The sequence below is a fragment of the Populus alba genome, chromosome 7 (assembly GCF_005239225.2).
Source record: "Populus alba chromosome 7, ASM523922v2, whole genome shotgun sequence".
In the NCBI taxonomy this organism is placed as follows: Eukaryota; Viridiplantae; Streptophyta; class Magnoliopsida; order Malpighiales; family Salicaceae; genus Populus; species Populus alba.
In genome coordinates this window covers 12,973,857-13,114,919 of record NC_133290.1, presented here as the reverse complement: position 1 = coordinate 13,114,919, position 141,063 = coordinate 12,973,857, and the positions used below count along the sequence as shown (strand labels likewise).

General features: G+C 33.6%; 15 protein-coding genes and 1 long non-coding RNA gene across 25 annotated transcripts; 7 read left to right on the top strand and 9 right to left on the bottom strand.

The window, feature by feature from the left end:
* Positions 1-10,979: 10,979 nt before the first annotated feature.
* LOC118043497 (cytochrome P450 87A3-like) lies at positions 10,980-13,965 on the bottom strand. Its single transcript, XM_035051494.2, has 8 exons — positions 13,492-13,965; positions 13,037-13,186; positions 12,681-12,935; positions 12,503-12,592; positions 12,325-12,403; positions 12,114-12,220; positions 11,495-11,622; positions 10,980-11,340 (listed from the first exon to the last, which is right to left on the bottom strand). Exons 2-8 carry the CDS (start codon positions 13,184-13,186, stop codon positions 11,208-11,210), a joined length of 942 nt encoding a protein of 313 aa, XP_034907385.1. The 5' UTR covers positions 13,492-13,965; the 3' UTR covers positions 10,980-11,207.
* Positions 13,966-18,632: 4,667 nt separating this feature from the next.
* Positions 18,633-22,803, bottom strand: LOC118043496 (cytochrome P450 87A3-like). Its single transcript, XM_035051493.2, has 9 exons — positions 22,556-22,803; positions 21,651-21,975; positions 20,710-20,859; positions 20,352-20,606; positions 20,174-20,263; positions 19,996-20,074; positions 19,785-19,891; positions 19,224-19,351; positions 18,633-19,029 (listed from the first exon to the last, which is right to left on the bottom strand). Exons 1-9 carry the CDS (start codon positions 22,771-22,773, stop codon positions 18,897-18,899), a joined length of 1,485 nt encoding a protein of 494 aa, XP_034907384.1. The 5' UTR covers positions 22,774-22,803; the 3' UTR covers positions 18,633-18,896.
* A 10,548-nt stretch (positions 22,804-33,351) lies between these two features.
* Positions 33,352-34,662, bottom strand: LOC118043495 (uncharacterized). The gene is made up of 2 exons (XM_035051492.2): positions 34,404-34,662; positions 33,352-34,126 (listed from the first exon to the last, which is right to left on the bottom strand). The coding sequence occupies exons 1-2, from the start codon at positions 34,554-34,556 to the stop codon at positions 33,494-33,496; spliced, it is 786 nt and encodes a 261-aa protein (XP_034907383.1). The 5' UTR covers positions 34,557-34,662; the 3' UTR covers positions 33,352-33,493.
* A 698-nt stretch (positions 34,663-35,360) lies between these two features.
* On the bottom strand, positions 35,361-36,024 carry LOC118043527 (uncharacterized). Its single transcript, XM_035051541.1, has 3 exons — positions 35,914-36,024; positions 35,581-35,813; positions 35,361-35,466 (listed from the first exon to the last, which is right to left on the bottom strand). Exons 1-3 carry the CDS (start codon positions 36,022-36,024, stop codon positions 35,361-35,363), a joined length of 450 nt encoding a protein of 149 aa, XP_034907432.1.
* A 2,165-nt stretch (positions 36,025-38,189) lies between these two features.
* Positions 38,190-40,272, bottom strand: LOC118043494 (uncharacterized). Its single transcript, XM_035051491.2, has 2 exons — positions 40,006-40,272; positions 38,190-38,899 (listed from the first exon to the last, which is right to left on the bottom strand). The coding sequence occupies exons 1-2, from the start codon at positions 40,153-40,155 to the stop codon at positions 38,267-38,269; spliced, it is 783 nt and encodes a 260-aa protein (XP_034907382.1). The 5' UTR covers positions 40,156-40,272; the 3' UTR covers positions 38,190-38,266.
* Positions 40,273-42,998: 2,726 nt separating this feature from the next.
* LOC118043493 (uncharacterized) lies at positions 42,999-43,523 on the top strand. Its single transcript, XM_073410343.1, has one exon. It carries the CDS (start codon positions 42,999-43,001, stop codon positions 43,521-43,523), a length of 525 nt encoding a protein of 174 aa, XP_073266444.1.
* A 2,189-nt stretch (positions 43,524-45,712) lies between these two features.
* LOC118043492 (protein CHROMATIN REMODELING 24) lies at positions 45,713-55,483 on the top strand. The gene is made up of 22 exons (XM_035051489.2): positions 45,713-45,870; positions 45,969-46,091; positions 46,217-47,226; positions 47,315-47,445; positions 47,554-47,608; positions 48,002-48,130; positions 48,289-48,396; positions 48,498-48,553; positions 48,635-48,725; positions 49,832-49,966; positions 50,050-50,127; positions 50,480-50,689; positions 50,777-50,848; positions 51,695-51,775; positions 51,869-51,987; positions 52,554-52,665; positions 53,099-53,167; positions 53,275-53,369; positions 53,815-53,943; positions 54,457-54,522; positions 54,628-54,760; positions 55,090-55,483. The coding sequence occupies exons 1-22, from the start codon at positions 45,744-45,746 to the stop codon at positions 55,252-55,254; spliced, it is 3,294 nt and encodes a 1,097-aa protein (XP_034907380.1). The 5' UTR covers positions 45,713-45,743; the 3' UTR covers positions 55,255-55,483.
* Positions 55,484-57,231: 1,748 nt separating this feature from the next.
* On the bottom strand, positions 57,232-59,992 carry LOC118043526 (cation/H(+) antiporter 15). Its single transcript, XM_035051540.2, has 3 exons — positions 59,738-59,992; positions 58,624-59,601; positions 57,232-58,530 (listed from the first exon to the last, which is right to left on the bottom strand). The coding sequence occupies exons 1-3, from the start codon at positions 59,990-59,992 to the stop codon at positions 57,364-57,366; spliced, it is 2,400 nt and encodes a 799-aa protein (XP_034907431.1). The 3' UTR covers positions 57,232-57,363.
* Positions 59,993-66,668: 6,676 nt separating this feature from the next.
* LOC140955777 (uncharacterized) lies at positions 66,669-68,569 on the bottom strand. Its single transcript, XR_012170282.1, has 3 exons — positions 68,318-68,569; positions 67,362-67,443; positions 66,669-66,764 (listed from the first exon to the last, which is right to left on the bottom strand). It is a non-coding gene; the product is annotated as an uncharacterized lncRNA (long non-coding RNA).
* Positions 68,570-71,467: 2,898 nt separating this feature from the next.
* LOC118043491 (uncharacterized) lies at positions 71,468-73,213 on the bottom strand. The gene is made up of 2 exons (XM_035051487.2): positions 73,073-73,213; positions 71,468-72,231 (listed from the first exon to the last, which is right to left on the bottom strand). The coding sequence occupies exon 2, from the start codon at positions 72,190-72,192 to the stop codon at positions 71,878-71,880; it is 315 nt and encodes a 104-aa protein (XP_034907378.1). The 5' UTR covers positions 72,193-72,231; positions 73,073-73,213; the 3' UTR covers positions 71,468-71,877.
* Positions 73,214-74,598: 1,385 nt separating this feature from the next.
* LOC118043488 (uncharacterized) lies at positions 74,599-78,462 on the top strand. Of its 6 annotated transcripts, none has more exons than XM_073410443.1 (4): positions 74,599-74,897; positions 76,388-76,455; positions 76,550-77,692; positions 77,971-78,462. In XM_073410443.1, the coding sequence occupies exons 1-3, from the start codon at positions 74,789-74,791 to the stop codon at positions 77,678-77,680; spliced, it is 1,308 nt and encodes a 435-aa protein (XP_073266544.1). In that variant the 5' UTR covers positions 74,599-74,788; the 3' UTR covers positions 77,681-77,692; positions 77,971-78,462. The 6 variants fall into 6 exon arrangements, with proteins under 6 accessions (XP_073266544.1, XP_034907371.1, XP_034907373.1 ...); XM_035051480.2 differs by having other exon boundaries at positions 77,822-78,462; XM_035051482.2 differs by having other exon boundaries at positions 76,553-78,462.
* Positions 78,463-79,610: 1,148 nt separating this feature from the next.
* Positions 79,611-83,817, bottom strand: LOC118043484 (protein kinase STUNTED). Its single transcript, XM_035051475.2, has 10 exons — positions 83,514-83,817; positions 83,316-83,407; positions 82,808-83,057; positions 82,004-82,597; positions 81,662-81,910; positions 81,407-81,570; positions 81,238-81,314; positions 81,001-81,148; positions 80,416-80,565; positions 79,611-80,307 (listed from the first exon to the last, which is right to left on the bottom strand). The coding sequence occupies exons 1-10, from the start codon at positions 83,707-83,709 to the stop codon at positions 80,068-80,070; spliced, it is 2,160 nt and encodes a 719-aa protein (XP_034907366.1). The 5' UTR covers positions 83,710-83,817; the 3' UTR covers positions 79,611-80,067.
* Positions 83,818-97,469: 13,652 nt separating this feature from the next.
* LOC118043481 (subtilisin-like protease SBT5.3) lies at positions 97,470-101,328 on the top strand. Of its 2 annotated transcripts, XM_035051470.2 has the most exons (11): positions 97,470-97,798; positions 97,915-98,024; positions 98,115-98,212; positions 98,308-98,472; positions 98,662-98,764; positions 98,904-99,420; positions 99,518-99,615; positions 99,704-99,946; positions 100,068-100,179; positions 100,256-100,469; positions 100,560-101,328. In XM_035051470.2, exons 1-11 carry the CDS (start codon positions 97,712-97,714, stop codon positions 101,111-101,113), a joined length of 2,301 nt encoding a protein of 766 aa, XP_034907361.1. In that variant the 5' UTR covers positions 97,470-97,711; the 3' UTR covers positions 101,114-101,328. The 2 variants fall into 2 exon arrangements, with proteins under 2 accessions (XP_034907361.1, XP_073266642.1); XM_073410541.1 differs by lacking the exons at positions 97,470-97,798; positions 97,915-98,024; positions 98,115-98,212 and having other exon boundaries at positions 98,334-98,472; positions 98,579-98,764.
* A 15,494-nt stretch (positions 101,329-116,822) lies between these two features.
* On the top strand, positions 116,823-120,764 carry LOC118043482 (subtilisin-like protease SBT5.3). Of its 2 annotated transcripts, none has more exons than XM_035051471.2 (11): positions 116,823-117,176; positions 117,293-117,402; positions 117,496-117,593; positions 117,683-117,847; positions 118,042-118,144; positions 118,282-118,798; positions 118,896-118,993; positions 119,086-119,328; positions 119,449-119,560; positions 119,650-119,863; positions 119,946-120,764. In XM_035051471.2, the coding sequence occupies exons 1-11, from the start codon at positions 117,090-117,092 to the stop codon at positions 120,497-120,499; spliced, it is 2,301 nt and encodes a 766-aa protein (XP_034907362.1). In that variant the 5' UTR covers positions 116,823-117,089; the 3' UTR covers positions 120,500-120,764. The 2 variants fall into 2 exon arrangements, with proteins under 2 accessions (XP_034907362.1, XP_034907363.1); XM_035051472.2 differs by having other exon boundaries at positions 116,826-117,176; positions 118,285-118,798.
* A 9,212-nt stretch (positions 120,765-129,976) lies between these two features.
* LOC118043483 (subtilisin-like protease SBT5.3) lies at positions 129,977-133,986 on the top strand. 2 transcript variants are annotated; one of them, XM_035051473.2, is made up of 11 exons: positions 129,977-130,271; positions 130,388-130,497; positions 130,588-130,685; positions 130,775-130,939; positions 131,134-131,236; positions 131,377-131,893; positions 131,991-132,088; positions 132,177-132,416; positions 132,538-132,649; positions 132,713-132,926; positions 133,009-133,986. In XM_035051473.2, exons 1-11 carry the CDS (start codon positions 130,185-130,187, stop codon positions 133,560-133,562), a joined length of 2,298 nt encoding a protein of 765 aa, XP_034907364.1. In that variant the 5' UTR covers positions 129,977-130,184; the 3' UTR covers positions 133,563-133,986. The 2 variants fall into 2 exon arrangements, with proteins under 2 accessions (XP_034907364.1, XP_073266482.1); XM_073410381.1 differs by having other exon boundaries at positions 130,243-130,271; positions 130,388-130,939; positions 131,051-131,236.
* Positions 133,987-134,810: 824 nt separating this feature from the next.
* LOC118043485 (F-box protein At5g39450) lies at positions 134,811-140,816 on the top strand. 2 transcript variants are annotated; one of them, XM_073410382.1, is made up of 3 exons: positions 134,811-135,206; positions 135,373-137,226; positions 138,773-140,816. In XM_073410382.1, exons 2-3 carry the CDS (start codon positions 135,386-135,388, stop codon positions 138,786-138,788), a joined length of 1,857 nt encoding a protein of 618 aa, XP_073266483.1. In that variant the 5' UTR covers positions 134,811-135,206; positions 135,373-135,385; the 3' UTR covers positions 138,789-140,816. The 2 variants fall into 2 exon arrangements, with proteins under 2 accessions (XP_073266483.1, XP_034907368.1); XM_035051477.2 differs by having other exon boundaries at positions 135,359-137,226.
* The last annotated feature ends 247 nt before the right edge of the window (positions 140,817-141,063 follow it).

The window sequence follows — 141,063 nt, the reverse complement described above, 5'->3', positions numbered from 1 at the left end:
TAGCAATAGCAAGAGCAAGGCAAGGGAGACTAAGCCGAAACTCGATGACGAAACAATTGCATAATACAAGGCATCCTACCTTTCTGAAAAACAAAACCCATGAAGCCCATGGATTTTTATTACATAGTGCAACAGAGGGAAATTTCCATCAATTGAAAGAAACTAACGTCTCCCATTCTTTCAATTATCTCAAAAGCCTTCACTTTTCCGAGCTTGATGACGCTGATAAGAATTGGAGTACCCAGAGTAAGATCTTGTTCTTGGTCTGCCTCCGTGGCAGCGGGTGTTTAGCAAAGGAAGAAGAGGTGGGCATGCCATAACCTTTGCCTGCAGATGTTGGCGTCCTGCGTTCACTCATTTCTTCGCTCTCTTTACTTCTCTCATACAAGAAAAAAAAGGTTCTGATTCAATGCTACTGGAATAAGAGCCGTGAATTTATATAGCGGCAAAAGGATTGTATTGAAAGAGTTAGAAAAAGAAAATAATTGATAATGACAAAAAGAAAAGGTTCCTGTCGGTGACTTGGTGTATGATTATCAAACATAGGTGACGCAATCGGATCATTGTTGGTGGTATTTTTTATATCATTAAATTTATTTTATTGAGATATTATTTATGGTACTAGTGCTATCATAATTAAAGCTTCAACATGTTTTTAAGAGAATTTTTTTCTTTTTTTTTCTTATTGCAATTACTCACTTATCTTTAGATGAAGAGTGTGGTCTGCTTTGATCACTGTTAGTGACGTTTCTTAATGCTTTTGGATTTATCTTATCGATATTTGTTTTATGATATGGATTATGCCGTAACCAAAGCTTCAGTATGTCTCTTAATTAAATCTTTCTCATTTTTTTTCTCCTCTCTTTTCATTGTGAATCGTGCTCGTTTATTTAATAATTTATTTGAAATATTATGTTTTCTATTAGTTTCATATTAAAATATCGTGTTTTTTAATTGTGACATATATTAAACCTGTTATCTCATCAAAAAAAATTTCTACATATGCTATTTAGCCAAAAAAAAAAATTTCAAAATGGTGTTAAGAAACAAAAATACCTCTTAAAATTATTTGTATTTGAATACAAAGAGGATTAGTTTATTTAAAAAAAGTTTAGATTTTCAAGCACCTTCAACCAAAAATTATTTTATTTAATGCCTTGTATTATGCAACTTATACCTCATTTATTGCAAACACTACTTTTATTGCAACTTAAACCTCATTACTGTTTATTTATTAAAAAATAGTCTTTAATAATCGAAACCAACTTGTAAGAGTAGTTGTAATTTTAGGGGAAAAAAATTATATTTATTTATTTATTTATTTTCATTAAGGGTCACTTGTATGAAAAAGACATCAAAAGTTCACGGGAACCTACGTTAACCGGTATATGAATGGCCACTTGATAACCATTGATTCAATTTGATTGACTAGTATGCCATGGATCATGGATGGAAAGAGACTTTTTATAAACATGAAGCATGTACATTGAATCATATATTAGCTAGCATCTTTTTGTGATTTAAAAGTGTATTTTAAAAATTTTAATATTTTTTTATGTTTTTAAAATTTTCTTGATGTGTTGAAGTTAAAAATAAAATTTTCAAAATAAATAAATAAATATTATTTTGATATATTTTTGAGAAAAAATACTTTTAAAAAACAATCGTTTTTAGACTCTCAAGCACCCTAAATATACCGGAAAATTCAAGATCCCATTGTTTTATACATTCGAGTGGCATAATATAACTTAATTATAGTTTATTTAACTAATTATAAAATCCAGCCATGGTTAGAATTGCTCCTGCACATCCTCAAATCAAGATATATTGCATCTGCTTTGAGCAAAGTAAAATAGGAACAGTCTTGGGAAGAAAGGAAAATGCTTTATTAGAAATAGGAACAGTCTTGGGTAGAGCTTCTCGTTTTATTTATTGACAGAAATTGTAATCAAAATGAATAATCATCTATACAATTCAGTCTTTTGATCACAACCAATGAATATTCATCAATACAATTTAGAGAGAGAGAGAGGGATGTGAACATTGTATTTTTTTGGTTTAATAGTTGTGATTATTTTTTAAATAAGTTTTCGTTTTAAAATATATTTTTAAACGAGTAATTGGCTTCCCGAGTATTACAGATTACAGAGAAAACACTAAAATATGTGGAGAAATGTGGATTGTAATAGTGATCTTTCGTGTATGCTTCTTCTCGACCTGGCCTTAGCTGTTGCTTGGAAGCTGTTCTGTTAATTATTGGGGCTGCGTGGATGGACCCTCACCCATCAATTCATTCGGTGTCTTTCATCAACGGCTTTCCTCATGGCGGCTGGCGGCTGGCGGCACTCTAATTCCCTGACATTGAGCATCATTGTGCATTCAATGCATTGCCTACCTACCAGTCGTGCTAGTCCTGTCTTTGCACTGCACTGGGAGAGGACTATTAGAAATTCATTGAATAAAATAAAAGGGGGGAAATCATGCAAGGCGTCTATTATAAATATCATTTGAAAATAATTTTTATTTTATTTAAAATAATAAATTTCATCCATACAAAAAAATATTATAGATGAATCAGAAAAAACTCTTCAAATTTAAATGTATAACTAAAAAAATAATCATTATTTAAAATAGACTCTTCAAATAAAATATAAAAGAGAAAGAGTACTAAATTAAATATAAATTAAAAACATTTAGAGAAAAAAACTATAAGAAAAGAATCATAAATTTTTTTAAAAAAAAAAAAATTAGAAAAAAAGAGCAAATGTCAAGTTCGCCTCCATAATCTATTTTGTTAGAGCCTAGCAGACCTGCATCATTGGGTCCTTAATTATTATTTTTTGTAACCGAGACGGACATGTCATCTAACCCAAAATTTATTTTAAAAAATCAAATAATATTTCATTTAATTTGCTCAGATTTTAATTATTTTAGTGGTTGAAAAATTAGAATTTAAGTTTTTTTTACCAAAAAAAACTTGTGTTTCAATCCATTTTAACTCAAAATACATATAAACATTATATAAACGGTAATAAATCTATCTACGATTTAAAAAACACCAAAAAAAAAAACTTGCCCCAAAAGCCCATAAATTGAGAAAATGATTGATGTCTTCGGGGAGAGATTCATGGATCATGGTCTCTTGGAAGCAGAAATCTCGATGATCTTTAAATAAAAATAAATAAAATTATGTAAGCTAACTTTTTTAATAATCTGGATCTTGGGACACTATGGAGTAATGTATAGGAACGAGGAAGGACATGAAGGTGTTAATACAAGTTGAAGAAGATGATCAACGAATCAACACAACAACAATAGAATTTGCAAATTGAAAACTGCTCTTAGAGCTTCTTTTTTTTTCCAAAGTTTTTTGCACATCTAAAACTTATTAATAAAATTTTAAAATTGTTTGGTTAATTAACATATATATATATATATATATATATATATATATATATAATTTTGCTTGAATTCCACTAAAAATTCTTTTTTAAAATTTTAGTTATGAAAAAACTATAATTTATAGTTTTTTTTTAAATCATAACCGCAAAATTTACTAAAGTATCAATCACATATAAAAAAAAGACTTGAAAAAAAAAATAATGTGATTTAGACAAAAAAAAAAATTGTCAATATCCTCAGTTTTTTTTTAATTTTATCATTCAAATCAAATCTATGGTTTTTCTTCAATAGTAATAATATTTTTTTTTTCAAATTTAACAACAACAATAATAAGACACATGTTCCTTGAGTATAACATCCCCTTCTAGATCCAAGTAATTTGGATTTGACATCCCTGTTTAAGTTTTTTGGGTATGACATCACCTTCTAGACCTAAATAACTTAGGTCTAACGTCCTTACCAAACCCAAGTTATTTGAGATTGAGTTTTTTTGCTCCCATTTTTATTTAGCAAGCAACAAGTTACCTACAATAACAAATAAATAGTCAAACAGCAACTTTATCGTTTTGTAGTGAGTTTCTGTTTCCTCTCTCTAACTTAAGAATTGAAAAATAAAATAAATAAATTTTTGGATCAAAATAAAAATTCTAAAACCATGCAATTTTTCTGTGTTTTACATTATTGTTCTCTTACTTTAAACTTTATCTTAATTTCTAATTGAATCAAAAACTTTTTCTCTTGAAATTAAGCCCAGAAAAAAAGTAAAACAAAGATGAAAATAAAAAAGGAAGGTGCATTACTATAGAGAAACACGATATATCAAATATTTCTATTTCGATTAATAATTACATGTTTAAATATTATCAATTCATACTCAACCCATTAGAGATTGTTCCTAATTAATTGAGATCATTATCATTCATGATCAAGTAACAGATGTTGGTTGGTAAAAGCTATTCAATCACCGATTAATCGTTAGACTGCCAATTTCTTTCAAATCCCATCCCTAAATTCTGTCGCAGAAATTTGAGAGACTAAAATCTTGGGGTATCAAAATGCTTCCCAGAGAAACGCAAAGAAAAGAATCAAACTCACAAACAGTAGAAAGCAAAGCAATCAATAAATAGCAGTAAAAATTCAAAGTGGATCATAATCAAGTAGGAAATATTTACAAAACAATCCATATAGCATGTCAGATATCTACATAATACAATATAAGAGTAATCACATGAGAAAGGAAAAAAAAAAAAAAACACAAGAGACACCCCTTTTCTTCCATCATTAAAAAGCCTAAGCCTTTTTCTCCGATGACGAGGAGCTTGATGAATAGAATTGGAGTGCTTCCACCATAATCTTCCTCTTGATTGGCCACCGTGGCGGTGGAAGGCCAGCAAAGGATGTGGAGGGGCAGCCATGGCCCTTGATGGATGCTTGCTTGTTTGGATCACTCATTTCCTTGGTCTCTAAGTATGTGTTCTTCTGCAAGAAGGAATAGGTCTTGATATATACAATCGCGAAGCTAAGAGGGATTTATAAATATTAAAGAAAAATAAGAAAAACACTCAAGTTGTCGACATGCTTCCAGATAGAATACAGCTTGTGCCTTGTAGCCTAATTATATATATATATATATATATATATATATATATATATATATATATATATTGCTAATACTTACGAGAATTAATTAAGGCCCTTCTTATTTTCAATGTTAATTAGCACGGGCCTTGTGAATTGTTTTCAAAATCACAGACACTGATCTCGAATTTGTGAATAGGGATATTTCCAAAATCATATAAAGGGTAAAGAAAGTGAGTTAGATGTTAAAAAAAAAAAATGAAGTTCTTATTTGGTTGTGTGGTAAGAGGTGGTTGAAATTGCAATTTATGACAACTATAATTTTAAAATTATTTGGTTAATTAACATATAATAATTTAGCATGAATCCCTCTAAAAACTTTTTTAAAAAATTTTAATTATAAAAAAACTATAATTAATATTTTTTTAAATTATAACTGCAAAAATTATCATAGTATTAAACACATATCAAGAAAAAATAAAACTTAAAAAAAAAAAGTAATTTGGCAAAAAAAAAAAGCAATAAAGTGATTTAGACACCAAAAAAATTGTCAATAACCTCAGTTTTTTCTTATGAAAGAATTATTAATGATTTTAGAATTAAAACCATATCTAATTGGATATAGGACTACTGAATTACATCATTAATTAAATATTTATGAATTTCAGCATGAGGAATTCATTTACAATTACACAGGATAAAATAATTTGCACTACGCGTGCATGTTTTTCTAAGAACAGGCGGCACGGCATCGGCATCGGCATCGGCATCGGCATCCTTCAGCATTTTTTCCTTTCATAGAAGTCAATGACAGTCAACTGTCACACAAAGTCTATCTTTTTGCTTGGAGCATGGAATACATCCAATTATTGCCCTCACCTTTTGTTTCCTTAGTTTAAGAAGATTTAAATTTTTGGGTGGGCCTGCAACACAAATTTTGTTCGAATTCTATGCTGATAGAATAGTTTTCAAATCCAGCCTGGTTTAAGATTTGAGTTATCTGATTTTAATAAGATTATTTTTAAAAAAATTAAAATAATATTATTTTAATAATAAAAAAATTAACAAATCATAACTAGGTTTTTGATCGGATCTTGTCAGGTCAACCTACTGAGTCAAGTCGGGTTTTTCTTTCCTCTATTTTTTCTTTAATCCAGTCTGGTTCCAGCTCCGGGTCGGCCAGATTCAGAAACTCGTCGAGCCGGATCGGGTTTCAAAACTATGGTTTATTCGTAACAAAACATATGCCATTTTGTAGGGATTTTAAATTTGTGAGACTTTGGAACAAAACGCATTTGAAATTTTTTTTAAAAAAAAACTTTTGAATTTGATTGAAAAAAAATTCTTTTAAAGTAGATTAAGACTAATTTGAAGCTAGTCATGATGGGCTCGTGTATTGAAAAACTAAGTATAGAAAAAGAGTTAGGATGGCAGAAACTAGGTTTTTTATATAAAATAATTTTAATTCTTAATTAAATTGTTGGACCAGGCAAAACTTTTATCAGTAAGTTTTATAAACTTAGTTTTCTATATCGCCAGCAGGCTTGTATTATTTGAAGTTGAGATCATACTCAAATTAGATCTAGAAATACTATTTTTCTTTATTTGCAAGTTTTTATAAATTTTTTTAGTTACGTTTCATAATTTGGTTTTATTAACTTATTTAAACATTTTTTATGTTATTTCTTATTAGATTAAAAATTTAAGATTATTAACTTTTATAATTATTCAAATCATAGTTTTCTCTACCATTTTGAACGAAACAGAATTGGAAAAACCTGGTTTTTTTTTTTTTGTCAAGATTTTTTTGTTAACAGAGCAAAACATAAAAAAGGCAACCCATTGTTTTACAAAATCAAATTTAAGAGCTGTTGGATGGTGGAAAATTGCATGGTACTATTTAACAACCGATAAAAGAAAACTTTACAAATAATGCATAAAAGATGGTATGGGAATATATATTCTTATACATAAAACCGAAAAAATTAGCAACATTTATGATTGAGTTGCTAATGATATCACCATAACTAGTTCGATTACTCGTGTTCTGCTATGAGATGAAGCAATTCTTTTTCTCAACACAAAAAAGTGCAGGCGTTGTTAATACTGTATTTACCATTAAAAAAAATTCAATTGTAAACTAAAAAGTTTATATGTGTGTTAAATAAAATAAATTAAGAATTATATCTTTCAATAAATGATAACAAATATGTTGATTTAAATCAAATATTAAGTTAGGAAGTTGAGATAAAGATGCATATTAACCTATTTAATCCCATGTTAGGAGGAGCTCTTCAGATGTTTTTAATTTAATTATACAATAATTAAACTTGTTTTTTTTGTTCAAAAAGAAATTATTTAAAATCCATTAGGAAAAAAACATATTTTTTTCCTGGGTTCTTAATTTGATAAAAATAAAAAGAATTATAACAAATATAAATCATTCATTTTGGTTGTTGAAATGTGGTGAATTGATAAATTTCTCTCTTTTATTATTTTCAGTGAGATTCTCTCTCCTCTCTTAACCCAAGAACTGAAAAATTAACAAAATAAAATTTTGAACTTAAATGACTTTTTATGGGAATTTTAGATTGGTCATATGGTTTCCTCGATGCTATGAAGAGCACTCCTCAACAAGCCTTAGCTACAAGTATGGTTATCACCATCAATCTTCTTCAAAATCTTGCTCATATACTCCTCGTAAAAAAAGATATAAATGTGAGACAAGACCAATAACTACTAATAATGAACACCATTCTCATCAGACATCAAATGGGAGATTCTCCAATTTTTATCATAGAGTTTCACTCACTCATCTCTCAAAAGACCATGTCTCCGCAAAGACTAACTTGGATAGATACAATGGCCTTATAAATTCTAGAAAGCATATGCAAAATTTTAGAACGATCCTTGAGCTTGTAACACAAAAGAGTGATGCTATGTGCAAAATTTCTCCTACTATATTCCATGGATTTGCTCAGGTATGGTATCATAACCTTGAGCCTGACTCCATCTTTAGCCTTCATGATCTTTATGCTAAGCTTATCTCTTGTTTCAACACTAGTATTCCAACTAAATAGAGCACAATTGAGCTCTTATCTATCACTTAATGAGAAAATAAAAGTATTAGAGCATATCTCCAGAGATTTGACGAGAAAATGTTAAACCTATAAGATTTACTCGAATCCATTGCACTGAAGTCTTAATCAATGTTGTTTAAAGTTATTTTCTATGAGAACACTTGAATACTCTCCCTAACATAACTCTTCTTAGTATGAAAAGGAAATGGAGAATCATATTCAAGTAGAAAAAACAAGTGTGACAAGATAGAAACACTTTTGTTTTCAGAGTAAAATCTACACAGCATCATCAATCTTCTACCAGGGCATCTAAGAGGAGTACCAAAAGATCCATTCATGATTATTTGACATTTCTTGAAATCCTAACCTCGTCTTTTATTACTACATGTGTCAAGATACTTACTTCCATTCAAGGAAAGGATGTCATGTGATAACCACATCCTATGAAGAGTGGCATGATCATAAGAAACCGTAACATGTCCTGTCATTTTCATCATGACCACGATCTAATGTCATGCCTTAAAAAATAAGATAGAAAGATTAATCTATAAAGGACACCTCCAATAATTTATGAAGAATGAGAGACAGCCTGAACACACAAGGAAAAATCTCTATAATGCACAACTTGAGATAAGATAATTTTTTAAAATTTTATCTCCACTATATTTTGAACCTTTAAATAAAAGTAGTAATTTTTTTTTCTAGTATCCAACGAAAATCTTTAAGATGTGATCTCCATGTGTCTATCAAATCCTCTATGTCCTCAAATGTATCTCCAAGTCTCCAAAAAAAAATCTCTATGGTGAGATCTCTATGTTTTCATTAAAATCTCCAGTCTCCAAATAAATCCTCCATGTCTTTAAACATGTCTCCAACATCTCCAATAAAAATATCTATGGCAAGGTTTCTATTAAAATCTCTATCTCCATACAACAACTCCTTACACAATATTTTAAAACTATCACTAAGCATTATCTTTTTTTTTTAAAAGTAATAATGTTCTCTGCTCCAAACAAAACATGTAAAATTCATCAAATTTTCCTTTCTCTTATAAAACTATTAATAAAAATTAGAAATTACTCTCATTCATACAAATTAATCAAAGTCACAAAAGGTAACATTTTTACTGTAAGTATTGTCTTTCCCCTTATTTTTGCTGGTTAAGTCTTTCCAACATGATTGTTTAAAAGACTTGGGGGCAAATGATAGTACAAGAAAATTTTAAAAAAAAATCATATACACGTGGGCTAGCCTAAATGACTAGCCAATCTATTTGTTTAGGCCACAAACAACTAGTAGACAATGCATTTTGTTTTCTTCTCTATTAGTGCATAAATTGCACTTTTTTCTCCCAAATAATGAACATTCTTCCATAGTCAATACATTTAGCACGTGAATCCAATGTGTAACAACCCCATTTTCCGGAACAAAAGACACATAAATATAGGATTACTAGGAATTTTTCATATATATATGTATTCTTTGTAACATGTATGATAATCTTTTAAAATTACTAAGTACTCTACTACAATTTCTATTAAAATTCTAACAGAATTTCTTATGTAATAGAATATCCAAAGTTATCGAAATAATTTATTTTACTTCCATACATAAACAAGATTCCTTGATCCAGTCATCTTGGATTGTGATCCGTATTAACTGTATTCTAGTAATTTAAACTCATCCAATAAGACATAATTAATTATATAATGCATTAATTATGAAGTATGAGAGTTTATATAGAATCTAGCATACATGAATAAAAAGTAGATAAATATTAAGAGACATATAAATTCATATATCTACAACAAAAATTAAGCATTGATGTATTAATGTTTACATGCTTAAAAAAATACATTACAATCCAAAATGAACTTATTATATCTAGTCTAAATAAACAAAAGTGATAATACAAATGTACTACTGACATGCATGTGATGGCCTAAAAAAATACTATCAATTTGACATCAATTAACATATAACTAAGTTCTTTTTTCTTTATTCTATGATGATAAATAAAATCTTTCTATCTTATTTATTGATATCACTAGCCATTACCTTTAGTATGGCTAATCAAGGGTTTGCCAATGCTAATCCACCTAATATCATTAGCTTTTATTCCGTTGAATAACTAATTAAATTTTCTAATACATAATTCAATGTCAACTCAACATAATTAGATTCAAAACATATTTCCATAATAATTTCATGCGTGTTTTGTCAATTTATCTTCCCTCTTTAATGGCTAATTTGGTCGAACCTTACTTATATGAAACTAAGGGTTTCCTTCCATTCCTACACATGTTACTTATCATAATCATTCATCATACACCTATTTAGACATGAATTAACTCAAATGTCATAATATTTTTCTATGTTACTTTTCTACATCCAATGGTTATTTCCTGGCACTATCAATGGCCAAATTCTCCACCAATGATGAGCATTGCACATAAATCAACTGACAACTCAATTTTCTTGAAAACATTATCACCATCTTCATCAATGACAAACATGACATAACAATCGATGACTCAACCTTCTAAAAAAATATTTTCTTCTTTAAGAGGCAAGTTCAAGAATACACCCAGTTAACATGTAAGAAGGGTAGTCCTGTGTTCATACGCATACACAAACTAAAAAAGTCTTTTACCCTGTTACACTCATTTTCTTCGCACATAATTCACCCTTTCTATATTTACTAACTCAAGGATAACAGGGCTCTTGTTTTGATAAAGAACTAGTTTTCTTAGAGTGAACACTAACTTAAACATCAATAATTTTTTTCTAACTTGACTTGTCATTGTTGTTAGTAAGTTGGATAGCAATTCACTAGTAGCTATGAGGATATCACCATCTATGAATATTCTAAACTGTTATAGTGATGATAAATGGTAGCTTGTCTTTCAAACCAACACATATGAAAAGGTCTGCAAAATAGCGACTCACTGTAGGGTGAGATTAACAATTCATTGTGGAATTTCTGGAGTTATCCACAAATTAAGTACATATCAATACATCGATGGGTAATTCATAGATATCAACGTGATATCTAGATAATTAACGAGGGCAACAAATACAGTAGCACAGTAGAAATTAGGCAAATCCAACTGACGGACCTGATGCAGGCAGATAATCAGAAGAAGTCTACATTGTTTCCCTTGATCCAGTTGTTGTGGCATCCTTTTGGATATTCTTCTCCAATATTTGAATGTGGAAACCATTTGGAAAGATAACAGCTGGAATTCTGATGATATCTCCTCCCTTGATCACTCTCCACCTAAATATAGTAGATAATTTGACCATGTCAATTAGCTGATTTAGAAAAATATATATATATTTAAAATGAAAAGGAAGTAAAAAAAAAAAAGAACTTTTAATATATAAAGAATATAATCAACTAGAAACACTTTTTTTTATTATTTACTATTTACCTGTATTTTGTGACCAAATGGTGAAGAAAAATGGCCATTTGCAACTTAGAAAATTCGGCTCCAGCACAAAGTCTTGAACCGCCTCCGAAACCCATAAATTTTCGCGATCCTGCATTTAGTTCTTGCCCCTATCGTTTCATGGGCAAATACATTCAAATTCACAAACACATACATGTATGATTTATTCGTTGAACTTTCTTATATTAGTTCATAATTCTATAACATACCATTGATGACATGACATGAGTACCCATACGAGGTGGTTAACATACTTAAATATTTTCTTTTCATCATCCATTTAATGAGAACAAATAACATAAAGAAAAAGGGCTAGCATGTCCCAAATTGGCAAGCCCATGTTTTGGACATGGGCTTGTGCCAGGTGCTGGGGCAAAGAAGCAAGAAAGTACAAGCAGGTTCAGCACAACAAATAAAGAATCAAGCAGGAAACGGCTCGCTTTACACCCCTTTTCTTATTTTAATTTATTTTTTATGGGATTTAGTAATTAGTGGATTCATAGAGTCATGTTGTCACAAGAAATTGAATTCGTAATTTCTGTACAGTTGGGAACTATTCTGAACAATTTCTGATTTATAAAACTTTCATGGAAAAACTTACCTGCCATCGCCATGGATTGAAGGTGAAAGGATCATCGTATTGCTTCGGATTCATATGCACAGCCGGTGGACAGACCATAACAATCCAACCTGCTGGAATAGTATATCCTGAATATAATGAGAGAGAGAAATTATTAGTTAATGTCCAAGGCTAGGAATAAAGATAAGTAAAATCTAAAACATGAATTTAGTTCGTGGAACTAGGAACATGCCTTTTATGTCAACATCTTTGAGCACCTTCCTGAAAATTCCTGGGACAATATTTGCTAGCCTTACTGTTTCATGGATAACCTTCAACAAAAACATGCGATTAATTGAAGCCACCAGCTAGAAAAGCATCAAGCAAGATGAGATGTTCTCTTTGTTATCTGCTAATATTGATGGTCTTACCGTATGTGTGAAAGTCATTGATTTGTATTCTTGCCAAGTGATTCCAGATTCATTATTTTTTCTGTTCCTCAGAATCGCTTCGTGTTCTTTCTGATAGCAAAAACATGTGTCTGGAGTACAAGTTAACAGAAAAATAATGAACACAATTAACAGGGCGTGAAAATGTTCCATTACTTACAGTCAATTCTTCCAGCACTTTAGGATGTTCACAAACATTTTTAACAGCTAATGTCAGAGCAATTGAAGTAGTTTCAAAGGCAGCAAAAACAAGTATAAATAGCAAATCCAAAGCAATTGCCTCGGTCATCAAACTCCCATTTTTCTTAATTTCCTCTATCACAAGATCAAGGAAGTCTTTCTCCTGCCTCTTCCTTGGGGCTGCGCGCCTTTCCTCCAAAATACTTTTTATTATCTCTTCCGCTCTCCTGCGTCCCTAAATGACTTTTTTCTAAAATGATTAAGCAATATTGTCTACGGAATCATCATCATTATTGTTAGACTAAATATAGATGTTTGACATGGTGCAGACTAGACCTGTAAACATTTCCAAAAAGCAGTTCCAGGAATGTTCAAGGGAAATGAAATTAAGCCATGTTGGAAATCGGCATAAGCTTGCTTCAGGTTCTTTGATGACTTTGATTCGCTGTAACTAAGCAGAATTTTGGCACCAAAGCTAAACTCCATCTGTGAAGACAAACCGTATAACTGTTAAGATCAAGAAGCTATAGAGTTCAATAAATTAGTATTTGTACTGTTCTAAAGGGAGCTGCTATTGCACAGCAGAATTTTTCATAACTAGATCAGCTCTTTGTCAGAAACGTGGATAAAATCAGAAAAATAGATTTTATTAATGATCTCTGGGTTAACAAATGAAAACCTCAACGATCCAGACCCTAATTTAATGGATTGACTCAATAAATCCACCACTCGAAACTTGCCCATTTTCTTCGTGATAAAAGGGAGAGAAGTTGTATAGCATATTTAATTACCTCTCCATTTTCTTCGTGATAAAAGGAGAAATGTTATTTGCCCTATAGGGAGCGAAGAATTGAATAGTCTCTCCAAGAAGAGGGAAGCCCATGGAGCCTGGTGGGAGCTTTCCATTGCATTTTGGGTTCCTCCACTTGTAAATCCAATGTGTGATGCATAAGCTCGCTAAGCTTACAACTACGCTCAATAAAGCAAACATCAAGCTGTTTGATTTCATTTCAAGAGGGAGGGAGGGAGGTTTGAGGGGTGGTGGCTGAGTTTTTTTTTTTATAAAAAAAAGCCCAGTCAATCAAGAGAATAGGTTTGACAGAATAAAGCATCACCCGAATTGACTCAGTTTCCATTTCTCTACTGCTTCAACTCCTTTAAAGGACAACCCAAACATCAAAATCCTTTCTTTTATTATTAAATAAATAAAACAAAACGAAATATCCCTTTCCAAAGAAAGTTTTTAAACTGAATACGTGGGTTAAAAGCTAACCCTAGTTGAAAACTGAATTCAAGTAGGCCCTGCTGACATTGCGTACAATCACGTTTTTAACATTTCTTTTTAATTTTAACTTTTTATATTGTGCTGATATAAAGATAAATTTTAATAATGAATTGATATTTTTAATTTATTTTTAGAGTCAATTTATTGTGATGCCATTTAAAATTTTTTATGAAAGGAAATGTTATTGCTAGCTGTTGTGTGTTAAAAAACCATATCAATTTAATAATTTAAAATGTTAGGTGAGATCTCAAGATATTATTTATATTATTCTCTAACACCTATTTTTAAGTTAAAGCCCTTTAAATTTAAAACTTGCATATACTTATATTATTTTATGCTTGATTTTTATCAAATAAATAAAAATTGTGAGATTTGAACACGTGACTGCTTTGTTATCAAGACTATGGTACCATGTCAAAAAATCATCTCAACTCAATAGTTTAACTTGTTAGGTAAGGTCTCAAAATATGATTTATATTATTATTTAACACTACTACAGTGTACAACGCAAAAGAAGGATTAATGATGAGTTCAACTAAATTTATTTGGAGCTATTCACTATATTTTTTGAGTTGCCGTAAATATGTGTTTCAATTATTTTTTATTTAAATATTTATTAAAATAATATATTTTTTATTTTTTAATTTATTTTAGATTTTATCACATCAAAACAGTTCAAAAACATTAAAAATATTTATTTAATTCAGAACTATTTTAAAAAAATATTGAAATAGCAATTCAACCACAATACTAAACATGCCAAAGCAAACCTAATTTTTTTAAGCCAAATAAAAAAAGATCTTTTTATTTTAAGTTAAAAAAAAAATATATACCATTGATATCATTGGATAACAAAAAAGTAAAATTATATATAAAAAAAACACATTAAATTAAATTAATAAAAAATGAAAAACAATAGGGGAGGGGAAAAAAAAAAAGCAAGTCAAATGTGCATCTTGGCCATGAATCATGCCCATGCGTTAGGCCTTTTTTTTTATTATTTATTTTTTATTAAAAACAATGTGAACAACAAGTCATCTACAACCCCAGAATCTAATAATCAGAGTTTGTCTAGAAAATCAAAACATGGCATTTTTTTTCCCAAAACCTCAATTTTCATCTTTTTTTTACACAAATATTTAGAAAATACTGTAAAGACCTTGATTAACTCATTAGAGTGTGAGGGGTCCATAAATAAATCAATGAAGATCCCCAAATATTTTTGAAATTTTATGATATAAAAAAGGGGCTCGTTTGGTCAAATTGCAAACTATAATAAACATAAAAATTATAATCAAGGTATAAAGATATGCTTTGCTAAATACACCCTTAATAAACACAATTTAGGCTGGCTGGGCCTAAAATCCAAACCCGGCCCATCTCTCCTTTTCTTTTACTTCTTTTTGGGTGGCGGGTCTAGCCCAACCATATAGGCTAGACTAAGTGTGTGTTTGTTTTAGAGGTTGAGATTTGAGTTTGGGTGTGGAACCCACTAAAAAAAACTATAAAAAAACAAGAAAAAATAGCTTTAGTGGTTGGGTTTTATGCATAACTGGGTTGTACCCAACCACAATCTCAACCACAAAAGCTAAAATAAACACTCTAAATCCAATTGCCCCGCCCGGTTACTGGTTCAAACCAGTAACCCAGCCGGTTTAATCTCTTTGGCTGCAAGCATGTGTGAACTATTCACTCACACTCGCTAAGGGACGGGGTAATTAAAATGCAGAGTGAACAGTTCTAATGAATTAAAATGCAGAGTGAACAGTTTTGCAGAAAATTTGCGCGAGATTGCTGATGCTGGGCGGCGTTCCTGCTTTCAAGTTTTCTCTTGTTCCTTTTGTTTCTGTCTTCCACGTTCTATCTTCCTGTTTTTCTTTTTCTTTTTTTCGTTTTCTCTCCTCTTTTTTTTTCCTCCCCTTCCCTGTGAATTACCTGGGCCATTATAGGCGCCCTTCTTGCTCCTTATCTTCCCCTGATAAGGATGAAGTTTTCGGGAGTTTGTGTTTTGAGCAAATGGGGACACCAACAGTCCTAATTTAGGTTGGTGCGTAAGAGGAGAACAAGGTGCATCGACAAAGATAAAACCAGAAAGTTAAAACATCACATCTAATGTACATTGTTTCTTCCTGGTACAAAATCATTGCAGAGCGTCATGAAAAACCTTCAAGACATCACATCTCTGCACATGGTTTTCTAACAGGCATTAATGTTGTAGAGGTCCCAAATATATAGGCCTCATGATAACTTGATATTGTTGAACATCCAAAGAATCTTGTGTTTTCCTTTCATTGGTAAAAGGTAAAATTAAGCCATGTAACCATGCATCTTCGGCCAATCCAGAGTAATCTACTGGAAGAAATACTCTAGCCAGTCAAATATATATATATATATGAAGATTTCGCATGAAAATCCAGAGGATCAAGTTAAAATAAAGAAGTTGTTCACAGGCGAAAAAAAACCCAAAAGAAAGACAATGCATTCGTATCTATTTGCTTCACATTTGCAGTCGCCATATCCTTGCCAAGATAGCTAGACTCTCAAATCCAGTCATCACCCTCGTTCCATTTTTCTTTTATGTTTGAAAATACGCTTTTAAGATTTAGGACTTACAAGTTCCAGACCCTGATTCCCTTTGGCAACAATTGAAAAAAAAAAAATTGGAAATTTTGAATCGATGAGGAAAAGAGCAGTGAAGAACAGTGATAGAAACCCTAAAAAAATTGCAAAATCAAAACATTCAAATAAACATTTCAATTAAGCCTACAGATCCATAAAACTCCATAATCAATTTTTCCAGAGAAAACATGCAGATTTAGTAACTTATCCAGGAAAATTAATTTTTAAGGATATTGTTGAAAGACTTAAAAATCGGGCAAACATGCAGATTTCCAGTGATATTTATTTATTTATTTGATAATTAAAATCAATAAAGTATTATTAAAGATAAAAATAGATACAAATCACAACAATTTCTTCTTCAAATTGATAAAGAGCAGAAGTTGAAGAGATTTACAGCTCCTCCTCATCACTTCTACTACATAGTACATGTCCATGAACAATTCCCCCGAGACCAATATCATCTACCTGAAATTGACTACCCTACTGAAGAAATCCAAGATATTCTCTCAATCACTAGTAGTCCTTTTCTTTTTCTTCTTCTTTTTTCCCTTTTTTTTTCAAGGAAATGAAATTCACACCTTTTCTAACAAGGAACATACACGCATAAACACACGCAGCACACCCAAGGCTACTTCAATTATTGAAAGAAGAAAGAGTACACCCTTCACACGCGCGCACGCAGCGCTACACAGCCTTCATTTTTTGCCTGATAAGGAGCTTGATGATGAAAACAATCCTTTGACTAGATTGTTCTTGGCTTTGCCCCTTGGCGGCGGGAGGTTAGCAAAGCTGGAAGAGGAGGAGACGCCATAGCCTTGGCCTGAGCTGGTTGGCTTGTTTGGATCACTCATTTCCTCTCTACCTTCCTCCTCTTCTTTAAGAGAGTGAACTACACTAACCATTTATATGGACATCACATTATGGATGAGGGAAATGCATGTATTTATATGGACCCCGTTGGTGCCTGAACTTTATCAAGAAGAACCGGGTTCAGTGGCCACTTGGCCAAGAATGTCCAAATTATTGACATCACGATTCATCGTGGCAAGGGAGGATGGTGATGTAATAAGAAGTGCCGTATGGTGACCAGATTCATGGTACCTGTTTATTTAATTTTTAAGTGAAATTTCAGACCATTCCTCTTTAAATCATGTCACTTTTCTATAACATTTATTGTCAGAAACATTTAGGAAGGGGATAAATATGGAATTGGTTTTGAGAAAAAAAAAAAAAATATTTTTAAAGTGTTTATTTATTTTATATAGAAATAATATTTTTAAGATATAACTAAATTCTTAAACTTTTAAAAGAATAAAAAATAAAATTAAATTGATATACTATTTACAAAACAGTCCTTAATTCCTGGATTATTCAATTTGATCCTTAATTAATTCTTTCAATTTTGTTTTTTTTGGATAAATTTCAATTAAGTCCCAAATTTATTTAATTAATTAAATCAAAGTTTAATTAAGTCCACAAACTTATTAATTCTTCTAATTTTATTAATTAAACTAATCCAAATTTTAAGTAAATTTCCAAACTTATTAATTCTTTAATTTTTGACCAATTTATTCTCAAATCTGATGATTTTATCCCTAAACTTCAAAATTTATTGTCTTAACCCCATTGTCAACTATATTTAATTTTTATTATTTGTTTAAAAATTGGGTCATGACAAATATTTATCCGCTTTTTATTCATGTATGCTGGATTTTATATAAACTCTCATACTTTATAATTAATGCATTATATAGTTAATTATGTCTTATTGGATGAGTTTAAATGACTAGAATATGGATAATGTAGATCATGATTCAAGATGACTGGATAAGGAATATTCGTGTTTGTGTGTAGTAAATTATATATATATTTTAACATGTACGATAATCTTTTCAAATTACTAAATACTCTACTACAATTTCTATTAAATTTTGACAGAGTTTTTTCTGTAATAAAACATCCAAAATTATAGAATTAACCTATTTTACTTTTGTAAATACACTAATCTGTTATAGTGAAGATAAATGGTAGCTTGTCTTTCAAAATAGAAAAGCTTTGCCACACATATGAAAAGGATTGCAAATAGCGACTCACTGTGGGGTGAGATTAACAATTCATTGTGGAATTTCTGGAGCTATCCACAAATTAAGTACATATCAATACATCGATGGGTAATTCATAGACATCAACGTGATATCTAGATAATTCACGAGGGCAACAAATATAGTAGCACAGTAGAAATTAGGCAAATCTAACTGACGGACCTGATGCAGGCAGATAATCAGAAGTCTACACTGTTTCCCTTGATCCAGTTGTTGTGGCATCCTTTTGGATATTCTTCTCCAATATTTGAATGTGGAAACCATTTGGAAAGATAACAGCTGGAATTCTGATGATATCTCCTCCTTTGATCACTCTCCACCTAAAATTAGTAGATAATTTGACCATGTCAATTAGCTGATTTAGAAAAAAAAATATATATATATATATAATATATATATATATATATATATATATTTAAAATGAAAAGGAAGTAAAAAAAAAAAAGAACTTTAAATATATAAAAGAATATAATCAACAAGAAACACTTTTTTTTTTTGTTTATTTACTATTTACCTGTATTTTGTGACCAAATGGTGAAGAAAAATGGCCATTTGCAACTTAGAAAATTCGGCTCCAGCACAAAGTCTTGAACCGCCTCCGAAACCCATAAATTTTTGCGATCCTGCATTTAGTTCTTGCCCCTATCGTTTCATGGGCAAATACATTCAAATTCACAAACACATACATGTATGATTTATTCGTTTAACTTTCTTATATTAGTTCATAATTCTATAATATACCATTGATGACATGACATGACATGAGTACCCATACGAGGTGGCTAACATACTTAAATATTTTCTTTTCATCATCCATTTAATGAGAACAAATAACATAAAGAAAAAGGGCTAGCCCATGTTTTGGACATGGGCTTGTGCCAGGTGCTGAGGCAAAGAAGCAAGAAAGTATAAACGGGAAACGGCTTTTCTTATTTTAATTTATTTTCTATGGGATTTAGTAATTAGTGGATTAATAGAGTCATATTATCACAAGAAATTGAATTCGTAATTTCTGTAGAGTTGAGAACTATTCTGAACAATTTCTGATTTATAAAACTTTCATGGAAAAACTTACCTGCCATCGCCATGGATTGAAGGTGAAAGGATCATCGTATTGCTTCGGATTCATGTGCACAGCCGGTGGACAGACCATAACAATCCAACCCGCTGGAATAGTATATCCTGAATATAATGAGAGAGAAAAATTATTAGTTAATGTCCAAGGCTAGGAATAAAGATAAGTAAAATCTAAAACATGAATTTAGTTCTTGGAACTAGAAACATGCCTTTTATGTCAACATCTTTGAGCACCTTCCTGAAAATTCCTGGGACAATATTTGCTAGCCTTACTGTTTCATGGATAACCTTCAACAAAAACATGCGATTAATTGAAGCCACCAGCTAGAAAAGCATCGAGCAAGATGAGATGTTCTCTTTGTAATCTGCTAATATTGTTGGTCTTACCGTATGTGTGAAAGTCATTGATTTGTATTCTTGCCAAGTGATTCCAGATTCATTATTTTTTCTGTTCCTCAGAATCGCTTCGTGTTCTTTCTGATAGCAAAAACATGTGTCTGGAGTACAAGTTAACAGAAAAATAATGAACACAATTAACAGGGCGTGAAAATGTTTAATTACTTACAGTCAATTCTTCCAGCACTTTAGGATGTTCACAAACATTTTTAACAGCTAATGTCAGAGCAATTGAAGTAGTTTCAAAGGCAGCAAAAACAAGTATAAATAGCAAATCCAAAGCAATTGCCTCAGTCATCAAACTCCCATTTTTCTTAATTTCCTCTATCACAAGATCAAGGAAGTCTTTCTCCTGCCTCTTCCTTGGGGCTGCGCGCCTTTCCTCCAAAATACTTTTTATTATCTCTACCGCTTTCTTGCGTCCCTAAATGATTTTTTTTTCTAAAATGATTAAGCAATATTGTCTACGGAATCATCATCATTATTGTTAGACTAAATATAGATGTCTGAGATGGTGCAGACTAGACCTGTAAACATTTCCAAAAAGCAGTTCCAGGAATGTTCAAGGGAAATGAAATTAAGCCATGTTGGAAATCGCCATAAGCTTGTTTCAGGTTCTTTGATGACTTTGATTCGCTGTAACTAAGCAGAATTTTGGCACCAAAGCTAAACTCCATCTGTGAAGACAAACCGTATAACTGTTAAGATCAAGAAGCTATAGAGTTCAATAAATTAGTATTTGTACTGTTCTAAAGGGAGCTGCTATTGCACAGCAGAATTTTTTATAAATAGATCAGCTCTTTGTCAGAAACGTGGATAAAATCAGAAAATTAGATTTTATTACTGATCTCTGGGTTAACAAATGAAAACCTCAACGATCCAGACCCTAAGCTAGATGGAGTTATTTTGAATTTAAATGTCTTTGTCCAGGTACAGTAGTGTAAACTAACTTTTTTTTATTTAATTTTTACGGGAAAATAATTATTTTCCAAGAAAACAAAAAACAAAACTAGGAAACTTCTCTTCTTCGACTTATTTCAACCCTAGAAAATGTTAAATTTATATACCTTCTCACAAGAACTTATACCAATCACATTCCTTCTGTTATTTATGAGTGAATGGATGCATATTTTAGTTATATATTAGAGAAAAAAGGAACTTCTTTTATTTCTTATTGAAAGAAGCTGATTTTATAAAAATGGCTTAAAATTAGTGAAAGATAAAATAACAAAATAAAATTTGCTGGAAAAGAAAGTAGATGTATGAAAAAGATATCCAGTAATTTGAGATAATTGAAAAAAGTAACAAAATTAAAGGAATCATGAGGTAGTAATAACATGTTTTCTAAGGATAGAGCCGCCCCCCCCCCCCCCCCCACCAAACATATCCTAGGAGAGAGCAGAGACTGCAGGCCCTAAATCTTTGAGGATGACTAAAAGAGAACAAATCTGAAATTAACATGTTTTACCTTAGCAACTGCTTCTCTCAACTCAATACTTGCCTGTCCGCACCAACTCTGTAGATGCTCGCATACCATTTTTTCAACTTTAGGAATATGTTTTTGTTTCATACTTTCATTACCAACAAGGTTCATAACTAAGTTTCTTAGATACTTGTGCAGAAAACCTTCAGCAGAAACCATATTTTCTCTCCCTGCAATCTCGTTGAAGCTCTTCGGGTAGCAACACTGAAATAACTTCCCTTCTTGTTGAAAAATGAAACTATTGAATCCCGCATCGGTGGAAATGATCAGTCGATGACCAACCACGTGGGGTTTTAAATATAGAACATACCTGAAAAGACAATTACATTACATTACTTGATTTGTTTCTAATTACTTTAATCTCAACATGCATGAAGATTTAAAAAAAAAAGAAAAAAAAAAAAGAGTTGATTACACTTTACAAACGAGCGTGCATGGCTAAAAAAGCAAGAAAAGGGTGAAAAGAGTGGGCAGGCAGGACCGTGCTCCCCAAAAGTTGAAGGAAGTTTTTAATATTTTTAGGGCTAATACATAATAACTACTACTGCTAGAGAGTCAGTATCATCAGATCCCCTTTTTTTTATTATTTGATATCAGAGTTTCGTATTCTTAAGCCTCTTGTCAGGATAATTTAGATTTTAGTCATCCTATAAAATACTTTGTATCAGCAAAAAACTACTATTTTCTCTAATTTTTTTTTAATTATATATATTGTCATTTAACTAAGAACTTACAGAAAATATATACCCTGACAAGGAGTTTTTTTTTTTTTTTTTGGTTAGGTTGCTAGCTAGTTTCTAGTACAAGTAATTTCATAAAACATCATGATGTTATGGTGACCAACAACGGGGAAAAAAATGTGGGGGGGGGGAGTTGCATAGCATATTTACCTCTCCATTTTCTTCGTGATAAAAGGAGAAATGTGATTTGCCCTATAGGGCGCGAAGAATTGAATGGTCTCTCCAAGAAGAGGGAAGCCCATGGAGCCTGGTGGGAGCTTTCCATTGCATTTTGGGTTCCTCCACTTGTAAATCCAATGTGTGATGCATAAGATCGCTAAGCTTACAACTACGCTCAATAAAGCAAACATCAAGCTGTTTGATTTCATTTCAAGAGGGAGGGAGGGAGGGAGGTTTGAGGGGTGGTGGCTGAGTTTTTTTTTTTAAGAGAATTACAAAGGTTTGACAGAATAAAGCATCACCCGAATTGACTCAGTTTCAATTTCTCTACTGCTTCAACTCCTTTAAAGGACAACCCAAACATCAAAATCACGTTTTTTTTAAATAAATAAAAGAAAACGAAATAACATCCCTTTCCAAAGAAAGTTTTCAAACTGAATACGTGGGTTAAAAGCTAACCCTAGTTGAAAACTGAATACAAGTAGGCCCTGCTGACATTGCATACAATCACGTTTTTAACATTTCTTTTTAATTTTTTTTTTTTTATTGCTAGCTGCTGTATGTCAAAGAACCATTTCAATCCAATAATTTAAGATGTTAGATGAGGTCCCAATATATGATTTATATTATTCTCTAACACCTCTCCTCAAGTGAAAGCCTTTTAGGCTCGAAACTTGCACAAAATCACATTACCTTATGCTTGATTTTTATCAAATAAATAAGGATTGTGAGATTTGAATACGTGACTACTTGTTTATTAAGATTCTGATATCATGTCAAAGAATTATCTCAACTCAATAGCTTAACTTGTTAGGTGAGGTCTCAAGATATGATATATATTATTCTCTAACACTGCGATAAGTATACAATGCAAAAGGAGGATTAATAATGAGTTCAACTACATTTATTTTGAGCTATTCACTATCTTTTTGGGTGCAGTAAATATATGTTTTCAATTATTTTTATTTAAAAATATATTAAAATAATATTTTTTTTATTTTTTAAAATTCATTTTATATTTTTATCACATCAAAATAGTTCAAAAAACACTAAAAATATTAATTTAATTTAGAAATTTTTTTTAAAATATTGAAATAGCAATTCAACCACAATACTAAACTTGCCCAAAGCAAACCTAATTTTTTTAAGCCAAATAAAAAAAGATTTTTTATTTGAAGTTAAATAAAAAATATATATCATTGATAACATTGGATAACAAAAATGTAAAATTATATATAAAAAAAACACATTAAATTAATAAAAATTGAAAAACAATGGGGGAGGGGAAAGAAAAAAACAAGTCAAGTATGCCTCTTGGTCATGAATAAGAGGTCATGTCCATGCGTTAGGCTTCTTTTTTTAATTAAAAAAAAGTGTGAACGAAAAGTCATCTACAACCCCATAATCTAATAATCAAACGTTTGCCTAAAAAATCAAAACATGGCATTTTTTTTCCCAAAACCTCAATTTTCACCTTTTCTTTACACAAATATTTAGAAAACACCGTAAACACCTTGATTAACTAGTTTGTGGCTTTACAACCCAAGAGGTCATGCCCATGCGTTAGGCCTCTTCTTTTTTTTTTTTTTTTTTCTAAATAAAAAAAATTTGAACGACAAGTCATCTACAACCTCAGAATCTAATAATCAAAGTTTGCCTTGAAAATCAGAACATGGCATTTTTTTCCCCAAAACCTCAATATTCATCTTTTTTACATAAATATTTAGAAAACACCATAAAGACCTTGATTAACTCATTTGTGGCTTTACAACCCAAAAGGTCAGGCCCATGCATTAAGTCTTTTTTTTTTTTAATAAAAAAAAGTGTGAACGACAAGTCATTTATAACCCCTCAATCTAATAATTAGAGTTTGCCTAGAAAATCAGAACATGGCATTTGTTTTTCCAAAACCTCAATTTTTCATCTTTTTTTTTTTTTTGAACAAATATTTTAGAAAAACACCATAAAAACCTTGATTAACTCGTTTGTGGCTTTTAAAAGACCTAAAAATCAACCTAAATAAAAAAAAAAAAATCAAGCATAGATCTGCCACCTCATGTGATATTGATGACGAAGAACACCTTAATAGAACTCTTCTCATATAATAGAACACTTTGATAGCAAAATCAATCATTTTGGTAGTCTAAATCAATGTTTACTAAAATTTTCTCTCTTTACTACTAGAATCTGATGACTCTCTCACTCTTCTCTCAAACTAGGGGTTGGAAAAAGTAAAATAAAGTGTTGTATCAAAATTGAAATTTAAAAAACTTAAGGAACTGAAAAGGTATTGTTTGAAAAATTAAAGGATCAAATGCAAGTTTTCACGTTGTTTTTTAATGAACCACCTATTTTCTCTATATTGTCCATCTTAGTTTTCCCTCTTTTAATTTTGCCTCTGGTAAATAAATAGGAAGCAATTGTCCTTTAATTTTGCAATTTCAAATTTCAATCAAGGACAAAAAAACTCTAAAGAACAAAATGAAAAAAATAGTATAGTGTTTTCACCGGTTCATTTGTCAAATCACTATATTATTAACTCGTGCTACACTGTAGGTTAGGTCAAATTTTTATTAAACATTAAAAAAATATTCAGATGTTGTTAATGTTTTTTCTAGCAAAAAAAAATTGAAATTATATAAGGGTTGACCCCATGTAACTCGATTGATTTTACGGGTTCAAAAGCAGCTCATACAACCCATAAAAACATAATTTGATTAAAAAAATTTCAAGATTACGTCTTTTTTTAATATTAAGATAACAACATCTTGGATTGACTTGGGTAAACTTGGGTTAACAAGTCAAATTCATGACCCGAGTTATGAGACTTGTTGAAACCCAATTTTGGCCCATTAGCTTTTAATTTATTTTTTACAGGGTTTAAAATGTAAAATTAAAATATCAGAGATTTATTTCAATGAAAAGTGTGATTTGTGAACTTGCGTGAAAATTAAGAACTATAATGTGCTTTTGTCATTTTATCTTTATCTTTAAGATATAATCCATATCTTCAAGATAATGATAGTTATCCGCTTTCAAATTTGATTCTTAATCAAATTCAAACTTCAAAAAAGAGAATGAGTTTGATTGAAACTTAGTTTCTCACACGCGAAGGGACTCTGGCACTATAAATACAGATCTCAGGGTATGAAAAAAAAGAGGAAAAACCCTAAAAAAAGAGACCCCAAAGGAGGCCATTACTAGAAAACCTAAAAGAGAGAAACATAAAAAAGAAGGGGGCGGCGAACACTATACTAGCCGCCACCCCCCTCAACCCTTTTTTTAGCCCAGTCTCACTCAACTTCGCCTCTAGCAGCCGCACCCCTAGGTAAGTTTCCTTCCTTGCTTACTAAAATAATTAATTGGTTACTATTGCATGCATGTGTGAACCTTTCACATATGAATGGGCTAGATCCAGCCCAAACAGAAAAAAAAAAAAAAAAAAAAAAAGAGAGAGAGGGAGAGAGAGTGGGCCGAGTTTGGGCTTTAGGCCTAACCGACCCAAATTATGTTTGCTAAGGGTGTGCTTGGCAAAACACACACTTATGCCTTGGTCATAATTTTTATGCCCATTCTAATTTGATATTTGACCAAACAAACCCCTTTTCGATAATAGAAAATTCCAAAAATATATGGGGCTTTCATTGATTTATTTGTGAGCCCCTCGCACTTTGTTTTATTTTTTTTCTTTGTGTTTGTATTTTCGGTAGATGTGCTTAATTTGTGGACTATTACTGTTAAATGCAAATATGTCATGCAATGTTTTTTTTTTTTACTTCCATCTAAAAAGGGCAAATAATAATAAAGGATAAACAAAAAAAAAATGACATAGAAAATTTCTTCTTCAAATTCATTTTTTGCGAAAATATTCACTGACGCAAGAGTCAGGATATCACATTTTTGGATTTGTGCGATATTTACCAATGTCATAGTTGGAAATATTCGTAGGAATTGTTCACTGATACCAGAGTTAGGAACATGAAAAGAAGAATAAAAAAAGGGAAAAATGAGAACAAATTCTTAGTAATTTTAGACAAAACCAGCAATGCAGCTTGTTTTAGGTAGGACGCTTAAAGGGTGATAGCATCTTCCCTTTTGCATAACCAGTCATGTACCATAGAATCTCTGTTGACCAGTTAGGGTTTCTAGTTACCATAATACTAGGTGGCGACTCCTTAAACAAGACTTTTTTCCCTAAAAGAATAAGATGTCAAATATCTGTTCCTTTTCCAATCGAGTGATAATTTTTTAATTAGTCGCCGCGATGTCTAGGTGTGATAAGACTATAATAACCTCATAAAAAGAAAATTAAAATATCTTATGAAGTCTAATTCTCAATCAATACAATAGTACTGAATGATGAAATTGAAAAAAAATCTATTTAAAAAGGAGTGACCCGAGCTAACTTGTCAAATTTGCAACCCGGGTCATAAGATAAGATAACCTCATGAAAAGAAAATCCAAACATATTATGGATTACAATCCCTAATCAGCCTAATGTTGAAGGATGAGATTAAAAAAATCAATTTAAAAAACATAAAAAAATAACTGGAGTCAACCTACTAAACTCATGACCCGAGTCAACTAAGGTTAACCCATTAAAAATTATCCTTGATCATAAAACAAAAATAATTTAATTAAAAATAAATCAAAATAAAGTATAAAATTTAAGTTATAATTAAATACAATATTGAATGATAGGAATTATCTGGCGGCAGGGTGGCCAATAAATAGCGTTTTGGTGTGGCCAAACGTCAGAAAAGGGGATCGCAGATTTTTTGCCATGATGCAAGGCATTGAATTATATTTTTGGTCGGTTGTGACAATTTTCTAGTCCAATACGTGTATCTTTCTCATTAATTAATCACAACTTTATTTTTGGTCGGTTGAAACGCGAAAACAAATTGGCAGCTACCATCACCACTGGTCGATGAGGAAAAGAGCAGTGATAGAAACCCTCAAATAATTGCAAAATCAAAACATTCAAATAAACATTTCAATTAAGCCTACAGATCGATAAAATTCCATAATCAATTTTTCCAGAGAAAACATGCAGATTTAGTAACTTATCCAGGAAAATCAATTTTTAAGGATATTGTTGAAAGACTTAAAAATGGGGCAAACATGCAGATTTCCAGTGATATTTATTTATTTATTTGATAATTAAAATAAAATAAAATAAGTATTATTAAAGATAAAAATAGATACAAATCACAACAATTTCTTCTTCAAATTGATAAAGAGCAGAAGTTGAAGAGATTTACAGCTCCTCCTCATCACTTCTACTACATAGTACATGTCCATGAACAATTCCCCTGAGACCAATATCATCTACCTGAAATTGACTACCCTCCTGAAGAAATCCAAGATATTCTCTCAATCACTTGTAGTCCTTTTCTTTTTCTTTTCTTTTTTTTTTTTTTTCAAGAAAATGAAATTTGGCATCGAGAGTCAAAGTTAATCACGATGAATTCACACATTTTCTAACAAGGAACACACACGCATACACACACGCAGCACACCCAAGGCTACTTCAATTATTGAAAGAAGAAAGAGTACACCCTACACGCACGCACGCGCGCATACAGCGCTACACAGCCTTCATTTTTTGCCTGATAAGGAGCTTGATGATGAAAACAATCCTTTGACTAGATTGTTCTTGGTTTTGCCCCTTGGCGGCGGGAGGTTAGCAAAGCTGGAAGAGGAGGAGACGCCATGGCCTTGGCCTGAGCTGGTTGGCTTGTTTGGATCACTCATTTCCTCTCTACCTTCCTCCTCTTCTTTAAGAGAGTGAACTACACTAACCATTTATATGGACATCACATTATGGATCAGTGGCAACTTGGACAAGAACGTCCAAATTAGTGACATCACGATTCCTCATAGCAAAGGAGGATGATGATGTAATAAGAAGTGCCGTATGGTGACCAGATTCATGGTACCTGTTTATTTAATTTTTAAGTGAAATTTCAGATTCCTCCATTCTCTACAAATTGCCAGAAACTCAGAGAAGTAAAAATATTATTTTTTAAAGTGTTCATTTATTTTATATAGAGATAATAATTTTTAGGATGTAGTTAAATTACTTTACATCTTTAAAAGAATAAGAAAATAAAACTAAAAAAAAAAATATATGTTTTTTTGTGTGTAGTTTTCTATGTAGTAACAAGTTTTTATAGATTTAAAATATAACAATAAAACATTATGAATGTTAATCAATGTGTGATTGTTAGATGAAATAGTATATTGTTGATCAAACAGTATATTTTAAATTCAATTGAATAATTATTATTTCAGTTTTATCTCAACAATCATAAATATTAAAATTAATTCAATGATAAATTAATCTCACTAGCATATTAAGTTCCAAGTTCCAAGTGTTAGATGTTATAAGTATCTATATAATAGTATTAAAAGCCCACTAGAAAAGTCTATATAATAAAAAAATCACACTTATATATTAGGAGAAAGTGTTTCTTTTCAATATAAAAATATATATCTTTTTTTTCTTTATTTATTTATAAACTACACCAATATTTGTTAAGTTTTTATTTGGTCCGATAGTATAGAGAAATTTCTTCTCTTTGTGATTTGTGCCAAGTCATTTAATAATTTATTTGAAATACTGTGTTTTTTATTAAGCTTCATATTAAAATATCATGCTTTTTAATTGTGATAAGTATCAAATTATGTTATCTCATCCAAAACTTTTTATAACTGTATTATTTAGCTAATTTTTTTTTTAAATGGTGTTAACAAACAAAAATACCTCTTAAAATTATTTGTATTTAAATGCAAAAAGGATTAATTAATTTTTTTTTAAAAAAGTATAGATTTTCAAGCAACCCTCAACCAAAAATTATTTTATTTAATGCATTGAAATAATACAAGTGGTTTTTCCTTTAAGATTATTTAGAAAGAAAAAAAAAAGATTTTGATACGATGTAGTTCTGAAACACCTTTTTAATGTACAATAACTTTTTTCTACAATTAAGTTTTTTTTAGCAAAAGTGATAAAAAAAAAAACACTCCTTTTATTGCAACATAAACTTCATTACTGTTTATTTATTTAAAAATAGTCTTTAATAATCGAAACCAACTTGTAAGAGTAGTTGTAAATTGTAATTTTAGAAAAAAAAAATTTATTTATTTATTTATTTTCATGAAGGATCACTGAAAAAGAAATCAAAAGTTCACGGGAACCTAGAGCACGCTAACCAATATATGAATGGCCACTTGATAAGCATTGATTCAATTTGATTACCTAGCATGCCACAGGGAATCTCATATCTGCACATCACGCCAACTGATTTAAAAAATAATTTTAATTAAAAAAAACATAAAATATTTTATATCTTATTATTTAAAAAAAATATTTAGTTTAAGTAATCATTAATTAATATTATAATTACTGGAAATCCTAACTGGTTAACAGAGATTTTATAATAAAAAAATTGATTTCCACAAAAAAAAAAGATGTTATTACCCTTTAAACATTCTACCTGAGGTAAACTGCATTGTTAATTTTATTTAAAATTATTAAAAATTTATTCTCTTTTTCTTTTTTATTTTTCTTTTCATGTTTCTAACTCAGGTATTAATAAATAATTTCTATAAATATTTCTAGTTCTAGATAAATATAGTGTAAATCAGGGGAAAAAAAAGAAGAAGAAGAGGGAAACTTCGAGGGGTTTTACTACTTTGGTTTGTCTTTCTAGCATTGTATAACCATTAAGAACGAACGTCGCTATAGCCTCTTCTCATGGCTTTGATGATCCTTGACCGTCGGATTGTAATGAGTAAAGTTATTGAATGATGGCCCCACTTTAAAATATTTGGTAATTAAAAAGAGATTTGGATGCGTGGGGTAGGGATTGCTGTGAATTGTGATAATGGCAAGGAGAGGCTGACTTTCATGGCTCCACGCGCAGACTATCTTGAGAAATTAATAGTTCTAACAAACGCGTGCTAATTTTCATTAATGGGTAATAATGTCTTTTTCCTTGCTTTTCCCTTTGGATCCTTTCAATTATTTAAAGAAAATTTGGAGAACTTTTTGTTTTCTTTAATTAAAAAATGTTTTCAAAAGATTCCCCAAGTTTTATCACCCATGACTTTGATTGGTAGTTTTTCTATCATTATTCTTTATTTCTAACTTCCTAAAACTATTTTCATAATTTTAAATAAAAGCCACAAAATAAGACACAACACTAATTAAATAATAGACACTAGGTTCATGGCTTGGGGCATGCTCAGACCATAACATTTTTTTTATTGGTTAAAAAAAGATGCTCGAACAATGCAAGTGTATTTTAAAAAAGTAAAAAAAGGTAACTTGAGATGTAGACATAACCAAACCAGTTATAATCTAATCAAATAATAATAAAAAACTAAGGCTTGTTATAAAAACAAATTTTATTGTGCACGCCTGTCACCCCGCGATACTTTACATGCTCAATTTGCAGAATATTAATCTAATGGCTCGGACACCCACAAATAAATAAAAGAACAAACAATGACAATTAATGGACCAATTTAAACAAAAAATAATCATGGAAACATGCCAAAAAAAGAATTGTCACCGAAATAATAATAATAATAAAAAAAAACAACAAAGTTAATATTAAAAATGCAAGGGTAAAAAGAATAACATTTAAGGCTACATATATTAAAAATATCATCTGAAAATATTTTTTATTTTTCAAAAAATATAATTTATCTATATAAAAAGAAAAAAAAAACCATAAATAAACTAGAAAAACCTCTCTAAAAATTAAATGTATAACCAAAAAAAATCAATATTGTTTTTAAAAAAAGCCCTCCGAACAAAATAAAAAAGAGGGTTTTGTCCTTTTTTTTTGTTTTAGTATTTTAACCGGTCACATCATTTTATTTCTTTTTCAAATGCATTCTTTAAAGTTATATTTTCATAGTAACCATGGCAGACCCAAGGTGCCTTGAGTCAATGTTTTTTTTTATCCAAAAACCTACTTTGCAACTTGTTTTTTACTCAAAACACTTATAAAACACCATAAAAACCATGTCAAACCCATTCATGGCCTCAAAAAACTGTCTCAAAAACTAAACTCAACCAGTAACAAAAAATCAACATGAGCTCAAATATGTTTTTTCACGAACTTTTAAGGTACAAAAACACCTAATATGTACTCTTTGCATCAAATGAAACATTTTAACACAAAAATCCCTCATTTTGATGCCTCAATTGGTGCCAAATGCATGCTTCTTCTTCTATCGTCAGAATCCGGCAACCCCCCTCTCTCTTCTCTCTCAACTAGGAACCAAAAAATAACAAAATCTTTGTGCCAAAATGGAATTGGAAAAATTTCAAGCGATCGTAATTGTATAATTTGCGTGATTGTATAACTTGGAAGATGAAAGTGAATGTTTTCAAATAGTACATTATCTATGTTTATTGTGTTTTTCATTTTGATCCCTCATCTTTTAATTTTATCTTTTCATAAAAAATTTGAAATTAATTGTTTTTTTAAATAGGATCGCTCAAAAACAAAGTTTAAGGATAAAACTAAAAATAACAAAATCTTGCACAGTAACAAATATACAGTGAAAGTCCCGCCTCTTTTAGTATATAAGTAATAATAATAATAAATGATTTTGATGGTTATAACCCGCTTGAATAGGTTGTTTGTCGTTTGCGTGGGCACTTATCATTTTAGTTGCATTACAGGTGTCTTTTCTACTGTGTGTAGGAGGCATAGAGTGCTGCTACCAATAATTCTTAGGCATTGGATGGTGACAATATTTCAGTTGGTAGCAGATGAAGTCCTAAAAACTTTAAAATTAAATTGGACTTTTCTTATGGATGTCTTAGAATGAAGTGTGAAAATAGGCATGTCTTTGAATTTAGTTGTTCATGTAAAAACAAGTTTTTTAATGTAAATAAACAACTTTCTAATACTTAAATCAATAAATACAGGAGAAGTGACATGCAAGAGTGAGAAAGAAAATAAAAAAATTAACTTGTGTGAAGCTTTTTAATAAACTTGAATTGCTTGAATTTTTATTTAATGAGTTTTAACGTATTTATAAATATCATAGTTTGACGATGGAGGATACTTGAAAGCTTAAAGTCAAGTGGTTATTGCTGTTGTTATTGTACAATTGATGGACAAGATTATTGGTTTAGTCATTGGAATCATATGGACTCGAGACTCTCCGGTGAATTCCCCCTGCCGGCACCCATGCTGAAGACTGGCTTTTTGTTGATTTTTCAACTTCACAATCTGGTTTCAGAAGTCAATTCTGTAATGCGATTCCGTTTTCCCGGCGGCATCCATTAATATATTAAGCTGAAAGTTCGAGTGTTGAAGCATGTAAGAGCGAATTAGGCCGACAAAGTATCCTAGTTTTCCTGTATGGATAGTGATAACCAATGAACTCTATCGAAATTGTTGCATATAATTTGGTCAATGGATGATATGAGACGCTGCTTGTTGCACCTTGTTAATAAAAATTGTGTAAAGAATTCTAACTAAAGTACTGTGCCCTTTTGAAGGTCCATGCATGGGGGCTCAATCTTAATTTCAGACTACTAGGACACGATTCTTTAGGCAAATTTAACTTCAATGTCCCAAATATAAAACCATACATAGAACGGAAGCTAGATTTCTTGAGGAGATCTGTGACTGCTAAGTGTTCAAGTTTCATCGGAGAGTTGGTTAATCATATAGTCCAAGAAAGACGATCAACGAGTTATAATTCAACTGATATTAACGATTTTTTTTTTAAAAAAAAAGATCATAGGAGCATTCAAGAACTACAGTGAAATTGGCGAGGTACAAATACAGGCGTTGTTGATTATTCTTGAATGTTAAACAAGCATTAATTGAAGTACAATGGAGCTCAAACCTCTGAAGGGAGGAGAAGCACAGCTGCGTCAAGCGTTTTCATCTAGAGCTTGACTTTTCCTGCAAGCATGTATGTCTTATAGATAGCAGTCCTGACCATTTCTGGCTCGCCCCAAGCCCTCTCAAATTCCTTGAGAAGCTCTTCAGGCAATAAATCCACACCTTGTTCCTTAGCTATGTGGACCACCGGAAGTGACCTGAGGAACTTCAAGAGTCCCTGAAACGACATCTCCTTTCGCATGTCCAATTCCAGAGGCTGCCCCTCACAACCAACACCTACACTTTCAAAAGGAAATGGAAGTGTCTTGTAGCACTGTAATGCAATCTTGAAGCTTTGGCTTTGGAAAGGTATACCTAGCTCAAAAAACCTCCCTAAGATACCATCAATTTCTGGGCTAAATTCCATGCTACCATAGCACCAGACCGCAATTATGCCTCCTGGCTTTCGTAGAACACGCTTCACGATCGGGTAGAACCTGTCAAGATCAAACCACTGCACAGCAGTAGCCGAAGTAATCAGATCAACTGAGTCTTCACCACCAATTAAGCTCACTAGTTCATCATCAGACATTGCTAACGGGGTGTGCACGTATTGAACTTGGGGATGTGGTATGGCATGCTTTAGTTGTTCGTCACTGATGTCTGTTGCTATCACTTTCTTGTATTGCTCAGCTACCTGAAAATAAATTTATGGTTACTTCTATCAGAATAATCATTCAACACATCCGGATTTCTTCTTGATGATCGTTGCCATATCTAATTAGTTCATAGATATATCAAGAAGACATTCCACGTCCAAATCAGGCATGCCTAGAGTAATAATTAAGTCTATGATCAGAAGTAAATGCATGAAACGAAAGATGCTTATGACTAGTGGGCAGTGGCCAAGATCGATGATATCTCGATATCTTTAGCTGTAGTTGAAGAGTGAGAGAGACAGAGAGAGAACTAACACCAATAGCCGCTTGACCATTGCCGGTGCCAACATCCCAAGCCACAGAGTGCTGTGGGGTGAGAGCAGCCAACATTGAGAACCATTCGCTCGGATATCTTGGCCTTGCCTCCGAATATATAGCTGCCTGCTTGTTGAACAGATGATCTGCCATACTAAATCTTGTGAATTCTGATGTTATATCTGAAACTGAATGCTCTTAGGAGTGAATGAAGGACTGTGTTTTATAGGATTCATGCCAAATCTGACTATTCAATTGAGTGACGACTTGAAATTTGGAGAATTTAGAGAAAAAACCCTAGCATGTCTACATCTTCTACGTAATTGAAAAGTCGGTCAAAAATGTACGTATGACACCCCGCCCAATAAAAAAAATTATTTAACTTAAGGTAGCGACTAATAACGTATGGCCAAACCTACAACCTTTTTGAATCAGGTGGTTGTAAAGCTTTCAATGGTATCTCTTTAATAAATAAACATAAATTTATAATATAAAAATAATAATAACAATTCGACAGAAAACTCCTCGTAAGAAATGATGAAATTCACTTCTAATGTGTTTAGTATTATAACGTAAAATGCTTTTCGTTGTAAAATGTTTTTTCCTTGAAAATTTGAGTGAGAAAAACTAAGTATACTTGATTTTTTAGAGTAATAGAATGATGAATGCACAAATAACAGTACGTACGTACATGTATAAACTTCAACGAGCATATCATTATTCTGGTATTACAGCTTCAATTTTTACTCATGCATAAAAGGTTTCACAGCTTCTAACTCTTCTGGTAAGCCATGAAAGAAGCTGCCAATCAAAGCCCTGCAGTATCGCGGTCTCCAATTCCTTAACAACATTATTTCTTTGATGTTTCATCAATAATAGAGCAACGAAACATTATTTCTGATTGCAGCTTCACTTTTCTTGTAGCCATGAAAAGCCAAATCCAAGCATATATGATTTTTAGTTGACAGTTCTAAGCAAATCAGTACCATCCCAAGCACCCTCGAGCTCCTTGACAACCTCCTCAAATGGAAATGGAAGTTTCTTGTAACAATCAATTGAATACCTGAGTTTTGGGTTTTGAAAAATAAAAGTTGTTTCAAAAAACTTTGCACAAGTGAGAATCAAATTCTAGGTTGACTTGGATGGTGTTTATATCAAAGCCCCAAACAGCAAGTACAGTCCTGGCTTTTCAGAAATGCGCTTGACAATAGGATAAAATCTTCCAAGATCAAACCACTGCAAAGCTGCAGCAACTGTTACTAGATCAACAGAATTTCCACCACCAATTATGTCTGCTAGTTGATCATCAGACATTTGATAATGGGGTGTGAAAACACTGAACTTGGGCATGTGGCACAGCATGCTTTTTCTGTTCTTCACTTGTGTCACTTGCTTGTAATGCTCGGCAACCTGAAAACAACAGACATTGGATTGTACTGGTAGGAAAAGTATGCTAATATATGTAGTTTATAAGTTATTGAGTCTTAAAGAGAGATCATGGGAAACTAACACCGTTAGTAGTTCCAGTGCCGATGTCCCAAGCCAAATAGCGGTGAGGGGTGAGAGCAGCCAGCCTTGAAAACCATTTTCCTGGATATCTTGGCCTTGCAGCCAAAGACATTGCTGCCTGCTTGCCAAACAAACCTGTTAAATCTTTTTGATTCACAGAACAAAGCATATTTGTGCACATTGGGAATCATGTTCTTGATTCTGATATGATTATTTGCTACTATCTGCAAGTTGGAAGTAGTAACCATAACAATCAATATTGTTTCGCTGTTGAATGCTAAAAAACCAGCCTAATCTTTTTGATTCACAAACAAAGCATATTGTGCACACTCATGTTCTTGAGCTACTATCTGCAAGTTAACCAACTACAAACGATGGGAGGGAGGGAAGTAGTAACCATAACAGTCAATGTTTCGCTGTTGAATGCTGAAAAAACAATCCTTACAGCCTAACTTTTCTCGCTAGCATAAAAGCCTCGTGGAGGACGGATCTAACCAGTCTACAAGCTGCTCCACAGGACCACGGCTGGGTCATTGGCTTGTAATGCCTGCAGACCATGAACTCAACATCATAAGAAAAAAAAAAATCCCTCAGAAGACCGAGAAAGCACTTCATTTTGGGAAGAAATATTGCTTTTTCACCGTGTGAATTTAGGCAGAAACATCAACATCTATAACTCAATTCAGGAAGACGTCTGTTAATGTTGAAACTAGTTCAAATTAAAATCTAACTATAGCAAGTTTACCAGATCAATCTTAGTTGACAGAGTTTAATTATGCTCTTTTTCATAACTTCTCTGCCATCTTCCCTTTCTTTTTTTTGCATCTCTTGTTCATGGGGATCGATTTCTCAAACATAACAATCATATCTAAGACCTTTCAATTCTCATATTGTGTTTTGACAATACAAAACCATGTTTTCAATGGCTAGAAATTGTTTCAAACTTCAACTCAATCCCATCTTCTTTTTCATCCTTAGAATTTTGCTAAATAATAAAGGCAGCTATTACTTTAAAAAACAATTTATCTTGATAATTTTATATAAAAAGATGTTTTTTAAGCTTCTTCGTGTATATAAATCCTCTTATAGTTGTGGTAGCTATCTTCGTGTTTTTTTTTCTTTTTTTTTTTCCCCTACATTAGTCTGTTTGAAGAAGATGCTGGATTTATAAGGAAGAAATGATCCTTATTTTCTACTGATATAATTATTGTTTAAAGGTGGGAAATTTGACCTGCAATGTAGGTCTGCGGCTAAAGTGGCCCCGATTTATTCAGCATCTAGATCAATGGTCTGCACACGTTGCGGGCCAGTTTTTAGATTGAAAAAAAAAAAAAAAAAAGACCTGTCACCGCCAATAGTCGTGGTGCGCGTATTTACCAAAAAAAAAAAAAACCAATGAAATTGAACAACAAATTTTTTTTTTTTTAAATACCTGAATTGCCAACTAGACCCGCACATCTAAATTTTGATATTTTTTTTTATAGGGTTGTTAACATATCACTATCAATAAATAATAATTTTAATCATTAAAATAATTGATCTTCATATTATTGATTCTCATTATTATTTTTTATTTTTATTTTTGAATAGTCTTTTTAGGTTATTTAAAGGTAAAAATAAGTTTATTTAGGTTCATATATTTTTTTAATTATTTTTTATTTAAAATATTGTTGAAAAATGAATTTTTGGGATGTAAAATACTTTTAAATCAACTTTTCAATAACCTATATCTCTGGGATCTAAGTAAAACAGATGATGTTTTATTTCAGACATAAATCTAGTTTGTTTTTTTAACTAGTTAATTTGATTGTATAATATCAAAATAACTCCAAAACAGTTATATTGGGAATATGAAATAAATAAGAAGATGGGTTGAGATGTTTTAGTGTTTATCCATTGGCCAGCAAAAAAAATTCTCGTTACCGAATATTTTTTTTTTCAAGTGTAAAAGAGAAATTTAAGTCTAGTCTCCACATAATACAAGTAAATAAAATTCATATTTGTTTTTGTATTTTAAAAATATTTTTTAAAAAAAAAATTTTTTATTTTTTTTTATTTAAATTAATATTTTTTTTTGATGTTTTTAGATTCATACACTAATATCAAAAATAATTTTTTATAAAAAATATTTTTTTAATATATTTTTAAATTAAAAATATTTTTAAAAATAACCACAACCACTCTTTCACCCACTCACAATACTCATGCATGAAGCTGTTGCTAAAATTGATGAGAAGTATACAAACATTATTGGAAGAACAAGAAGACAAGTCAATATAATAGGAGAAGGCAAATAAGCGGGAATTCTTTATTTCAATAAACTTTTCTCCTCATTGAAGCTTGGAAAGAAAATCTCACAGCCTGACTTTTCCTGCAAGCATAAAAGCCTTGCAGATGACAGACCTAACCAGTTCAGATCCACCCCAAACAGTCTCCAACTCCTTAACAACGGTCGGAGACAGCAAATCAACACCTTGGTCCTTGGCTGTAACGACTGCTGACCAAGAACTGATCATCTTCAAAAGCCCCTCAAATGACATCTCCTTTGGGATGTCAAGTTCCAGTGGTTTCCCTTCAGAACCCAAACCAATACTCTCAAAAGGAAATGGAAGTCTCTTGTAACCTTCGATTGAGAGAAACGCATTCGGGTGCCAAAAAGGAAGAGTTGAGTCATGAAATCGCTTGAATGCTGAATCAAATGCAGGACTCACTGCAGCATCATTGTAGCACCAAACAGCAAGTAGACCTCCAGGCTTTCTTAGAAGGCGTTCAACGAGGGAATAGAATTTTGGTAGATCAAACCAGTGCACAGCCTGTGCTACAGTCACCAAATCAACTGAATCTTCTCCACCAATTAAGCTTATTATCTCATCATCAGACATGGATAATGGGGTGTGGAAGTATCGAACCCGTGGATGTGTCATCGAACGTTTTAATTGAGCTTCACTCACATCAGTTCCAATTACTTGCTCATAGTGCTCAGCAACCTAGCTACCAAGAAAAGCTAAACACAATGATCCAGCAATCTTGATAAATCCATGGATTAATGCAGGCTAAACTACTGATCAATACTGAAGTTGGTAATCACCTTTCAGTTACTTTGTTCTCTCAGAAAAACAAAGTTGGAAGATTCTTGTAACTGTTCCATTTCACTCACCACAATGCATACAAGATGAAATGGCAGAAAGCAACTAGAGCCTGAACTTCATTTAGCTTTAAGAGAGAGTGTTCCACCAATGTAAGCAGAACACTTGTGTGCAAAAAAGTCTATGTAGTATGTTACACGAGGCAGCCGTTTAATGAGAAAATCTACAACAGCCTGAGGTTTTGACCAGAAAACAACCGCTTTTCAACCAAACAAAGCCAATAAAATTCATTCAATTCTACTATTGGGGTAAGAGGTTTAGATGAATGGTTCATTTTTTTCTTGCAACGTGAATTAGATGAGGTGAAATCTTCCAGTTGTTTATCAAAATTCAAACAATCAAATTGGGAAGCAATACTTTATGTGAGATCAAGTATTAGCAACTAAAACACCATCACAGCAATCAAGTAGCAATGACACACGACTTATCCTTCTAAACCTAGAGATGCAAAGAGAAATCTGCAGGCCCATCTGATCGTTTTCTTATTTAGAAACATATATTCACTCTTTCCCTTTTCTTTTTAGAGAAAGAATACCAATCTAAAGCTAATAATCAAACCTTTTGGCCCAGTTGAGGAAAATATATATCAGTAGAGATACAACATCAAAAGGGAAATAAAATCAAGAATTCGAAATTGAATTCATGTGGATATATAGACACATGAAATCTTTAGCCTAAAACAAGAAACTTAGTTTTCTTGATTGAATCAAATAACCTTATTCTTGGTCAAAATCATAAAGAGCAGGTGCAGAATCAATATAACTGATCTTAGACTAAATCAAGGAGTTCCATCTGATAATAAGATGGCAGGTAACCATGAGAGGATGATTTGACCCACTGAATAACACAGCACAATCATCTAATCATTATGAGAGAAAAAGAAAGCAAGAAACTTGAGGAATAAATATATTAGTTAGAGAAAAGAAAAGGAAAGAGAGAGAACTAACACCAAGAGCAGCTTGGCCATTGCCAGTGCCAACATCCCAAGCCAAAGAGTGGTGAAGGGTGTGATCGGCTAGCATTGAATACCATTGGGCTGGATAAGTCGGCCTTCCATCCAAGTATAGATCAGCTTGTTTGTCGAACAGTCCTGCCATTTCTCAATTAAGCTATTATATTTTGGACACAGATTAGTAGACAGAGCACCTTATTGTGCTGCTAATAAATAGTGGGGAAAAGACTTTTCCGACAAGTGACTTGCATTAAAAAAAGACAAAGCAGTATTAACAAGGAGAGAGAGAGAGAGAGAGAGAGAGAGAGAGAGAGTGACAAGTTACTGTAGCTCCAAAACAAATTATTATTCACTAGATATGAGAGGTAAAGTCGTCTTTTTATTTTCGTTGTGATAAAATTATCTTTCATAATTTGTGCAAAGTTGGTTTAGTAATTTCATTTTCTGTGTACAGTAAATTTATTGATTTACCACTGTTCGATAAAATTGCCCCAGATCTAAAAAAAAAACCTTTACACAAAATTTTGGCTGTTTATGAGAATTGAGAAGATGCTATCCTTTTGGCTGTTTCTGAGCAAGTCAGAATTGAGAGAAAATAAATTCTCCACTGTTGTCATCCTAGATTCATATATACCAAATGAAGCAAATGTCAATTGTCTAGAATTTTCGGGCATGAAAGATGTCCTTTACATGAGAAATTCAAATCCGTGAGACAACTTCTCAACTCCATTAAATTTTCTATGACCAATAATTGGATCAATGAACTATAAAAATCGGAAGCCAACTTATAAATACAGAAGAAATTGCCGTTTGTAGGTGAGCAACGTAAGTATTGTTTCTCATAAGATCCATATGTAGTGTAGTTACAGGTGAGTTTCAGTAGGTCACGACCACTTGAATTGAAGGCTTTGCTAACAGAGCTGCAATACAAGAACTGTTTGGCTTCAGAAGACTAACACGGTCAAGCCTCTCTTGATGCAAGATTATTGCCATAGTTCAAACCTCCTACCTCTGGGAATGCATTTATGTGTGAATGATTGTCCTGTTACAGTTTGAAATTATCCTCTATATTCCTACCACTGGACATAATTTTTTGAGAAAGCATCACCACGACACCAATTCTTGTTATTTTTCCGAGCCCCCAAGCCGTGACTCTGGCATCGAGTGCTCTTACAAAATATGGTTATAGTAAATTATACTGTTCAAGGCAGGCCACAAAGCATTGGTCAAGCAAGCAGAGAGGGTGGGGTGAGCCCTGCTGACATTACGGCTCTTCTCATTATTATTGAAGCCAAGCGCTGAAAAGCTCAGGAACAGAGGAGACACCAGATGCAGACTTCTGTCATAATAGAAACTGATCATGAGTCCAGTGTCCCTTCGTCAAAAACGTTGAGCTTGTGGAATGTTTCCAATGGGTCAGAGATTCAATGCTTATATCATCTGCTGCTCAGATTTGGAGCTATGTTCATTTATCAGTTTTTCATAGTAGTTCACTATCACTTGGCTGAAGAATGGGTCTAACTTTCAACAATTAAAGCCTTGCAAAATGATGGGGTGACAATTTTGATAAATTTGTTTGGTGCCAGGACCTATGAAACTCCCTGTTTCTCCCCCTCGCTGCTGTTGCAAAACCTGGTGATAGTTGTCCCGCATCCATTGTCTGCTACAGAATGTGCAGCCTTGTAAAGAAGTATGCTTTTATGATCCAACCTCATAAGCTTTGCATGCAAATAATTTCAGGGAATATTGGTCATTTTAAGTTCCCTTATCCATATTTTCGTCATCTTAGGAAGCTAGATATATTTTGTTCTGCCCTGCATTTATTCTTTATTTTATCGAGGCTCCTCTGTACTGGGTGCTCTCTCTCATAAACCTTTTTCCTATAAATTTGGTTACTGAACCATTGACACCGAGGAGAGAAAGCAAGCATCTGAGTGGATTGCAGAGGCCCTTTTGGGTCATTCGGCAAACTCGGCAATTTTGAAAAGAGGATTATGTAAATCACAACTAGTCAGTTATACCCGGTATTGCTAGAAATAGAGGTGAAGAGATGCCCTTAGGAAATGAAACAAAACATAGCATAAAGAAAAGAAGTCCTCAGGTGTTAAATGTTTGTTATTTCAGGGCATTTTTTAGTCGTTTGAGTGCATGATAAGCAGGTTCATGTCTGACGGAGAAACGAATCCCATGGCTAGGCTAGTGGCTATTATCAGTGATGCTTTTCTGTATTTGGTACAGGTCGAAATTTAGATTGCCTTAAACTTGGAAAATGATATGCAAACAAATAAATTCTTAAAAAAATTTCATACAAATTGATGAGGCAATGAACAATGAGCTGTGCATGTTAACTGAGGTTATTTTGCAGGAGAGGGAATGCTGGGAATAATAACGAGGTGGTGGAGCATAATGCTGGTGGTATAGCAAGCGAACATGGTGGTTGAGATTGAGATTTTGGAATGCCTCCAATGGTTGTTAATCATGCTTCATTTCATGGAACAGGCAAGAGGGATGGAGATCTTAGGTTCAAGCTGTGTCATTATCGCCTCAAAAAATAGTGTATAGCTAAAAATAGATATGCCCTGAGGTATAAAAATTAAGAAACGAGCTATGTAGGGTGCACAAATTTTGGAAATTAATAGCCTGATCTGTTATAACAGCAAATCCTACCCGATTTCCACTCCCTTGTCTCTGTCTGTGGTGTGTCCTGGTTCGAAAACTAACCATGTTTTACGTAAGACAGATTTGAATATGTCCACCCTGTGAAAAATCTGATGAGGCATCCTCATTATGCATGCAATTAACAAGAAGGAACAGCAGCGTTCATCTTCATCGTCGTCTCTCATGAATTCTTCCTTATCCCAGAAAGATCAAAATAACATTCTCTCATTGATCACACATACACCAATTCCTCAATGAACAAAAATGGATGAGGATAAAGAGGAAATAATAATCATCTGATCTTCTTGTCCGTCAAGTCTCAATACACAAATGCCTGTAGAAGACCCCACTTCCGGGCGCTTATTTATATGGCTCGTCTCTTTCTTCTTGTTTATTACTATAGCTGCTGGAGGCAGCTTGCTGCTTATGTACGTTGTCCTCCCTGCAGACCCATCTAGGGCTTGGTTTCCTGTTGCAGGTATAGCCCTGGTTTGCCTGCCTTGGCTATTTTGGGTACTCACATGCTTCTATCGAATTCTTTCTCGAATCTTTGGATTTCGGATTGCCGTTGGTTCTATTAATGGTGGTGGTGATGCAGGAGGTGGTCATACAAATGTTTTTAACACGACAGGAAATGCAGCAACTGATAACGAGCCTGGTAACATCGAAAATCCGGGAGGAGATGGAAGGCAGGATGAGTTTGAAGGGCCCATGGTGATGGTAGAGAGAAATGATAGTGGTGGCGGCAATGGAGAAACTGCAATTAAGAGGAATTTATCAGCAAGCAATTCAATCAACATTTCTTTTAGGTCACATGAGAGTGAATTGCCATTGACCTCATCCATGGCATGTTGATTGATTCGTTGAGCTAAGGTGGTGATGATTTGAATGAAGAGAGGAGCTTCCTCAATCCAATCCTTGATCTGTTTTCCCCAGGGAAGCCGTTCATGTCCTTGCTACAATCCAATAGCTACACACATAAATGTCTGGTCATAACATTACACAAAGTTGCATAAAACTACACTGATCATGGATGGAATACAGAAAAAAATGATTTATGTATCTGTCATTATAATGATCTTGAGATTGTTTCAAGAATGTTTGTTCTCCTTCCCAGATTTACTAGGCATTTTTCTTTTTCTTTTTCCTTTCACAGATTTCTTAGGTATAGGCATTTTTTCTCTTGTTCAATCCGTTCATAGATTTCCTGTCAGAAAATTTCAAATACAAGACAGACTTCCTGGTTTCTGTTCTTTTATGTTCTTGTATTTAAATTGTGGATAATTAAGTAATGTTAATGCAATCTTCAATCAATGCATATACAATGTAAAGCTTAATATGTTCTCTTTGTCCTTGTTAATCCTCTGTTTGATTATTGTTTCCAGTAATTTTGCTATCTCGAAGTTCCTGACAGTCCTATTTTTGCTCTAGCTAGTTGGTCTTTTATTCAAGATCACCAAACATCTCGTTGACTGTACATGTTCAATGACACTTTCTCCTGTTCGGGTCATTGAGGTTATCGGGTTAACCTTAGTGATTATGTTTTTTTAATCAAAATAATATATTTTTATTTAAAAAATCTTGATTTAACCGAGTTTAAACCATATTTAGCTAGGTAAACCGGGTCACATTTCAACCGGGTTTGATTATGTTTTTTTTAATTCAAATGAGATTTTCTAGTTCAATAATAACTATGCCCAGAAGCATATCTGGTCTAGGCAACTACACCGTGTCCGGATGAAAGCCTCAGAGAGCACAAATCACAATTCTAATAAAGCATAAAAACCAAAGTAACCATTTTTATTACGAGCACAAAGAAATGCTTACAAAGAGAATTAGGCCTTTTATTGGTGATTATAGGACAGGATTCAAAATCAAGGAAGGCTGAAAATTAAATTTAAATTTTAAAAAAGAATAAGTTTATTTGGGACTTTGAATCCCATATGATCTAGTACTCAATTATTTTGATTGGTTATGAATTTGGCATTGTTATTTTTTCATGTTTGTCTTTTTATAGTATAATCTAGCTTCATGATCCTTTCATGGGGTTTGAAGGTTTAGGCCGAGTTAATTTTATTTTTTTATTTTATTTTTTTTTTTGTCCCTCCATATTAGGTTAGTTGGATATTAACATTTATTATTTTTCTCACTTTTTTTATAAGATTAAATTGATTTCGTGTTATCATGAATTTAACAGGTTGACTAAGATTGACTTGGGCCTTTTTTGTTGTTATTTTTTTTTAATTTTATCCTTCAATATTAGATTGATTTAAAAATTAAGCTTTATAATTTTATTTGATTTATTTTCCATGAGGTTATCTCGCTCTTATAACTAAATTATAGATTTGACATGCTAACTCCTATAGACTTAAGTTAATTTCTTGTTTGTTTTTTTAAATTATTTTATTTTCAGTTTCTTCATTCAATATTTTATTTACTAGAAATTAAGATTTATTTTTTTTTATTTTTCTTTCTATATAATTATCATGTTCTCATTTAATTTTCACTTTGATAACAAATTAAATCATTATGACCTTTAAGAATATTATAAAAATATATTTTAATAATATTGATATTTTGTAATGAATTATTAGTGATTTTTTTCATTTGTTGTCAATATCTTTTTTTTTTTCTAATTATATTATTAAATTAATCAAGTTTATTAAACCAATCGAGTTAATCACTAGAATCACATTTTTTTTTTTTTAAGAATATTTATATCTTGTTGACATTTTTTGTTGTTGGAAAAAATAGGTTAAGCTTGTGGCGTAATGCAGACCACCTATCTAATAAGTAAATTAAGTGTTTGATATTATAATGCATAATATTATTTATTTAAAAATATATTAAAATATTATTTATTTTTAACATCATTGAATCATAATCATAAAAATATCATTTTTTTTTAAAATAAATACAATTTTAAAAATAATAAAAAAACAGAAGCAAGCGGGAAAAGCGGGAAAACCATTCAATTCAAATTCAATTATAATATACCCAACGGATACTTTCTTTTTACATTATATTAAAACGCCACATTTCTCCCTTTGCAATCTCTCTCTCCAAAAAATAAAAATGGCGGATCTTTCACAAAGCACACACAGAAAACCAGTTAGTCTGAACGATCGCCATTATCGTCTCCTTCAAGACCTCTCTGCTCTTCCCAAACAACCGCCGCCTCCGCCGCCAGTAACGTCCTTCGGTCTCTCCCTCTCTCTCCAACTCCTTTTTTTTGTTTTAATTTTATGAGTTATGGTTTCTAGGGTGTCGAAATTTTGAATCGATTTGTTTGGTGTACAGAGGAAGAAGAAGAGAGCGTATTCAACGTGAAGTTCGACGGACGACGTCGTATTTGGAAATCAGAATCAGAGGATGATAATATCCCTAAATTCTGTGGAATCACTGATTTTAATTCTTCACCTGGTAAAATCCCTAATTTGACTGCCATATTCATCCTATTTAAATTGATTAACAAACCCGTAGATGAGACAGCTAAAAAGTTTTGATTTTTTTTTTGGGGTTTTGACGTGGGGAAATTATTTTTTCAGAAGAAGAAAAGCCTACGAAGGTTAGGATTGAAGGAAGACGGAGACTTTGCAAAGTATCTTCTGGGGATGATGCAAGTAGAGAAGAAGTGAAAGATGATTCTAGTTTTGATGATATTGCCGATTTTGATTCACCCATTCCGTCTAAAAGTGGTGGTGATTGTGATAATAATAAAGGTGTTAATGAGATGAAAGATATTCTTAGTGATTTGACCTCAAGGCTTGACCTTTTGTCAATTGAGAAAAAGAGAGTTCCTGAAAATAATAATGTGGTCAAGAAAGTTCATGTGGTTGAATATGCAAGTGCTGAGTCTTTGTTTTCTTTGTCTTCTAGTCCGTCTGATTCCTCATTGGATGCTATTAAAAATGGTGGATGTGATGATGAGAGTGCTGTGGATGAGTATGAGGAGGGTGATTTATTGAGTGAGTCATTTGATAATGAGGTTAGTAGAGGGCTAAAGAAGAAAGAATATGGAAGGGTGGATGAAAAGTTAGTCCCTGTGGGAAAACCTTTTGTGTCCAATGTTGTAGAAGATGAAAGTGATGTGCAGATTGAGTCTAACCATGATGAATATGTAACTAGGGTGGAGAAGACTAAGAAAGTTAATCAAAGAGTGAAGGAAAATGAACCCGATGGGTTCAATGAGAGATTGAGGTCTGTAGGACGGTCTTCGGTGCTTAGTCTTCGAGATGAATCAGAGGATGATGAAGATGATTGTGTGGTTTTGACCGGAAAAAGGGTGGTCAAGAAAGTTGTGAGACCCGGTGCCATTGCCAAGTATAATGTATTATCTGATGAATCTGAGACTGCTGTGTTGGAAAATCATGCAGAGTCAGAGGATGATGGTTCCATTATCTTGCCTGGACTAAAATCTACTTACAAGTTACCTGGTAAAATTGCAAAAATGCTGTATCCTCATCAGTGTGAAGGTTTAAGGTGGCTCTGGTCTTTGCATTGCAAGGGTAAGGGTGGAATCTTAGGAGATGACATGGGCTTGGGAAAAACGATGCAGGTGAGGAAGTGCCTACAATAATTTATAATGATAATTACGTTGGACTCCACTGTTATATGGATTAAATTTCGTTTGTTTTATTCTGCAGATTTGTAGCTTTCTAGCAGGTCTCTTCCATTCGAAATTGATTAAGAGGGTATTGGTTGTGGCCCCTAAAACACTGCTCACTCATTGGATTAAAGAACTATCTGTTGTGGGGCTTTCTGGGAAGACTAGAGAGTGAGGCGGTTTGACTCAAGTCTTTTGAAAGTTCAAATGTTTCTGTCTTACCATCGAAGGATAGTGGTCTGTTAATAAGTGCTAATTATCCGTTGCACTTCCGTGTAGATACTTTGGGACCTCTTTAAAAGCTCGGGACTATGAGCTGCAATATATACTTCAGGTTTTACATGTGCTCTCATTGTTTATACCTTTTATTCTTCCGTGCGCAGCTCTTAATGTCCAGATAGTTCATATTTGATACCTGCAGCCAAATAAGAGGAGAGAAACACATCTAAGCTTTAAATTTAATCTGACCTAGGGACTTGAAACAAGTTAAATTCTGCCAAGTTTAGTTGAAATAAGGTACTAATTCAATCGTGGATGTAAGTTCTGTGAAGTTCTAGAGTTGAACTGATTTGTTTAGTCTCTTGGAAGTTTGAATCAAATCTTCTTTCTCAATTAATTTTTTATTTGCATATAGCATAACCTTGCTTTTCCATGGAGATGGTAATGGGGTTTCGGCGATCTTTCTCATTATTGTTGATTATCGTGCTAATTCATCTTTTTGTTTCAGGACAAAGGAATTCTTCTCACAACTTATGATATTGTGCGGAACAACTCAAAATCTTTACGAGGGGACCATTACTTTCTTGACGAGGAAAGTGAGGATAGTTATATTTGGGACTATATGATTCTAGATGAGGTAGATTTCGAAGCTCTAAATTTAGGCTGTGTTACAACTTACACCTGCCCTTTTTACATATTGAAATCATGCAGGAATCAATTGTATACTAGAAATCTTTATTTTCTCTGAAGTTTCTGCTTTAAAGTGAGTGTTAAATTTTTGTTATATTTCTCCAGGGACATCTCATAAAAAATCCTAGTACTCAGAGAGCGAAAAGTTTGATTGAGATACCGAGTGCTCATTGTATTGTCATTAGTGGCACTCCGATTCAAAACAATCTTAAGGTATCATCCTTAGAATTCATACTTTTGTTTGCTCTTTTCATAAATTAAAACATGCAGGAAATTCTAGATATTCAACGCTGTACTCCTGTTACTTGAAACAGGAATTGTGGGCTTTGTTCAACTTCTGTTGTCCTGACCTTCTTGGTGATAACAAGTGGTAATTGTTCTTCTAATCCTTCAGCTTGCTTCAATAATAAGTTCATGCTTACCTATGACATCAAATTTTGCATTTCTTTAGGTTTAAGCAAACATATGAGCATCCCATACTTCGTGGAAATGAAAAAAATGCTTCTGATAGGGAGAAGCGTATTGGTTCAACAGTTGCAATGGTAATGCATTTGGATGTACTGGATTGTGCTTGGTACATCCATTGTTGATTATTTTCTTTCTTTTTTCTTTGAGATCATGGCATTAAATACAAATAGTTTTGGTTATTCTTCTGTGCAGTTGTTGGCATATTCTTCTTGTACAGCTGAAATTGAAAAATGTAGAAGTTTGGATATATGTTTCTGTCGATCAATCAATAGAAATCAGCGCAGTCAGGCTTTCAAGGAACCATGTTTTCTAGTCTAAACTCTAAAGGTTCTTGTTTTTGTACTGGTGTCTTAGGCATTGCCCTCATTCTAGTATTTAGGACGTGTTTATTAACAGGGTAACTTCTCAACTCTATTTATGATTGGTAGCATTTCTTTAATGGCTTTGGATTTTTCTCCTTCCAGCTACACCCTAGCTTGGATTGCATCACAATTTGATACAATCTACTAATTGTTTGCTTATTTTTTATCGTGGAATAAAATATATGGCAGTGTTAAAATTCACATGAGACTGAAAAGTTAGCTTTGAAAGGTTAGCCATGCTTGCTTATAAATATTCCTTAAGAACCTAAAAATCTCTGAATGCTGCCTTCATCCTATGTTGTCTGATGATAGGTTTTATAAGACTCCAAAAGCAATGCATATGGTTTGGCCAAGGTTCATCAATGATGAGACTGCAACCATTTGAATCTTGTTTCTTTAATATTTTTTCATTGATAATTTTTTTAGAATTCTCCTAATCGTGAATTGCTGTAATGTTCTTTACATGCAGTTGGTGACATAATTTTTAATTGATCAAAATATATCAAGCTAAATAAATTTGTATTAACATTTTATTTATTCCGTTTTTGTTGCAAGGCTGGCTGTTGGACTTCATACTTTTCAACAAACTTTGTTCATTCTAACATTATTAAAGATTACAGATTATCTAATATTCAGAAATATTCAGCTGACTGTTTTTTGGACCCAGTTTATATATTCAATTAAACCTTGTAATGTCATGCATTTAGACTTTTTGCATTTGCCTCTTGTTTGTTCTTGTTTCTCATTGAAGTGCTTGAATGTAATTCATAATTATATGAAAGTCAATTAATGATATCCCTGTATTGTTTATTTTACAGGAACTAAGAGAACGCATTCAACCTTACTTTTTGCGCCGTATGAAGAATGAAGTATTCAAGGAAGATGATGCCACAACTGCTAAACTTTCCCGAAAGAATGAGATCATTGTGTGGCTTAGACTAACTGCTTGCCAGGTGTGGTGTGGTTGCATATCTTTGGTTCAGTTCATATATCATAAATTCAATTAATCAAGCAACTGCATCCCTTGTTGTGTCAGCGGCAACTTTATGAAGCCTTTTTGCGAAGCGAGATTGTTCTCTCAGCATTCGATGGCTCTCCATTGGCTGCACTAACGGTGCTTTACTCTTCGACTCTAGTTTTTTTGTTTGATTTGTAGTTGAGTTGAGCTGCTGCTCGACTAATTCTATTCAAAGAAAATTTTGATTTTAAACTGCATTAAAGGGGAATTCTTTAATTATTATATTCTTAGAAGCTCTGCATTTTACTTCTTAAATACTATTTATTTATTCATTTAGGTTTTTCCATTAGTTCTCTGTTCTTGGTTCATATTTGGAAGATTTTTGGTAGGGCTTTAATTGATAAGTTTTAATGACTAGTTCAAATATTGTTGAAGAATTATACTGCTCTCTATCACTTTGATATTTAGGTTGCACTTACATAATCAATCACCATTTTCCCTGGAGTAGATATTGAAGAAAATATGTGATCACCCGCTTCTCTTGACAAAAAGAGCGGCTGAAGATTTGTTAGAGGGAATGGAGTCCATGCTAAATCCTGAAGATGTTGCTGTGGCTGAAAAATTGGCCATGCATGTTGCTGATGTTGCTGAAAGAACTGACTTTCAAGAGAAGCATGACAACATCTCCTGCAAGATCTCTTTTGTGTTGTCACTACTGGTTAGTGATGTCTCAGAATTGCTGTTGATGATTTTGATTTAGTTTTTAATAATTCATGCTGAATGCATGTGCTTATTTTTTTCACAGGATAATTTAATTCCAGAGGGACACAATGTTCTTATATTCTCTCAAACTCGTAAGATGCTTAATCTCATCGAGGTTTGTTTAATACCACGAACTTTTTGTTGCTTTGAATGCAATATGTCATTGGTTAATTTTCTGAATTTTCACAAATGTTGCTGATAGCATTAGAAAACTTAAAGGTTTAAATGCGCAAATAAGTGGGATAAGTCCTTGGCATTGGATAAAATTTAGTGACAACATCATCACAAGCATATGTTATTACTTCTAGAAGATCAGCAAATCTCCAAACTTTGGAAGAGCCTTGGCGCTGTGTTTAACCTACAGGAATTTGGCTTGTCTTCGTTTCTGTCAATTGCTCATGTCTTATTGTTTATGTGCCATCACTTGGAAACTATGATGCCACTTTCAGTGTGTAATATTACATGTTACCTTTGGATTGTGTTTAATTAAGTATTATGGGCAATAAATTCAAGATGCACATGTTATGTTACATGAAAGCTGACAAAATATTTCAATTCAGTAGGGGAAGCTGATAATTTTTTTTATGTTTGTTCTATCTAATTAAATCTGACTATTCAAATTCAAAGTTGAGATATTCTGGCATCAGTAGTTATGCATGAAATTATATCTTAAATATATGAACATATAATTTGTGTTTGCTTTAGATGTTCACTGATGCTGCTTTTTTTTGCATTTATGTTTTAGTTAAATCATCTATTTTTTTATTTTGTTTTATAAAGAACACATATTTTACTGTCCTTATAGCTGATGTTTTAAGAATCCCTGGCCTACTCAAAACTATGTTTTCTAGAATATTTTTGTAGTAAAATTCAAGAATTTGCAAGTTTCTTTTGTAACTTTTCTTTAATGTGTTAGGCTTTTACAGAAGGTGACACATGACCTATCTTTTTGCTGTTATAGGAATCTCTGGTGTCCAATGGTTATGAGTTCTTACGCATAGATGGTACGACGAAAGTTACTGATAGAGCAAAAATTGTTGATGTAAGTTTCCTAAAATGTCAAAACCATTAGATTTTAGTTTTCATAAATGAAATATTTATTCAAACTCTTTGTTTCCCAAAAAAATCATTTCAGGACTTCCAAGAAGGAAATGGTGCTCCTATATTTTTGCTAACATCTCAGGTTGGCGGTCTTGGTCTTACACTTACAAAAGCAGATCGTGTGATTGTGGTTGATCCTGCTTGGAATCCTAGGTTCTTCCCTAAGCTTATTTCTTTCACTCAGATTCAGTGAACAAGAACGGACTACATCATAAGATCTAGGATTGGTAAATTTGCTAAGGACTTCAAAAGGATTTGCCAAAAAGATTCAGATTTTGCAGGAGTTTATAAATATCAGTAATTGTGTTTATATTTGACATAAAATGTCTCCTCCATGCCTGTGGGAAACTACGTTTATTTTTTTTCTTTATCTGTTGTTTTTATTGGCAGCCTGTGGATATTGCATGTTGAAAAATAAGTGGAAATGTTTGGAACATCCTTAAATGGCAAGGCAGATGCACTTCTACATTCTAAACTTTGGCCACTAAACTATGCAAAGAATTTTTCTGCTTTCAACACATTTTGGGTGTTTCACGTACTTTTCTATTATTTCCCATTCAAGGACTGCCACTTTCTTGATGCTTCAGTTTTAGAGTTATGTGCATGACTTCTAAAACACTTTAGTGGTATTTGCTTCTACTTTTCTCTATGGGCCTTAGTTTGGAATTTTCTAGGTGTAATTATGGGGTCAATTGATACATCTCTCTTTCTCATTGCAGCACGGATAACCAAAGTGTTGATCGTGCATATCGAATTGGGCAAAAGAAGGATGTGGTCGTATATAGATTAATGACTTGTGGAACTGTTGAAGAGAAAATTTATAGAAAGCAGGTTTAATGCTTGTCTTACGTCTTATTTATTGCTGCCATGTGGTATTATTTACTAGATATATGATATCTGATTCTGGTTTGCAAAGTGGAGTGATTGTTGGTAGCTGTTAGTGTTTTCATGTGCTATACTGTATTTCAAGACATGAATAGGTGTTTCTGGGACTCAGTTCACATGGTTTCAATACATTTCTGCAAGTGGTTGGAAAACTATATTGCATGCAAGTGATTTGAATAATCTGTTGTTCCATTGAAGTTCAGATTCCAATTTACTTGTGGAAAAAATCTTTACATGGGATCCTTCTAATTTGTCATCTGAACTGTACACATGATAAGAATCTACTTTTGGACATTATTTAGATGCATGGGTTGAATCATGAATGTTTAAAATTGAAACATTAGTACAATAAGTTAACTCCTAAAAATTTCTGGTGTAGATATTCAAGGGGGGGTTATTTAGAACAGCAACTGAAAACAAAGAACAAATTCGATACTTTAGCCAGCAGGTATGTAGATATTATGCTTCTATTTGTTGATTTAATGGAATATATTCCTGGCACCTATTTTGAAACATGCAATGTTGCCTTTAAAAGTTCAATTGATTTTTTTTCAGGATCTGCGGGAGCTATTCAGTCTCCCTAAGCAGGGGTTTAATATTTCCCTCACACAGCAACAATTACATGAAGAGCATGACAGCCAGCACAAAATGTACAGAGCCTATTAGTGGCCACTACACTTATGCGTATTTGTTTTTCGCTCTCTAATTAGTGAAGTTGGACTATGTTTATCAATGTTTTGCTTCAGTAGGATCTCCAGTTTTTGAGTTGTTTCATCATTGATTTTCCACTCACCAAGAAACCCATTAGTACTAGTAGTGTTTTTAAATTCCTAAAATGTCTATTTGCACTAGGGTTTACTTTATCTTTGGAAGAGTAGAAGTTAGGGAATGTCATAGGCCTGTATTAAAGATAATTATCTGTTTATCACCTTTCATCCATAATGATTGTTCATCTACTCATCTTTGGAAGAGTAGAAGTTAGGGAATGTCATAAGTTTTTGGGAATTGTTTGGTTATGAATCTATGCAATTGCAATGACTGTCCATGCAAATTCATTGCCATCTTAACTCTTAATTTATCCTATTGTTGCTGTAGGGATGAGTATCTGGAATCCCACATAAAATTCTTGGAGAGTCAAGGTATAGCAGGAGTCAGTCACCACAGCTTACTCTTCTCAAAGACAGAAACTGTACAACTTGCACAGGAAGAAGAGGATGAGATAAGGTGAATTCCCTTTTCTTGCTTTTGGGTACAGCACACTTGTAACTCGTTTATTTGCTCCTTATAAATATGTAGTTCCTCATTTTTCTCTTTTTGCTTATTGCGTACTGTTCTTGCATATTTTGAGCTGAGATAAAATGAAAATAACATTTCATAAAATTCAAAACCCCTCGTTGTTTGCAGAATTCCCCTTTGATTCTAATCTAAACAATTTGTAGTTCGAATTATGGAGCTACCGGCTTTCTGTATTGTGATTATAGGTCTGCCATTATTTTGCTATACTATTTGGTTCCAAGTTCCATTGATTATATATAAAAATTTCAAATCATTATTTCAAATAAATATAGCCACTGTTCACTCTTTTTTACCCTTGATTGTAATTTTGGATTCAATCCTATGGAGTATAAGCTTATATTTGCATTTGAAAACTTTAGTTATGCAAAGCATATGGATTCACTATCCTCGTTCCTTAATTTTTGAATGTGGTGTGCTATGGTACTCTATTTGTGGGTTTAGGAAGAAAGTGTCCACAATGGTGGGAAATTCATCGTCAAGCTATTCACTTGAACGCAATGTTGACGGGTATGGTCCTTAAGTTCGATTATTTATCTTTAACAAATAATCATAATATTTTTTAGAGGTACTTAGTACATGTTATTTAGTTTCTGAAGAGTTGACACTTGACAGGGCTGCTCGTGCTTTCAATCCCAAGGATGTAAATCTGAACAAGAAAACCTCTTCTCCAGATAGTGTGGGCAAACTGACAGAATCTGAAATCTTAGAGAGAATCAATCGGCTGTCACAATTACTTGGAAATAAGGTATGATTTAAATGACAAGTGAGAAGGTAGATAAAACTGCTTGAGTTACAAACATTAAAGGGGTTGAGAGTTGCCATCCAAAACATGTTGAAAATTCATAAATAAAATATGAAGACTGTTTTGACCTTTTGTTGTGCTTTTATTTGCTTAGGCAGCCAGATTTGTTTATGATTCTATGAATAGCCCAAACTGTTGAAGGCATTATTTATTCTTGTTAAATGGATTCAACCTACCATGCTATCTCAATTTTATTTTACTTCAGGCACCATTTCAAGCCGGCTGTGCCATTGCTTCTTGTTTCTCAGTTTTGCTTTGTTTTCTGTTTACAGGTTACCGTTTCAAGGTTACCAGACCAAGGAGCGAAACTACAGAAGCAGATTAGTGAATTAAATTCAGTGCTCATCGCGCTGAGGATGGAGAAAGCAACAGAGAGAAAAGGAGTCATCAGTCTGGATGATTTAACTGGGGAATTCGAAAGAGGATTGAATGTATAGATTTTTTTTCCCCACTAAATCAAATGTAAGCAACGAAAAAGGAGGTTGCAAGAATATTATTTATTGGCTAGATTGAGAAGATATATATATCTTCAACATACAATGATTTCTTGGTTGGGGCAAGTACTCTCTGCCTACTGTATATTTTATCAAAGTGTAATTAATCCATGTCAAACATCAAGGTACAAGATTTTGTTTGGGTATTGTTATTTCAGGACCTGTGGAATTAGTCGAGTTGTGTACAAGCTGGCCTGAACACTTAGGTGTTTAGTACCATCTTTATGATTAGGAGTAGTTGTTTGCTATAATTTAGATGGAAGAGCACCCATTTGAGAAACTTTGATATATGTATAATGGTAGTTTAAGAATCCAATTTTGGACAACATGAATTTCTCTTGCCAATCACATAACAGTCTCTTATTTATAGAGAAATTATCAAAAGTCTTGACAATTATATGTCTGAACGAGCCTTTGATCGAGTCTTATTTTTTGTTTTCTGCCCGATACTTTGTGTAAATATGGATATGTGAAAGGGGGTGTTGAGATTTTTAATAGGAAGCATAGGTTTATTCCTAATGTGAGAATGTATACCATTTTGATATATGGGTGGTGTAAGATTGTTAGAATTAATATGGCTGAGTTTTTTCAGGGAAATGGGAGAGAGCGAGGGATTAAGGCTAATGTTAAATAAATGGGATTTGTAGGAGCATGGGCTCGCATCTAGAGAGTAGGTTTAAGAGGATTATAAGTCTGGCATAAAATATATTTGATGAAATGTGTGACACATGGATTGAACCGGATATCACGAGTTTTTCTCTTGTTCTTCATGTGTACAGTCAGGAAAATAAACCTGAATTGACGCTTAATAAATTGAAGTTGATGAAGGAGAAGGGGATTTGTTCGACCGTGGCTGTGCTTTGGTGGTGAAGTGTCTTTGTTCATTTGAGATGAATGATACGGGGCTGCTACATAATTTTTTTAATATTAAGGTTTACCAAGATGATGGAGGTGTTTTCATTTGTTAGAAGAAGTTTGCTGAAAGAATTCTCAAAAAATCCAGAATGTTTGCCTGCAAACCTGTTGAGGTATCTTTAGTGGTGAATGAAAAGTTAATGAAAGGTGGATTTTACTTTTTATAGAAGTTTGGTTGGGAATCTATTGTATTTAACACAAGGTCTGCTGTAATGTTTGTAGATTTGACAGAATTTCTTAGATGAAATTGATTGGATTTTGTGATAATGATTAGGGTGGATGTGTTAAAGATATGAAAAGTGTTTCAAGCTATGCTTTTTCTATTGGTTCAGGTGTGTTTGCTTAGTGTTTGAAGAAACAACAATGAGTTGCTCAATCATTTGTTGAAGTTGAATATGTTGCAGCTGTTTTAGCTACTCAACAGCAACAACATTGTTTTGTGTGGTGATAAATCAGGTATAGAAATGGTAAGGAATCCAATTTTTCATAGCAGAACTAAACACATTGCACTTAAACATCAGTTCATTCGTGAAGCAACTGATGAGGAGAGGTTGATGGATTTCTGCAAATCAGAGGAGCAAGTGGCTTATATCTCTACAAAAGCATAGCCAAAAGATAAATGTCAAAAGACGAGAAATGCACTAGGAGTTCAAGTTCAGCATATTAAGATGGAGAATGCTAAGGTTAGCAGGCTGTAACTAGTAAAGTTGTTGTGACTATTTAACCTTGATTTTAGTTAGTTAATGTGTTAGAAAAAAATTATAGCTAGATTAAAAGGTGATTAAGATGAACAAGTGTAAGGTTAAGATGTGTTGGGTTTTTTTTTTTTTTTAATATATGTATGGCTGAAAGTTCTGGAGATGTATGAGAGTAAAAAAGAAGAAGAAAAAGAAAAGAAAAGTGTGATAAGTTTTTTTACTGTTACCTCCTCTTGTTCATGATATTCTGCAGAAAATTGCAGACTTATTTTCTCTCTTAAAACCAGCATTTCGTTGTTGTTTTGACTACACACAAGCTAATAGTTTAGTTAACAAGATCATTAAGAACTCCATAACAGATGGCCTTTTCGTTTTAAAAATGTTAAGAATTTTGTTAGCATGGTCATAAAAGGCAACTTCAACAAAACTTCTACTGAATTTATTCAGCTGTGTCTGCAACATAATATTGTTGGATTACAAGGATGGATGCATTTCGTGCAAACTCAGATGTAGATAATGCCTCTCCCAATACTCCTAGATCTTTACAGTCACTCCACTCTGATAGCCCTGATGTGAAAGGAGATGCCACTCCTTGACCCCTTCCCACTATATACAGATCATAATAATCAAACATTTCCTTTGTGGTCCTTAAAATTTCTTCCCCGTTGTTTACCACCTTTTCTAAATAAATTACGGAATCATTGCACATTGCCTTGAATCTGAGTTCGTTGACGTATTTTTCATCAAGCTGTTCATAAATTTCACTCTCTTTTCTCTCTTCCATTATACTTTTTGCCTTTTCTCCTGGACGAAAGTGCACAACTGTTAAACGCACCTCGTGAGAGCCTGCCATTCTCCATGAGTAGGCTAATGCTTCGCGGTCGTCAGGTCCACCGGTGAAGAGCATGGCAACATTAATTTGTTGTTTCCATAGATTGGAACCCATATCACGAATGCTTAATTGAAGCCCTCGGTCAACAAATATACCGACTGAACATGGAGCTTTTGCAAGCAGGTTGTGGTTGACAGTTCTGATAGAAGAATTCTCTTGCACCACGTCAACTCCACATCCTTCCTTGTGAAATGGAACAATAATTAAGGTCACATGTTTGTCCTCAGCAACGCAGCATATCTCTCTGTGCATGGTCGCGTAAGGAGACACGACTGTTACTGGTTGGATGGAAATCGGATGGCCTGTTCCACTCCTTCCATAGCTTCCGAGACTGTGAGATGTGACGTGGTCTGATATAACTCTTTCAAAAATGGGTTGGCTGATGTTAGTGGCGTTATAGGCGTCATGAACAATAAGCATTGCCGATGAACGGCCTGTGAGTTCTACTAGATGAAGAGCAAAAATAGTGATTGGTGATAGTTTAGTAGAATTAGACAATTTCAAGAGGGTGCTCATTCCTGATAGATGATGAGATTCATGAACACACATAATGATTTGAAATTCAGAATCATCTTCGCTTGTTTCCATAGTCCTCTGCTTGTATTGCTTGAGATTCTTTGAAGACTTACTGACCCAATTTGGAAAAGGTTTCACAAGAGCTGTCATAACCAAAAACACAATCACCATTGCAGGAAATGTTGCAGAGTCCAGAGCCTGCATCAATGTCATAAAATGATTTGTCAGAAATAGATCAAGCATATACGTCTCTATAATTCTTAGTTAAGTTTATGAAAATATCCAGTGTACCTGTACATCGACACCGATGTTAATAACAACCAGAGCCAAAAGGCCTTTTGTGTTCATAAGAATCCCAAGGGCAATACCATCACGAGCAGGGATACCGAAGGCCTTGCAGACAAGGAAAGAGCTCAAAACCTTGACCGAGAAAGCCGAGACAACAATCACCAGCAGCATGACTACATTAGTTTTGGACATCATAAAAAATATGTCAATTTTACCTCCAACAACCATGACGTAGGAAGGAAGCAAAATTCCTGCCACAAAATTATTGACTTGTTCCAAAATTCTTGTTTCAAACTCATTCGATGTGACAAGTCCCAAAACAAATGCCCCTGTCATAGAAGTGGAGCCACAAGCATCTGTGATGAATCCACAAATGAGCACTGCAGCAAGAATAACATATACATAAAAGTCTCTACCACTGCTTTTGTTCGAAGAACTTTTGATTTTGCCAAGGACTGGACGCACCACAAACCAGCAAAGAATAATGAAGCCAACAGTTGGGAGGATGGAAAGTTTACTGCGTCCATGGAGCCAGGTTATTGTCGTAATAAGAATAGTCCAAGATGCTAAATCATTAACAAAAGCTGAAGACAAGGCTATTTGTCCAAGATCTGTGCTGATGAGATTAATGTCGGAAAGAACTTGAGCAAGATCAGGAAAGCTTGTGACAGTCAGAGCAACACCCCAAAACAATCCGCCAACAGGATTGGCAGAAGGAAATATGGATTTATCTCGTGTAAATAAGCAATACAGACTGGCACCCATACCCATAGAAAACAGAATTCCAGCCACGGCATTGGTGAAAGCTTTCTTCCCCACTCTCCTTACCATGTTTAGATCAATCTCTAAACCCACAAGAAACATGTAATAAACAAGGCCTAAGTTTGCCATGGTCTGCAACGCCACATTGCTCTTTATCGGACGCACGTATCTGAGGAAAAATGTAGACCTAAAGAATATTGGACCAAGCATGCAAGCTGTCTACATGGATTGGAAAAACACAAAATTAATACTAATAATCAGAAAGTAACAGAGCAGCCAAGATAACAGAAATGTAAAAGCCTTCTAAACACACAACCAAATATGTAATCAGCACGGCAAAATGTATCATACTTACAATTAACTCTGCGAAAAATCTGGGTTGACGGGTGAAGTTAAAGATGAAGAAAAGCAAGTGAATCATGAATATAGTGATGCTTAACTGGACAGCAAAGTATGGAACATTATTAAGCAGGGGGTTTGAAATCTTCCAAACAGACAAATCAACATTTACAGTCTCGTAGTAGCAGACGTTCACGCCATTAGAGGGTGTTCTTTCTAGAAGAAAGCCACCAACATAAGCTACTATATCAGTTTCAGTATGGTCAGCCATTCTGGCAATGGCCCTTTTGCTAACAAAATCGAAGGAAATTATGGGAGAAACCAAGGAAATTTTCAAGAAAAGTTTCCCCTGCAGCACAACAAAACCTGGAAGAGGGCAAGTGGGAAAAATAAAATAAAATAAAGGAGAAATTGTCGACCAAATTTAGGCAGTTGTCCTAAAATTAACCAAATTTACAGGAGGCAGGTAAAATATAGTACATGTATATGTAGGGTATGCAAGTAGAGCTATGACTAAGGATTCAAATTTGAGCTTTGACTTCTTGCTGTCATTTACTAAAACAACTCAGTCGTAATCGGGCATATTATAATTATAATTATAATTATAATTATAATATAATTATAGTTTTACCCACATTGTTTTTATTTTTTAAAACTTTTTTTATGATTTTTTTAAAATTATTTTTTTTAAATTTTATCTTTTTAATATTAAGATGATTGAGAATTTAGTTTTATATTTTATTTTATTTTATTTTATCTTTCTATGAGGTTAGCGTGGTTTGTGGATTTGTCGAGGCAAACCATGTTATTCCAGTTTATGGATTTTGTCACGACCCGATTCCCGGATCCATGACCGGCACATAGGCAAGGTTCCCCTCCAAGGTTCCGTACCTATGCGAACCCAAACTTACATACAAACTTATCCTTCAAAACTCAATCAGAGTTGTTCAACGCAGCAGTAACAACAAAACTAACTTTATAATATAATTCGATTGTCTTAATATAAGAGTTCATATAATATTCATAGTTTTGGAGCACTAACTTGACATAAAAAGAAAGGTACAAATTACAACCAAAAAGCAGGTTCGGAAGGTTCAACAAAAGTAACCCGCTATCAAGCTATAAGCCTGAAAAGAATAAATAATGAGAGGGTGAGTTCAACAACTCAGTGAGTAGATAACGTTCAATATACACACACGAGGTAATATAGCAATGAGAAATATATATACAAGTATGGCTTTAGTTCTTATACGAAGGTTTATCAAATAGGCCATAACAAGAATATCATATGGTAGAACTCGTCAGAAAATCAAAATGCAATGAGCATGAGGCTCCGTACTGATGGATGATCAGTCCACACAGGTTGGTGTCTCCCCCGACCAACTAGGGTTCAGATACGATGTGCACAAAGACTAACACTACCCTGTTAGCATGGGTATTCTGACTGACATACCATAGGTTCATAATCATAATCAAACAAACATATTCATATCTCAAAGCTCAACTCATGACATCAATCAAATGAGGAGCTATCAATTCAGAAGTCAAATCAGAAGTCAAATCACATTGGTTCATATCAAGAAATCAGATTCAATAATTGATCATGCTTTATCATATCAAGGATAATAATCAGCATATATATTATCAAGAAGCATGATCCAATTCATATTAACAAATCAAATATTTATAATATATTTCTCATGCATATGGAAAATTATCCACTCACCTGACTCAAAAGCAAATAGAAGCCAAAAGCAGACACTGAAGAAAATCCTACTGACGTCCCGCCGGTAGAATATCAGGATTATCTGAATACAAAGGAAATATTTTCAAGAACGACTCGAAAGAACATATAACCTATTTAATACACTTAACTAAGGGTGTATTCCATAACCCTATATGTTTTTGAACTAACTAGTCACTTTTTCTCAAAAACCCAAAATCTAACGGTTTTCCCGAAATCTAATCCATAATAAAAACAACTAATAAAATTGGTAATAATTCACTAAGTAACCCTTAATTATTCATCAAACTAATCTGCAAAAGCTAATATTACAGCTAGGGACTAATCTGGAATTTTTCCATATTTTTAGGGCCAAATCGTAACTTTTATCAAATGGAGGACCAAACTGAAATTTGTCATAAATCCATGAATATACTGAAATTCTGACCTTAATTAATCCTCAATTCTGCCCCGGGATGTATCATTATGCTTCAGGGATCATTCTGGAATTTTACTAAATTTTTAGGGTCAAATTGTACTTTTTGTCAAATTGGAGGACTAAATTGAAAGTTTGAAATTATCTTATCTATACAGTAATTCTGTCCATTAATTCATATGTTATTCTGTTCAGAATCTCGGAATATGCTCCAGGGACCAATTTGTAATTTTCCAAAAGTTCGGGGACTAAACTGTAATTTTCGGAAATTGAGGGACCAAATTGAATTTTCGTCATCTTCAACCTCAAACCCAGAATTTCAACAGATCAACTACTGTTATCCCCTGATTTCTAACACAAATTCACAATTCAAACAAAACCATAACTCAAAATCATCACAATCTTCCATAATCAACTAAATCATCAATTAAACCCAAAACACAAATTCTCAAAACCCTAACATTCATCAAAACTGAAATTAAAGTTGAATTAACATATTATACATATTAAACAACCTAAATCTTACCTTTTTCACTTATTTCCTCCAAATCTCTTCCTTTTTCCCTTATTTTCCCTTATTTTCCCTTCTTCTTCTTTCTCCCTTCTCTCTCACGTTTCTGAATATTTCAGATCACACTTTCCCTTTTTTTTTTTTTTTTACTTCCTATTTATATTTATCAATTATTGGTCAATTACCATAATACCCCTTATTCATTTATTCCAACTTTTAAGCCTCCAAGGGCTTTGTTGTAAAATCCTATCTTATTAATTTAGAAACATTACAATCTCCCCACCTTATAAAAGTTTCGTCCTCGAAACTTAATAGAAAAGATTGAATACTTACCGAGATTATAGAAAAGATGAGGATACTCCTCACGCATCTTATCCTCGAGCTCCCATGTCGCTTCCTCACATGAATGACCTTTCCATTTCACTTTCATTGAAGCTATGTCCTTCGACCTAAGCTTCCTCACTTGTCGGTCGACTATAGCTTCCGGTTGCACCTCATAAACCATATCATCCCTCAAGTCAATGGGATGAACCTCTAATACATGTGATGGATCTGACATATATTTCCTTAACATGGAAACATGAAATACTGGATGAATAGCAGACAAGTTTGGTGGTAATGCTAACCTATAAGCAACTGCCCCAACTCTCTCCAGAATCTCATATGGTCCAATGAATCGAGGACTCAACTTGCCTTTCTTCCCAAACCTGAATACTCCTTTGGTAGGTGATACTTTTAAGAACACACAATCACCCACTGAAAACTCTAAGTCACGCCTTCTTCTATCTGCGTAACTTTTATGTCTACTCTGAGCTGTTTGAAGCTTCTTTCTAATTACCTCAATCTTCTCTGAGGTAATCTGAATTAACTCTGGTCCCAGTAGCCTCTTCTCACCAACCTCAAACCAACAAACCGGTGATCTACACTTTCGACCATATAAAGCCTCATAAGGTGCCATCTCTATGCTAGCCTGATAACTGTTGTTGTAAGCAAATTCCACTAATGGTAGGAACTTACTCCAACTAACTCCAAAATCCATAACACAAGCCCTTAACATATCCTCCAAGGTCTGAATAGTCCTCTCAGACTGACCGTCTGTCTAAGGGTGGAAAGTTGTACTCAACTGCACTTTAGTACCCATAGCTTCTTGAAATTTCACCCAAAACCGCGATGTAAACTGTGGACCTCTATCAGACACTATCGAGATTGGCACTCCATGCAACCGTACAATCTCACTAATAAACAATTCCGCCAACTTTGCATATCCATAAGTAATCTTAACTGGCAGAAAATGGGCTGATTTTGTCAACCTGTCAACAATCACCCATATCGAATCATAACCCTCCTGACTCCTAGGCAATCCTGTCACAAAGTCCATTGTGATCCTCTCCCACTTCCATTCTGGAATCAACAATGGTTGCAACAATCCAGGAGGTTTCTGGTGTTCACCCTTTACCCTCTGACAGGTCAAACACCTAGAGACAAAATCTGCTACATCAGCCTTCATCCTATTCCACCAATAACACACCTTAAGATCTTTATACATCTTGGTGGAACCTGGATGCATTGTGTAAACTGTCTGATGTGCCTCTATCATCAATTCTCTCCTCAGATCATCAACATCAGGTACACAAAGCCTATCCCTATATCTCAGCACATCATCATCACCAATCACAAAACCTGCAGCTTTACCCTGCTCAACCTCATTTCGAATCCTGAGTAGGGAATCATCTTTCTTCTGAGCTGCTTTTATCTTATCAAACAAATCTGACTTAACCTGAAGATGAGCAATCATTGCTCCGGCTTCACTAAGATCAAATCTGACTCCTTCATCCACTAACTCATGCAACTCCCTAATTAGAGGTCTTCGTACTTCTTGAATATGAGCTAAGCTCCCTGATGATTTTCTACTCAAAGCATCGGCAACTACATTTGCCCTACCCGGGTGGTACTGTATGGTACAATCATAATCTTTCAGTAGTTCCATCCATCTCCTCTTCCTCAAGTTTAGATCCCTCTGCTGAAAGATGTATTTCAAGCTCTTGTGATCTGTAAAGATCTCACAAGTTTCACCATACAAGTAGTGCCTCCAAATCTTCAAAGCAAAAATCACAGCCGCCATCTCTAAATCATGTGTAGGATAGTTCTGTTCATGCTTCTTCAGTTGTCGTGAAGCATATGCAATAACCTTGCCATGCTGCATTAGAACACATCCTAACCCCACTCTCGAAGCATCACAATACACTGTGTAACCACCAGAACCTGATGGTACTGCTAGAATAGGCGCTGTAGTCAATCTTTCTTTCAACTCTAAGAAACTTTTCTCACAAGCTTCAGACCACTGAAACTTAACATTTTTCTGCATTAACTTAGTCAATGGTGCAGAAATTCGAGAAAAGTTCTCCACAAACCTCCGATAGTAGCCAGCCAAACCTAAGAAACTTCTAATCTCTGTCGCCGAAGTAGGCCTAAGCCACTGCTTAACTGCTTCAATCTTTTGAGGATCAACCTCAATCCCATTCCTTGACACTACATGCCCAAGAAATGCTACACTCTCCAACCAAAACTCACTCTTTGAGAACTTGCCATACAACTGATGATCTCGCAGAGTTTGAAGCACCATTCTCAAATACTGCTCATGCTCCTCTTTAGACCTCGAATACACCAAAATATCATCAATAAAAACTATCACAAATCGATCAATAAATTGGCCAAACACTCTATTCATCAAGTCCATAAAAGCTGCTGGTGCATTCGTCAACCCAAAAGACATCACTAAAAACTCATAATGACCATACCGAGTTCTAAAAGCTGTCTTTGAAATGTCTGCCTCCCTAATCCTCAATTGATGATACCCAGATCGAAGATCGATCTTAGAAAAGAATTGAGCTCCCTGTAACTGATCAAACAAATCATCTATACGAGGGAGTGGGTATCTATTTCGAACTGTCACCCGATTCAATTGCCTATATTCTATGCACAACCTCAATGACCCATCTTTCTTCTTCACAAACAACACCGGAGCTCCCCAAGGGGACACACTTGGTCGGATGAACTTTTTATCCAACAAATCCTGCAACTGCTCCTTTAACTCCCTCAATTCTGCTGGCGCCATTCTATATGGTGCCATTGATATTGGTTCGGTACCCGGAACCAAATCAATACAAAACTCAATCTCCCTATACGGAGGCAATCCAGGTAAGTCATCGGGAAATACATTGATAAACTCTCTTACTATAGGGACTTCCTCTAATTGGGGAACTTCTTTCTCTACATCCACTATATATGCTAGGTAGCACTGTACCCCTTTTTGGGTCATTTTCCTCGAGATAGCCGACAACATAATTGATGGAGACCCAATCTTATCTCCTTGAAATACCAACCCAACTTCTTGATCTAGATCAAACATTATTTTCTTACCCCAACAATTTACTGAAGCCCTATGCTTAGCCAACCAATCCATTCCTAAAATCACATCAAAATCAACCATATCTAAGACATTTAAGTCTCCCATAAAGATCTTATCTCCAATCTCTATTTCACAATCCAGGTACACATACTTTACTAATATTAACTCATCTAAGGGAGTGGAGACTGAAATGGGCAATCTTAATAAAGTTGGTTGCTTATCTATCCTCGCGGTAAAAAAAATATAAGGACACAAATGAATGGATTGCACCCGTATCAAACAAAACTTTTGCTTCAAAAGATCAAACAGAAACAACATGTTGAGGTGTGGATGTACTGCCCTACCTCCTATACCTTGCATTTCTAAACTACACAATAAGGACATCATCTTTATTGTCATCTACCCTAAGAGTATCAGTTGTTCGTCTATTCCTCGGCATTTCCTAAAATAAAAGTGAGAGCACTTAAGTCATGCTAGAACAAATAGCATGGTAATTATCACATAATTATAGGAAAGCATATCTATCAGAAGGAAGAAGATATACTTGATGAGAATTTAAAATTTCAAAAACAACAAACAAGACGATACGGATCCTAATGCTCCACTTATTATGAAATTAATTATATTATTGTTTCTTTAACCTAAAGCTCTGATACCAAGTTTGTCACGACCCGATTCCCGGATCCATGACCGGCACATAGGCAAGGTTCCCCTCCAAGGTTCCGTACCTATGCGAACCCAAACTTACATACAAACTTATCCTTCAAAACTCAATCAGAGTTGTTCAACGCAGCAGTAACAACAAAACTAACTTTATAATATAATTCGATTGTCTTAATATAAGAGTTTATATAATATTCATAGTTTTGGAGCACTAACTTGACATAAAAAGAAAGGTACAAATTACAACCAAAAAGCAGGTTCGGAAGGTTCAACAAAAGTAACCCGCTATCAAGCTATAAGCCTGAAAAGAATAAATAATGAGAGGGTGAGTTCAACAACTCAGTGAGTAGATAACGTTCAATATACACACACGAGGTAATATAGCAATGAGAAATATATATACAAGTATGGCTTTAGTTCTTATACGAAGGTTTATCAAATAGGCCATAACAAGAATATCATATGGTAGAACTCGTCAGAAAATCAAAATGCAATGAGCATGAGGCTCCGTACTGATGGATGATCAGTCCACACAGGTTGGTGTCTCCCCCGACCAACTAGGGTTCAGATACGATGTGCACAAAGACTAACACTACCCTGTTAGCATGGGTATTCTGACTGACATACCATAGGTTCATAATCATAATCAAACAAACATATTCATATCTCAAAGCTCAACTCATGACATCAATCAAATGAGGAGCTATCAATTCAGAAGTCAAATCAGAAGTCAAATCACATTGGTTCATATCAAGAAATCAGATTCAATAATTGATCATGCTTTATTATATCAAGGATAATAATCAGCATATATATTATCAAGAAGCATGATCCAATTCATATTAACAAATCAAATATTTATAATATTTCTCATGCATATGGAAAATTATCCACTCACCTGACTCAAAAGCAAATAGAAGCCAAAAGCAGACACTGAAGAAAATCCTACTGACGTCCCGCCGGTAGAATATCAGGATTATCTGAATACAAAGGAAATATTTTCAAGAACGACTCGAAAGAACATATAACCTATTTAATACACTTAACTAAGGGTGTATTCCATAACCCTATATGTTTTTGAACTAACTAGTCACTTTTCTCAAAAACCCAAAATCTAACGGTTTTCCCGAAATCTAATCCATAATAAAAACAACTAATAAAATTGGTAATAATTCACTAAGTAACCCTTAATTATTCATCAAACTAATCTGCAAAAGCTAATATTACAGCTAGGGACTAATCTGGAATTTTTCCATATTTTTAGGGCCAAATCGTAACTTTTATCAAATGGAGGACCAAACTGAAATTTGTCATAAATCCATGAATATACTGAAATTCTGACCTTAATTAATCCTCAATTCTGCCCCGGGATGTATCATTATGCTTCAGGGATCATTCTGGAATTTTACTAAATTTTTAGGGTCAAATTGTACTTTTTGTCAAATTGGAGGACTAAATTGAAAGTTTGAAATTATCTTATCTATACAGTAATTCTGTCCATAATTCATATGTTATTCTGTTCAGAATCTCGGAATATGCTCCAGGGACCAATTTGTAATTTTCCAAAGTTCGGGGACTAAACTGTAATTTTCGGAAATTGAGGGACCAAATTGAATTTTCGTCATCTTCAACCTCAAACCCAGAATTTCAACAGATCAACTACTGTTATCCCCTGATTTCTAACACAAATTCACAATTCAAACAAAACCATAACTCAAAATCATCACAATCTTCCATAATCAACTAAATCATCAATTAAACCCAAAACACAAATTCTCAAAACCCTAACATTCATCAAAACTGAAATTAAAGTTGAATTAACATATTATACATATTAAACAACCTAAATCTTACCTTTTTCACTTATTTCCTCCAAATCTCTTCATTTTTCCCTTATTTTCCCTTATTTTCCCTTCTTCTTCTTTCTCCCTTCTCTCTCACGTTTCTGAATATTTCAGATCACACTTTCCCTTTTTTTTTTTTTTTTACTTCCTATTTATATTTATCAATTATTGGTCAATTACCATAATACCCCTTATTCATTTATTCCAACTTTTAAGCCTCCAAGGGCTTTGTTGTAAAATCCTATCTTATTAATTTAGAAACATTACAGATTTGGTGGTTTTTTAAAATTAAACCTGATGTTTTTTATACTCTATTTTTTTCTTATATTGTTAGAAAAATAATTTTAGAGAAAAATCATATTATTAAACTTTATAAAATAACAAAATTTAAAAGAAGTGGAGGAAATTATTGTTCACCTAAGGCCCATTGCAATAGTAATCCATAATGTTTAAGTCTTTTATTTTATTTTTTTGAATTTTTTTTATTATTATTATTTTTCAAATCTATTTTTATCAATTTTTTTTTTAAATTGAAATTGTTAAGAATTTAACTTTGTAATTTGCTTCTTTTTATTTTCCCCTTATATGATGTCAACATAGTTTACAAGTTGTCAAAATGATCTAGGTTACTCTGGTTTAAGAGTTTGGTGGGTTTTTTTTTTTTTTTAATTGAACTTCAATTTTTTTTATAGTCTATTTTTTTTTCATATAGTTAAAAAAATAGTTTTAGAGAAAAGTTATGTTATAAACTTTATAGAGTAACAAATATTAAAGGGTGTGAGGAAATCATTGTTTACCCACGCACATTGCATTGTGAATGACAATAATAACCCACAGTGTTTTGCTTTTTCTTCTTCTTTATGTTTTGAATTTTTTTCATGATTTTTTTTTAATTTTTTTTTATTGATTTCATCTTTTAATATTGAAAATGATTGAGAATTTGGCTTCATAATTTGTTTCTTTTTACTTTACCTTTTTATAAGGTTAGCATGTTTAGGTTACCATGGTTTATGAGTTTGATGAGGTGTATTTTTTTAATTGAACTTGACTTTTTTATTATCTACTTTTTTCTCATATAATTAAAAAAAATAGTTTCATAAAAAAGTAATGTTATTAAACTTTATAAAGTCCATGAATTTATTTACATGTTTGGTTGGTTGACTTGGTTTGCGGGTTTGACAAATTTAACTTTTGAAAATATTTTTTTCTCATCCTTAGATACTAGGTTAATTGATAATCCAATTTCATAATTGGTTTTGTTTTACTTTTTATAAGGTTATCATGATCTAAAAAATCATCTTGGTATTGGGTTGATGTTTAATTTCGCAATCATTTATTTTTTTTATCATGTACTTAAATAAAAAATGGATTAAAAAAACAAATTATAATCTCAATGAAATTTATAACCTAGTTTATAGGTTTGATGTACTATCTTAGCTTACCCAATTCACAGGTTTAATAAGTTTATCCACCGATATAATATGTTTTTTTTTATTCTTTTAATTGTCTTTCATTTATTCATTTTTTATTTTATTATTTAATATTAGATTGGTTGGGAAATATACTATATTATTGATTTTTGTTTGCTTTCTATGGATAATTATCTTAAATAAATGTTTTATTTTTAAATTGATGCTCACTTTTGTGAGCATCTGTTTTTTATCATATAAAAAAATATTAAACCCAATAGAGTCTATAATACAGGTCATGAGGAGGTAAGGTCGATTTAATTTGTTATTGTCTCAATTTTTTAATTTTTTTATTATTATTTTGAAGTTTTTTTAAAAGCTAAATTATATTTTTATCAATCATCAAGAATGCATTTAAAACTATAAAATCGATAAATTTAAGTTTTGCTAGCTCTTATATAATTTAATTAAAAATTTAAATTAGATAAAAAAAATTTAGCGGAAAATTTCAAAATTAATCTAAGATTTATTAATACTATTAAAAAAATCCTCCGTCTTCTTAATATTCTTAATATTTGTTATTGCTCACCTAAAATTCTCAGTCACAAGTCAAGTCCCCGTAAGAATGAACTGTTCACAAACTCATTCAACCAAAACCGAGCTTTTCAAAACCGAATTGGTGAAGACAAAGGGTCACAGGTTCTAGGTTGTACCAGGATTTAATCAAGGTTAAACTGTGATTGATAGTAAATATATTTAATCACTTATTTACAATATAAAAATAAATAAAAACTGAATTACATTAAGTATAATAAGGAGTAAATTAACAAAATTATTCAGATTATACCCAAATTAGTAATAATGAAGGACATTTTTTTTCTTCGTTATTACCTGTCCAGATAGTACTGTAATGGAAGTGTTGACCTGCATCTCTTAGCTTCATATAGTTCATCCGTTCAAACAGCCCGATTTGCAACTCGAAACCTAGCTGGAACCCATATTTCAGCATGTATCTCGCAACACTCTTCACAACATCAGGTATCTCATGGCTCTCTCTTTATGGTACTCTCATGAATCAAGGCAACATTGACAATCTCAAAAGCATGCAAATTTCCACTAAGAACGCCTCCTCTGATTCTATGTATGACTGACACAACGTACGGGTTATTACCTGTCCTGTCCTGGGAGTATTGTAATGGAAGTTTTGACCTGCATCTCCTAGCTTCACATAGAAAGCTATCTTTGCATAGTTTCCAATGTTTCAAACGGTGCGTGATTTGGAGCTTTCTACCAAGAGTAGCAGCCATTTTACCAACAAGTGTGCACGCTAATGAAACAAGGATACAGCAGAACCGATATCCTTCTCCATATTTTGCAACCTGCAAAATCAGTCCTTTTCTTAAATTTTAATCTAGATTATTAAATGCCAGAAATAATGGCTCGACTTCTTTTCTTGTCGCTGTGGAGAATTTTGATGGATTTAAGAAATTGTGAAAGCTGGTGAATTTCATTGCCTCTCAGAAGTTGATAAGAATTTTCACGATCATAGTAACAGTCATATTGTATAGTCGAGCCCTGTCATATGAATAAGCAGACCTTGGTCCAACGGATGGGGAAGGGTATGCCATACTTGATAGCATTTCACCTCAAATCATTCACTCATATGCAGAACATATTGCAATGCAGTTTTCAAGAGCACTAAAAAGTGCATGTTCCTTAGAAAACACCCTGCTTTAAGAAGAAGAAAAACATAAAGTAAATTCCATTTGACATTTATTCCGAAAGAAAAAGTAAATAATAAGAATTGATAATAATTGTTACAATAAACCCCAATGGCAATTGTAAATAGATGATGCATAGATGTTAAACAGAACAACCAAATTTGTATCATTTCATCCAGCTCTATTCAGACTCTGGATTAACACAGTTAAACAAAATTTTGTATAAGCCGGTGGATTTCATTGCTTCTAAGAAATTGAAAAGTTTTATTAGAAATTTCATGGGTAATGAATGGACCATTTCTTCGCTCTGTTTATCCCAAAAAAATATAGCACTATTCTCCATTTGAGATTTTCCTCAACTCTTGCAAATATACGCCAAGCTCATCTGTTTCAAAACTCAATCAATTTATAAGAAATGATTTGGTGGAAATAGCACATAGCTATCTGGGTGTTTTTTCAGTGGATGATGGAGCCTTTTCAACAGACTTGGTGGAGCTGGCACCCTCTTCAGTTTCAACAAGTTTGCGTAGCCTCTCTTGAAGAACTCGCACTCTGTCCTCGGTCTTACGAAGCTTTCTCCATCTATAGGTAGTCCAGAGGCCGAAGCCGCCATATACAACAATATACGAAGCCCACACGTAGGGATAAGTTTCTGCATGCTCTCTGATTTTTTGATATCGTTCTACTACCATTTCCCCAAAACCAGCAGCACGAGGACTGGTGCTTGGCAGATCTTCTTTTTGCTGACTAGCCATTTCTTTAGATTGTTATCTACTACACACCAACTTGATAAACTGAAAACAATGCAAAGTTCACCAAGTGATTGTATGTGTTGTTCCATAGAAGGAAATCAAAATAAAATGTGCAAGTACCATCAAAGAAGCAAAGTTATTACCACCAAATCAAATAACAAGCTCAAATAGATTGAACCATAATCATATCCATATCAGAACAGGTCAATGAAATACAGGCAAGAATTTCTAAAAAACTCTCCATCACTTTAAATCTCAAGAAGATTATTCTGCACTTTGTTGTCTCTCTTACAAAATTCCCAGTTACTAATTCAGCATATTATCTTTTCGCATTTCCAGATCTTCACTCAACCATGAAGGAAAAGGAAATTTATCTTGAAATCTTCAATTGATTTCAGTTTTCCAGTTTGCTTTTAGGATCACACACACAGGCAATAGCACAAATACTCAAAAGCACACATCTTTCCATTACATGCTGCTCAAGCTAATTCTAAGCTTTGTAAGGCAAGGTTTCAACTTTTCTATAGAAAAGAGGAAGCCAAACCCAAATTTCTAAAATACCAACTAATAGCACCAAACAAGAAAATCATAAAAAAAATTAATTGCTAAAGCAAGAAAACTGCAGGTATCGCTAATCAAGAAGATCCAGGAATAGTCAAACAATAACCCATTATCCACACCCATCAATCAATAATAAGAGATTTTTCATGCACCCAGTAAAGGATTTCAGCTAAATAACATCACAACTTGACCTGGGCTATAATCATACTAAACAGGGATGGTTGAATTTAAAGGAGAAGCAAAGACAACCCAGAAACTACAGAGACCATTGAAATGTTGTGATGTGTGTGAGAGAGTAGGGAGTAAGAAAAGAAGATGATACCTGGTACTTTCTCTGGATTTGGAAATGATTGATGAAAAGAAGCCTAGTTACTGAGAAATGGGCTCGTGGTGTTGTGTGTGATAGAGAGAGAGAGAGAGAGAGACTAGAGTGCGTTAAACCATAACCAGCTGTGAGGGCTGAAGAGAAGGGTTTAACCTTTTCATTGTTTTTCGCAAACTTAAAGTATATCCTCCAACTACTAGGATAGTATCGATTTTACCCCTGTAGATATTTTGTTTAATTTTTATCCCCAAACAATTTAAATTTCTCAATTGGGTTCTTCTATTTGAATTTCTTAATAGAAAAGATTAAGTTTCCTACAAAATAATGTGGTTCTTATAAAATGTACAGTTTAGATGAGATTTATGATTAAATATAGATGAAACTTTTTAATTACGATTTTTTAAGACTTGAGAAACAAAATCAATGCAAATGTTTTAGGATAAAATGGAGACTATCTATTATAGTTTTGAAACCGGTCCAGCTCGTCAGGTCAACCTGAGGTTGGAACAGATTGGGTTGAAGAAAAAATAGAAAAAAAAAAACCTAGTGTGACCTAGTGGGTTGATCCGGCAAGACCCAGTCAAAAATCCAGGTGCAACCCGTTAATTTTTGTTTTATATATATATTAAAACAACTTTGTTTTGATTTTAAAAAAATTGATCTGGGTGACCCGATCATAATCCGGAATCCAAACCTTAGATCAGGCTGGGTCTAAAAAACTATGCTATTTATAGGTGGGAGTCATTTTTTTTTAATTTGCTTCTATTTTTCTAGAAATGATCATATAGGTAGAAGGTGAAAAATTATTAAGAAGTTGTTTTTTAATATAATTATTTCAAGAATAATATTCCTCCACTCAAGGAAAAAATAAAATTCTAACTATTCATTTATCATGCTTTAATATGAATATTGTTTCCGGAGTGCCTAATAATTCCTTGATAGGAAGGGTTTTGCTTAAATTCATTGTCCCTACTTAAATTCTAATTGATTATTTTAAATACTTGTAAAAAAACTCAAATAAGAAAATATTATAAAACAAAATAATTTTCAATTGATAATCTTAATACAAAAAATAAAAATATGGTTACTAAAAAAAGAGAAAATATCTATATATACCTTTTACTATCCAATAAAAATATATATTAAGATTTTCAATTACATCATGAACAATTAAATAATATTAGGATAAACTAGTAGGAAGGTTTTTTTTTAATAATTAAGTAAATTATAAATTAGTTCCTCTTGTTTAGTAAAATGAATTGAATAGTTAAACTAATTAAGTAGTCCTTTAGTTAATTATTGACCATGCTTAATTTAATATAATATTACTCTAAAAACTTTTTTTTTTCCTCATGAATCTTGTCATTTTTATTTACTTCATTTCTTCCTTTTTCTATTTCCTTAAAAATAATAATTGAAAAGGAATATAAATTTGAAAAAAAAAACAATTAGTTTTTGAAACTAAATGAAATATTTAATTCGTAAGACAAAAGGGACCGATTAATAATTTACTCGAGAAATTACACCATTATATTCGAAATTCTTGTGCCCAGGTTCCTTCCCAGTAGTTAATGGAGGCTAGACAAGCCTTGGTCATCTACTTTAAAGCGACAGAAAATCGTTCAACCAGAATTGCAATCAATAGCACGGCCTCATTCTCTTTGCCTATCGATTTAGGCTAGTTGCAGACAATTGTCTTTCATCGCCTTCTCAATGGCATCAACACCTAGTGATGGTGAAGTAGCTGTTTTCACAGACACAAACATGGACACTCACATTGCCATGGGCATCTCTCCTGACATCACTGTTGCTGATTTCAAGAGTAACTTTCTTTCTATAATCTTTTTTCTTGCCTCTCTTTGTTTATTATTAACATCTTCTCTGGATTTTCAACAATCCCTCTTTTTACCTGCCTGTATTTGTTTCATCTGTATCATAGTTTCTATTATGGAGCTGATTGTTTGTTTTGACGTTTCACTTGATGTGCTCTTCTGGGTTTTCTTCACTTTTGGATTCTAAAGCACACTGTTTTGGTGTTTGTGATTTTGCTGTATTGAATTGGGACTATTCACTTGTTCTATTTATATTTTTTTTATGCAAAAGGTTGCTGCTTTTTCTTATTAGACATAATGCATTGTCGAAGAAACAGTTTTGTTGTGTGATAGAGTATTGGAGGTTAGATGGGGTTTGATAGAAGTCAATTTCAGTAACTTTTTTGTTTCATTAATGCTGAAAGTGAAAAGAGTTATGATGTGCCGACTGAAGAAGTAAGCTTTTGGAGTTTTACATAATTTAGTTAAGGTGAAATGCATGCTAGAGGTGGCTGAACATACTAATTCAAGGAAGTTTAGGGAATGCCAAGTGAATTTGAGAGTTGGATGCAGGGAATATAATTTGAGGGATCTATAGCTCTGATGAGTGGTCCCAAAGTGGTGATGTCTGTGTTGGTAAGTAACTCCATGCATTTACTCTATGGTGCTATAAAGATCATTTCTTTTGTTAGATATTGATTATTTTATGAGGTCAGCCTAATTGTTGATGACACAATCATGTCGGCAATTCAAAAGAGATTAATTTGTTAGACATGTAGTGGTGGATTACAAGGCAAGAGGTAACCTTTAGGAGGATGAAGTGGAGACACCATACTTTAATCATGAAAGTTTGTACATAAATTGGATGGCTTCAGAGTTTTGAAGCTCAATCATTTTGTACCATGAATAGAGGTTTAATGCTTGCATTTATGTCATTGATTTATCCTACCTGATGTTCTCATCAGTACTAAGCATTTGTATACTTAAATGGAGTGTTTTACAAGCAAACGTAGGAAGTTTGAAAATAATTTTAATCAGAAAATCCTGTAAGTAATACCTGGCCCCAAAAAAACTGGAGGAGACGGCCTGAAGTCATTCAGTAAAATGTTGGATAAGTTAGCCTTTTGTCCCTCCTCTTTCATTTTTGTTTTGTAGAAGATGTCTCATTGATACTCTTTATTAGTTCTCATTAGCGAAGGGATACAATGGACTCTCAAAGTTTGCATAACCTTAAACAGCTCCCCTGTAAGGTAACAAAGTTTTAATCCCAGAATAGACCAACTGATTCAATGAAGTTTGCAAAGTGGAGAACCTGCTAATCTATTGTATTGAGTTTATTTATCATATAACTAGACTATATACATGCTCCATTTGGTTGTGTTTTCTGCTTTAGGGTTTCATATTTGTCCAAATTTTCCTCCAGCATTCTAGCGTGATCAGTTCCTTGCATTGCATTCTCTACTTCATAGAAAAGTAATGCATGCCAATATTTATGCTGTAGGAGAGCTGGAGAAAATGCACTTTAATTGTTTTCCAAAATTGGGAGAGATTAAAGTTTATGAATTAAAGGTATTTTTAAAATGATCCTTTTGCTTTCTTTAATTTCAGATTTTGTTTGGGGATTCCTTCATGTTAATTTTTCTTACACTTCTCTGTCCTTTAGCAGGTAAGGAGAAATAATTGCTTCTACCACCTGCTGGAGTCACTGCCTATAAAGTATGCTTTTCAGGGTCTCAAAGGAAATTGGTTTCTTCATGTGGAAATAAGGCCTTCAAATAGCTTTCGTAATCAACACTTACCTCAGTGTCTAGCTGCAAAGGATGACCATATTTCTGATGGTAGCAATGCCATTGGCTCTCTCGTTACAAACACCAGAAAAAATGACACGATACCAAATGGTAATAACAAGAGGATAAAAGGATTACTTGGCATCAAATCACCCACAGAACTTCCAAAAACTGTCCCTTGTTTTGATAAAAGAAGTAAGGAAAAGAAGAGACTGGCTGAAATCGACGGGGAATTTGATAGACGTAAAAAATCCCCAAAACTTGCTGCCAGAGAGTGCTCTGGTTTACTGACACCTGGAAATGAAGTTAAGCCTGCAACAGAAGAACTTCCAAAAAATGCTCCTTATTTCAAGAAAATGAGCAAGGAAAAGAAGAGACTGGCTGACATCAACAAAGAACTTGACAGAAGTAAAAAAGTTCTAAATGTTGCTGCCAAAGTGTCTTCTGGTTTATTGGCACCTAGAAATGAAGTTGAGCATGCAACAATAACAGAAGCGCTTCCAAAAATTGTCGCTTGTTTCAAGAAAAAGAGCAAGGACAAGAAGAGAATGGCTGACCTCAATAAGGAATTTGATAGAAGAAAAAAAGCTCCAAATCTTGCTGCCAAAGTGTGCTCTGGTTTACTGACACCTATAAACCAAGTTAAGCCTGCAACCTTTTCCTGCCCAATGGTGGAAACTCCCACAGAGAGACCACAAGAAGTGATATTTGCTAAAATTAATGATTTCTCAAATATGCAAGTTTCTACCTTACCACAGGTTGACATCAGAACACCCCCAAGAACACTGGCTTCTCCACTGCCAACAGATCTTCGACCTGGAAGTTCAGGGAATAAGCTAAAAACAACTTCTGCAGTTGGGAAACTCATGATGACGGCTGCAAATAAGCTCAAAATTTCTTCCAATAAACAAAGACCTGCGCTTTCTTTCTATAGATTCAGATCTCCCTCCAGGGCTTCATTTGTGGTCAGGAGATCAATCTTTGATATCAGTGACAGTGATGAATGATGAAATTTAAAGGTACCACAAGTCAGATGGGTTGTCCATGCATTCAAATGCCATGCATGTCAAATGCACGCTGCATGTTGCTCATGCTTACAAATTTATGCATTCTTTTTCATTGATCGCTGTAGCAACCTGAAATTGCAGGCTTCTTTCTGAACTGTAAATTGGGTCAACCTGAACTCATTCTGAGATGAATGGTGAATACACTTGGAAATGATCAGAATCATCAGAATTTAATGCGCTTTCTGGGTTTTTGGGATTACAGCTAATCATCTTTTTTTCTGGACTTCTAGACAAAGACTTGGGAAGCAAGTGTTATAGTTAATGTGCTGCTACTGATGCTGAACTGCCATCGCTATTTTTGCATGAATGGAGGTTATTTGTAAAGGTCCAGTCCAAGAGTTTTTCAGCTTCCTATTTTGCAGACTAGAAGGGGTCATTGAATCGACCAATTTCGCTGATAAGAGCCTGCCTGTAACTGCAGCCTTACAAGCTGAGAAGAGGTGCAAGATCGCGCTGCTAAGTAGAATTCAGTGTTGGTCAGGTTGCTGCACAAATTTTGTATTTGTGTGTAGAGGCCATATGTAACATCACCATATATGTGAAAGTTGATGAGCATGTTTCGAGTATCCAAGTAGCTGCCTAATAATTCGTTTCCATGAACTCGGTGGATGGTCTTTGCCTGTTGGCAGTCTAAGAGCTTTTGGGAATGCTGGGTTCGAATCCAGTTTTCTACTTTTCACAATGTATGCGATGATTGAGCCAAGCACAATCCTTCCCAATTCTGTCTCAACTTCTGACTCTTGATCTGCACTTTGCAAGCATGCCAAATTTGGTTATGGTTTGTTCCAAGGTTATCAAATCCAACTAACAGGTAGACCCAGTGATCGTTGACCAGTTGCCTGCCTGGGCTAGGCTTGCTCTTGAGAGCCCCACCTACATCTACAAATCATCCCCCATTACAACACGGTCATTAATATCCTTCAATTACTGCAACAAACAACCCTAATACATATACAAATGAAACTCCAGCCTTTTGCTGATTGTATTCGTGCATCATGCGAACATCAAACAACAATTTTTTTTCCGGTGAGTTTGAATGATTTGAGACCGAATGCCATGAATGATTAGTCCTCTTGTTTTTGTTGATTGTGAAGTTGGATTTGTGCTTGCATTTTCATAATTTTTGTGGGTTTTTTTCCTTCTCTTAAATTACCGTTGTTTGATTTGTAGATCGCATGCTATTAAATAGTGTTTTTATTTAATGAATTTGTTGTCAAAATTATAGTTATAAAATTATTATTATGCTTAAAAGCTTTCCCTTCCTTTGTTGTTGCTGCTGCTATCTCCCTCCTCCTCCTCCTTCCTTTTCTTCTTCTTCTTTGTTTTTTATCTTCCATTTTTTTTCTCTTCTTGTTGGATACCCATTGCAGATCCATAAGCTAGAGAGGCAAGGAAATGTATCCTCATTTTTCTTCTTCTTCTTCTTTTTTGATTTAGCTAATGGCTAAGGCCTCAGGTGTGGTGACGTGGTGCAGAATTTTCGCTCATCTTCATTTTGACGAGGAAAAAAAAAGCCTTCTTTTTCCTTATTTATTCTCATAATGTCAAGAGTCTCCATAAAAAAATCATGTTACAAAATCCCAGTTCTAGTTCTAGTTGTTTTTCAATTAAAAATAAATTAATTTTTTACTTAAAAATACATTATTAGCAATTCCTCCAAATGGGTTCTTAGTGTGCAGAACAGTAAGGAAATTTATATCCAATATTTTGTGTTCTGTGGGGGATTTGAGGATAGGGAGGCTCCTTGAATACAAGAATTCAGACACATGAGGTTAGAACAATAGGAAAGTAACATCTTGCACCTCAAAGCAAGGAATAAAGGTCTTAGTTTTCATTGTCAATTCACAATGCCAGCCAGCTCAAACAAGTGTTTCAGAAAAGAAAAGGTAAAGGAATCATAAATTTATAATTTCATGTATAAAAATAAAGTCCATTAGAGCCCTGCAGTAAGTTTATCAGTAACATCACCACCATCTGATGCAAGAAAGCAAGCACTGATACTCGTCTTCGAGTGCAGCATGTAAATGAGGGGGGAAGCCATTCACCACTAATATTCGGGTGGAGGGGGTTTTGCTACATGTCTCAAATCATTTTCTAAAGCAAATTCACAAATGACCAAAAATCGGAAACAAAACCAGTCCTTCAAACCTTTTTTTTTAATACAACTTCTAAGTCTAGGCGGAGGCAAGCCTCTTGCAGAAAACCTCTCTTCCAAGACCATACCAGTGGATTTAACCCAGAAAAAAAACTGAAAAGATGAACCAATCAAGCCCCCTGTACATTGAAAAGATTGCACAACTTGCACATTGCATTCCACTGGCCTATGGTTAGTTGAAGCTTGATGTGCGGCTCCATCTCCCTTGCAAGTAATCTTCTATTGACACACCTTGCTCGGTGCTGCTAATAGAAAGAGAATCATCCTCTAGATCAAGTAATGCGAGGTTAAGATGGGATTGAATATTGGTAGGAAACGCTTCCTCATCCACGGCGTCGAGTTCTTCTGATGCACAAACTTGGTGCCTTGCCCAATTCTTTACTTCCTCATCCCCTTGGAGGAGCTTCAAAATCTGTAATCAGCCAAAATATCCATGAGCAAATATTCAATTCATAGAAAAGAGAGGGAAAATAAACATAGTACAATCAAAGCACTTCATATTCGGTGAAATTTAACTTACGATGCTCATTTGTGGCCTACATCTAGGAGAACGTCTGATGCAAAGGGTTGCAGCTAATACCATTCTTTCGATGTGATCATCATCATATTCACTACCTAGATGCGGGTCAAGCAATTGGGACACTTTACCACCCTCAAGAATTGGCTTTGCCTGGATGCCAGCATCATACAATAATTAATTGTAAAATATAACATCAAGAAGTAAATATTAACAAACTGTGAAATAGAATTCTTAGAGAAGGACAACGACAGATCCTGAGGTTTCCTCAGAAGAAAAAACACAAAATCCAAAATCACGCATTCAGTTTATCCAATCACAATCATTGTATCTTGTAGGAACATAATATAAATTCACACCCCAATCAGCTTGAAAATTCCTGACTTATTCAACTGCAAAAGGTACATGTTGAAAACACAATTTTCTTTGTGCTCACATTGTCCTAACTTGGTATTGCAATAGATTTTTGAGCAGTCCTTTTCTCCTCTTTCATATTGTGAAAAATAAAAGCATCTCCTTACAAGATACTCTTCAGTCTGAATTAACAAGTTCTTCAGTCTGAATTAACAAGTATATGAGGAAACCTACCCACATGACAAGGCTCTCCTGGCCTTTCGGATGTTCACTGTTAATAGGCATTCTTCCAGAGAGAAGCTCAAGGAGCACAACTCCGAAAGCAAATACATCCACTTTATCACTTACTTTGCCATGCATGAAATACTCTGGGGCCAAGTAACTGCCACAAAGAAAATATATAGCATATTCAAACTCTGAAACACTTAAGAAAATGGGTAGAAAACATGAATTGCAAAGCAAACTACTCACCCAAAGGTTCCTGCAACATCGGTGCAAGTTGCATGGCATGAAGTAGAAGCCCAGCTAGCCAATCCAAAATCTGACAACTGAGAAACAAATCAAATTATAATCGACATCAAAAGTTGCCAAGAATATAAGATCTTCATGTAAATCCACAGAAAGCTTTAGAATACAGCACCTGTGGCTCAAAATCATCTGATAAAAGTATGTTAGAAGATTTTACATCCTTATGGATCACAGGCTGATCACAGCAATTGTGTAAGTAATCAAGTGCCTCCGCTACACCCACAGCCACCTTGTATCTCTCTTGCCAACCATCTGCGTTCCAATCTTTCTTATTACCTGGTCAAGAATTAGCAATTAGGAGTTAAGGATCACTTCGATGCTGATAATGAAATAATCTCATCCAATCCCAAGCACAGAAAGTATGTACCATGCAGATTCTCTTCTAGGCTTCCTCTTGATAAAAAGTCATAAACCAGGAGTAGTTTGTTGTGCTCGAAACAGAAACCAAATAGAGAGATTATGTTCTTGTGATGCAAAGTTGTAATGATCTCGATTTCTGCAACGAACTCTTTTAAGACATCTTCAGATGGCTTTAAAATTTTCACTGCCAATTCCTTGCCATCAGGAAGGCACCCTTTGTAAACATGACCACTACCACCCTTGCCTACCATATTCTCTAGAAGTAAATTTTCAAGAACAAAATTAGGAGGAAAGACCAAAATGTGCACAAGTCAAAACTAGTGATATGAAATTCAGATAAAGAACAAACCAGGAATAAAGTTGGAGGTAGCCATCACAAGTTCCTCATAGCTGAATAATCTACAGGATGATGAATATTTCTCATGCAGGTCTTTCAACTCTTCTGGAATGCCACTCAAGCCATGACATGGTGAAATGGGAGTCCAAGCAACCTCAGGCCCCACTGGCACTATTGCATAATTTTTTCTTTCAGAGTTCGAGTTTTGATCTTCATCCACGTGCGACGTATTCTGTTTTTGATCTGGATACACCACAGATGAAGAATTACGAGTAGGTAACCTACACACCCATTTAACCACAGATATCTTTTTAATATGAGCTTTCTCTGTGTGCTGCTGCTTATGGAAAAATACCCGACGGAGAAATGACCAACCCTGTTTTGCATCCACTAATCCTTCACTCACATCGGAATCTGAATTCGATAATGGCTTGTTTGTTTGAATTGGTACCAAAGCCAATGAGTTATCCCTGTTGCCATCCCTACACGACTCCTCCAATTCATGTGCTCCAGATTCATCCAGCAATAGCAAGCGTGGAGTACAATTTATAGAATTCTTATTCTGAGATTCTTGTGAGCAATTTCGACTTTCTTGCTTTAATTTATCTGCCACCACAAAATCAGTTGCATCAGTTATTACTTTTCTTGCTCAAAGAGACACGAACTAAGCAAACAAGAACCGTAATTATACTAAAGCACAAGAGATAAAAAGCTAAGCACATCAATGAAAACCCATAAAAACCATCCATGGGAGCATTATTCTCATTATCGTACCAAATTAAGAACATGAAACCCAGAAGAGTAAAGAACTAAAACCTTGTAAGGTATCCATATTTGGAACCGTTGCTTCTCTCTGGAACACAAGTTTGCCATTCCTAACAGCGTAGACAGAGAAACCTTTCGGCAATTTTTTAGCACAATACTTTGCTGTTGAGGTTGAAGAGTAGAGTTTCTGATGTTTCTTGGAGGTTCCCACAATCAGCTTAGCAGCACTATTTGCTTTTGCTTCCCTTACCAGAATTTTCCTCGCTGATTCACCTCTACACACCTTTAGCTTCAAATCCACCTGAAAACACAGCTCACCCAATTCAATATTCATCCTCTCAATCCCAACAATAAAAATATATGAAAATCACCATCCATTTCCTTGGTGAAAATACCACTGAAATTTTTAATACTTAGACTAATTATCCTCATTATTTGATAAAAAAAAAAAAAAAACATAGTTTTCCTCAATTTTCTCAGAAAAACGCCCCATTCCAAACACTTCAAAATTGAGAGAGAAAATTGCTGGTTTGGAAAAAGGAGTGAAAAAAACAGCAACCTGCTTTAAGTTGCAGAAACCTTCATAGACAGCCAACAATGAATCAAATGTCTTCACTAATGACAGAAGTGATCCAGTCCCTGCCATACATTCTGTACACCACATCCACCACAAAAACCATACAAAAAGATCAATCTTTGACAAAAATAAAAAGAACCCATTAAAGAGAAACACGACCTTTATTACTGTCATCATTACCAGTTGCAGAATCAAGAACATGAACAGCAATGACATGGTCCCCAGGCTGTGCCATTTTCATTAATGACCATGTCAAAAGTTCTTTACTTGGTCCATCAAATTTTACTCCAACCACCACCACTTCACCTTCACCACCCCGACGACCACCACAAACGTCGTCTCGACAACCACCGGAGACAGTTCTGTCTGTGCCCATGTCAGGAATCCCCCCTTTTACGCACTGAAGATGATCTGTCGTTTTGGCTTCTCTCTCTCTGGGAAAATCAGAAAAATGAAAATGATTGTGTATGCAATGTGATCTTTTTTTCTCTTAATAAAAACCTTATTACTTTTAACCGTCTGTAAGGAATGTTGTTCTGTGCTTCTTAGTGTATGGTTATAAATTGTGTTTTTGTAATCTCAGCCGTTGGATGGAACAAAGATCATTTCTACCTTCAAAAACTAAGTTCCTTGACTATTTATTGTATTTTTCTTTATGGAGTTTAGGGAAGATGACAAAAATGGAGCAAAATGAGATTAAAACCACCAGCCAACCAAATCAAAAGCTTTGCATTGCGTTTTATTTTTAGTGATTATTTAGATCAGTTTTATATAATTTTATAAATTTTAAAATTAATAATCATATAAATTTTTAATAGTCATCATATTAATAACTACAAGATTTATATTTTTAGTAAATTTTTTTTTAGTTTAACGTGGGTGTCCGGGTCAGCTTACGCGCACCTCGACTAATCCCACGGGCCCTGAAGTTAACGATCATGTAAGCCTCCAGTGGCCATCATATGAGCAACCTAGGGTTCGAACCTGAGACCATAGAGGGAGCAAATCTCTTGGTCCCAAGCTCTTATCTTTGGACCACCACCTAAATAGTTATTTTTAGTAATTTTACTAGTATAAGATGATGCTATTAATATATTATGTAAATATAATACTATGAAATACAATTTAATTTATTTTGTTTTTTCTCTTTTAACATGAAATGTTATCAATATCTCATGTCCTATTTTGTCTTAAATATATTGAGTGAAATAACATACTAAATTAGTGATTTTTTTCTCTGAATTAATTCAAAATTATATTATCTGTAGGAAAGTAATTTAAAAAAAAACACTTTCTACATTTTGTTTTTTGATTGTTTGGCGACTCCAAGAAAAATAATTGTTTTTCTCTTTTAGACTTGGGAAGACACTTTTCATTTTGCATGTTACATGTTATCATTATTGTTTATCAGTGTTTGTATTGTAAAAATTATGTGCCTTTTTTCCCATTCCATGCTAGCTACTTCTGATCATCACCCTCAAATTTATTCTTAAAAATTTAAATTGCAATGTTAATTATAAAATAAATACTAATTAAGTTATACTTTATTTGAGTTATGAAATATTTATAGTCAAAGACTCATTTGAGGTGCGAAAAAACATTATTAATTTTTATAATTGATTTTTTAGTGTACATAAAAGACACTAAAAAATATTTTTCAACTCATTTTACTATAATAAAATAATTCATTTCCTTAAAGTTTATTTCAAATTAATAAACGATGCTTGAAAAAAATTAAGAACTAAAAAAACTCTCTTAATTCCAAAATCTTAATAGTTCAAAGATGTTATTTTCTAGAATATTTTTCATGTATTAAACATAAAAAAAATGATTATTAATTTATTTTTTATAATACAATTTAATATCAAAAAGTAATTATTTTTATTTTTAAAAGAAATAATTTTTCCCGCAAATAGATCTTAACTTTAAATATCAAGTATTATTTGAAAAACAAGTTGGAAGAGAAAAGGAGCACTATTTATTTTATATAAAATTAATTTGTGATGTCTTGTAAACCCTATATATAACATTACCTTGTAAGATTTTAAATTAAGTACTATAAAAATGATATCTTCAAGTAACCATACTCAAGCATCCATTTATTATTCTTATATACTAATTGAGAACAAACCCCAAAATATACTTATCTTCCTAATGTGCTTACGAAGGGAAGGAAAAATGGTTGGTTAATCTCGGTTAGCCTTGTTTGTATTTGTATTTTAAAAAGTTTAATTTTTATTTTTTTTAATTTTAAATTAATATTTTTTTGTGTTTGTAAATCATTTTGATGCGCTGATTTCAAAAATAATTTTTAAAAAAATAAAAAAAATATCATTTTAATATATTTTTAAGTAAAAAGCACTTTAAAAACAACCATAATCACACTTCCAAACAATTTAAATACCATAGATGGGGGATTTTGACATCTTTTTTCATAATTCTTTTTGCAATTTTCAAGATGATGGAAGGAAGCTCAAGAAGGTGAGACCATTGGAGAGGGTAATGGTACAATAAAAATTGAAATGCTAATGCTTGGAAGTTACATTGAGAGGGAAGGCAGGTGGCCATTACTTTTCTCTTTAAGTTCATCTTCAAAAGAAAATGAAATGGGATGGAGTAGAGAGCGAACTCAAGGAAAGGATCATAAATTAAAATACATCAGAATCTTCAAAATTGCTTGCTTGTTAAGGCTTCAATGTTCGGATTGTTATCGTTTTCTATTTCTTATCTTGGTGTTGTTTGATGAGTAGTGTCTACTCAAGGCAGCTCTTGTTTCCATCGGCCAGTTCATATTCACAAGAAACACCAATTTGCAAATTATCGTTTTTTTATTCCTCTTTGTTAATTTTTTTTCCCTTCAAATTAGTCTTTAATTTATTAGGAATTGGAGCTTACATGTTATTTGGTTTGCTCTCTAATTTATTATCATAGCCTTACTAAAAAAAAATAATATAGATCATATCTTGGAATCTCATCTAACAGTTTAAGTTATTGGATCGATATAGTTCTTTGACATAGCATCAGAGCTTTGATGATAAAGCGGCTACAAGTTTACATCTCATCATTCCTATTTATTTGATAAAAATTAAGTATAAGATAATATAAGTTTATGTAAGTTTTAAATTTAAAAAAATTTTATTATTAAAAAATAATATAAATTATATTTTTAGATTTTATTTAATAAATTAAATTATTAAATTAAAATTAAAATGATATCAAGATGGTTCATGCATCTTTGAATTGACCTGGTTAATTCTTTTTAAATTTGTTCATTCTGCCACGCTTGATTAAATTAAAATGTATCCTCTTTGTTTTTTCTAGTACACATTTTTTGTTTTATCAAGATCACACATGCAACCTCTTGACTTTTTTAACACTAAAGTGTTTTTTTTCCCCGACCTACTACCTAGCGCAGGCTATGAGATTAGTTTGAAGATTTATTGACAAGCCGCATATTATAGAGGAACATTGAACAACGAGCTTGAGACTGAAGGACGAAGAAAATGAGTCGCTAAGTAATCTATTACTTAGTAAATAAAAAACCAAATGACTGTTCTTGCAGAAATTAAAGGCAGAAGGCTAGTTATACAAATTCATTAACGTGTATTTGAGAGTATGATTTTGTGATTTTTTTTTGATATTTTTTATATTTAAATGTATTAAAATGATATATATTTTTTAATTTTTAAAAAATTATTTTTAAAATCAGCATATCAAAACGATTTAAAATATATAAAAAATTAATTTTAATAATTTCTTTTATAAAACATAGTTTACATCGCGTTCTAAAACATTTTTTTAAAGCATCTTAAAAACATTAATATATCTTAAACATGTAGGTGTCAAGAAAAGCGTGTATTTATGATAGCATATAATTTAGGAAATAATAACAAGCATCTTGAATAAAATAATAAGATAAAAATTAATGTTTTTACAAATTTTTTTTTTATCCAATAAAATAAATAAAAATCTACAATTGTTAACTCAACAGACTAGGGATGTAACTCAAGATGGTATGACTAGAGTATCCTTGTATCAACAAATCCGGGCCAACATGTCACATCAAAAAGAAAAATATTGAAGTCAATAACAATAATATACGTATACATAGTATCATTTGGGTATATTTTAACTGATTTTTTTTAATTTTCTCTTTTTATATTTAAATTATTGAGAAGTAGTTATTATTATATTTTCCAATAGCTTTCTATGAGGTTGGTTTAACCTCCTGACTTGAATTACAAGTTTATTATGACTCCGTTTGTCTACGCGGTTGCGGCTGTGTTTTATTTAAAACGCAGCACGCAGCCGTTTGGTAATACAAAAAAACAGTTTATTGTTCATGGGACCCATATAATTTTTGCGTTTAAAACGCTGAAAATGAAAAGCAACGAAAACATGCTTTTCATTCTCTGCACGTTATAAAAAATAAGGAACAGTGCAATTCACTGCACTGTTCACGGTTTTTTTTTTTTTGAAAGTTTTAATTGTATTAATTTTTTTTAAAAAAAAATAGTTTAGAGAGTTAAATTCATTGACAAAACAATTTTTTTTTTCTCGAAAAACTAGTATAAAGTGAATTAAATTCACTCGCACAGTAATATCAATTTTATAGTTTTTATCGAATGAATTTTGTACGTAATGAAATTATAAATAGTTTAATGGAATAATAAAAAATATTTTATATAAAGTATTATTTTTTTTATGATGTAATAGGAGTAATTAATTTTACAATATTTAAATTTAAAACCATCAATATTAATATATATTTTTTTAAATTATTTTATAATCTCAATTTCAAAAGCATTCTTAACCAAACACATTAAACTACTTTTTTTTCAACCTCAATTTTAACCACAGTTTTAACCAAACACCTATTTTTTCAAACCAACCTCAACTAAAAGTATTTTTTATAAAACAATTTTTTTTAAACCACAACCACAACGCTACCGCAATACCAAACACACTCTATATTAATTTGGATTGATCCGGGATGTTTTATTTTGTGTTTTTTTTTTAATTTTATCTATTAGTTTTGGATTATCTTAGAGTTTAACTTTATAATTTTTCTCTTTTTGATAGATTTTCTTTTTTGATTGTTGTTAACACCTTTTCTTTTAAAATTTAGTTTGTTTATTGTCTTTGTTTTTTTATTGTATAACTAAATAAAACTATCTTATTACATCTAGTATGATTTATGACTCAAGTTCTTATTTAAAAAAAAAAAAACACAATATTAGCCTTTAAATATTGTTTTTTATATTAAAAATTTTTTGATAAAACTCATGACAAAACAAAGTATGTATAAAATGGGTACGTAGGAAGAATACAAACAAAGTCTTAAGAAGTGCTTTTGTATTAATGTGACAAGTCATCTAGTTAAACTTGCAATGGCTATGAACTCACTCAATCGGGGGGGGGGGGGGGACTCTTTATTTAACTCGTATATCCCCAATCTTTCAAATAAATAAAAGATTAATTGGCATAAAAACTTGGATTTAATTTATAAGCTTTTATCTCCACTTTAAAAGAAAATGTATACTTAATTCTTTTCTACCAAATCAAGAATACTAAAAAAAAAAAAAAAAATTATCTCTCTCTGTTTCACCTGTAAAACCGCCATTGACACCACTCCCATGGACACTCATAACATCCCCTGCCGAAATTCTTGAGATTAATTTTAGGTATTAATTCTCCTTTATTATTTCCTTTATAAATCTCATCTTCCTCATTGTTTTTTAACAAACCAATTAATGATAAATATTCAAGGAGCTTAGAAGAAGGATTATATGTTGTAATATAAGTTATTTTTTTTTTGTTCTAATAATATTTTTTTTCCAGTTAAGATGGCTGTTAACTTGTATTTAGAGTTTGGTATACCAGGTTTCAATATATTTTTGTAATTTAAATTTATATATTGTTAATTAATGGCCTTTGGGAATACAAATAATTTAAAATTAAAATTTATAATTTTATTATATCATCTATTGATGAAAAGATGTGTAAACTTTTGTGATTTGCATGATGGAGGCATTTGATGTGAAGTTATCGATTGAAAGAATTCTCATTGTTCAATGAACCATAAAGGCCTTATAAAAATGCTTGTCATAGTCAAGAGATTGGTGGGGAAAAAGGCAAGAAACAAAATGGACGTAAGCATGTTAAAATATATCAACTATTAATCCATGTAATTAATTAATTAATATGTATTTCGTCACTAGAAATTATTTTTTTAATTAAAAGAGTACCCGTTAATTATTTTTTTTTTTGGGGGGGGGGGGGGTTAATTTGTCTCATTGCTTTCATCGTGCTTGTCTCATGGTTCCTTCCGTCGCTGTAAATGTGATTCATGCTGGAGTGGAGCCTCGTCATTCGAGCCATTTAATTTACGATTTATTTATTCATATATATTGCAAATTATTATTATTATTATTATTCATTAATTATTTGTATTCTCAACTTTATTATTAGGGGAGTATACTTATGTTTATTTTTTAAAAATAGTTTTTATTTTGAAACGTATTAAAATAATATATTTTTTATTTGTTAAATATTATTTTTGACATTAACATATTAAAATAATTTTAAAACATAAAAAAATATTAATTTAAAATAAATATATTTTTTTAAATTTTTTTAAAATAAACATTGCGTTCACTCTTAATCCATCCTGATTAATCGTTGACTTGCCTCAGATTAAAATAAGTGTAATCAGAGGTAATGAGATAATATCCTTTGATACTTCCAAAGGAACTTCTTGTTTTGACCTCTGCAATATAAAATAACATTCTCAAGAAGACCCTCTCGAAGTAACAAAGGATATTATCTGATTAATTCTGATTCCACTTATTTTACTTGTGAATCTAGTTTGATTTGCTAGGTTAGTCCAAGAAATCCCAAACTCTTAATCTAACTCAAGCTATCTAGGGTTATTCATTGAGCTACTTTGATTCGGCAAAACTCTTTTGAATAGACTCACCTTTTAGTAGGGATAGTAAAAAAATTGAAAAATTAATTAAATTGAGAAAGTTAAAAAAAAAATTAAAAAAAAAATCAAACCATAAAAAAAAATGATTAAAATTTTGAAAAAATTGACCGATTCGATTTGGTTTTGATTTTATAAGTCTAAAACAAAAAAAACCAAACTGGATCCAAACCGGAAAAAACCGAGCCAAATCGAAAAAATCGAGTCAAACTAGTTTGAATTGGTTTTGATTTAAAAAAATAATAATTTTAATTTGATTATTTTTTTATAAAAATTAAATCGAACCGAAAATAATCATCCTTAATTTTTAGTAAGGTATACCTTATTTTCCCCTTTATATATCTATATAAGAACACAATATGTTCATTTAACAAACTACTATTATCTAAAGGTGAAGGAACTTGTGTTTTTTAATTATAGATTTTATTTGAAAATTTAAGAATTTAAGTTTGGTTTATGTTTTCAATATTTGAATTATGTTTGTTAATTCAAAATTTTAAGTCTTCAACTTGTTATTTGTTTTTTAAAATTAATTAAAAAATATGTTAAAATTAATATTACATGTTGTGTTGAAACCGAGACATGTTTAAATTGAACATGCTAAATTATTTTTAATAGAGCATGTCATATTTGATAACTTGTAAATTAACTCAGTAAATCAAATCTTTTTCCGAGTTAATGTTTAAGGGAACACACATACACACAGATTAAAAAACTTGGGGTGGAAACATTGTTCTTAAGAATAGTAAACCACCACATTTTTTTTTCATCCTTCTTTTCTTATTAGGCCCCTTAAATTTTTTTTCTCATTCACATTCTTTATTTTTTATTGGATCATTTTGCTTTTCATTCAACAATTATAGTTTAATTTTGCAAAATTGACCCTCCATATATCATAAAATAACATTTGGAATCGTGAACACACAATTCAATACGAGATAGGAGAAAGACACAATAGATTATAGATTGCTATAATTACCCATGATGTTTTCTTTTTATATTTTTCTTTAATTTATTCTTTGTCACTTAACTTTTTTTATTTCTAATTTAATTATTTCACATTAAGTTAATTTGAGATTAAGTTTGATGTTTTATCTCAGTTAAGCTCTCATGATGTTAAAAATAAGTTTTGACATTAAGTTGATGATGAATCTAGTAAAATAAAATTTAAATTTATTGATTCAAATCAATTAAAATTCCAAGGACCCAATTTTAAACTTTAAACACTCAACCTTTTTTTTTTCTAAAAAATATTATTTTTATCTCAACTTCATGATTCAATTTTTAATTGAAACTAACATATATGAGGCATGAATACATCAGATCACAACAACAAAAGAGCAGTCTTTTGTTGTAGAGTTTGAACATAAAATTGAATAGTCTTCTCTAATTTTGAGCATAAAATGAAATCGATGTGCTGAGAGCTAGCCATAAACAGACAAGTAGAGGAATTAAACTGCTGGCATGGTCATACCCTCCTGTTGATATAATTGGGTCAAATGGAATATTTATTTTAAGCAAAAGCAGGAAAAAAGTAGTCTCAAACTCTGATAAAGTAGTAGTAGTTGTGCTAAGCAAAAAGGAAGAAATGTTGTCTCATCATCCCATGTTTTTGCCTGCATAGACCAACGGATCGCCTACGAGAAGAATGTTTTTTTTTTCTTTCTTTTTCTTTTTAAAAAGTATTCTTCTCATAGGCGATCCCTTGATCCATGCTTGAGCATGTAAGAAAAGTAAACCTAATGTATTTTTTTTTTTTTAAGTTTATGATTTAGTTCTCTTATTTTTTATTATCTTATTTTCATTTTGATTTCTTTTAAAAACTTTAAATTTGTTTTTAATTTTGCCTTTAATTTAAATGTTGTTTTTATTTAATATTTGATTCTCTTTCTTTTGATTTCTGATTTATGTATTAATATTTTTTTTTTGTAAAATGTAAGATTTATTTCAAATTCACCCTAAAAGCAAACAATGTTATTTTTCTGCTTAGTTTGTTTTTGTTGAACATTTGGTCTTTATTTTTTTATATTGCTATTTATTTTTTTGTATTGGAGCCTTTTGTCAATTGATTTTTTTTCTTTGAATGTCATCTCTCAACCTTGGGTTGGTTGGTTAGGAATTGAGGGTCTTGGGTTTTTTTTTTTTTTTTTTTCATTGAGTTACATCAAGTTCATGACTTAAGTCATAAATTTAAAAGTTTGGGTCAACCTAGATGATGTTGAATTTTTTTCCATTTTTTACACTAATTTTCTTTTAGTTTTAATACTTCAATAATTTAGATTTGTGAAGTTATTTGTGTTTTCTTCAAGACTCATTTATAAAATCTAACTGGATTTATTTCACTTTATTATCATGGTCTCTTGACCTTGTTAGTAAGTTTTTTTATTTAGCTAGGGTTCGCTCTAGGTTTTTTTTTTTAATTGATTATTTTTTTCTTGTTTCATTGTCCATCATTTTTCTTTGCATTTAGCTTCATAAATTTGGGAAAGTGATGATTTTTTAAAATAAAAAAGTACTTTTATACGTGTATATATATGCATTTATATTATTTCTTTAAAAAATGTTAAAATTAAAACGAGAATTTATAATGCTTCAAACATGTTATTGTTTCATAGCTCATCGAACTAGATATATGTTATAATATCTTAATTACCAACATAGATTAATCTTAATTATAATCCACCATACATTTTCTTATACAACACTACTTAAAACTCCACAATTGCTACGGAATTTCTCTATCACCTCTTGAAAATATAGATATTAATTTCAAGACAATTCTTAGAGAGATCACTTGGGAAAGTCGCCACGCAAATCTGAATCACTTTCCAAACGACATGGTCATGATTTTGATCATTTGAACAAGTCAAATCTACCCAGTTCACTGAATTTGAGACCCTTGGCCTTGGCACGACATGGATTGGCTGCATATTAATGGCCTTGTAGAAAATAGGAAACTGCAGGCACGTGGCGATGTGAGAGTAGAGAGCTTGCTAGAGCCGACCCAACATGTGCCGCAGACTTTGACATTACAAGCATCGCTGTCCATGTTACGAGCACATTATTGATCTGTTAATGGCCACATAAACTCGAATATCTTCTGTTAACATTGAAGAACAAAGCAGTATCATCATGCATCATGGACAGTTCACATGCTTATCTCTGAAGATTAAAATAATTATCCATTTTGGAAATGTTTTCATGCATCATCCTGGAATCAGGAAATGATATCTTCTTCGTTAGCAAGAGTCTACCCTGATGATGCTGTATAGTAATTAATGTAGTAATTAATCACCTTAACCTTGAAGTGAAATCAGCCTCCCTCCTGAGGTCAATGATTCACGGGTAGGGCCGGGAAGGGTGTTTGTCTCTTTCGTGAAGATTAAAGTAAAAACCTTTCTGATTGTATAAAATCTAACCAGATTCTTCAATGGTTTGTAGTCACCATAAATCCTTAATTTCTCCTCATCACTGGACTTCGAGTGAAGTTACTGTGATAAAGTGAGAAGAAATACTTGCAGAACCGAACCAGAAGATCAAGATATAGAATTATATAAATTATTTTTTAAATTTTATCTAGAAACTAAAGTTTTAAGTTAAGTGTTTGTGCATCAAGCAACACGAGTTTGAATTGTATTACTCCTAATTTATTTTATAAAATTAAGATAAACTTGTACAAGATAATTAAAGCTGAAATAACTTTCACTTTAACGTGTTTATTAAAAAAAACGAGAATCACAAAACTTTGTATTCCCTCGTCCACCGTCCCATAAGTATAATAACATGAACAGGCCATGAATTATGACACGGTGGTCTGCAACTGTATCCTTCTGCTCTTTTGCTCTTCTTTTTCTCGACAAGTAATTGTTGAGTGGGTCTTTGTAGCCAGAAACCAACACTTTCTTTTGGGTATATATATATATATTATACTATACCGCAAGTCTTGGAGACAATCTTCCACTTTATTAGCCATATATTTGTGGGTTCCATATAAATTCAACAAGATCAATTAATGGCAATTAGGATTATGTTTTGTTAATAGATTAAATAGATAATTTGATTCACGTCATTTGTCTCTCAATATTAGAATTAATTACTCGGGTGATTCTGAAATTTAATGATAGCTTTAAGGAGTTAATCTAATGGTTAAGAAATCATGCTTTTATCTTTATTTTTTCAGCTAAAAATTTGGAATTAACATTCTAAAAAATCCATTAAATTTCTTTAAATATATCAAATCGATGTATGTTTTATAGAAAAACTTAGTTTTAATACTGGACACGCTAAAAAAATAGGGTTTAAATACTATGGTGCACAACTTTGATATATATATATATATATATATATATGTCGTTATGAAAAAGCTTATGCTGTCCACCTTTTCGACAAGCATGATACTCCTTTAATCTTCTTTTCTAAGTAAAACAGGACACCACAGTTCCATTTATTTTTCCTTTTTGCTCCAAAAGACAACTTCCAAAGCCCTCCTCTCATCAAAAGAGGAAGTAAAGTAAGAAGAAAAGGGAGAAAACAACAGTAATCCCAATGATAAAGGGCCTCGCTACAGTACTGTTCCGTTTTAGGTTCCAGTCTTCTATCAGTTGTGAGAAAAAGAAAATGATTTGTTTAATGTAAATTATAATTAGACAGTGAATCCAGGATTAAAGAGAACATGCGTTGGATCTATGATGAGGAAAGAACAGAAAATACCAATGAAGGCCTTCGTCTAAATAAAATGGACATTACACTGTATGAATCCACAGTGTTTTCACTCACAAAGTACAGTAAATAACTTAGCTGATTTAGTTTTTTTTTTTTCTTGTAACTGGGTGATGTTTACTGTAAAATAAACTGGATTTCTTGTTTTTCCTTTGTTTTCACCTCTTTGCTGAGGGGAAGGAACAGCGGTGCTGCTCAAGTCATTGTCAAACAAGTGAGACAAGCATTATATGAAATATGTGGCAATGACTCTACCACTATTCCATTTTGAAGAAGTGACTAACAGCAACACGACATTGACCCTACCCCATGCTGTCTTCTTTATCGCATTGCAGTACTGAGAATCAAAACCAGTGTCATGCGCCCTCTGTGCTCAGTGTCTGTGGATCTTGCTAGGGCTCTCAAGCTACGATTCATCGTGCAATTACGCCCTGTTCTTCAAGGTCGCGGGCTCCATTCAGTGGCTAAGAGTACTGCCATTCTTCTCCCTTTCTCGCTGATCTTGCAGGATTTCATCGAGTCCGTGAGTGACTTGCCACTAGCTAGCCAAAAGCATGTGCATGTGATCGTTTCCCGAAGCTTAGTGGACGAGGCCCTGGATTTCGTATACTGTTAGGCACTGCAGAATGAGCCCACAATGGCCCAACCCATCACAAGCCATAAACTCTGCTCTGGTCATCTCAGCCCACAATAGTGAAGAACAAAATCAATAAATTAAGTGTTTCTGTGTGAACATTCTATGCAATTTTTATTCAGACAGAATTTTAGACTTCTGTCTTCATGATCAATATTTTTTCCTTTATTCAAATCTAAGATAATAAAAAAAAAAAAAAAATATTTTTTGCCCAAGCCACAACATAGAACATACTAAATCCTTCGCCTACATTATGCTGCAGGTCAAATTATTATTTTTTAAATATAAAAAAATATAAAGGTGTTATTAACATATTTTTTAACATAAAAAAATCAATAATGAACTCAAAATTTGATTTATATTAGACAATATCTTTTTAAATATTGAGACTATAACATATCCAATCAACTCATACCAACCCTAATTGACCTACAAAACAAATTAAAAAACTTAATTCTTAATAATAAAAAATATTAAAGGATAAAAACAACAAAAAATATTCAATTTAAAAAAAATAACAAACAAATAACTCAAGTTAACCCGGGTAAATCCAGTAAACCCACTACCCGAGTTACAAGAATAAGATTAACCCATAAAAAACAAATTAAAAAAAAAACATCATGAAGCCCAGTTCTCAACGAATCTATTGTTGAATGTCAAAATTGGAAAAGAAGCAAGTTATAAAAAAATAAAAGAAAAAATTAAGTTAACCTGGGTTAACCTAATAAACTTATAATCATTGTTATGAGATCGATATAACTTAATAGAAATAGAAAAAAAATTAAGAAGCCAAATTCTCAATCTACTAAATATTGAAGGGCAAAACTAAAAAGAAAATGTATTTTCAAAAAATAAAAAAATAACCCGATTTAACTCGGGTTAAGTCTCCAAACCTATAATTTGTATCATGAGATTGAAATAACAATGTATAAAGTAAATTGAAAAGATTTATGAAATTCAATTTCTAAATCAAATCAATATTTAAAGATAAAATTAAAAAAAATCAATTCTAAAAAAACACAGAAAATCAATCCAAACTAACATTTTAAACTCATGAAGATGCTAACATTACCTCTTATAAGGTAAAAAAATAAAAAAAAAACTTATTGGTTGAAGGCAACTAGCATCTTAATAATTGAAATAGTAGCTTGAAAGAGTATTTCCGTGGGCATCCTATGTACAAATTCTCACCCCTAAAAATTAAATATTTTGAAAATAATATCATGTACGTACCCTTCTTATTTTTCTTTTTATTTTTTGAGATAAGACGACTTAAAAATCATGCCATGCCATCTTTGAGTAGATCTTTCAAGTGGGATAGGACCCACTTAAAAAAATAGCAAGACAAAATTGAGGCCCATGTGTAAGCATACAAGGACATCCATTAAAGCCCATGAGTAGATCTTTCACTAATTTTTATTTATCAATTTTCCCATAAATTATCTTGATTTTCCAGTTCCCGTTAAAATTATGTAATGAAAAACGTTAAGTACTTGTAAAATGATGCTATTTTTTTAATAGAAAAAAAGTGCAATTTAGAATATATTTTTTAATAAAAACATAATTGAAAAGCCTTAAAGATGAATGCAAGTCGTTAACAAAACAAGTAGTTTCTAAAGTTTAAGAGTAAAATCAGTATGCAAAATTATGTAATGACAAAATTAAGACTATTGAGAGTGTTTCTGAGACTTCGGCTTTTCTTCTGTGAAGCTTCGACGTAAGTGCTTTGGAGGGTGAGAGAAATGGAGGAGAGAAGGGTTGACTAGCTGTAAACCTATTAAGACTATTGAGAGTGTTTTTGAGACTTCGGCTTTTCTTCTTTGAAGCTTCGACGTAAGTGCTTTGGAGGGTGAGAGAAATGGAGGAGAGAAGGGTTGACTAGCTGTAAACAAATTATTGACCCAGAGGGGTTCCATTTTGAGGTCACCAAATTTCCACGAAAGAGATGAAATCACCTATAAGCCCAAGCTCAAAGGTTACAGAATGTAAAAAAAGGCAAGCTAATCGTTGTTCTCTTATTGAGCAAAAAGCAAAGCAAACATGGGCAGGAGGACTGCTTCTTGCTCTCTGTTTCTGTTTTTCACTCTTTTCACAACCTTGCAGAGTCCAATTCTGGCTGCAAAAAAGGCAAGCTAGCATGCATTAATGTTGTCTGATCGTTTAGTCTTTCAAGTTACATTTGCAATCTCTCTTATGTTATAATTCTGCTACTGACAGTGATACCCGTGTCTGTGTACGTGCAGTCTTATGTGGTTTACCTTGGGAAACATTCTTATGCTTCTGAACCTTCCACCACTGACCTGGATAGGGTAACCGATGCCCATCATGAACTTTTGGGTTCTTGTATGAAGAGGTGATGCAGTCCTGAATATTTCTGCTGTGTGATCAGTGCTGTATTTGGTTGTTCTAATACTGATGATCAAGTTTGAACTCGTTATGACAGCAAGGAGAAGGCGAAACAAGCCATCTTTTACTCCTACACTCGCTATATCAACGGTTTTGCAGCAGTACTTGAAGATGAAGAAGCAGCTGAAATTTCAAGTACTTACATATATAATACTATTATAATTGTTCAGCATGTACATCGTGCAATCCTTGATAATATTACAAATATGGTCATGTTAATGCGTTTTCAGAGCATCCAGAAGTTGTATCAGTTTCTCGAAACCAAATAAGTCAATTACACACAACAAATTCATGGGGCTTTCTTGGACTGGAAAGAAATGGAGAAATTCCAGCTGATTCTATGTGGCTAAAGGCAAGATTTGGCGAAGACGTAATTATCGGCACCCTTGATAGTGGTAATTATAATTTTACTTGTCTGTGTACATATGCATAGAACTGTTCAAGTCTCCTTCATATCATTTCATCTTCTTAATTTAAATGCATTCAATTATTTTGGACCAGGTACAGCTACCTTGCTTATGAAAGAAAAATCTCCAATGATGGTTAATTTTCAATCTATTATTCTTGACTGTGCATGATGCTAGGTGTTTGGCCGGAATCCGAAAGCTTCAATGATGAGGGGATGGGGCCTGTACCATCTAAATGGAAGGGATACTGTGATCCAAATGATGGGATTAAATGCAACAGGTACTTTAATTTCTTTCTCAAGGCCAGAGCTCTTTTCTTGACCTGAACTACTCATTTTGCCTCTGATAATGAACCGCAGACAAATTCTTCCGTTGCCTATAGTAAGATTAGTAACATAAAAGATTGTTGTTATTAGCAGGAAACTTATAGGAGCAAGGTACTTTAGCAAAGGCCACGAAGCAGCAGAAACACATGATTCTTCAAACCACACCGCGCGAGATTATGATGGCCATGGAACCCACACTCTATCCACTGCTGGAGGTCGTTTTGTTTCTGGGGCAAACTTGTTTGGTTCAGCTTATGGAACAGCGAAGGGAGGTTCGCCAAACTCGCGAGTCGCTTCATACAAGGTCTGCTGGCCCCGCTGTAGCGATGCTGATGTGTTGGCTGGCTATGAAGCTGCTATTCATGATGGGGTCGATATCCTCTCCGTGTCACTTGGATCCGGTCAGGAAGAATACATTACTGATGGGATTGCAATTGGAGCATTTCTTGCTATGGAGCGCGGGATTCTTGTGGTTGCCTCGGCTGGAAATAAAGGACCTGACCCTGGAGTCGTTGGGAATGTAGCTCCCTGGATTCTTACAGTTGCTTGTAGCACTATCAGTAGGGAGTTCACATCTAATGTCATCCTCGGAAATAACAAACAATACAAGGTTCGTTCTGTAAGCTCATATCTTTAGCAAGTCCTTGTAAATTGTTCTACCTATCATGGGATCCAAGAATTTGCTATATTAATTTCTAGATAATCAGGGTATGAGTTTTAATACCAACACCCAACCAGCTGGGAAGTTTTACCCCTTGATCAATTCGGTGGATGCTAAAGCTGCCAATGTTTCCAGTAATCAAGCGTAAGCAGCAAACTAATTTTGTTCTCACCCAAAATTACATTTTCTGTAGTTGTTAGGTTCATATTTCTTATCTTGTTGTCTTTGGCAGAAAATATTGCTCCATCGGATCCCTTGACCCCTTTAAAGTTAAAGGAAAAATCGTATATTGTACTCGCAACGAAGATCCTGATGTAGAAAAGAGTCTGGTTGTTTCTCAAGCTGGTGGTGTTGGGGTGATACTTGCTAACCGATTGATAATTCAACAAATCCGACCTCGGGCACACTTTGTTCCTACTTCCGTTGTCTCTGCAGACGATGGACTTTCCATTTTAACTTATGTCTATAGTACAAAGTAAGGTCTACGTTAATAGATAATTCAGACAATTAAACTTGGTTGATTTCAGTCGATAATGCCCTGAACAATCTATCGTTTGTGATCCTGTGAATCTCTTGGAACTTCTCTTTTCACTCAGGTCACCTGTAGCTTACATAAGTGGCGCCACGGAGGTGGGAACAGCGGCTGCACCTGTCATGGCTGATTTTTCATCTCCTGGGCCTAACTTAATCACCCCAGAGATCCTTAAGGTACGTACTCTTAACAGTTTCACATGAGCGTTTTAAAATATTATTTTTATAGTGAGAGTGCATGTGATGATTTCAGCCCGACATCACTGCACCTGGAGTCAATATTCTAGCTGCTTACACCGGAGCATCAGGGCCAACTGATGTGCCAGGAGACCGGCGACGAGTACATTTCAACTTTATATCTGGAACCTCAATGGCATGCCCCCATGTTTCCGGAATCGCAGGTCTTCTCAAGACTATGCACCCTGAGTGGAGTCCTGCTGCAATTAAATCTGCAATCATGACAACGGGTTAGTGCTTTTCTGCTCTTCGCATTAGCATCTCCAAGTTATTGTTGGACGAGTCATTGATAGCTTGAGTGGTTGCTTATGACATTTCAGCGACAACGATCAGTAATGTGAAGCAGCCTATTGCAAATGCTTCTCTTCTTGAGGCAAACCCATTGAATTATGGTGCCGGGCACATCTGGCCTAGCCGTGCAATGGACCCAGGCCTGGTCTATGACCTAACGACTAAAGATTACGTGAATTTTCTATGCTCCATTGGCTATAATTCAACCCAGTTGTCACTTTTTATTGGTAAGCCATACATATGCCCGTCGCAGAACAATGGTCTGCTGGATTTCAACTATCCATCCATTACTGTCCCGAATCTCTCAAGCAATAAGACCACGTTGTCCCGAACCTTGAAGAACGTGGGGACTCCAAGCTTGTATAGAGTTAATATCAGGGCACCTGGAGGCATATCTGTGAAGGTTGAGCCAAGAAGCTTGAAGTTCGATAAGATAAACGAAGAGAAAATGTTCAATGTCACTCTAGAGGCCAAGAAAGGGTTTAAGAGTAATGACTATGTGTTTGGAGAGATAACCTGGTCTGATGGGAAACACCATGTGAGGAGTCCTGTTGTGGTGAAGAAGATGGAAGTAGCAGCCTAAGGTTGAAGGACACTGACCAGGCGTCTGGACTTGTAGGTGGAAGGCCAGCGTGTAGAGATCTATATATCTCCATGGTCACCAAATCGATCTTCAAATTCCCGTTCCATGTCATGACAAGTATCGAATGTCACCAAATCGTGTCATTTTTTTTATGCCACTAATCTAGTGATTGAACTAAGAAAATAAAAATAAAAATAAATGGTTTTGTTTTAGAATATTTTGGAATGGTTTTTGGTTTTTATCTACTCTATTGATTTTGTTTAGTTGCTTTAGTATTTTTGTTTTTCTATTTTTATGTTATTTATGGCTCTGTTTTTTACGTTTTGTTGTGTGACAACTGATTAGGTTACTGTACATTAAGTTTTTTGAGAGTGTAGGTAATGCTTGGAAGCCTTGCTTGCCATCTTTCATTTATTAACAAAATCTTATGATAAAGACATTCAATTGTCATATCCCTCAATTGGAGAACAAAAGGATATCCATACATTTTGTAGGTGTCAAAAAATATGAAAGATCTATTTATGTTATTTATTTACCTTAGTTTTTTTTTAGGCTTAATAATTCTATCTAGAAAAATTATTTCTAGTATCTAATTAATAACATATTGCACTGCGATTAAGCTAACAATGAATGAATTCCCACAAAGATTTATCTACCTATCGTGGCTTTTTTTTTCTTCTCTTTAGGGTTCATAATTTTACCCAAGAAAATCACATATTGCATTACAATTAAGTTAATGATGAATGAATTCCTACAAAGACCTTTTACCGAAGAATGTGACCATCTTAAGAGGTAGTATAACATCATAATTTTCTAAAATATCTTAGGTGTTGTTTTTGAACAAGCATATCCAATTCAAACATAATAGTAATAAATATTATTTGGAAAATTCTACGTTCAATTTGTTCTTTGTCACTTAACTTTTTTTATTCTTAATTTAATCATTTCACATTAAATTAATTTAGGATTGAGTTTAATGTTTTATTTCAGTTGGGCTCTAGCGATATTAATAATAAGTTTTGACGTTAAGTTGATGATTAATTTGGTAAAATAAAATTTAAATTTATTGATTCAAATCAATTAAAATGTCAACGACTTAATTTTAAACTGTAAATACTCAGTCTTTTTTTCTTTAAAAAATAATATTTTTATTTCAACTTTCTAACTCAATTTTTAATTGAAACTAACATATATAACACATGAATACATCAGACTACAGCAACAAAAGAGCAGTCTTTTGTTGTAGAGTATGAACATAAAATTAAACAGTCTTCTCTAATTTAGAGCATAAAATGAAATCGATGTGCTAATAGCTAACCATAAACAGACATATTGAGGAATTAAACTGCTGGCATGGTCATACCCTCCTGTTGATATAATTGGGTCAAATGGAATATTTATTTTAAGCAAAAGCAAGAAAAAAGTAGTCTAAGATATGATAAAGTAGTAGTAGTTGTGTTAAGCAAAAAGGAAGAAATGTTGTCTTATAATCCCACGTTTTTGCCTGCATGGACCGACGGATCGCCTGCGAGAAGAATGCTTTTTTTTTTTTTAAAGCATTCTTCTCATAGGCGATCCGTTGGTTTATGCTTGAACATGTAAGAAAAGTAAACCTAATGTATTCTCGGATCTTTTATTATAATTATTATAAAGAATAAGTTTGAACTCCATCTTTTTCTAAAAGAAAGGAGATACCAATACTATTACAAAGAAAAAAAATGATTGGGATTTTGAAATTACTGTATACCTAGACATAATGTATTGTAAACGGAACAATATAATTATGTTTTTGCCTTTATATATAGAAAAAAAAAACATTAGACTAGCTATTGGGAGTAATACTGATTTTTTTCATGGACCATGTGTTCATTATTATATTTATTAGGGACAATGCAGTCTGTTTACATTTTTATAGAACAATGTAATGACTAGAATAACCTTAAAATCAAAATAATTTTATCTGAATTTAGAGATTGACTTGTTTTTTCATTTTTATATGTATAATGAGTCTACATACTTAACCTTGGATGCAAATTTTATTAAACTTGGGATCAAGGGGTTCTTTGTATTTTCATCATTATTTTTTAGTTATAATATGGTCAAGTTTGGGGTAACTTGGTATTTTAGTAAGTGTAAGAAATATATTTTTTTTAAAAAATGATTGACGTGTACAACACACACATTAACGTGTTAGGCGGCATATGCGGATTTATATGGTGTTAGAAAATGGCCATCCGTGACGGTTAACAATCCTCTTGGCATCCCTTTTCTGATGAAGTGGCGGCGTGTGCAGCGGTGTGGCTCCTACCACTTTTTTTTTTCTTCTCACTTCTCCTTGAAAAACAAGTTACCCAATCAAAAATCTATGTTGTCCTTTTAATTTTTTTTTTTTTTTTAAGTTTATGATTTAGTTCCCTTTTGATTATCTTATTTTCATTTTGATTTTTTTTGAAAACTTTAAATTTTTTTATTTATTTTGCCTTTAATTTAAATGTTATTTTTATTTCATGTTTGATTCTCTTTCTTTTGATTTCTTATTTATGTATTGATTTTATTTTTTTTGTAAAATGTAAGATTTTTTTCAAATTCAGCCTAAAATCAAACAATGTTATTTTTATGCTTTGTCTGTTTTTGTTTAACATTTGATCTTTATTATTTTATATTGCTATTTTATTTTATGGAACCTTTTGTCAAATTATTTTTTTTTCTTTCAATTTCATCCCTCAATCTTGAGTTGGTTAGTTAGAAATTGAGGGTCATGGTTTTTTTCTATTGAGTTACACCAGTTTCATGACTCTGGTAAAAAATTTAAAAGTTTGGGTCAACTTGGGTGGTGTCGACTTTTTCCCCCCTCTTTTTACACTAATTTCCTTTTAGTTTTACTCCTTTAATACTTTAGATTTGTGAAGTTATTCGTGTTTTCTTCAAACTCATTTTTAAAATCTAACTAGATTTATTTCACTCCATTATCATGGTCTCTTGACCTTGATAGTAAGTTTTTCTATTTACCTAGGGATCGCTCTACGTTTTTCTTTTGGAGTTATCTTTTTAAAATTGATTATTTTTTTCTAGTTTAGTTGTTCATTATTTTTCTTTGCATTTAGCTTCATAAATTTGGGAAAATGTTGATTTTTTAAAATAAAAAAAATACTTTTATACATATATATGCATTTATATTATTTCTTAAAAAAGTGTTAAAATTAGAACGACAATTTATAATACTTCAAACATGTTATTGTTTCATAGCTCATCGAACTAGATATATGTTATAATATCTTAATTACCAGCATAGATCAATCTTAATTATAATCCACCATAAGTACAATAACATGAACAGGCCATGAATTATGACACGGTGGTCTGCAACTGTATCCTTCTGCTCTTTTGCTCTTCTTTTTCTCGACAAGTAATTGTTGAGTGGGTCTTTGTAGCCAGAAACCAACACTTTCTTTTGGGTATATATTATACTATACCGCAAGTCTTGGAGACAATCTTCCACTTTATTAGCCATATATTTGTGGGTTCCATATAAATTCAACAAGATCAATGGCAATTAGGATTATGTTTTGTTAATAGATTAAATAGATAATTTGATTCACGTCATTTGTCTCTCAATATTAGAATTAATTACTCGGTTGATTCTGAAATTTAATGATAACTTTACGGAGTTAATCTAATGGTTAAGAAATCATGCTTTTATCTTTATTTTTTCAGCTAAACATTTGGAATTAACATTCTAAAAAATCCATTAAATTTCTTTAAATATATCGAATCGATGTATTTTTTCTTAAGAAAAACTTAGTTTTAATACTGGACAGGCTAAAAAAATAGGGTTTAAATACTATGGTGCACAACTTTGATAAATGTCGTTATGAAAAAGCTTATGCTGTCCACCTTTTCGACAAGCATGATACTCCTTTAATCTTCTTTTCTAAGTAAAACAGGACACCACAGTTCCATTTATTTTACCTTTTTGCTCCAAAAGACAGCTTACAAAGCCCTCCTCTCATCAAAAGAGGAAGTAAAGTAAGAAGAAAAGGGAGAAAACAACAGTAATCCCGATGATAAAGGGCCTAGCTAGCTACAGTACTGTTCCGTTTTAGGTTCCAGTCTTCTATCAGTTGTGAGAAAAAGAAAATGATTTGGTTAATGTATTGCGTACAGCAGAAAAGAGAGGAGAAAACATCAACAATAATAAAAAAAAGCAAAACATTCAAGAACAGTAATGCGGTGTTATCATTGCACTAACTCGTAATGTAAATTATAATTAGACAGTGAATCCAGGATTAAAGAGAACATGCGTTGGATCTATGATGAGGAAAGAACAGAAAATACCAATGAAGGCCTTCGTCTAAATAAAATGGACAATACACTGCATGAATCCACGGTGTTTTCACTCACAAAGCACAATAAATAACTTAGCTGATTTAGTTTTTTTTTTTTTTTTTTTGTAACTGGGTGATGTTTACGGTAAAATAAACTGGATTTCTTGTTTTTCCTTTGTTTTCACCTCTTTGCTGAGGGGATGGAACTGTTGAAAGCTAAGCTAATTACTTGTGATTGAAGTCTTAGAAGAAGATTACGTAGACTGAAGGAAGAAGGATGAAAAAATTGAAGAAATTCTGTTAAAACAGTTAAAGAGTTAGTTATAATCGTTATGGCAGTTATATCAGTTTTTACTGTTACAAAAACTGTTACAAATCATTCTTACATGTGTAAGAATCGTGACCCTCCATTAATGGATGGATGAGATGATCTTGATTCCTAAAATACCGGAATCAGTTACATACAATGTATATAAATGCAGAGTTTGCTGCATTGAAAAATATATAAAAAATACACAAGAATTTCTTCATAATCTTCTCTGCACATTTAAACATATTCTTCTTTTTAAAACCTTCAAAAAATAAACATGGTATCAGAGCTTACAAACTGATTCCAAAGGGGCGTAAACTGTGACAAACAGATTGATTAAACTATTACTTACTCAAAAAATGGTAGGATCAAGCTCTGTTGGAGGAGATTTAAGAACTTCATAGTTCAATGGCACAAATTATGATTTTTGGGCTGTAAAAATGGAGACTATCCTCATAGCATTCGATCTATGGGAAGTAATAGAAGTTGGAATCAATTCTCATCCATCATCTAAGGTTGCAACTGGATCATGCGATGAAGAGAGTGAAGTTGAGCAAACTACATTGCATGCATCCACGACATCCAGAGAAGAAAAAATCAAGAATGCAAAGGCATTAAGCCTTATACAAGGAGCATTAACAGATGACCTCTTCCCACGAATAAGAAATGAAAAGACTGCAAAAGGAGCTTGGGACATTTTGAGTAGAGAATTCAGAGGAGATAAAAAGGTTAGAGCTATAAAACTTCAAGCAGTGAGAGCTGACTTTGAATACCTGAGAATGGCAGAAAGTGAGAGCTTAGATGGATATCTAGCTAAATTCTTTGCAACTGTGAATAACCTGAAATCATTAGGAGAAGATGTATCAGAAAATAGAATTGTGCAGAAATTGCTAATGAGTCTAAGCAGAAGGTATAAGTCCATTATGTCAATCATTGAGGAGACACGAGATCTTGATGTTCTGAGAGCAAAAGAAGTCATTGCTTTTGTGAAAGTTTATGATAAGAGGGAAGATCTACATGATGAAAGGGATAAGCTAACAGGAATAGAGAAAGCCTTTAGCAGTTTAAAGATTGAAAACAATCAAGCCTACAGCTCACATAAGTGTTTCCAAGGCAGACATCCTCAAAGATGGCAATCACAAGACAGGAGAGGACCAAATCCATTTCCAAACAGAAATGGAACCAACTATAATAATGCAAGCTAAAACAACACTGCTTGGGGAAGTAGTCAAGCGAGTGTAAAGCCACAATGCCAAGTCTGCCAGAAGCAACATTTTGGTTTATGTAGACACAAAGGAAAACCAAGATGTGGAAGATGCAACCGGTTTGGCCATACTGCAAAAGATTGTGAGAGTCGCAGTCATAAACAACTAGCAAATTATGCCAAAGAAGAGAGAGTTACCACAGGAACTGTCGCACGTGTGCGACGTTGCGGCGATCACCCACCACCCCATGTATGAAGGTGTGGTATGTATCTATCTATTGTGAAAAATATGGTGAGACAAGGAATTCTTTGTCTCTTAGCGGTGAAAAATGAACCGGAAGTCGCCACCTAGTATTCTAGTTGTTAGGAACCCTAACTGGTCTTTAGAGATTAGGTACGGAGACTAGTTGGGTAAAGGGAAGGTGTTAACACCCCAACTACTCCCTACCTACGGTAGGTTGCATTGTTTTGTCTAATAAAATCTAAGTCATGTTGTGGTTTCTTATTGTTCAGAATATGCATTACGTGTAATGTCATACCCCAGGTTCTATTGTCCGAAAAAAAGAATTAAATATCCGGAATACACAATACGTGTAATATCATGCCCCGGATACTAAGAGATAAACAAAATAAAATTTTTGTTTGTTTTTGAAATTTTGGCCAATGTTCTCTTGACTTTAATAAACTGGTTATTAAAGCCAAAATACATGCAAACATTGATTTTTGGTGTATATAAAAAACACAATATGATTTTTTAGCTTGGAGACACTTGGCCGTATGCACAAAAACATTTTTTTCTTTTTTTTTCTTTTTTTTTGTATTTTTGGAAATTTTGATGAAAACCGGGTATTTTAATATCGGATTTTGTATTTTTAGCAACATAAAAACACTGCTTGATGTTAATCAAAATGACATAAAAAATACACGGAAACTTGTAAAATTACAAACAAATATTTTTTTGCATTTTTTTTAACAAAAAAAAAGGGGCCAAATTTGGCCCAACCATCCTGGGCTGAGCATGACCCGGCCCATATATTGTGGGCTGGACTCAACCTAGCCGTATGGGCTGGGCTGATGTTCCAGCCTGTAACCAATGAAAGGGGTTGGTTACTGTACGCAGCACAGTAACCAGTAAAAAATATAATTAGCTAGTTATTGTGCTAAATCTTCATTTGCTGCAGAACGTAAACGTTTTGCATGCAAATGAAGCTGAAGCGAAAAACAGACAGGGGAGGGGAGAAAATTACCTGGAGCGATGGCGACGCTGGCGACAGCGGATGTGGCAGGGGTGGTGGTGTAGGCGGCGACTGTTCTCTTTCCTTGTCTCCTGTTTCCTCTGTTTCTCTTCTCAGCCACCCTCTCCTCTACCTTTTTTTCATTGTCTGCTCTTCTTCTCCTCTTTCCCTTTGTGGCTGTCAGTGGCGGTTGGAGATGGCAGTGTCAGCGGTGGTCAGGTGGTGTGCTGTGGCGGTGGAGAGGAAGCATGATGGCAGCTGCGGTTGTTCTTCTTCTCCGGTATAAATATATTCTTGTCACTTCCCTTTCTCTTCTCTGCCTCCTTTGCCGGTTTCCCTTTCCCTCCTCTGCCTTCCCCAAATATTCCCCTCCCTTTTTCTGTAATACTTCCCTCAGGTGGTTCCAGCTTTCCCTTCTCTCCCAGTCTTTCTCTTTTTCGGTCTCTTTAATAAACTCTCAGTTCTTTCTCTTGGTTTCCCTTAAAAATCATTCCCAGCTTCCTCCCTTTTTCTCCTCTCTTTTCTCCCTTCTTTCGGCACTCCCTCCTCTGGTATTTATAGGCAGAGGAGGGGAGGGCCACCTTACCCTTGTCATGGTGCAGGGTAAGGTGAGCCGGGGAGTTGTTCGCAGGGTATGGTGCTTTTAGTGCGAGGGCTTAGTGGTGTTAGTGAAGGGACAAGTCGGGTCGTCGTTGGGTTTTCGGGTTTTGGGACAGAGAGAGAGGGGGGAATAGAAAACAGGGGAAAAATGCTTCTTCTTCCCTTGCTCTTTGCGTGTGCAGGGGAAGAAGAAAGCTTATGGTGTCGTTCACAACGACACTGTTTGCCCTTTTTTTTTTTTGAAAATGCATGAAACGGCGCCGTTTTGACCAAAACGCGCTGTTTCATTTAAATGAAAACAGGCGCCAGAATGCATTCAATTTCAGATCAGCCCCTCAATTTGCGCGCTTTTTCATTGTAGTCCTTGGTTTTGGATTTCTTCGATTAAGTCCTTAATTGGCCACCAGACTTCAATATGCATGCAATTAAGCCCCTAATTTGACCCAATCAACTCTAAAAAATATAATTTGACGCCAGAACTTCAATTTCTTCCAATTAAAACCCCAAATTGACTTTAAAATCAAATTTTCTTGCAATCAAACCCTCCAATAATTCAATTAAACTTTCAATAAAATTTAATTGAGTCCATAAACATCTGATTTTGTACTTTTCTTCCTCTAATAAAATTTCCTTAATAAAAAAGGCTCTCACTGGTCAATGATATACTGTCAAATTTCGATTCATTGATATATTTTTGATATATTTTTATTATTATTATTATTAATTAATTTTTTTTTAAATAATTTTTTTTCTTGTTTCTTATACGGGGACCAAAAAAAGGGTTTCAACAGGAACCATGTTCTATGCTTGCCATTCTACAAGTCTGCAAGACAGAAAGGTATGGTTTGTGGATAATGCTTACAACAACCACATGACCTCTCAAGAATCTGAACTAATCAACATCGATAGAATAGTAACCTGCAAAGTAAAGATGGGCTCAGGAGACCTTGTGCAAGCAACTGGCAAAGGCACATTGGTTGTAGAAACTCAACATGGGAAAAGATACATAAAAGAGGTACTACTTGTTCCTGGATTGGATGAAAACCTATTGAGTGTAGGGCATGTGATGGAGCATGGTTATTACATTCTGTTTGGAGATAACAAAGCAGTAATATTTGAAGATGAAAGCCTCAACAATGTTATAGCAATAGTGATCATGAGAGGAAATCGATGCTTCCCACTTTCACTTGAATCCATCACACCTGCAGCAAGGAAAGCTTCAGTGACTGAGGATTCCTGGATATGGCATAGAAGACTAGGACACTTGAATTTTGCCAGCATGAAGAAGATGCAGCAGAAGGAGATGGTATGCGGGCTTCCTGTTCTGACAGAAGTAGAAGATGTTTGTGCAGGCTGTGCATCAGGCAAACATCACAGGGAGAAATTCGACAAAGAGCAAGCGTGGAGAGCAAGTGATCCACTTGAATTAATCCACACTAATCTGTGTGGACCAATGCAGAATGAATCCATAGGAGGAAACAGATACTTCATCACATTCATTGACGATTACTCAAGAATGTGTTGGGTATATTTCCTCAGAAACAAATCTAATGCACTCAATGTGTTCAAGAAATTTAAGGCATTTGTTGAGTTGCAAAGTGGATATAAATTAAAGAAGCTGATAAGTGACAGAGGTAATGAATATACTTCAAAAGAGTTTAAAGAATTCTGTGTAAAACAAGGAACGGAGAGGCAACTGACAGTTTGATACTCTCCTTAATAGAATGGAGTTGCAGAGAGGAGAAATAAAACAATTTGTGAAATGGCAAGATCCATGCTAATAGAGAAAGAAATGTCAATAATCTTCTGGGCAGAAGCTGTGAATACAACTGTGTATATTCAGAAAAGATGTTACACAACATCTGTTACTGAAAAGACTCATTTTGAAGCCTTTACGGGAAGGAAGCCAGGAATCAAACATCTAAAGGTGTTCGGTTGCTTGTGCTACACACATATCCCATCATCACTAAGGCAGAAATGGGATAGCAAAGCTGGAAAGAGAGTGTTTGTTGGGTATGGTAGCTGTGAGAAAGGGTATAGAATATATGACCTGAAAACTGAGAAGATTGTTCTTTCAAGAAGTGTGATTTTCAGTGAAGATAGAGCATGGAATTGGGAAAGAAATTTGATGAACCAAAGCCACTTGTCTTTCAATCATGAAGGGGGTGAAGTTGAAGGTGAAAATTCTGAGGAACACTCTGCTGCAGTCCAACCCGATAATGTTGAACATTGCAATCAAAATTCTACAGTTGGAGAGTTAGTTGAGAAGATTGACAGTGATAACAGTCAACAATCTTCACCGAGCTCTACTCTAGTAAAATTAAAAACCTTGGAAGACATACATGCAAGGTGTCACATGTGCATCATAGAACCTGAGAACTATCAAGAAGCTTTTGGAAATAAAGCCTGGCAGAAGGCTATGAAGGAAGAATTGGAAGTGATAGAGCAGAACAATACTTGGGAATTGGTGGAGAGACCAAGTGATAAAACTATGATAGGAGTGAAATGGGTGTACAAAACTAAGCTTCATCTTGATGGAACAGTTCAAAAACATAAGGCTCGCCTTGTAGCAAAAGGATATGCACAAAAATCCAGAATTGACTAAAATGAAACATTTGCACCAGTAGCAAGGTTAGACATAATCCGGACTCTCATTGCACTTGCAACACAAAAGGGGTGGAAATTGTTTCAATTGGATGTTAAATCAGCATTCCTAAATGGTGTTCTTAAAGAAGAAGTATATGTTGAGCAGCCTGAAGGGTTTGAAGTAAAGAATGCAAGACACAAAGTTTACAAACTAAAGAAGGCCTTGTATGGATTAAAGCAGGTACCGAGGGCCTAGTATAGTGAAATTGATGCATACCTCTCTATATGCAAATTCAAAAGGAGCACAAGTGAAGCTACTTTGTATACAAGATCAGACATGGAAGGTAATTTGATCATTGTCTCAATCTATGTTGATGACATTGTGTACACTGGCAGCAATGAGAGGATGCTCAGTGAATTTAAAAAGGAAATGATGCAAAGGTATGAGATGTCTGATCTTGGACTCCTTTATCATTTTATTGGCATGAGAATACTGCAAACCAATCAAGGGGTGTTTATTCATCAAGGGAAATATGCCAAATCCCTGCTTAGTAAGTTTGGACTTGATGATTGCAAACCAGTCTCCATTCCCTTGGCCACTGGTGAGAAGCTGAAGAAGGTGGATGGGAGTGAGTTGGCTGATGAAGAACTTTATAGAAAAATAACAGGAAGTTTACTATATTTGACAGCTACAAGACCTGATCTAATGTATGTTGCAAGTTTATTATCACGGTTCATGGCTGGACTTACCAAGATTCACATGGGAGCTGCAAAAAGAGTTCTAAGATATGTGCAAGGAACTCTCAGCTATGTGATTGAATATGTAAGGGATCAATCAGCAACTCTCATTGGATTTTATGATGCAGATTGGGCAAGAAGTAAAGATGATAGCAGGAGCACTTCGGGCTATGCATTTAGCTTTGGAAGTGGAGCATTCTCCTGGTCTTATATGAAACAAAACACAATAGCATTATCAACTTTAGAAGCTGAGTATGTCTCAGCATCTGAAGCAACTACTCAGGCCATTTGGTTACGGTTTGTTCTTGATGATTTTGGTAAAATGCAAGCTAAGGCAACACCCTTGTTCTGTGATAATATGTCAACAATTTCAATGGCCAAAAATCTAGTTTTTCATCAAAGAACAAGACACATAAACATGAAGTATCATTTCATAAGGGAGGCTTTGCAAGAAGGAGTAATTAATGTGAAGTTCTGCAGAAGTGAAGAACAACTTGCAGACATCTTCACAAAAGCACTACCCAGAGACAGATTCAAGAAACTAAGACTAAATCTTGGAGTTAAATCAGTAAACAGCTTAGGAGATGTTGCTGAAAGCTAAGCTGATTACTTGTGATTGAAGTCTTAGAAGAAGACTACGTAGACTGAAGGAAGAAGGATGAAGAAATTGAAAAAATTCTGTTAAAACAGTTAAAGAGTCAGTTAAAATCGTTATGACAATTATATCAGTTTTTACTGTTACAAAAACTGTTACAAATCATTCTTACATGTGTAAGAATCGTGACCCTCCATTAGTGGATAGATGAGATGATCTTGATTCCTAAAATACCGGAATCAGTTACATATAATATATATATAAAAGCAGAGTTTGCTGCATTGAAAAATATATAGAAAATACACAAGAATTTCTTCATCTTCTCTGGACATTTAAGCATATTCTTCTTCTCAAAACCTTCAAAAAAATAAACAGGAACTGTGGTGCTGCTCAAGTCATTGTCAAACAAGTGAGACAAGCATTAAAGAACTCTAAAACGCGTGGGAAAATCACTGTAGCAGCTGTGATTTTTTTTTTTTTTTTTTTTACAGAAGGCAGTTTTTTTTTTTTTACATGTTTTTTTTCTTTTTTTTCCTGTAGCAGTTTTTTAACTATAGCTTATTATTATTATTTTTTTTTTTTGCTTTTGTTTCTTCTTTTTTTTGTTACATGTTTTTTTTTTTTTTTTTTTTTACCTAAAATTGACTTCTTTGTCTTTTTTTTTTTCTTTTTTTTAATTTTTTTTTTCAAAATTATCTTTACTAATTTTTTTAAATATTAAGCTGGTTAAAAATTTAACTATATAGTTTTTTTCTTTAAAACATTGTGGATTGCTATAATATTCTCATACATTGGTTTTTTTTTCTTTTTATGATTTTTTTTTTCAACATGATCTTTGTAGATTTTTTTTTTTATATATTAAGTTGGTTGAGAATTTAGCTTTGTAGTTTTTTTTAAAATAATATGGATTGCTACAGTGTTTCCCCTACATAGTTTTTGTTTTGCTGCAGTGTTTCTCTATATATTTTTTTAAAAAATTATATTTATCGAATTTATTTTTTCAATATTGAGCTGAATGATAATCTAGATTTAGCTTTCCCCACATGTTTTTTTTTATTTTTTTTCAAATTGTCAATTTTTGCATTTTTTTTCAGAATTTTTTTTGTTGATTTTATTTTTTTACTATTGAATTGGTTGAAATTGTAGTTTTTTTGTTTATTTCTTTAAAACACTGTAGCTTTCCCAACGTGTTTTTTTTTTTTCCGCTTTTTTTTTCTTTTTTTTACATGTTTTTTTTTTCATTTATTTTACCCAAAATTGATTTTAAAAAAAATAGTCTTTGTCATTTTTTTTATATTGATCTGGTTGAAAACTTAGCTTTGTAGCTTTTTTCAAAAAAATAAAAATAAAAAACACTATGGATTACTACAATATTAGCTTTGTTTTTTTCTTTTTAATTTTTTTTTATGAATTTTTTTTTTTGATTTGGTTTGTTAATGTTAAATTTTTTTTATTTAGTTATCAGATTTTCATGATACGGATCTCGGGTTTGATGGGTTGACTTGATTTAAAGAGTTATTTTTTTCATTTAGTTAATTTGTTAAAGTTAATTTTCTTTCTATTTAATTATTAGACTTTTATACTTTCATGATACATATCCTAGGCTTGACATGTTAACTTGATTTGATGAGTTAGCCCAGTCAAACTTTCATTACGCGAATCCAAGGTTTTACGGCATAACCTGGTTTAAAGGGTTAACCCACTTAATTCATTTTTCTTTTTCTTTTTCTTCATTAGTTTTTTCCTTCCTGTTAATTTTTTTTCTTTGTTTTTTTTAATTAGTCTATTTAATTATCACACTTTTATGACACGACCTTATAGCCAGACCCACATCCAATATTCTTGAGTCCAGTGTTGCAATCAGGTTCACTTAAACTTGGGTCATGCAAGTTTAATTTTATTATTAATATTACTTCTAGGTCAGACGTTGCAGCCAAACTCAAAATTCTTTATGTATGGCCTTACAAAAAAACCCAAGATTTTTAAATTTTTATTTTTTTTAATATTTTTATACAAAAAAAATGACCCGCGACATCGTGCGGGTACCAAGGCTAGTTATATGAAATAGGTTGTAATGACTCTACCAATATTCCATTTTGAAGAAATGACTAACAGCAACACGACAGTGACCCTACCCCATGCTGTCTTCTTTAACACATTGCAGTACTGAGAATCAAAACCAGTGTCATGTGCCCTCTGTGCTCAGTGTCTGTGGATCTTCCTAGGGCTCTCAAGCTACGATTCATCGTGCAATTACGCCCTGTTCTTCAAGGTCGCGGGCTCCATTCAGTGGCTAAGAGTACTGCCATTCTTCTCCCTTTCTCGCTGATCTTGCAGGATTTCATCGAGTCCGTGAGTGAATTGCCACTAGCTAGCCAAAAGCATGTGCATGTGAATATCGTTTCCCGAAGCTTAGTGGATGAGGCCCTGGATTTCGTATACTGTTAGGCACTGCAGAATGAGCCCACAATGGCCCAACCCATCACAAGCCATAAACTCTGCTCTGGTCATCTCAGCCCACAATAGTGAAGAACAAAATCAATAAATTAAGTGTTTCTGTGTGTACATTCTATGCAATTTTTATTTTTTACATAATTTTAGACTTCAGTATTCGTGATCAATTATTTTTTTCTTTATTCAAATCTAAGATAATAAAAAGAAAAAAAATATTATTTTTTTCCCAAGCCACAACATAGACCATGCTAAATGTTTGGCACATGCTATGCTGCGGGTCAAATTATTCTTTTTAAGTTTAAAAAAATATGAAAGTGTTATTAATAGATTTTTAACATAAAAATAATGAACTCAAAATTTGATTTATATTAGACAATATCTTTTTAAATATTAAGACGATAACATATTAGAACAACTCATACCAACCCTAACTGACCTACAAAACAAATTAGAAAGCATAATTTTCAATAACAAAAAATATTGAAGGACAAAAATAACAAAAACAATTCAATTTTAAAAGAATAACAAAAAATGACTCAAGTTAACCCAGGTAAACCCACCACCCGAGTTACGAGAATGAAATTAACCCATAAAAAACAAATTGAAAAAAACATCACGAAGCCCAGTTCTCAACCAACTTATTGTTGGATGACAAAATTGAAAAAGAAACAGGTTATAAAAAAAATAAAAGAAAAAATTAAGTTAATCTGGGTTAACCCAGTAAATTCATAATCATTGTCATGATACCAAAATAACTTAATAAAAAGAGAGAAAAATCAAGAAACCAAATTCTCAATCTACTAAATATTGAAGGTCAAAACTAAAAAGAAAAGATTTTTTTTAAAAAAGAATAACCTGATTCAATTTGGGCTAACTCTCCAAACCTATAATTTGTATCATAAATAACCATTTATAAAATAAATTAAAAAGATTTATGAAGTTCAATTTCCAAATAAAATCAATGTTAAAAGATAAAATTAAAAACAATCAATTCTAAAAAATAACATAAAAAATAAAAAATCAACTCGTACTAATTTTTTTAAACTGGAAATTGATTCATAAAGCTAACATTACCTCTTATAAGCTAAAAAAATAATAATAAAAACTTATTGGTTGAAGGCAACTAGCAACTTAATAATTAAAATAGTAGCTTGAAAGAGTATTTTCGTGGGCATCCTATGATCAAATTCTCACCCCTAAAAATTAATAAATTTTGAAAATAATATCATGTACATACCATTCTCATTTTTCTTTTTATTTTTTGGGATAAGACGACTTAAAAATCATGCCATGCTATCTTTGAGTAGATCTTTTCAAGTGGGATAGGACCCACTTAAAAAAATAGCAAGACAAAATTGAGGCCCATGTGTAAGCATACAAGGACATCCATTAAAGCCCATGAGTAGATATTTCACTAATTTTTATTTATCAATTTTCCCATAAATTATCTTGATTTTCCAGTTCCCGTTAAAATTATTTAATGAAAAACGTTAAGTACTTGTAAAATGATGCTATTTTTTTAATAGAAAAAAAGTGCAATTTAGAATATATTTTTTAATAAAAACATAATTGAAAAGCCTTAAAGATGAATGCAAGTCGTTAACAAAACAAGTAGTTTTTAAAGTTTAAGAGTAAAATCAGTATGCAAAATTATGTAATGACAAAATTAAGACTATTGAGAGTGTTTCTGAGACTTCGGCTTTTCTTCTTTGAAGCTTCGACGTAAGTGCTTTGGAGGGTGAGAGAAATGGAGGAGAGAAGGGTTGACTAGCTGTAAACCAATTATTGACCCAGAGGGGTTCCTTTTTGAGGTCACCAAATTTCCACGAAAGAGATGAAATCACCTATAAGCCCAAGCTCAAAGGTTACAGAATGTAAAAAAAGGCAAGCTAATCGTTGTTCTCTTATTGAGCAAAAAGCAAAGCAAACATGGGCAGGAGGACAGCTTCTTGCTCTCTGTTTCTGTTTTTCACTCTTTTCACAACCTTGCAGAGTCCAATTCTGGCTGCAAAAAAGGCAAGCTAGCATGCATTAATGTTGTCTGATCGTTTAGTCTTTCAAGTTACATTTGCAATCTCTCTTATGTTATAATTCTGCTACTGACAGTGATACCCGTGTCTGTGTACGTGCAGTCTTATGTGGTTTACCTTGGGAGACATTCTTATGCTTCTGAACCTTCCACCACTGACCTGGATAGGGTAGCCGATGCCCATCATGAACTTTTGGGTTCTTGTATGAAGAGGTGGTGATGCAGTCCTGAATATTTCTGCTGTGTGATCAGTGCTGTATTTGGTTGTTCTAATACTGATGATTAAGTTTGAACTCGTTATGACAGCAAGGAGAAGGCGAAACAAGCCATCTTTTACTCCTACACTCGCTATATCAACGGTTTTGCAGCAGTACTTGAAGATGAAGAAGCAGCTGAGATTTCAAGTATATATAATACTATTAAAATTGTTCAGCTTGTATATCGTGCAATCCTTGGTACTATTACAATTATGGTCTTGTTAATACGTTTTCAGAGCATCCAGAAGTTGTATCAGTTTCTCGAAACCACATAAGTCAATTACACACAACAAATTCTTGGGGCTTTCTTGGACTGGAAAGAAATGGAGAAATTCCAGCTGATTCTATGTGGCTAAAGGCAAGATTTGGCGAAGACGTAATTATCGGGACCCTTGATACTGGTAATTATAATTTTACATGTCTGTGTACATGCGTAGAACTGGTCAAGTCTCCTTCATATCATTTCATCTTCTTAATTTAAATGTTTCTTGCATTCAATTATTTTGGACCAGGTACAGCTACATTGCATCTGAAAGAAAAATCTCCAATGATGGTAAATTTTTGATCTATTTTTCTTGACTGTGCATGACGCTAGGTGTTTGGCCGGAATCCGAAAGCTTCAATGATGAAGGGATGGGGCCTGTTCCATCTAAATGGAAGGGATACTGTGATCCAAATGATGGGATTAAATGCAACAGGTACTTTAATTTCTTTCTCAAGGCCAGAGCACTTTTCTTGACCCGAACTACTCATTTTGCCTCTGATAATGAACCGCAGACAAATTCTTCTGTTTCCTATAGTAAGATCAGTAACATAAAAGATATGTTGTTATTAGCAGGAAACTTATAGGAGCAAGGTACTTTAGCAAAGGCTACGAAGCAGAAACACATGATTCTTCAAACCACACCGCGCGAGATTATGATGGCCATGGAACCCACACTCTATCCACTGCTGGAGGTCGTTTTGTTTCGGGGGCAACCTTCCTTGGTTCAGCTTATGGAACAGCCAAGGGAGGTTCGCCCAACTCGCGAGTCGCTTCATACAAGGTCTGCTGGCACGGCTGTAGCGATGCTGATGTGTTGGCTGGCTATGAAGCTGCTATTCATGATGGGGTCGATATCCTCTCCGTGTCACTTGGATCCGGTCCGAGAGAATACTTTACTCATGGGAATGCAATTGGAGCATTTCTTGCAATGGAGAACGGGATTGTTGTAGTTGCCGCCGCTGGAAATGATGGACCTGACCCTGGAGTCGTTGGGAATGTAGCTCCCTGGATTCTTACAGTTGCTTGTAGCACTATCAGTAGGGAGTTCACATCTAATGTCATCCTCGGAAATAACAAACAATACAAGGTTCGTTCTGTGAGCTCATATCTTTAGCAAGTCCTTGTAAATTGTTCTACCTATCATGGGATCCAAGAATTTGCTATATTAATTTCTAGATAATCAGGGTATGAGTTTTAATACCAACACTCAACCAGCTGGGAAGTTTTACCCCTTGATCAATTCGGTGGATGCTAAAGCTGCCAATGTTTCCAGTAATCAAGCGTAAGCAGCAAACTAATTTTGTTCTCAGCCAAAATTACATTTTCTAGCTGTAGTTGTTAGGTTCATATTTCTTATCTTGTTGTCTTTGGCAGAAAATATTGCTCCATCGGATCCCTTGACCCCTTGAAAGTTAAAGGAAAAATGGTATATTGTACTCGAAACGAGGTTCCTGATGTAGAAAAGAGTCTGGTTGTTTCTCAAGCTGGTGGTGTTGGGGTGATACTTGCTAATCAATTGATAATTCAACAAATCCGACCTCGGGCACACTTTGTTCCTACTTCCGTTGTCTCTGCAGACGATGGACTTTCCATTTTAACTTATGTCTATAGTACAAAGTAAGGTCTATGTAATAGATAATTCAGACAATTAAACTTTGTTGATTTCAGTCGATAATGCCCTGAACAATCTATCGTTTGTGATCCTGTGAATCTCTTGGAACTTCTCTTTTCACTCAGGTCACCTGTAGCTTACATAAGTGGCGCCACGAAGGTGGGAACAGTGGCTGCACCTGTCATGGCTGATTTTTCATCTCCTGGGCCTAACTTCATCACCCCAGAGATCCTTAAGGTACGTACTCTTAATAGCTTCACATGAGCGTTTTAAAATACATGCTCAATATTATTTTTATAGTGAGAGTGCATATGTGATGATTTCAGCCCGACATCACTGCACCTGGAGTCAATATTCTAGCTGCCTTCACCGGAGCATCTGGGCCAACTGCTGTGCCAGGAGACCGGCGCCGAGTACATTTCAACTTTTTATCTGGAACCTCAATGGCATGCCCCCATGTTTCCGGAATCGCTGGTCTTCTCAAAACTATTCACCCTGATTGGAGTCCTGCTGCAATTAAATCTGCAATCATGACAACGGGTTAGTGCTTTTCTGCTCTTCGCATTAGCATCTCCAAGTGCTTCTCTTCTGATAGCTTGAGTGGTTGCTTATGACATTTCAGCGACAACGATCAGTAATGTGAAGCAGCCTATCGCGAATGCTTCTCTTATTGAGGCAACCCCATTGAATTATGGTGCCGGGCACATCTGGCCTAGCCGTGCAATGGACCCAGGCCTGGTCTATGACCTAACGACTAAAGATTACGTGAATTTTCTATGCTCCATTGGCTATAATTCAACCCAGTTGTCACTTTTTATTGGTAAGCCATACATATGCCCGTCGCAGAACAATGGTCTGCTGGATTTCAACTATCCATCCATTACTGTCCCGAATCTCTCAAGCAATAAGACCACGTTGTCCCGAACCTTGAAGAACGTGGGGACTCCAAGCTTGTATAGAGTTAATATCAGGGCACCTGGAGGCATATCTGTGAAGGTTGAGCCAAGAAGCTTGAAGTTCGATAAGATAAACGAAGAGAAAATGTTCAAGGTCACTCTAGAGGCCACGAAAGGGTTTAAGAGTAATGACTATGTGTTTGGAGAGATAACCTGGTCTGATGGGAAACACCATGTGAGGAGTCCTGTTGTGGTGAAGAAGATGGAAGTAGCAGCCTAAGGTTGAAGGACACTGACCAGGCGTCTGGATTTGTAGGTGGAAGGCCAGCGTGTAGAGATCTATATATCTCCATGGTCACCAAATCGATCTTCAAATTCCCGTTCCATGTCATGACAAGTATCGAATGTCACCAAATCGTGTCATTTTTTTTATGCCACTAATCTAGTGATTGAAATAAGAAAATAAAAATAAAAATAAATGGTTTTGTTTTAGAATATTTTGGAATGGTTTTTGGTTTTTATCTACTTTCTATTGATTTTGTTTAGTTGCTTTAGTATTTTTGTTTTTCTATTTATATGTTATTTATGGCTCTGTTTTTTACCTTTTGTTGTGTGACAACTGATTAGGTTACTGTACATTAAGTTTTTTGAGAGTGCAGGTAATGCTGTGAAGCCTAGCTTACCATCTTTCATTTATTAACAAAATCTTATGATAAAGACATTCAATTGTCATATCCCTCAATTGGAGAACAAAAGGATATATGTATGTGTCAAAAAATATGAAAGATTTATTTATGTTATTTATTTACCTTAGTTTTTTTTTTGGCTTAATAATTCTACCTAGAAAAATTATTTCTAGTACCTGATCACATATTGCACTGCGATTAAGCTAATGATGAATGAATTCCCACAAAGACTTGTCTACTTCTCGTAGGTTTTTTTTTTTCTTTAGGGTTCATAATTTTACCCAAGAAAATTACTGCTAGTATCAAATCACATATTGCATTACAATTAAGCTAATGATGAATGAATTCCTATAAAGACCTTTTACCGAAGAATTTGACCATCTTAAAAGGTAGTTTAACATCATAATTTTCTAAAATATCTTAGGTGTTGTTTTTGAACAAGTATATCCAATTCAAACATAATAGTAATATTATTTGGAAAATTCTACTTTTAATGTATAATAAGAATAGTTGATAATAATAATAAAAAAAAAATTAACCTTTCTAGTGAATTTAAGATGATTTGAGAAATAGGAACAAGATCCAAAATTAACAAGATTCCAAGACCCACTCCACAATCACAGCTAAAAAATCCAATTAAAAGAAGAAAATAAATAATATATAACAAAAACAAGAGGAAAAGGTGATAAAGAAAGGGATTTGAGGGAGAGGATTACCTGAAATTATAGGGATTCAAAGAAGCTTCAATCTTGATTTATGCAAGGTGGATCTGTATGAGGTTTTTTTTTTTGTTAAAGAAAGGGAAGCCTTTTTTGAAGCTAAGAAGAGGGAAACACTTTTCTTTTAGAAAAACTTATTTTTTCTTTAGTTGAAAACTACCATTCTAGAGTTCACCGAACATGAAAAAGTTTGGAAAATAACTTATTGAAAAGTGGTTTCCATGAAACATACAAGGCCTTAATGTTAAGACACACCTAGTGTCCCATAGGACATCTTAGTAAATTAAATGTAAAAATTGTTAAAAATAGAAAAAGCTCTAGGTAAAGAGCTGGTTATATGATAAAGAAGATAATAATCACCCTATACATTTTATCTAAGATAAGTTGCTTCATGTTTATTTTTAATGATAAAGGTGTTTAATGTGTTTACGTGCTAAGAGTTTGTCTAAATTGGCATATGCTCATTTGTTATTAAAGATAAAATATTATTATAACTTAAGACAATGATTTAAGACTTGGACTTGGTAACAAGGAACAATTTTCACTTTTGAAAAACAAGCATTAGACCTGCAGGGAAGGTGAGAAATTGATAAGTATAAACTTGTTCAAGATTCTGTTGATTGAAATGGGTCCAAAGACTATCCCTCGCACTTGATAGGCCTATATGTGATCATATCGATCCAACCCAAATTCGCTCGTCGCATTAAAAAAGGGTATTCCAAAAAAAATATGAACATGAAAATCTACATGAACATAGAAAATTCAAATAATAGGATTATTTATAAATAATATTAACAATTTAAACTTAAAGTCAAGGTTTTACAAATATTTATATTTATAATTTAAAAACAATATTGTCACCATATAGTTGACTTTACTTCTTGAAGGCAACTACTGATCTGATAGTTAGAATAATAGCTTGGAAGGGTATTGTTAAGGGTACCCTCAAACTCACTTGTCCAAATTCTCACACATAAAATAAATGATATATTTTTAAAATAATATTATATATGGATAATTTTCATTTTTCTTTCAATTTATTTGGACATGAAGAAAAGCATAGCTGGAAAGTCTTAAAGATGAATGTAAGTTATTAATAAATGATTTTTAAAAGTTTAAGAGTAAAATCAATAATATATATATATATAACAGTTCATCTTTAATTGTCCCTGACACATCACAAACAATCAACCCTTCCACCTCTACAAAAAAGCCTTGGGGAGTCTTCTGATAAAGGTACTTCTCCAAACCAACTTTTTACCCTAAACAAACTTACCTGGCAAACTCCTAAAACATCTATTGCCCCAAACATTTCCATAACCATTGAACCAAATATCCTTACTCAACACAAATATAATGCCTCTTCCCTCTATGAGTGGAATATAGATGTAATGTCCGAATATAATATCCTCAACACCATCCAACAAATGACTATGACAGTCAATGCCTACAAAACCCAAACAAGAACCCTAGACAAAGCTATTGTTAAACTTTTTATTGCTGGTTTCTCTTGTCAGTTAAAAGGATGGTGGGATTACCATCTCATTGAAACTGATCACCTACATATCCTAAACTCTTTCCAAACATATCAAGACCAAACACCCATCCTTGACTCATCTGGAAACACTATCCAAGACGTTGTATCGACCCTTCCTATTTGAAAGATAAAAATGCTGAACTCCTTTCCAATCTTAAGTGTAAAAAGCTAAGTGACTTTCAATGGTACAAAATTACCTTCCTTACCCGTGTCATGCTTAGGGAAGATTCAAACCAACCCTTTTGGAAAGAGAAATTCCTTGCAAGCCTACCTATTCTCTTAAGAGAAAAGGTTAGAAACAAAATCAAAGATACCTTACAACAAAAACCATACTATATGACCAACTCACATATGGTGAACTTGTAAGCTTCACCTAAAAAGAAGGTCTTAAGATCTATCAGGATCTTAAACTCCAGAAGCATCTAAAATGGGAAATGAAATGTACCAGACAAGAACTTGGTAGTTTTTGTCACCAGTTCGACCTTTCCACCAAAAAACCTTCCTGCAGTGGAAACTGTTCATAACCCAAAAAATATTTGAACCACAAACCTCTTTATAGACAATCAGCCCATAAAAACCGATAACAGTTTTATTCCAAACCAGATTAACCTTACTAGAAAAAGCCCTATAAATTTACCAAGCCCTAAAGACCTTTCCAGTCAAAACCCAAAACAAAATTTGACCTAAAAAACATTACCTGTTACAAATGTAACCAAAAAGGACATACATCCCGTTTCTACAAAGTCAATACCAAATTTCATGAGCTCTAAGTAGATGAAGATACCATCAACCAAATACAAAATCTCTACATCGAAGCTACAGACACTGACCACTCTCCTTCATACACTTCTGAAGAAGAATTTCAAATCGATGAAATAGCAACTACCAGTGCTACTTTAGATACCTCTACAAATTCCATACAAATCAACGTTTTGACCCAAGACCAGGGATTCATTCTTGAGGCTATCAAAAGACTTGATGATCCTCACTTAAAAAAAACCTACTTGAAAAAATTGTTGAAAGACTTCAACCAACCAGAGCACCCTCCATCATCTAACCCTCTAAACCGCTCTATATTACCCTCTACTAGCACCAATACCTATGACCTTACAAAGATCTTTAACAAAAAAGAAATCCAAAACCACAGTTACCATTCCAGAATTACATTTTGAGATAAAAACCCTCAAATCCGAATTACAATCCCTCAAACAAGCTCAACAAAAAGGCTCTGCCATACTACAACATCTTCTGTCCAAAATAGAAAGCCAGTCTGATACTGAGTTTGATGTATAAGATCAAACCATTGAATCTCATGCATTACCACATGCAATTACAAATATTGAGCATATTCGAGATGATTTCCTAAACGTATTAACACAAATATCTTTCAAAAAATATTTAATTAGAATTACTCTTATTTTCTCAGAAGATTTCAAACTTGACACCATTACCTTATTTGATACAGGTGTAGATTTGAACAACATAAAAAAAGGAGTGGTTCCAAAATGATTTTTACAAAATACCTTTGAAAAACTCTTTGCTGCTAATAATTGAAAATTACATAATACAAGAAAAACTCAAGCCTATGTTTTCAACTAAGGCATTTCTCTTAAAACATTTTTTGTTGTTACAAAAGATATTAATCATACCATCATTCTTGGCACTCCATTCATTAACATGATCACTCCATATCAAGCACATCAGAATTGTATTACTTCCAAAATCAATAGCATCAAACTTGTTTTCCCATTCTTAGAGAAGTCTAAGACTAGAAATAAGATTGAACCATGTTTTACAAATAAATCAATAGCATTTACATGATTTACAAAACCATGTTTCTTTTTGTCGTATAAACAAACAACTACAAAACCCTGATTTACCAAAGAAAATCGTTGATTTATAAAATAAGATTGAACAATGGATCTATTTAGACTTACCTAATGCTTTCTATAAAAGAAAAAAACACATCATTGATCTTCCCTATGAAGAAACTTTTTCAGAAAAACTAATACCTACAAAAGCAAGACTTATATAAATGAATGCTGATTTAGAACAACATTGCAGACTTGAAATCCATGATCTCGAGTCTAAAGGTCTTATTCAAAAGTCTCGATCACCCTAGTTGTATGCAACCTTTTATGTGAATAAAAACTTTGAAATTGAAAGAGGCACACCAAGACTTGTGATCAATTACAAACCTCTAAATTCTGCTCTCAAATGGATCAGATATCCAATCCCTAACAAAAAAGATTTGTTACAAAAATTGCACTCTGCATTCATATTTTCTAAGTTCGATATGAAATCCGAATTTTGGCAAATCCAGATTGATCCCAAAGATAGATACAAAACTGCTTTTATAGTTCCTTTTGGCCAATTCGAATGGAATGTCAAGCCCTTTAGACTAAAAAATGCTCCATCTGAATTTCAACACATCATGAATGACATTTTCAATGCACATTTAAAATTCTGCATTGTTTACATTGACGATGTGCTTATTTTTTCACATTCCATAGATCAACATTTCAAACATCTATATACTTTCTTTCATACTTCAAAACAAAATGGTTTAGTTGTTTCTAAAACAAAAATTTCTCTCTTCCAAAATCTTATCTGTTTCCTAGGCCATTATATTTGTCAAGGCACCGTAACACCAATAGAGAGGTCTATTACCTTTACAAACAAATTTCCTGATAAGATCACCAATAAAACCTAATTGCAAAGGTTTTTAGACAGTCTTAATTATGTTCTAGACTACTACCTCAATATTAGCCGTCTAGCCAAACCTTTACATGACAAGTTAAAAACAAACCTTATTTCTTAGACCAACCTCCATACCGACCTAGTTAAACAGATTAAGAAGCAGGTTCAAACCATTCCCCTCATCCATCTAGCTAACCCGTTAGCTCTTAAAATAGTCAAGACCGAAGCCTCTGACCTAGGTTATGGCGGAATTTTCAAACAAGTTCGAGATGACAAAAAGCAGATCCTCCAATGCACATCCGCCCACTAGAATGATTGCCAGAAAAAGTACTCTACTAAAAAAAAAGAGAGATCCTTTCAATTATTCTCTGTATTAAAAAATTTCAAAGTGATTTACAAAATAAAAAATTTCTTTTATGTGTTGACTGCAAATCCGCAAAAGAAGTTCTACAAAAAGATGTCCAAAATCTTGCTTCAAAACAGATTTTTGCCAAATGGCAAGCTATTTTAAGCATTTTTTTATTTCAATATTATCTACATTAAAGGAGATTCAAATTCCATTCTTGATTTCTTAACCCGAGAATTCCTTCAAAACAGGTCTTGATGCCTCCGAAAGCAAAGGCCAAAGACAAGAGGAAAGCCCCTTAAGCCCAACCTACAAAACCAGAGAGCCCCAAGCCCTTTACAAAACTCATGTCTTCAGCTATCTTAACTGTCAAACCAATCAAACCCTGGTATGAGGCAATTATTGAAGAAGAAGAAACTATAAAACCCCAACAGGTACAAACAGACGCAGTTCAACATTGGGTTGACACTATATCCAAATCACCATAATTACTCCTGGCATTACAAAAAGTGTCTCAACAGACCTTCAGTGACTCCGTATCTCAAACAGGTAGTATTTCCAAACCACTTTCAAAACCTTAAGGAGGTATTTTTACTTCAAAACCCCTCATTTCTTTACAACAAACCAGTTTTCTAAAAATCAAATCCAAATATATTTTCAAAACTACTTTCCAAAATATTTTAACTACGGAGAAAGGATTTTATCATGAAAACCCTTTCATTGCCGCTTCCAAAATTTTCCCTTCAAATTGGTACTACAAACCCTGAAATTTAGCCAAACCACAATCCTATTATACCGCAATCCTTGAGATTATGAATTCTGTCAAGTTCAAACACTTCAAACTTCATTCTGATCACACTGAACCGACATATTCTACATGTATCATTCACAAAGTCATTCACCCTAAAAACTGGGGACAACCCTTACATCAACCTCTTTCCTTCCCCATACACTTTCGTACAAACCCTTAGGACTTCAATACTTTCTATACGTACTGGGATTACCAACATGCATGGTTCAATTTCTTCCTCCTATAAAATCCAAACCATAGTCATTCTTGGCTTTTCTACTTCCATAATGACATGAATACTACAAACCTCCCCCTCTGGTTCCTCCAATGGTGAGACTACTATGGTTGTCATGTTGACTACCTCAAAGGCCATCCTCTAGTTGAAAACAGCTACCTCCATTTCAAAAATATTTTTTAACCAGCTCCTTCTAAGAGGAAGTTCTCTTCCCTGCTTATTTTCTGTATAAAATTTTTTGTGTCGTGGGTATGTTCATGGTTTTATGATTATAATATACAAAACGGACATCTAGTTCTTGTTTGTAAATTCAAAATCAAATAGTGGGATTTTTTTGCAGCTGAATCCAAAAGTTCCAAATTAGCTGTTACAGAATGGTTACAAAAACATCAAACAACTCCCATCATTGATCATCATCCTCAATCAAAGTTTCTAGCCAGAAAGGCTCAAACAACAGCTCTCCTTACCTCTGCTAAAACTGAAGAAGAATACCTACAAATAGTTCAAAGCATTATACAAAGCCAAGACCCGAAAATGATCTTGTCCCAATCCAGCTCATCTAGATTGATATCTCCTGCCATTTCCCTTGGAGATGATAATGAAGATTGTTTTGGTATCCTACCACCTATCAAGCAACATTAAAAAAAAAAAAAAGTATTTTTCAAGCTTTCTCAGGCTCATCTGTTTAGAGCCATATCTTTTTGACTCACCTGTTTTAAGTCCTTTTTTATTTTAAGCCCATTTTTTTTAGGCTTTCTTTTACAAATATTAGCTGCTACTACTAGCAAATAATCCAGTGTCGGTGGCAAAAAGACAATAGATGAAAGTCCCACAAAAAACATGGGCATTTTCCATTTTGTCATCACCCAATCATGGCAGGCAATACCATATGGGTTCACAGCAATACCACATGGGTTCTGATGGAATCTTTAAGCTTTCCCAACAAGACATTTTGGCCTATTCCATGTCAACTCGTCTATAAAAGGGGACTCCTAAATCTTCAGAAGGCAGAGTATCATTTTCCCTAATAAAATTTTATTTTCCCTTGAAACCCATACCTGTAATATATATCCACTCTCCTCTGTACCCAATATCTCTTGTATTAATTTACATTACAAATTTAAATAAGACTCTATTTTCATTATTTACATTCTTGTTATATTTTATGTATGTTAAGTATGCTTTGTGTTTGATCAAGGATCCTGACATTGTTGGTCTTGCCTTGTTCATTCACATCAGAAATCTGTTTATATTATATATTTCTTTGATCTTTTCATAAAAACAGTATATAGGCTGGAAACTTATGACCTAATCTTTTAAATCATTCTCAAGTATAACAACATCATGTACTAAGTATTTCTTTTCATATTCTGGTGTGTGTGTGTGTGTGTAAGAGAGAGAGAGAGAGAAAATGAAGACCATTGAGGTTATTTTTTAGGCTTTGACTCTTTTTCTTTAAAGCTTTGACGTTTAGGGGTGAGCAAAAAATCAAATAACCAATTAAATTGAGAAAACCAGAAAAAAATTAGCAAAAAAAAAAAAAATCAAACCAAGACAAAAAACTAAATTAATCGATTAGAAAATGATAAAAAAAAATTCGGTTTAGTTTGGTTTCCAAAGTCTGAAACCTATTGAATTGAATCGGTTCAATTAGACCAGCACTTGAAAAAAAAAAGGTATAAAAAAGATATTTTTTTCTAACCCTAAACCTAAATCAGTATTCCCAACCGCCCCCTCCCTGTGCTCCGCCTCTCTTTGTCTCTCTCAAATTGCCTCCTTCTCCTCCATGCTCCATAACTATTAAAATCTATGCTCCTCTATCCTCTCGATCAAAGGCACACTTGAAATTAGATAGTTCTAGAAAGGAAAGACACAAGCGAGGAATTGAAATCACTGAACTAAAAAGAAAGGGTTTATAAGCTGAATAAAAGGTTAACATAAGAGTTCTCGAAAAGAGAAATGTTGAGAGGGAGGTTAACCAGCTAAAACAAAAGGAAAAGTGACTTCTACCACTTAATAAAGATAAAGATGGATGGTTAGGATCTATAAACTTTTTGTAATTTCGTTCATATAATAATGATTTGATGGTTTTACATTTCAATAACTTTTTATCTCCCTTTTGTTTTTTTTTTTTTTTTTTTGCAGCCAAATTACTTCCTTTCTTTTATTTCATTTTTGTTTGTTTCGTGTATCTTTTTGCCAAGTTTAATTTTTGGGCAAGGATCTAACAAAAAAAATATTAAGGTTGATTTTCTAAATATCATGCATGCCTAACAGGTTTAAGAAAAAATCATACTTGTTGAAAAAACCAAAATGTCTTGGAAAAATATGGCTAATAAAAAAACTTTGAAAAAATTCAACCAAAATAATTTTAGTTTAAACTGGTTTGGAATAAAAAAAAACCCAAATTAAACCAAATTAAAACTAATCAATTTAAAATAATTTTTAATTTGATTCAAAAACTTAAAAAAAAATTAATTATTTATTTTAATTCAAAACCGTACACGACTGAAAATGCTCAGCCATATTGACGTTCGTGGTTTTGAGGGTGAGAGAAATGGAAAGTAAAGGAGAAGGAGACGAGGGTTGATAAGATGGAAACCACTTATTTGATCTACAGGGGTTCCATTCTGATATTACCAAATTTCCACGACAGATGAAATCACATATAAGCCCCTCAATGATTACAAAATGTAAAAAAACAACTCATAAAACCATCCCAAACTACTAGATATTTAAAGTACAGTGAACAGAGACACAAAGGAGAAAATAATATTGGACTCATTAAAATCTAATAAGAATTCTGCTAAAAAAATTATTATTATTTCATGTTTCTATCTTTTAATTATATTGTGCATTTTTATTTTATTTGGTAATTTTAGAATGCTGTGATATTGCATAAAGGGTTTGTGTTAATCGTTATTCTCTTGTGGAGCAAAAAGTAAAGCAAGCATGGGCAGGAGGACAGCTTCTTGCTCTCTGTTTCTGTTTTTCACTCTTTTCACAACCTTGCAGAGTCCAATTCTGGCTGCAAAAAAGGCAAGCTAGCATGCATTAATGTTGTCTGATCGTTTAGTCTTTCAAGTTACATTTGCAATCTCTCTTATGTTATAATTCTGCTACTGACAGTGATACCCATGTCTGTGTACGTACAGTCTTATGTGGTTTACCTTGGGAGACAATCTTATGCTTCTGAACCTTCCACCACTGACCTGGATAGGGTAGCCGATGCCCATCATGAACTTTTGGGTTCTTGTATGAAGAGGTGATGCAGTGCTGAGAATTTCAGATCTGTGATCCATGGTGTATTTGGTTGTTCTAATACTGATGATCAAGTTTGAATTCGTTATGACAGCAAGGAGAAGGCGAAACAAGCCATCTTTTACTCCTACACTCGTTATATTAACGGTTTTGCAGCAGTACTGGAAGATGAAGAAGCAGCTGAAATTTCAAGTATATATAATACTATTATAATTGTTCAGCATGTATGTCGTGCAATCCTTGATAATATTACAATTATGGTCTTGTTAATACGTTTCCAGAGCATCCAGAAGTTGTATCAGTTTCTCGAAACCGAATAAGTCAATTACACACAACAAATTCATGGGGCTTTCTTGGACTGGAAAGAAATGGAGAAATTCCAGCTGATTCTATGTGGCTAAAGGCAAGATTTGGTGAAGACGTAATTATCGGGACCCTTGATAGTGGTAATTATAATTTTACATGTCTGTGTACATGCATAGAACTGGTCAAGTCTCCTTCATATCATTTCATCTTCTTAATTTAAATGTTTCTTGCATTCAATTATTTTGGACCAGGTACAGCTACCTTGCATCTGAAAGAAAAATCTCCAATGATGGTTAATTTTCAATCTATTATTCTTGACTGTGCATGATGCTAGGTGTTTGGCCAGAATCCCAAAGCTTCAACGATGAGGGGATGGGACCTGTACCATCTAAATGGAAAGGATACTGTGATCCAAATGATGGGATTAAATGCAACAGGTACTTTAATTTCTTTCTCAAGGCCAGAGCTCTTTTCTTGACCTGAACTACTCATTTTGCCTCTGATAATGAACCGCGGACAAATTCTTCGGTTTCCTATAGTAAGATTAGTAACATAAAAGACATGTTGTTATTAGCAGGAAACTTATAGGAGCAAGGTACTTTAGCAAAGGCTACGAAGCTGCAGAAACACATGATTCTTCATACCACAGCGCTCGAGTTTATGATGGCCATGGAACCCACACTCTATCCACTGCTGGAGGTCGTTTTGTTTCGGGGGCAAACTTACTTGGTTCAGCTTATGGAACAGCGAAGGGTGGTTCGCCCAACTCGCGAGTCGCTTCATACAAGGTCTGCTGGCCCCTCTGTAGCGATGCTGATGTGTTGGCTGGCTTTGAAGCTGCTATTCATGATGGGGTCGATATCCTCTCCGTGTCACTTGGATCCGGTCCGGGAGAATACATTACTGATGGGGTTGCAATTGGAGCATTTCTTGCCGTGGAGCGCGGGATTCTTGTGGTTGCCTCTGCTGGAAATGAAGGACCTGACCCTGGAGTCGTAGGGAATGTAGCTCCCTGGATTCTTACAGTTGCTTGTAGCACTATCAGTAGGGATTTCACATCTAATGCCATCCTTGGAAATAACAAACAATACAAGGTTCGTTCTGTAAGCTCATATCTTTAGCAAGTCCTTGTAAATTGTTCTACCTATCATGGGATCCAAGAATTTGCTAAATTAATTTCTAGATAATCAGGGTGTGAGTTTTAATACCAACACGCAACCAGCTGGGAAGTTTTACCCCTTGATCAATTCGGTGGATGCTAAAGCTGCCAATGTTTCCAGTAATCAAGCGTAAGCAGCAAACTAATTTTGTTCTCAGCCAAAATTACATTTTCTGTAGTTGTTAGGTTCATATTTCTTATCTTGTTGTCTTTGGCAGAAAATATTGCTCCATCGGATCCCTTGACCCCTTTAAAGTTAAAGGAAAAATTGTATATTGTACTCGCAACGAAGATCCTGATGTAGAAAAGAGTCTGGTTGTTTCTCAAGCTGGTGGTGTTGGGGTGATACTTGCTAACCGATTGATAATTCAACAAATCCGACCTCGGGCACACTTTGTTCCTACTTCCATTGTCTCTGCAGACGGACTTTCCATTTTAACTTATGTCTATAGTACAAAGTAAGGTCTATGTTAATAGTTAATTCAGACAATTAAACTCGGTTGATTTCAGTCGATAATGCCCTGAACAATCTATCGTTTGTGATCCTGTGAATCTCTTGGAACTTCTCTTTTCACTCAGGTCACCTGTAGCTTACATAAGTGGCGCCACGGAGGTGGGAAGAGTGGCTGCACCTGTCATGGCTGATTTTTCATCTCCTGGGCCTAACTTCATCACCCCAGAGATCCTTAAGGTACGTACTCTTAACAGTTTCACATGTGATGATTTATAGTGAGAGTGCATGTGATGATTTCAGCCCGACATCACTGCACCTGGAGTCAATATTCTAGCTGCCTTCACCGGAGCATCAGGGCCAACTGATGTGCCAGGAGACCGGCGCCGAGTACATTTCAACTTTATATCTGGAACCTCAATGGCATGCCCCCATGTTTCCGGAATCGCAGGTCTTCTCAAGACTATGCACCCTGAGTGGAGTCCTGCTGCAATTAAATCTGCAATCATGACAACGGGTTAGTGCTTTTCTGCTCTTCGCATTAGCATCTCCAAGTGCTTCTCTTCTGATAGCTTGAGTGGTTGCTTATGACATTTCAGCGACAACGATCAGTAATGTGAAGCAGCCTATTGCAAATGCTTCTCTTCTTGAGGCAAACCCATTGAATTATGGTGCCGGGCACATCTGGCCTGGCCGTGCAATGGACCCAGGCTTGGTCTATGACCTAACGACTAAAGATTACGTGAATTTTCTATGCTCCATTGGCTATAACTCAACCCAGTTGTCACTTTTTATTGGTAAGCCATACATATGCCCGTCGCAGAACAATGGTCTGCTGGATTTCAACTATCCATCCATTACTGTCCCGAATCTCTCAAGCAATAAGACCACGTTGTCCCGAACCTTGAAGAACGTGGGGACTCCAAGCTTGTATAGAGTTAATATCAGGGCACCTGGAGGCATATCTGTGAAGGTTGAGCCAAGAAGCTTGAAGTTCGATAAGATAAACGAAGAGAAAATGTTCAAGGTCACTCTAGAGGCTAAGAAAGGGTTTAAGAGTAATGACTATGTGTTTGGAGAGATAACCTGGTCTGATGGGAAACACCATGTGAGGAGTCCTGTTGTGGTGAAGAACATGGAAGTAGCAGCCTAAGATTGAATTAAGGACATTGACCAGGCGTATGGATTTGTAGGTGGAAGGCCAGCGTGTAGAGATCTATATATCACCATGGTCAACAAATCGATCTTCAAATTCCCGTTCCATGTCATGACAAAATTGAAAGGCTTTAGGCTTTCATAATCGTAAGAATAAATTGATCAAAATAAAGGGTCAGTGATAGCAACAAAATCACAAAGTCTCTTTGCATGACTTCCAAGTCAAAAGTGGCTCTCAAAAACAAAGCTTCCACCTCCATCACAATCCACGACCTGGTCTAAATTATCCCATCTCCAAACCAAACTCATAAGTGTAGCCTTTTATTGTTAAAAGCAGCCATCAACGAAATTCTTCAATTAAAGCATGAATGCTCTATTATTTAACTTCTTTTTTTATTTATAAAGAAGAATTTTGGGCCCAAGACCTCTTATAATATACATAAATGGGACTTGAGGCACAAAATAAATTTAGTGTATAGATGGAAAAGCAGATAAAGAAGAAACAAGAAATTCGATTAATGTCTCAATCGGAGGCTGAATCATGCATGCACTATAGGGTGAGGGGCCAGAGGCAAGCAAGAGATTCCACATGGAGGAATCGTTGGGCTAATTACAGTGACAATAATGTCAAGTTTTGGGACATCTTCTTGGCTTCTAGATTTAGTCTGGTTGGCTAATCCAGACATGGATCTATGTAATGGTAGTAAAACAAGATGAGAGAAAGTGTGAGGGACCCCAAGAAAACAATTAATAAAAACCAAGGACGAATCTTGATGAAACCAAAGCTTCTAGGCAATTTCTTCTTTCGTAATCTCCATCATTCTCCTTTGAGAAAGCTTGATAGTAAAAAACAAGCAAAGCAGAGCAAGATAGTGGGGTGTGGACTTTGGCTGTTCAGTGGAGGTGGAGGAGATGACCTGACAGGCCGCCACCCAACACCCAACACTGATGCTAGGAGGTTTTCTATTCAATTTTTGTTCTAATTTGTGGCTCAAAGAAAGGGTATTATTGAGAATTACTAATATAGGTGGTGTTTTAAAATATAATAATAATTATTTTTTAAAGTTTTTTTTAAATGTATTATAATGATATTTTTTTATTTAAAAATTATTTTTAATATTAATATATTAAAATATAAAAAGATATTAATTAAAAAAATCATTTTTAAAAAATATTTTTAAAATATAAAAACATACATTCCAATAATATACTCTTTTGTAACTCTAAATTGAAAATAAAGCTACTTGTCTCTGTTTCCGTAGCCATATTCTCGAAACACGTTAAATCTTATGTTTTTGTTCCTTGTTTTCTATCGATAATAGCTGCAGGATTCATAGCAAATTTCCATAGTGTTTCTGTCACTGTTATTTTCTTTTAAAGAACCGATCTTTTTGTCTGAAATTAAGAATTTGCAACAGACCTACCCAGTAGAGTTTTGGAGAATTTGAAAAAAAACCCTTTTTAGTTTTGGTGAATCTGAGATAAACCTAGTTTTTCCTTTTTGTACCTTTTGATGCCATGCATGTTTATTAAAGGCAAGAACTGGAGCATCTGTGGCAGACCCATGTCACCTTCCAGGCTTGGATCTGCTTACTTTGATTGAATTGATTGGAGAAAGATGGATTCTTTTGGGTTTTCAAGGGTGAGGCAATGTTTCTTTTTAGCTTCTATTGTTAAATCAGCTGGTTGTTGATTTGTTTGGTCCTAATTGTGTTTATAGAATATCTAGTATTCAGTGAATTGTGCTGTTTATGCTAATAGAGGCATAATAAAATTTTGAATTGCTTGATAAAGCCATAAATAATCAGGTGAAGTGGTGCGATGCCTGAATTTTGTGGTTCAAGCCTGCTTCTTGGGCTTCCTGATGATGTGTTTGCCATCATATCACGGTCCCTTTCTCCAAGGGACATGTGTACTTTAAGTCTTGGCTGCCGAAGCTTATATGATCTTGTGGCATCCGAGAAAGTTTGGAGCACCCAATGTGACATGGTAGGAATTATCTCTCATCAGGATGTTATGGAGTGGCGGAAGGGTGTATCATCTTATAGGGCGTTGTGTCGCTTCCTTGTTAGTGTTAAGCCATTAATTGGAATTTGGGTTCACCAAAATCCCGAGCTTGGTAATGTGGTGTATGTCATGCCTGGTTTTGTATCTGTCGTTGGATGCCGGATTTTACCACAGGAGTTGGGCCCGTTAGGAATCGAGGAAGGTCCTATTTTATGGGCACCGGTGTTTGAAATAATAGGTGACCTTGATGGTTCTACCTCATTTTTCCTACATGGGGGAGAGAAAGGGAATGACCATGTTTATCCTGGTTCAGTCAAGTCTGTAGGGAGGAAATGCAATGTCCTGTTGCTTGAGGTTGAGCCTAGGCAACAGAAGGGTCAATTATTCCCTAATAAAAGCTTTGCTTATAACTCAGATAAGGAGCTAGCAAGAAAGCTTTCTAGGTCTCATAATGGATTGTCATGGTCACAGAGGTTGATTATACAATGTGAGGCCAAGGTGCCCTTTAGCCGCTTGTCTTTTAGTGACAGAAGAAAGTTGATTGAGGTTGTCACAAGCCAAGTTGGTCAAAAGGTACCCGATTTTGAAAACAGGCTGCTATTTCCTCGGTTGAGGAATGATGAAGAGAATTTTCAGAAAGATATAGCACTCTTATTTGAACGGAGATCATTTCTTTTGAAAATTTGTAAGCTTGGTCAAGGCTTTAATTGGAAGGAAGCTCCTGAAGTGCCTTCTAATCCTACGCAACTGCAATGGAGTGAGATTAGAAAGAGTCTTGATCGGTCAGGTGCGTCTCTGAATGAGGATGATAATCAGATGCAATCCAACACAAAGAAAACCCTCGGTGGGTATCTCAGAGCATACATCAGACATATTTTGGGGAAGTCCCCCTCCGTAAATGGTAGCCACGCACATTCAAAGCACAGCTCTTCAAGCAGAGAGAGTAAACATGCACAGCTGCATGAGTTTTTAAGGTCAGGGGACACAATAGGGTTGACTTTACATGCCTCTAAGATGAGATTATCTTCTTATCGAGCATGGCCGAATATCCATGACAGTCAGTTTGCCCTATACAAATTACCCATGCGAGTTCCAAGAGCTGATCAAGAATATGCTGGTTTGTGGGGAGGGACTTTTGGTTGGCCTCCCGGGAAGCCCACTGAAGACAAGCCTGGAAAAGCTCTGTTCTTTCTTTTGATCACTTACGAGGAGTCTGAGGGACAAAGAAATCTCATTGCTACCAAGATATTAGAAGGCACCCACTATGTTCTGCATCCAAATGGCTCAGCAATGTTCGTTGTAAATATTGATGAGCCTTCACAGGATCCATTTCCTTGGGATGTTGATGCAAATTCCTTTCCTTTGACCATTAAGCATGCATTTGCAGGGGAGGGTATAGCGAATGGGTATGGTTTCAGATATCCAGGCTCAAAGCCTGGTTCCCTCTTTGTAATTCAAAATGGTCTTCTTGCCTTTGTTTGGAAGGAGTCGAGAGCTGTCTTGAACATGCAGAGACTGAACTTACAAGAACTTTTGAAGAAAGGTGAACGGGTGCCTGCTTTACCTCCTAGTGACAACTTTTCATACTTGACCAAGTCCTACTCAAATGTCTTTGCTGGCTTCTCAACTGCCTCAACTTGTTTGCCTTCACCAAGGTAGGTCTTCTTTATTGGATGCTTATTTTCATTTTCTTTTTCTTTTGTTTTCTGGTAAATAAATATCAAATTGTTATTTTGCAGTCTTACTTTACTTTATCTAAACTAGATGGTTCGTGTCATCATGTCATTATGTTTTACTGTTCCAGTTGTTCTTGAGCAATCAACCTATTTATTTTTAATTGCTCCTTCTCCGTAAGTCATGTGGATATCTGTAAAAAAACGTTTTGGATATTGTGTGAAAGTCACAAAAAAAGTGAGAAGGTATGGACAACTGAGGTGGCTAAAGGAATTAGCTATGAGATGTAATGTGATGGCTTCCACCATGTTCTGTTTCTGAATAAAATGAGAACTTATTGTTTGATGGCTGATTAACCAAAATCAGGTTCTAGGATTTACTTCAGAGCACAGCGTTCATGTTTCTAACTTTGTCAGTGAGGCATGTTTCCTAGCATTTTGATCTTAATTTCCATGATTCTTGTATGGATACGATGTGCTGATGAAGCTCTTCAAGTGGGCTAGCCAATTGTTTAGCAACTTTGTAATCACACTTTTTATATGTATTTCCAAAATCATCATCATGCCATCACAGTAGGGAAGTCCGAAAATTGAGCCAAGCCTTCTCTATGTGACCTTAGTTTGAGTTTGAAAAGAGATAGTTCTTTTTATTATTTCGCTTAATTGAAGATGCTATTCTCTTATTCAAAACTATAATGCCATTATGCATGATTCAGAAAGTAGGCTACTGGGTGAAAGGAGATTTTAGTTCCCTTTTCCGCTCTATTTTGACTGCCACTGTTTCTTCATGCTTTTGGAAGACCAGACAAGATGAAGCATACAGTCTTTGACCTCTTACATACTATATTTCATTTCCACAGTTGATTTCTTTTCATAATTTTGTATGGTGCTCAATCACTCCTTGTTCTCTGTTGTAACTTGCACAAGTCATTCCGTTGGAATCTGGATCATTGTCATATGCTTCTATGCTCGAGCTTGGACTGTACAACTTTTAAGTTCTGAAGTAGCCACATGTTTGATGCTCTTCAGTTTCTTGTGTATGCTGCATCAGTCTTTCTGTGCAAGGCAAGGGATAAAAAATGATTCTAGGAAACTTGCCTCAGGTTTTGTTTCTGCGTTTTAAAAGCGTTTTTGAAAAAATTTAGAATTTTTTTATTTTTTTATTAACTTCAAATTAATATGTTTTTAGTGTTTTTAAATCATTTTGATGTGTTAATGTCAAAAATAATTTTTAAAAAATAAAAAAACATCATTGGCATGTATTTTGGCACGAAATGTTATTTGAAAAGCAACTGCAACCACACTGCCAAACAAGCTAAGAACTGTTGAGTTTTCAGTGGTTAACCTCTTGTACTCTACTTTCCCTACATACTGAATTGATTCCAAAATATTCATTCCGGGAAACTGATCTAGAGTACTGGTTTTGGTAAAGTGTTACACGAAGTTAAGTCTAAGAATGATGTGCTATCTGATAAGAGAGCATTCAATCGAAGCTTCTCAGATGTGTTCCCGTGTTTCTCTTTGACAGGCAAAAACATTTATAGGCACTGAAAGCAAAGTCCATGAACCAAAGGGTTACTACAAATTCATAAAAGCTGAAGTGTCCTTGGTTGCTGCAGCTGGCGGTTCGAATTCCTTTTCCAACTCCTTTTCCACAGGCACCAAGCTCTTGTTCATTGATGATGAAAGTGCTCTTCAATGTTCCATGCTTCCACGATACCCGCCTCTTGGATTATAAAGGTTAAGGTGATTCTTATGTATCCTAAATAAAGACAAGTATTGAATAAGATTAGATTATTTTTATGATAATAAGTAGTTTATGATAATAGGCATAAGGTATAAGCTTCTAAAATTATAAGTAGTTAATGGGGTGTGTTAATTTGTGATTGGTAGAAGGATGAGAGATTGAACAAACTACTTTGCTAAATGCATCTGGATGGTATAATTGGAAATGGAAATGTCCCCTTTTTAGTGTTTTCTTTTTCTTTTTCTTTTTTTAATTTTATTCTATCTGTGGTGCATGCATTGTAATTGTTTCCATCTCCTCCAAGCTGCCTTCTCTGATTCCAGGGACCTGCTGTTGTGTTGTTGTTCTTGTATGAATATCTTACAGCAAAGTTTTTTTGAACAACTGAATATGGAGTAAATCATAATTTTAGGCCCTGTGTTCTTATGATTATGGAAGTTAAGAGTCCTTCTGGTTTTGGAAATCATAAGTTAGTCCCTTGACTAAAATTGACTGTTATTTTGTTTGTTTTTTTTGTAAATTACCATTTTTAAATGCATTTATAATTGTCCATGGTGGGTGAAACTGGAAATTTGATTAGAAGTTAAGGACTTGGTAGAAAAGAAACGATTAAATTGTCGTAAAAAACAACAAAGAATCGAGATTAAATCTCATCTTTAGAGCGATCTGATTCAATAGTGAAGCATGTTTTTGAACTAATTTCGGCATCAACTGAGATTAAATTCCATTTAGAAACAATATTAAGGTCCAAAATTCAAATCCAAAATGCCTTGGGTTCAAATTACTATAATTAGCCAATTAAAATGACAACAAATGTATCATGTGTAAAAAAGAATTAGCAAACCGAAAGAAATTTTAGAGTAAAATTAGGGTGAGAAAAAAAAATCTGAAAATTAATTAAATTAAAAAAACCGGATTGAGAAAAAAAATCAAATTAATTAATTAGAAAATCCACAAAAAATTTTGGTTTTATTTGTTTTTTAACCATATAAATCGAATCAAAATTAATTGATTTTAAAAAAAAATAAGTTTGATTTTTTTTTTAGTAAAAATCAAACTGAAAATCATAACTCCGCCGAGTAAAAGTCTTATATTATAACATACTCAAATATAACTTGCAATAGATTTGAAGGACTAATTTGCACCTCTTACAAATAGAAGTACCCAATACAGAATATGCGGATTCCAGTTGTCGGTTCGCGAATAAAAAATGGAAAATAATATATATAAAAACAAATACAAGGCAGTTGCGTTTCGCGTTTTGCGTTTCTCCTTCTCTCCATCCTTCCACTTTCAAAAACGACGCGAACCTCCGCCATGAGCACCACCGCAACAACCGTCAGAACAGCCGCTGCAAGGAGACCACCACCGCCTGCCTCTGCAACCACAACCATCCTAGAAAACCCCACCCAACAACAACCACAAACCCTAACTTTGCGATTAAATCGACCGAAAAAGAAAGTTTCGTGGAAAGAAGGCACCGTAGACAACGAGTTTATGCAAAAAAAAAGTTCCAAAATTTGCTGTATATTTCACAAGGAGAAGCCCTTCGATGAGGATGACAGCGATGATGATGATTGCAATCACGATCATCATCATCACGATCATAAATCCGACGTTGCTTGTTCTTCCTCTCAAAAAAACGGCGGTGATTGATTGTAGTTTTTCTTTTTTTTGGCTATTGTTGTGATGGGTTTAAGAAGAAATTGAGAAATCTTAATTTTTCCTGCCCATGGTGAAGTGGGTGGTGTGTTTGGCTATTCTCAATATGCATTTGTAGTGAATGAGAATCTTAATTTGGCTAATATAATTTCTATGTTATTTTTGTGGGTTTTTGATAGATCTACCCCGCATTGTTCTTGATGAATGGATTTTGATACATAGAAATAGTGCTCGATGAAAATCTTCATGGAGCAATTGAGGCTCTGTTCGCCAGTAATTTACCAATTTTGTATGAGAGAACTAATAGTTTGGTTTAGCATGAATGTTAATTATATAGGGCTGAACCCCGTTTTGCTTTGCTTCGGGGGCTTGTTAATGGTCGATTCAACCCTGAGTTTGGTGGTTGCTTC

Excerpts from the sequence above, each read along its gene's own strand:
- LOC118043497 (XM_035051494.2), bottom strand. The coding sequence starts at position 13,186 with ATGGAGTTTAGCTTTGGTGCCAAAATTCTGCTTAGTTACAGCGAATCA. Across the intron at positions 12,593-12,680 it reads AAGTGCTGGAAGAATTGACT|AAAGAACACGAAGCGATTCT; the intron begins GTAAGTAATGGA and ends TTTTGCTATCAG. Across the intron at positions 11,623-12,113 it reads TCAATCCATGGCGATGGCAG|GGGCAAGAACTAAATGCAGG; the intron begins GTAAGTTTTTCC and ends ATGAAACGATAG.
- LOC118043496 (XM_035051493.2), bottom strand. The coding sequence starts at position 22,773 with ATGAAATCAAACAGCTTGATGTTTGCTTTATTGAGCGTAGTTGTAAGC. Across the intron at positions 21,976-22,555 it reads ATCACGAAGAAAATGGAGAG|GTATGTTCTATATTTAAAAC; the intron begins GTAAATATGCTA and ends TTGTCTTTTCAG. Across the intron at positions 20,607-20,709 it reads CTTTTTGGAAATGTTTACAG|GGACGCAAGAAAGCGGTAGA; the intron begins GTCTAGTCTGCA and ends AAAATCATTTAG.
- LOC118043495 (XM_035051492.2), bottom strand. The coding sequence starts at position 34,556 with ATGGCAGATCATCTGTTCAACAAGCAGGCAGCTATATATTCGGAGGCA. Across the intron at positions 34,127-34,403 it reads ATGGTCAAGCGGCTATTGGT|GTAGCTGAGCAATACAAGAA; the intron begins GTTAGTTCTCTC and ends ATTTATTTTCAG.
- LOC118043527 (XM_035051541.1), bottom strand. The coding sequence starts at position 36,024 with ATGTCTTTGGCTGCAAGGCCAAGATATCCAGGAAAATGGTTTTCAAGG. Across the intron at positions 35,814-35,913 it reads GCACTGGAACTACTAACGGT|GTTGCCGAGCATTACAAGCA; the intron begins GTTAGTTTCCCA and ends TGTTGTTTTCAG. Across the intron at positions 35,467-35,580 it reads ATTTCTGAAAAGCCAGGACT|GTATTCAATTGATTGTTACA; the intron begins GTACTTGCTGTT and ends CCCAAAACTCAG.
- LOC118043494 (XM_035051491.2), bottom strand. The coding sequence starts at position 40,155 with ATGGCAGGACTGTTCGACAAACAAGCTGATCTATACTTGGATGGAAGG. Across the intron at positions 38,900-40,005 it reads ATGGCCAAGCTGCTCTTGGT|GTTGCTGAGCACTATGAGCA; the intron begins GTTAGTTCTCTC and ends CTTGGTAGCTAG.
- LOC118043493 (XM_073410343.1), top strand. The coding sequence starts at position 42,999 with ATGCCTGTAGAAGACCCCACTTCCGGGCGCTTATTTATATGGCTCGTC.
- LOC118043492 (XM_035051489.2), top strand. The coding sequence starts at position 45,744 with ATGGCGGATCTTTCACAAAGCACACACAGAAAACCAGTTAGTCTGAAC. Across the intron at positions 45,871-45,968 it reads GCCGCCAGTAACGTCCTTCG|AGGAAGAAGAAGAGAGCGTA; the intron begins GTCTCTCCCTCT and ends TTTGGTGTACAG. Across the intron at positions 53,944-54,456 it reads GAAGAAGAGGATGAGATAAG|GAAGAAAGTGTCCACAATGG; the intron begins GTGAATTCCCTT and ends TTGTGGGTTTAG.
- LOC118043526 (XM_035051540.2), bottom strand. The coding sequence starts at position 59,992 with ATGGCTGACCATACTGAAACTGATATAGTAGCTTATGTTGGTGGCTTT. Across the intron at positions 59,602-59,737 it reads GATTTTTCGCAGAGTTAATT|ACAGCTTGCATGCTTGGTCC; the intron begins GTAAGTATGATA and ends CAATCCATGTAG. Across the intron at positions 58,531-58,623 it reads ACATCGGTGTCGATGTACAG|GCTCTGGACTCTGCAACATT; the intron begins GTACACTGGATA and ends ACATTGATGCAG.
- LOC118043491 (XM_035051487.2), bottom strand. The coding sequence starts at position 72,192 with ATGGCTAGTCAGCAAAAAGAAGATCTGCCAAGCACCAGTCCTCGTGCT.
- LOC118043488 (XM_073410443.1), top strand. The coding sequence starts at position 74,789 with ATGGCATCAACACCTAGTGATGGTGAAGTAGCTGTTTTCACAGACACA. Across the intron at positions 74,898-76,387 it reads CACTGTTGCTGATTTCAAGA|GAGAGCTGGAGAAAATGCAC; the intron begins GTAACTTTCTTT and ends TTTATGCTGTAG. Across the intron at positions 76,456-76,549 it reads TTAAAGTTTATGAATTAAAG|CAGGTAAGGAGAAATAATTG; the intron begins GTATTTTTAAAA and ends TCTGTCCTTTAG.
- LOC118043484 (XM_035051475.2), bottom strand. The coding sequence starts at position 83,709 with ATGGGCACAGACAGAACTGTCTCCGGTGGTTGTCGAGACGACGTTTGT. Across the intron at positions 82,598-82,807 it reads AAATATGGATACCTTACAAG|ATAAATTAAAGCAAGAAAGT; the intron begins GTTTTAGTTCTT and ends TTGTGGTGGCAG. Across the intron at positions 81,571-81,661 it reads CCTAGAAGAGAATCTGCATG|GTAATAAGAAAGATTGGAAC; the intron begins GTACATACTTTC and ends ATTCTTGACCAG.
- LOC118043481 (XM_035051470.2), top strand. The coding sequence starts at position 97,712 with ATGGGCAGGAGGACTGCTTCTTGCTCTCTGTTTCTGTTTTTCACTCTT. Across the intron at positions 97,799-97,914 it reads CAATTCTGGCTGCAAAAAAG|TCTTATGTGGTTTACCTTGG; the intron begins GCAAGCTAGCAT and ends GTGTACGTGCAG. Across the intron at positions 100,180-100,255 it reads TCACCCCAGAGATCCTTAAG|CCCGACATCACTGCACCTGG; the intron begins GTACGTACTCTT and ends TGATGATTTCAG.
- LOC118043482 (XM_035051471.2), top strand. The coding sequence starts at position 117,090 with ATGGGCAGGAGGACAGCTTCTTGCTCTCTGTTTCTGTTTTTCACTCTT. Across the intron at positions 117,177-117,292 it reads CAATTCTGGCTGCAAAAAAG|TCTTATGTGGTTTACCTTGG; the intron begins GCAAGCTAGCAT and ends GTGTACGTGCAG. Across the intron at positions 118,799-118,895 it reads GAAATAACAAACAATACAAG|GGTATGAGTTTTAATACCAA; the intron begins GTTCGTTCTGTG and ends CTAGATAATCAG.
- LOC118043483 (XM_035051473.2), top strand. The coding sequence starts at position 130,185 with ATGGGCAGGAGGACAGCTTCTTGCTCTCTGTTTCTGTTTTTCACTCTT. Across the intron at positions 130,686-130,774 it reads AGAAGCAGCTGAAATTTCAA|AGCATCCAGAAGTTGTATCA; the intron begins GTATATATAATA and ends ATACGTTTCCAG. Across the intron at positions 132,927-133,008 it reads ATCTGCAATCATGACAACGG|CGACAACGATCAGTAATGTG; the intron begins GTTAGTGCTTTT and ends ATGACATTTCAG.
- LOC118043485 (XM_073410382.1), top strand. The coding sequence starts at position 135,386 with ATGCCTGAATTTTGTGGTTCAAGCCTGCTTCTTGGGCTTCCTGATGAT.